Consider the following 108,214-nt stretch of genomic DNA (forward strand, 5'->3'; position numbering starts at 1 on the left):
CCTGCTGTCCTGTGAGAACACCTGTTACAGGTAAGCAACATTTGCTTTCTCACAGGACAAGCAGGATGGTAGTCCTCACATATGGGTGAGTACCGAGCTGAGGATGTCCGAACATGCACCAAATGTACCCAACGGCGTGCAACAGGCACAACAACTGGGGTGGAATTTGGTAGAGGGCATCCTGAACCCCACCGGGCAGGCGGAAGGGTGTTGGTACGTCATGTTGGAAAAAGGTTACGCAGGACAGACTGGCCGAAGATGGAATCTTGTCTTCCGGCTTGTCCAAGCAATAGTGGGCTGCGAAGGTATGGAGAGAACTCCAGGTGGCAGCCCTGCAAATGTCAGGAAGTGGCACCGATTGTAGGTGTGCTATTGAAGTCGCCATGGCCCTCACAGAGTGTGCTTTAACACAGACTTGAAAAGGAATGCCTGCTTGCTGATAGCAAAAAGATAGGCAGTCCGCCAACCAGGAGGAGAGAGTCTGCTTACCTACAGGTTGCCCTAATTTGTTGGGGTGGAAAGAGACGAATAACTGAGTGTTCTTCCTGTGGGCAACTGTACGGTCTAGATAAAAATCTAGATCTCGTTTACAGTCAAGGGTATGCAGAACCTGTTCTCCTGGATTGGAATGGGGCCTGGGAAAGAAGGTAGGTAGTATGATGGATTGATTAATGTGAAACTCTGAGACTACCTTAGGTAAAAACTTAGGGTGGGTGCGGAGTACCGCCCGGTCCTGCAGGAGGGTAGTGTAAGGTGGATAGGTAACTAGGGCCTGTAACTCACTAACCCTGTGAGTTGAAGTGATAGCCAAAAGGAAAATCACTTTCCATGTGAGATATTTTAGGTCACAGGAGTGAAGAGGCTCAAATAGTAGTTTCATGAGCCGACCGAGAACCAGTTTAAGGTCCCAAGAAGGGGCCGGAGGATGTAAAGGTGGCTTGATGTGGAGCAAGCCCTTCAAAAAGCGTGTTACGAGGGATTGTACTGATATAGGGACATCCCCGACACCTTTATGGAAGGCGGCTACTGCACTGACATGCATTCTGATGGAAGAGGTCTTGAGACCTGACTCTGACAGATGCCAGAGATAGTCAAAAATTTTGGGATTGGACAGGAAAAGGGATCAAGGGACTGAGAAGCACACCATGATGTGAACCTTTTCCATTTATAGGAGTAAGATTTTCTCGTGGAAGGCTTCCGTGAAGCAATCAAGACACGGGAAACTGGGTCTGAAAGGTTAAGAGGTTGAAGGATTAACCTTTCAACATCCATGTCGTCAGGGATAAGGCCTGAAGATTGGGATGACGTAGGCACCTGTTTTGAGTGATCTGAAACGGGTCCTTTCCCAAGGGAATGTGCCTGCGGATGGAGAGATCCTGCAGTATTGGAAACCACACTTGGCGTGGCCAGTGAGGTGCTATCAGGATCATGGTTCCCTTGTCCTGACGTAGCTTCACGAGAGTCTTCGAGAGAAGAGGAAGTGGAGGGAATGCGTAAAGCAGACTGGTTGCCCAAGAGAGGGAGAATGCATCTCTGGGCTGAGAGTGTTTGCTGCGAATGAGGGAACAGTAATTGTCCACTTTGTGGTTCTGAGGGGACGCAAAGAGCTGCGTCTGAGGATATCCTCATTGTTGAAATATTGAGTTCGCTACCGAGGGGTTGAGAGACTACTCGTGCAGTTGGAAGACGCAACTCAGCTTGTCTGCCAACACATTGTCCACTCCTGGCAAGTAGGTGGTCCTGAGGTACATCGAATGGGAGAGGGCTTCTGCCCATATCTGCGCAGCTTCCTGACATAGAAGGAAAGAGCCTGTGCCTCCCTGTTTGTTGACGTATCACATGGCCACCTGGTTGTCCGTCTGAATCAGGATGACTTGATTTGATAGGCGATCCTTCACAAAATTTATGAATGAGAGGTCCTCTGGAGGAGAACGCTTTCTACTTTCAGTGGGAGAAGGTGGTGAAGGTAAGTCATCGGTGTCTGTTGAAGTATCATCATCCCAAGTGTCATAAGGATCAGCAGACTGTCCTTTAGGAAGTGAAGGGGGTTGGATACCTGAGGTTCCCAGTCTAGGCTCCGAAAACATCGGAGGAATCGCCGGAGGCACCGGTTATGGCATCGAAGGCACCAGTGCAGACATCGAGGGCATCGATGGATGACTCGATGGCGCCGGCAGACGTATCGGCATCAACAGATGAATCGGTGGTGAGGGACGTATCGGCATTGATGGCTGAGGCAAAACTCCCGATGGAGGGATGCGGAACGGTGTTTCTCCTCCTGATGAAGCTGTCATCGGGGAGGGCATCAGAGGCATCGGAGACCTGGGATCCATCGGTGGAAGGACGGCCATCAGCGCCTCCATTCTCCAATCGGTGCCGGAGGAACCTGGAAATGTTGCATCACCTTGTCGATGGCCTCCTGAACCAGTCGGTCCAGTTCTACTCGGAGACCTGGAGCAAGCAGCCCCGGTTCCGGAACAGAAGAGGGAGGCAGAGGCATAGCCGGAGGGACCACCTTTACAGGCGGAATCGCGACTCCCAAACCCCGATCGGGTAAGGGTTGCCTCGATGACCCGGTCACAGGAATGGTCGGTGCCTTTCCTGGATGGGGCTTCTTCGACGGCAGCTCGGACGGTGGCGGGGTCGATGATTTCACTCCTTCGACGGTCCGAGACTTGCGATGTCGATGGCAATGTTTCTCCCTGCGATCCCCTCGATCCTGAGGGGGAGTCGAGGGTGTCGATGGCCATGAAGACGTCGATGGCGATCAGTCACCGGTTGGTGGTCGATGCTGGCGCGAAGTCGATGGTGCTGGTTCCGACGATGTCGATGCGATGGACGGAGTCAGAGTTTGAGCACGGAAGAGGAGTTCCATCTTCTCCATTCTGGCCCTGCGACCTTTTGGTGTCATAAGGGCACATTTGGTGCAAGTCAGGACATCGTGTTCATGGCCTAAACACATTACACAGACTCCATGGGGGTCTGTGATAGACATGGTGCGAGTACAGTCCGGGCACCGACGGAACCCCGACGCCATGGCTATTGAAAATATCGAGCCGCGGTACGGTAGACGGCCAGTAGGCCGCAAGGGCCAAACTCGACGGTAATCGACGGAAAATGGGTAAAAACTTACCGGAGTACCGCGGTCAGAGAAAGGTTAGAGGAGGGACCCCTGTGGGGCAATTTAACTTTAAATAATTCCGTGAGGAAAATTCTTGTCAGGAATCTCTTCAGAGCTTCTTTACCGCGAGGCTACTGCTGCGCGGAAAAAAGAAGACTGAAGGGAGACCCCTGCTGGCTGCAGGGTTAGTGCCATGCTGGGCATGCCCAGTAGGGGCCAGTCAAAGCTCTGGAAACTTTAAAGGAGTTTTCTGTGATTGGGCTCCATCCTGATGATGTCACCCATATGTGAGGACTACCATCCTGCTTGCCCTGTGAGAAAGTTTTATATACACAATCAAAGGTATGAACAACAAAGTTGACAAAGTGAAGATTTTCTGTCACTTGGAGTGATGAAAGGTAAAAGAGGAGTTCATTTGTACAAGGTACTCTCTACTTAGCTTGATGCACTCTCTACCTAACTGCAATCAAGCTAGGTAGAGAGTACATTGTACAAATCAACTCCTTCTGTGCATGTAAAACTGCCCCCCAAAACCTATCCCACCCCCCAAACCTCATCCCAAGGTGTATACCTATTACTGTGGTATAAATAGTAAACTTACGTATTGGTCTCTCTCCCTCTGTTTCTCTCTCTCTCTCCTCGAACCACCATTTACAATAAAAACCTTTTCGGTCAGTAAGGCACAGCTAACGTGGGCACAACACAAAGAAAAAAAGGTGTAGTTATTTCCGGCATAAAAACCCACATTGCTGTGCATTACTCTATCGCATGTGACGTTAGGAACTGCGCATTACAATTAACTCTGACAAACTCCTCCCACTTGCACAGCAAATGTTCATTTGCATACTAATGCACGTTGCACTATTTACTATGGGGCGGATTTTCAGAGCCCTGCTCGCCTGTGAGCCTATTTTACATAGGCCTACCGGCACGCGCAGAGCCCCGGGACTCGCGTAAGTCCCGGGGTTCTCTGAGGGGGGCGTGTCGGGGGGCAGGCCCGGTCATCGCGGCGTTTCGGGGGCGTGTCGGCAGCATTTTGGGGGCGGGTACGGGGGCGTGGCTACGGCCCGGGGCGGTCCGGGGGCATGGCCGCGCCCTCCGTACCCGCCCCCAGGTCGCGGCCCGGCGCGCAGGAGGCCCGCTCACGCGCGGGGATTTACTTCTCCCTCCGGGAGGCGTAAATCCCCGGAGAAAGGTAAGGGGGGGGGTGTAGACAGGGCCGGGCGGGTGGGTTAGGTAGAGGAAGGGAGGGGAAGGTGAGGGGAGGGCGTTAGAGGATTCCCTCCAAGGCCGCTCCGATTTCGGAGCGGCCTTGGAGGGAACGGGGGTAGGCTGCGCGGCTCGGCGCGCGCCGACTATACAAAATCGATAGCCTTGCGCGCGCCGATCCAGGTTTTTAGCAGATACGCGCGGCTCCGCGCGTATCTACTAAAATCCAGCGTACTTTTGTTTGCGCCTGGAGCGCAAACAAAAGTAGGCCTATTCGCGGAGTCTGAAAATCCGCCCCAGTGTGCGTTATGGCATTATCACGTGCATTAGGGCCTTAATGCTAGTGTTATGACTCAGCTGGATAAGTCTAGGATAGCTATTCAGCTGTCCTAAATTTAGCTGGCTAAGCTTATCTGGGTAACTAAGATAGCAGAACTTATTCAGCAGTGTAGATGAATCTCTCACCTGAGTTAGCTGCATAAGTTTATCCAGCTAACTTTGGGAGCCGGACAACAGGTGAATACTGACCTCACAATCAACAGAAAATAAAACTCAACTGATTATGTTTTAAAGTTTAGCATCATTTGCAAAAGTTTCCAGCTGCGTGTCATTCAAAAACCTGGTTTACATTTCTTATGAAACTAAAGTCTGATCGGATTGACGCAGAACAGAGTTTTGAATGTGCCATCTCAAGGTGCTGGTAATAAGCTATCCAATAAGTGTTCATAACGTTTGTATTTTGGCACGCACTTCCACCACCACCACCACATTCCTACAGGGGATCTTCCTGATTCCATATCCATGTTTATGGCTAAATCTTTGAGCTACAGGGTCCCCATGTGTATTCCCCTTTCTACTCTATACACATAAGAACATAAGGCTTCTTGCCATACTGGGTCAAACCAAGATCCATCAAGCCGAGTATTCTGTTTCCAGCAGTGGCCAAGCCAGGTCACAAGTACCTGTTGGGATCCCAAGGGGTAGATGCAGTAGATTCTAAGCTGCTTATCCCAGGGCCAAGCAATGGATTTCTGCAACTCCACCTTATTAATGGTTTATGGACTTTTCCTCCAGAAAATAGTCCAAACCTTTTTTAAACACAGCTGTACATATATATAAATTAATATCCATAAATCCTCCATATACATAATGGTTCTATATGCTGATACAATTCAATTTACAATATATGTATCCCTATTCTTTATTTTAGCATTTACACACTTTACTTTTTAAGAACAAGTAACCTGGACACTTACCTTCTCCCATTGTATGGCAAAGGTATCTTTGCAATGAATTGTATTTTATATTTTTATATATTTGAAATGATGCAAAACATTCCGGAACAAAATTGATAGAATGCACCAAAAGTAAATAATTGAATCGAAGGTCTCGTGCATTGTCCTTTCTCCGGTCAGAAGCGGATTTAACAGGAACTTATTTCTGCTCTAGTACAGAGTGGCCACACCTATTTAACTGTAGCAGTGTTGCTCATGCAGGGCGCTGATTCAATCGAAAAACAGAGACAACAAAGGCTTCAGCAGAGAGCAGGAAACTCCGGCCCAGACAAAGGCTGTTTTTTTAGTCATAAAACATTTGGGGAAGTTATTAATAGGTTAAAACTTTCCTCTGCTCTATGTTCAAAAGTACAGGTAAAAGGGGAAGTGCCCTGTGCAGGGTCACTAACTGGCTCCAGTTCAGCTTGATCCAATCCTGTTTTACTGCATGCAGGGATTTGTAATTCTGATTTCCCTAACAAAAGCAGAATTCTCTACTCAGTTCTCAATTCTAATTTTTTTTTTTTTTTACTATTCCCTTTCATGACTCTTCACCCAGAGAAGTCTTATGACTCCAACTAAGGAAATATATACACACACACACACACATACACACACACACACACACACATAGATAGTCTCTTTGTTTCTCTATATGGAAAGAGAGAAAGCACCCCACAAATTACTGTGTATTATATATAAATATATGTAGAAAAAATAGTTGTGTATGCTACCTGCCATCTTTTTATGGTCTCATGGTGCCTTTCCGTTTTAGGCCTGCTTTGCTAGTGTGAGAGCCAGTTGCCTCAGTGCTTTCTGTCTGTCGGTCTATCCATCCGTTCACGTTGGTATCCAGAAATTACTGATGTTTGGCATGGGGGATCAAGACTAAAAGGTATCTGGGAACTATAATTTTGGTTCTCGTTAGTGTAAAAATTAAAATTGCCTAACAACTTCTATTCTCAGTCCTATATTCTGACTTTAATTAACATGGAGGGAGAGAAATACACCTTTGTGTCATGCTTCTAGCATGCACTTTTTAATTTGTTACCTACTACACTGTCGAAGCACTAACAGGCTGATGCAATATCGGCCCGCGAAAAATGGACGCTCATGATTGAGCGCCTGCTTTCCTAACGCACACCCATCCACCTTTCCCAGGCATGTGATGCAGTAGTAGGCAAATGAGCCGCTACATTAAACAGGAGGCGCGAAGGGAAATTTTGCATCATTAGCGCTTCCTCGGCATTGGATGCCCAGGAAAAATGGCTGTGCATGGGTTAGGAAAACAGACGCTCAATATTACAAGCGTCCATTTTCTTGGCAAGACTTTTTTTTTTTAGGTTTTTTTACATTACTCCTTTTTGCGGTTCCTCCGAATTAATATCGCCATGGTATTAAGTTGGAGTAACTATAGAAAAACAGTATTTTCTGCATTTCTGTTAACTTTAGGGGCTCCTCAAGACTTAACGTCTGCTCGGAGGCAGGCATTCATTTTTGAGAGTAAAAATATGCGCATCAGGCGCACATTTATTTTTTTACATGTGATGAGCGCCATTAGCTAAGTGATGGTTTGGATGCAAGTTCTGGACATTTTAATCCCCTTATTGCATATGGGGTTATGGGCACGTGTTCAAAACACGCGTGCAACCGCAGGTTCACCAGTACGCTAGCTTGAGCACACAGTATTACATTGGCCTGTGTGTTTTCAACCACCAAGAAATTGGTTTGTAACCTAAAAATAACAAAGGTGCTGATTGTTTTTTGTATATTCTTTGTAACAGGGTTTCTATTAATCTCCGATAATATAGTTTCTCATTTTTTTTATAAAAAAGAAAAAAAATATCTAGTGAATTTGTTTTAGGGATCTGGAAAGGTACCAGTTTTCCAGCATGGGAAACTAAAGTCCTCCATTTATCCACAAAACAGGTATAGCATAGGCACTGGCAGTACAAATTGCACACTCACTGCCCCACCAATATGTCTCAACCTTGTTCTGGCAAGTATATATATATATTTCCTCCAGAATAGGGCTATGCTGTTAAACCCACTATTGCCTTCTTAGTAACATTTCTTTCAGTCTTGGCCTACGTAGTCCTCTAGACCAGAACTCTTTAGGAACCACAGGTGAGCTATGATGTGGCCTAGTCCATGATTACAAGTCAAGGTAGAGTTTTTGAAATGAATCATTATTTTTTATCTTATAATTGGGCCAATACAGTATGGAACATAGTTCATACAGCACTTCAGGGAGACTACTAGGTTATGCAAAAAATGTTGCACTTGCCACAGAAGACAGTGGATAAACATATGGGGCACTCCATGAAGTTAGCATGTGGCACATTTAAAACTAATCGGAGAAAGCTCTTCTTCACTCAACGCACAATTAAACTCTGGAATTTGTTGCCAGAGGATGTGGTTAGTGCAGTTAGTATAGCTGTGTTTAAAAAAGGATTGGATAAGTTCTTGGAGGAGAAGTCCATTAGCTGCTATTAATTAAGTTGACTTAGAAAATAGCCACTGCTATTACTAGCAACGGTAACATGAAATAGACTTAGTTTTTGGGTACTTGCCAGGTTCATATGGCCTGGATTGGTCACTGTTGGAAACAGGATGCTGGGCTTGATGGACCCTTGGGCTGACCCAGTATGGCATGTTCATATGTTAACATCAGCAAACCTTGGGGAGCTATTTAGAAAACAGTTTATCTAATTCTGTGTCTATGGCAAGAGCCTTTTGAAAGCAGGGCTCATGGTGTGGGACTTAATAGTGATTTCCATCAATTGATTTGTAAAATGGTGTATATATTCCATATTGAAGAAGTCTCTCATTCACATGTATTTATTTAAAACCATTTCTTATCCACAGTTCTTCCACTGCCCAGCAGTGGAACTGTCAGAGTATAGGTTCCAGCCCCAATTCTCCCACAGCTACACACTGGGCTACTGCTTTGCCTGTTAGTGACTCTGCTGCAGCCTGTATCCCCCATCTGTCCTTCCAAGCTGCACTGGGCAGCTGCCTCACTGCAAATCAAATACCTCCACCAGACTGTCATATATACTGGACCAATAAAACAAATCGGAAGGCGGTCCCACGTAGCCAAGGCAAAAAACAACAAGGGGACAACCTTATCTCGTAGAAGGATTTTATTGTTGAATTTTACTTTCTAGAAAGTAAAATTCAACAATTGATCTTTCTAGAAAGTAAAATTCAACAATAAAATCCTTCCACGAGATAAGGTTGTCCCCATATATACTGGACCATCCTTCCCTAAGAGGATCCTTTTATTTGGATTAGAACAAAAATATTTATAATGGAGGGGGGGGTCACATGATGAACTGCTAACAGGAGGCTGCTTGTGTGGTGAGCTTCTCTGATCAATGCTGATTATCCTGTTTAAAATAGCTTTTCTCCTTGCAATTATGGCTTCAGCATCTAAGGACCAGCCAAAGAAATCTTTGCTGCTTTATTGAGCTGAGAAAACATCTGAACCGCCTAGAAATATTGTACCAAAATTGACAGAACCAGCTAGTCAGGGAGCGGATTCTATCTTGGAGGATGAGTGGCCTGTATCTGCTACCCACATGGATACCACAAAATGACTGCAAGATATGTTCGAACACTTGTTGGATCAGCTCATCTTGGACATAAATTCTAAATTGGCTACACTTGTGGAAAAGGTTAACCCAGCAGGTGTCCACGACGCAAGAGATCTTGAATTATAGAGACTGAGAGGCACATGGAGGAGATTGGAATATTGTTCACTGAAGCATGTAAAAAAGTGGACACCCTGTTGCAGAAACTTCTGGTTAAGGAGGAGAAACTCGACAACATAGAAAATCGCAGTAGGTTCAGAACATCCGAATCATGGCATTGCCCTAAGAAGCGGAAGGCAGAAACTTGGTATCCTTTTTTTCTCATTGGATACCAGAAGTACTAGGCCTGGATGTTAAGAACAAGCACCTGAATATGCATACAGGGCCTTGGATCCTCCTCCTCCACTGGCTGGGAGGCCTAGAGTAGTGATTTCACAATTTCATCACTACATAGACAAGGTAATGGATAAAGCTCAGGCGGCTGATCATGTTATGTTTCAACAGCAGCGCAGCTTTTTCTTTCATGACTTTTCCCAGCTGGTACAAAAAAGGCAACATTTGCTCAGATTAAAAAAACACTGCATCAGTACAGCCTATCATATACTATGCTTTACCCTGCCCAAGTTAATGTGTCTGCACATAATCGGCACTGTATATTTGAATTGGTGGCAGAGGGTCAACTCTTTCTTGCCAGGCTGGACTCCACATGAATTACTCAACTGTGGTTAGGATTGGGATGGTGTGTATGGGCTAATTATGGCAGATGTCACAACTATTGTATAAGCAGAAAGCAATGCTTAGATGTTAACGGTTAGGGAATGTGAACACCATGACCCCAGCTTTTGTTTTCATGTGGAACTTGGTGATTTTAATTTCCCCCCCCCCCCCCCCCATTTTTTTTTTCTTTCAACAGTGATCCTGCCTTTCAAATCTTGGGTTTTGTCTCTGCTTCTTCTCCAGATGACATGTTTTCTATTTATGTATAACTTACCGGGTTATACAGGATGGCAACTGGTGAGAAGTGGTGATATGTGTGCATCTGGGGGTCCCAGTTGCCCTAGCAACTTTAATTGGATTTTGTCATACATCCATATATATATATATATATATATATATAGAATACTGGCAAATTTTTTGGTTTTCTCTTCAGTGTACACAGTGTTCTTTAAGATCATGAGAGGTCTTGAATGAGTAGATGTGACTCGGGTATTTACACTTTCAAATAATAGGACTAGGGGGCATTCCATGAAGTTAGCAAGTAGCACATTTAAGACTAATCAGAGAAAATTATTTTTCACTCAACGCACAATTATTTTATATTTTTTTATTTATTTGGCATATTTTATATACCAATAACTAGACTCCAACCTTGTTTTAGAACCAACGAACACAACAGTAATGATATATAATACGTTAGAATTTGAAATTTTCTAATAGTGATAAATCAGTTCCGATTCATAACTCTATAAACAATTTTTCACAAATTGAACTTTCATATACGTGATCAAGTGACTCTCATACCATCCCGCGAACTCTTTTGGCATCTCTGCTCTCAAGCCGCATTAGGGATCATCTTTAATCATTGGTCAGTTTCACTTATGTACTTTTTAATTTTTAATTTTTTGTTTGTTTAATTTTCTTTTAAGTAAAATATTTAAGGCAGAAATACTTCCCTTTCGGGGATCACAGTCCGTGGAGGGTGCAACCCTTCCAGGAAATTCAGAGTGCAGTTCAGTTTGCACATCGTATCGGTTTACAAAGAACTTAGAACATGGACAGCGTAGCTGTCAGACAGGCATAGCCTTTACAGAGAACAAAAAATTAAACTCTGGAATTTGTTGCCAGATGATGTGGTTAGTGCAGTTAGTGTAGCTGGGTTCAAAAAAGATTTGGATAAGTTCTTGGTGGAGAGGTCCATTGACTGCTGTTAATCGGGTTTACTTGGGGAATAGCCACTGCTATTAATTGCATCAGTAGCAAGGGATCTTCTTAGTGTTTGGGTAATTGCCAAATTCTTGTGGCCTGGATTGGCCACTGATGGAAACAGGATGCTGGGCTTGATGGACCCTTGGTCTGACCCAGCATGGCAATTTCTTATGTTCTTATCTGCATATAATCAGTTTACCAGGTCTTTGAGTGTTTCAATGGGAGAAGCATTGATCTGCTTTGATGGACTTTATTTTCTTTTTGTTTGGTTGTTTTGTAAATAATTTTTCTTATCTATTAAGCTTTTGTTTTCATGTAGTTAACAATTTGGAGTTCTCACCTGGGCCATGAGAAGCCTTGGCGGGATATTCTGCCTTTCTCTGTTTTTGCTAGTACTATTACTAATAGTAGTACCTATTTGGGAAGTCTACTACTTGAGATTATCTACTGTTGTGCACTTCATTTTTATGGGCATGATGGTTGGGTTGACAAAGAACGGGTGGTGGGGGAAGGAAAGGGGATCTCAGGGACCAGGTTAAGGGATTTGTTATATGGGCTGGGGGAAGTACCAGGAGGTGGTTTAGAGGTTTGAATAAGGGTTTGAAAGGGGTTGTAGATGCTCAGTTCAATTGGTTGGGTTATAAAAATTGTAAAATAGGCACATTAAAATTACTATGGTATTTACTGGCCTTGTAAATACTGTAATTATTGTTTTTTTGAAGGTTGTACAGCTTGGATTCAGGGTAAATGCTACTTGATCTACATGTGGTCTCTCTAAATGTCAAAGATATCAGTACATATGGTTAAAACTGGTATCTCATTCATACAATCATATTCCAGCCGTCAAACTTCAGAAGAAAATGTATGCAAATTTTGTAGGACCCTTACTCATAGAGTCAATAGAATGTACCAGACTCTTCTTGTGGTATCGGGTCCCTTTACTTTGTTTATATCATTTTTATCAATTTTCTATTTTTATATATAAAGTCCCAAAACTTGAAAAATGATGGAAACTCCAAAGTTTAAATGAGCTTAACAGTTTTTTTGTCCAACCAAAATGGTAAACGCAGTCACAGTACAAATAATAATGATGTCACACATTCAACTGAAATCACAAGATTATAATGGTGATATTCATCCAAACTCAGTCTCGTCCCGACACGATCGCGTTTTGGACCACCAAAAAAGGGGTCCTGCCTCAGGGGAGTAACTCCTTCACGATTATTCATTAGTGACATCCAGTAAAGAATCCATCGATGTTCAATTCATATTAACAGACAGCTATTCCTTAATCCAAAGTTATTTCCATGGTCCACATTTAGACTCGCACTGCCTAAAGAAACACAGCAACCAACTGGACCCTTTAAACTCCAAAGGCCGGAAGTTACGACAGGAACCTGGGTTTCCAATCTGGTAGTATTAGTTTTCAACCAGGTCGTGCATTAACATCACTTCCTGACCACACTAGTCCTCTATCAGGTTGAGCATCGTTGAAATCCCGGAAATGATGGCGCATCCTTATCATCTCAGGTTTGTAAACAAATCATTCTCATCAGTTTCCAAACGGCGCATCCTTATCATCTCAGGTTTGTAAACAAATCGTTCTCATCAGTTTCCAAACAGGTCGTCTCAAATATCCAAACCAATCGATTCACAGACATTATGTGTGACATCATTATTATTTGTACTGTGACTGCGTTTACCAGTTTGGTTGGACAAAAAAACTGTTAAGCTCATTTAAACTTTGGAGTTTCCATCATTTTTCAAGTTTTGGGACTTTATATATAAAAATAGAAAATTGATAAAAATGATATAAACAAAGTAAAGGGACTCGATACCACAAGAAGAGTCTGGTACATTCTATTGACTCTATGAGTAAGGGTCCTACAAAATTTGCATACATTTTCTTCTGAAGTTTGATGGCTGGAATATGATTGTATGAATGAGATACCAGTTTTAACCATGTATTGTGATTTATTGTTTACAACTTCGGTTACTGGAATACACAGATTGTGTTTGAGGGCTTTTTTGGTGTGAAAGGTATCAGTATGCCAGATAAAAGAATTAGAGTTCTCCAATTATTCAAACAGCAAAATGCTGGGGTAGCATTTTTGTAAGAAACGATGCAGAGAAATTATGCAGAGGTTGAGTAAGTCATGTGTATGCAGCATCCTGTAACTCCAAAAATAGGGGCAGATGCATTCTTATTCATAAAGGCCTCTCCCTCCAGATTCAAAGAACTTTTTGTGACCCAGAGGGCCCATTTGTTATCCTTGAGGGTAGTTTATATGATCAGCCTCTCATTCTAGTTGATGTATATTCCCCTAACTCCAGATACAATGAATTCTACACTGACCTTTTGTGATGTGTTGAGCCAATATGACATCAGAGGGTTGTGTCTGGGTAATAATTGGAATTTGTGTAGGGATAACTGGCTGGATAGGACCGGAGTGGGATCACGCAGGGTAGACTCGCTGTTCGGCTTTAATCACTTGCTGAATACTTGTCCTAAAGGATGTTTGGAGAGAGATACCCAACAAGTCATGACTATACCTTCTACTTGCCCAGACATGGGTCTTACAGTAGAATAGATTGATCACAATGATAGATGACTGTGACATACTACAATGCAGTTAATCTGACCATCATGTTATCTCCTTAACCTTGGAGACAAAATTAGGTCTGTGGTCATCCACTGTTGGGTAGGAGGGAATTCTTGGATTTGGTGACTATAACCTATAATGAATATACAGAAGCAAATCTTCCAGAAGAGTACAATCATACATTGTGGAGGGAAGCTTTGTAAGTGTGTTTTAAGAGGGAAGATCATATCCTATGCAAGTCACCTCAACAGAGCAGAGATGAATTTATAACCCTTCAAATTACTATTATCAAATGATCTTTAAATTTACTAAATAAAAATATTACGAACAAGGTAATAAGGCGGGTTTGCTACTCATTAAAGTGGTAAAAGAGCATATTCAAAGCTCCATAGTGTATGGTATTATGTGGCTCTGACATCATACGGCATTTCCCCTCTGATATAAATACAATATTTGTTCAACATTTGAACTTTATAGTGCCCAACCTGAGCTTGAGGTAGAGAAGGTAGCTGCCTTTGTTTTGCCCTTTCCGTCTTCCAAAGCTCTTGGAGGAGAAAGCTGAAATATTGGCAGATCCTATTACAAAGGAAGAGGTGGAATGGACTATTAAATGATTGGCCAATGGTAAAACTCTGGGCCTCATTGGGTTTCCTATAGATTTCTACAAATCCTTCATGGAATTAGGGGCCCCAACATTAAGAGAACTATTTAATTATCTTCTGGAGCCTAACATCTGAATTGACCATTTAACAGAGGCTCTATTAGTTCTGAAAAAGAAAAAATATTTAAAGACCCACTCAACTGCACTTCTATAGACCTATATCACTGATTAACACAGATTAAGATTTTAGTGTGAAGATCCAATACTGACATTAATAGATCAAAATCAAACTGGGTTTATGAAAGGTAGATCTTCTACTAACAATACTAGGCAATTGAACTATTATTTCCATTTGACCACCTGTCCTAGCAATTCATTTGTTAATGCTTATAAAATGGTGCTTTCCAGAATCCTTCATTGGTTGGGTCAAGGCCTTGTACTCTGATCCAATAGAGAGGGTACTGTTGAATGGGGTGTTGTTGGCTTCCTTCTTGATCTGTAAAGGTACCCAACAGGAGTATCCACTCTCACCCATCTTATTGCCCTGGCTATAGAAGCCAATGGTTCAAGCTATTCAGTGTTCTACTGCAGTGGAGGGGTTTGTTTTAAGATATTATTGTGTGTTTGACACATTTATTTCTTACCAGCCTTTCAAAATCAGTCCAGCCTTAATTGATATTCTGCAGCAATGTAACTGAATTTCTGGTTATCTGATAAGTTATTCAAAATCGGAGGTGGCACTGCTTGGTTCCCCCACATCTCTACCACCAGATATAAACCAGTTTAAACTAGCTGAAGAGGGGTTTAAAAATCTGGGTATATGGATCCCTAAGGATCTTTCAAGATTATTTTTGCTAACTATGCTCCCATATTAGATAGGATAAAACGTGGCATGGAAAAATGAACCCCTTTTAATATCTCCTGGTTGGGCAGCGTATATACTATTAAAATGGCTATCCTACCCAGGCTGCTCTATCCTTTTTTACATATATCTTGTCACATTTCCAATTTTGTGCTCTCTGCTCTTAAGAATAATTTTTTCACATTTCTGTGTGTTGGGGAGGGGGGGCACCCTAGATTGAAATATGATGCATTGTTGAAATCAAAGAGTTATGGGGGAGTGATTTTTCCTGGACTTCCAAATGTACTACTGGGCTGCTTGATTGACATGCCTCAGAGTATGGATAAGCATAGATGCTCTACGACATTCATTGGACCTCGAGGAGGGATGTGGGAAGTAGTCTGGTCTCCTTGTTACACATATCTGGGGCTTCTGCTCTGTGCAGAAAGATGTGCAGAACTAATTCTATTCTCTCTCATACCATTAAGGTGTGACAAGTTGTCAACAATAAAAAAGGGGTTCCATATACCACCCCTTCCTATATGACTCCCTTGCTGAAAACTCCTCAGCTATCACCAGTCACTTTTCCACCTGATACGACAAATGGAGTTAAAGAGGCTTCAAATTCCTTAGACGGCTTTTAATGGACCGGCACATTATGGACTATGGGCTCCCCAGACACACTAATTATATCTTCAGTTAAGGAGGGATATTCATAATTTAGTGGGCATCGATGATAATACGGAAGAAAGTGATGGACTGGAAAAATTGTTTTGCTGCAAAGAAGGGGCTCCTTGTTTGATAAGTAAATTATATATACTGTATGCATACAGAAGCAGATAGATCAAGAAGAGACCTTGCTGAATCTGATCACCTCCTGGAACTGAGATCTATAAATTGATCTTGATTGGAAAGATTTGCAGCAGATTTGGGATGTATCTATGACAAGATCTTTCTGTGTGAAAAGCCATAAACTGATTTTTAAATTACTACAATGTTTATACCACACCCCCTCATTTTCCGCCAAATTTAGTACCAGTAGCAATCGATTAGATATGCATTTTATTAGATATTTTTTTAGATATACATGCTGACACAATTACCAGTTTCCCCAGTTTGCTCCCAGTTCACACAGGTAAAGGATATAACTTCCTAACGCCTTCTAGTTAATATGCCTCCCTTTTACTCTTTTAGCCCCAACACTTAAAACCTCGCTAACTAGCCTTTTTTTTGTTTCAATACTTACATGCCCTCCATAGCAGAAGAAGAGATACGTGGTAGAGGACCCCGGCGCACACGTGTGCTTATAAATACTTACATGCACAATTCAAATGACCTTCCCGGAATGTACATGTCCTGCCTATTTGCCGCCCAGACCAAGCCCACACCCCGTCCCTTTTTTAATGTTTTGATTTGTGCGTGTACCAGGAGATACATGTGTACTCGCGCAATTTTTAAAATCCCCATGGTGCACGTCAGCCCGAGAAACACGCGTATCTCCAGGTTTTGGTGCACACCGAGCTTTTAAAATTCATCTTTATGGTTTTCATTAAGCACAGAGCCACCTTAGAGTTTACTATCAGGGTTTTGATTAAATTAATAAAATTCACTTATGCATGACTGAATTTACTGTTAATTTTCCTTTACATACACTTTTTTTTTCTTTTAGAAAATTGCTAGATAAGCTGACTTTAACACCACAGATCAGCAGATTTAATTTTATCTTCAACTACTCTTAATTTTACCTTTTCAGAAAAATATACTCTAATCACACTTACTCATCACACATGTTCACACTAATGTGTTTTACAGGACTTAACCAAAGTGGGGTTGTTTTTTTTTGCTTTTTTTTTTTAACTTTAAATGTTCTCTGAGGGAGCACAGAAGCAGCACTTCTGTTCTTCAAGTTTAAGACACCGCTTCTCAATGTTCAAACAGGGTAATTTACAAAATGCATTGGTCGTTATTGTGCAAATTGCAAAATGCATATGCAAATTTTATATTGGCAGCCTCCCAAAAACTGTTCCCTTACAAATTTTCTTTGGCCCACTTTTGAAATGAATGCATTAAGGGGTAAATTTTCAAAACCTTACGTGCTTAAATCCCAGGCATTTTCAAAGGCCTGGCCACGCTCGTAAATCTCCAGGAAGCTTGTAAGTCCTGGGACCTCGGGAAAGGGGCAGGGCGGTCCAGGTGGCAGGGCAGGATGTGGCTAGAGGCACCCAGCACAGCGGCCATTTGCTGCTGTGCCAGGGGTTTGCGTGCCAGCAGGACTTGGGGGGGAGATTAGGATAGCGCACCCCCTTGCACATGCCAACCCTCGATTTTATAACATGGATGCACTGGTGCCCACATGTTATAAAATCGCATGTCCATGTGTGCGTGCCGGGTTGTGAGCGCGCATGGACGCTCGCACGCACGTGTTTTTTAAATCTACTACTAAGTAAATATTTCCAAGGTCATTTTAATATTAGCATTTTATGTTAGTAAGTGAACAAATTAATTAACCCAACAGTTGAACTTAAAATTTTTTTAAATGGCAATTATTTTTTACCACGAGTAAAGTGCTGAGATAATGACTGAAAGCCTCTATTTATTCCTTCTTCTTCACTTCAATGTTTTACCAAGGCTCCAAGGATATCAATTGAATACCACTTAAAATTGGTCTCTGTGGTTCTTTTACCATCTTTATTTATTTACAATTTTTTTATATTCCACTTATAAACAGAAAATCTCTGTTAAGCAGATTACAAAAAAAAAAAAAATCATCCACAATACATCTTGCAGTAAGTGTTGCCTCTTACTTGTGTCAAGAGTAACTATGAAATTAGTTTATTTTTATAATGATCAAATAATAGCAGCATTTTAATTCATACACACTGCTGGCCTTGGGTTTAATGTCAGTTGTCTAATGTCTTCCACCTTTCCTTCAACAGTTAAAGCAAAGAAATTATCACCCAGATTTCAATCAACTTTCTTTCTCCAATATTCAATGATCTAGAGGCCTGGCTCTTTTATCAACAGGTAGTGCAATTTAATTTATCATTATAAAATGAGCAGTAAATGAGCAGTAACTTGCAAGAAATATTATATCCTGTTCAGTGCTGCATGTTATTATTTAGCCTTCAGATATTGGATAATGATTGACAGCCAGATTTCCTGTGGCAAGCACTCAAAAAGGATCATAGCCTTGGAGTATTTTCTGGTTACTGAGTTATGTAACATTTTCTCTGTTGCGTGTTAAAATACTAAGCTTACTCATTCTGTGTGGCCAAGTCTTGAAAGAGTGCAAAAACACAGAAAAGGCAGGGGAGAACTAGACACACTCTTTAAATAGTTTATTGTATACCATATGATTTTCTGTTGCCATGGCATTTTTCAGGCAGTGCCAGAAATAAGGTTGAGATTTAGGATTATTGGGCCAATCCAGAACAGATCTACTGCACAGTCTCTTTCTTAGTCTGAGGTACTTGGACTTTAGTAGAATTTTTTCAAGATATACCAAAATAATCACATCTAGCTTTTCATCCAGAAGGCGCTGATGTGCCAGGTAGAAGGCTGTCTTGCACTGTCCACTCATTATGTACCTTCTTGTTAGTATAAATACAGTTTTTTTGCTTAGTTGTATGCTTTCTGACAGGTTGTCCAAAATTGGTTGACCTGGTACCCAGTCCCTTTCTTCTAGACACAAGTTAAATTTTTTATCTCCTTCATTTTCCAGTTCTGCAACCAGTTCATTCAAAACCCATTCGCTTGTAGCCAGATCTTTAGAGTCATAAGCAATAAAAGCATCATAACAAGTTTCCATGGAAGGCAAGCGTCGATATCCTTTGAATCTAGCAGCGCAGAAATGGTATATGTACCATACATCCCAGAAAAAGAGATGGCTTGTAACTGTGATTACCATCAGGCAAATGATAATTGATGCTGACACAGAGTACAGAACTAAATGCAAGGAGTCTAGCTCACAAGTATACATATCTAAGAGGACCATGCTTTGACCTCTGTGTACTCCTGGACCTGCACAGGTTACATCAGTGGCCAACTTAGGAATAGTTACTGTTGTATGGTTGATCCACCAGACAAACCACACAGCATCACAATTACATAAAAATGGGTTATTCTGTAGAAACAATACTCTTAGATTGTTCAACACATTCTCAGGGAAGCTGGATTTCTTAATTATTTTAATTCTGTTTGCACGAAGATCCAAGTATCTTAGCTGGAAAGCATTCCTGAGAAAATGCTTTGTTAAATGATGGATCTTGTTGTTTTGCAAAATTAGATTGCGCAAGGTTATAGTGCAATTGGACAGTTCACGGGGGACAGTATGCAGAATGTTATTACTAAGATCCAGAATTTTTAGTTTTCTTAGAAATTGAAGATGTCCCCAGTTAAATGTCTTTAACTTATTATTAGTCAAGTAAAGTTCCTCCAAATTGGGAGGCATACCTTCAAAAACACCTGGAGGCAAAAAGTTCAAGGAATTGTCAGAAATATCTAGTATTTGTAGGTTACTAAGCTTCTTGAAGAACTCTAAAAATCTTATATCACCATCTCTCCATAAAATATCTAAGCGATTCCCCTTGAATTCTAATGTATGAAGTGATTGACTTTCCATTATTGTGTTGGTAGAGGTAGAAATTTCATTTGAGTTCATCATTAGTTTCTTCAAAGTTCTTAAGTTCCTGGTGAAATTGAGCATGTGAGTAACACCTTCAGCTAAAAAATAGTACTTGTTGTTACTGAGGTCCAGTACTTCCAGATGCTTCAGTTCTTGGAAAGCAGTTGAATATAACAAATCAATTCGATTGTTGGAAAAATCCAAGTATTTCAAATTGGATAGGGGCTGAAATTCACTGCCATTTAAAGATTGGCTAATAGCATTTCCTGATAAGTTGAGACATTTCAGAAAAGTAAGATGCTGGAAGTCCTTAGAATTAACAAAAAATATGTTATTTCTGCTCAAGTCCAATGTTTCACCATAATTAAGGCAATCCCTATTGATTAATGGTTGGAAGATAGAATCTTTTCTGTCTTTAGACTTACAACTACGGCCATTCTCATCATATCTGAAATAATGCATCTCGTGAAGTATTCTGCTGTTGTATTTGTCTGTTGAAGCTCTGGTTAGAGAACAGGATCCATAGTAGGTAGATTCACTGGAAGAGGGTGATATTTTGTTAACTGAAAGATCTATTAGCTTCAGAGCTGGGAATTCCTTGAATACACTGAGGTCAGCAATCTTGATAAAGTTGGTACCGAGATCTAAAATTTTAAGCTTCTTGAGACTTAGCAATGGCCTAAGGGAATCTTTTTTTAGTTCTTTGAAGACATACCCCCTGATCCTAAAGATTTCCAAGGAAGACAAACTGGAAAATGTTTTAGCAAGTTTCAAGGATGTAGGATATCTCTGCAGCTCATAATTAAATGACAAATCCAGCTCTACTAGATTGGGAACATACTTCAAAAAATGGGCCTCCCCAATTACTTCAGCCAGAAAATTTTGGGACAGGTCCAATGTTTGCAGGTTTTTTATATTTTTGAACCAGGCATCCTGTACACTTTGTAGTGAGTTGCTGTGTAATCGTAGAATTTTTAATTTTGTTAAAGAATCAAAGGCTTTGGAATCAATTTGAATCTGTGCATTGCCCGCACATGGGATACAAGGATAAGGGGCATTGTAACAACGGGGACAGTTTCCACTTAGGTCAAGAATTTCTAGATTGTTAAGGCTGTGAAAATCATTATCCTTAATTTTTTGAATTGCATTATTGTATAAGTACAGCTCCTTTATACTGGATGATAAACCAATAGGAACATCAGTCAAATTATTAGATTTCAGCGACAAAACTGTTAAATTTTTCAGATCTTGGAAAGCTTCTGGATGAATATTAAATGAAGTATTGCATGGGTTGCGGTAGTAGCAGTTTTGCCCAAGATACAGAAATTCTATGTTTACAAGCTCTGACAGATTTTGCTTGGTAATGGAATAGATGCTGTTTGCTTCGAGGCTGAGTAGAAGTAAGTTAGGGGGAAGACCCCGTGGTATTTCTAAAAGCTGGTTTCCATCTAAATACAGTGACTTTAAATTTGTAAGTGAAGCAAAACTGTTGTCCTGGATGACTGGTCTACTGGTGCACACATGGTCTTTTGGTCCCACTCTGACAGGCAAGCAATTGCATCTAAAATCAATCTCCAGTAGGTTCTCAAGCTGCCCAAAAGAGATAGAAGAAATGGTTGGTATATGGTTAATGGTTAGAGTCAGGTTGGTAGCATTGAGTGGAATGCCCCATGGGATTTCCAATAGGTGCCGATCGCTGCAATCCACTATTACAGCAGCCTTTTCTGCATTTACTGTCACATCACAAGGGAGACTTTTAGGATACCAGTTTGCTGGGAGAGTCCTTGAAAACAGGAAGTGCAGCAAGAGGAAAAGAAACAGTTGTTTTGCTGACAATGCCTAAAAGCCAGAAAGAAAGAGAGGAAAAATGATTTACCAATTACATCACATCCAGATTAAAAAAAAAATATATATATATACATGCTGAGGTAGATCTTCAAACGATACGCGAGCGCGAACAACAGTGGCGTAGCTAGACAATTTGGCACCCGGGGCAAGAGACTTCTTCGGCGCCCCCTCCCTCCATCAAGATTCCAGTCTTAGTCATTTAAAAATATACATTTTCTAAAGGCTTAAAAAAAATAGCAAAACCATTTCAGATTGGAACTATTCTAGTCTTCATGCTTAAATTATGCTAAAAAAAAAAAAACAAAACCTGGCATCAGTATCTTAAATTTGTGATTTTGCTGAGATGAACATTTTAAATAGTTTAATTTTTTTTGCTTTAGTATTTGTCTCTACCCACTTTGCTAAATTTTATTTTCTAGAAGAGGGATGCTTAACATTCAGTAATTTAATCTTTCATCCAACTTTTCAAAAGTTGCACTACCAGCACAAATTTTTTTTTTTAAACTGGCAGATTCCTCTCTTACATATATACCGTATATACACATAGGGGGTCCTTTTCAAAGGAGTTACGCATGTAAATGTGACATACTATCGTAGCAATTTTCAAAAGCTATTTACTCGAGTAAAGTGCACTTACTTGAGTAAATCCTATGGACAATTCAATGGCATATATTGTAGCAATTTTGAAAAGCCCACTTACTTGAGTAAAGTGTATTTACTCGAGCAAAAACCAGTTTTGCTCGAGTAAATGCTTTTTATTTATTTTATTTATTTATTTAAAGTCTTTTTTATACCGAAGTATAGCAAAACATGCCTTCACTCCGGTTTACAGAATAACAACTTGATACATACAACGATTTTGATACATATAACTAACAATATGAAAGAGAATCCAATTAAAACAAACAATGAACAATATAAATGGGTAGCATGTAAACAAGATTTTTAAAATCTACCCCATACAGAAGCACCATTCCTTTCTCATACACACACACTGCTCCTTTCTCACATACACACAGAAGCACCCTTCCGATCCAAGGTTGAACAGCTGGTCTCCGGCGGCGGTTAGCAGACCGGTGTTCACTTCTTTGGCCCCCGCTGGCCTCGATTTTAATGTCTTCGGCCCTCTTGGTCTCCGGCGGGGGCCGAAGACATTAAAATCGAGGCCAGCGGGGGCCGAAGAAAAGAAGATGGGCACCGCCCAGTCGGCCCCCGCTTGAGGCTGGCTGGGAGGCGCCCATCTTCTTTGCTTCGGCCTCCGCCGCCGCCGGCCTCGATTTTAATTTATTCGGCCCCCGCCGGCCTTCGGGGGCCGGCTGTCTCCGGCAGAGGCCGAAGAAATTAAAATCAAAGCCGGCGGCGGCCGAAGCAAAGAAGATGGGCGCCTCCCAGCCAGCCCCCACTTGAGGCTGGCTGGGAGGCGCCCATCTTCTTTTCTTCGGCCGCCGCCGGCCTCAATTTTAATTTCTCCAGTGGGGGCTGGCTGGGAGGTTCCCATCTTCATTTCTTCGGCCCGCGCGCCGCTGGCTCACCTGGCTTGACTTCTTTTCTTCGGCCCCCGCCGGCCTCGATTTGTATTTCTTCGGCCCCTGCCGGCTTGGCGAAGGCGTTGAGGCTGGGATGAAGAAGAGCCACGCGGTCGAGACCACGTGACCAGGTAGACCGGCCCATCAGGGGATGCCCGATCCCTCGATAGGTCAATCCGCCCCTGACCATTACTATAAATCTCTCATAACAAAACAAAAAAAACAAACAAATAAAAAAAGACGATCTGCCAGTATTCAACAACACTTGCATCTGGGCTTAAAATACTAATTTCTTTTTTTTATTTAAATAGCTTTTGGCGCCCCCTTAGACCTGGCGCCCGGGGCGGCCGCCCACCCCGCCCACCCCTCGCTACGCCACTGGCGAACAAAAGTACGCTGGATTTTATAAGATACACACGTAGCTGCGCGTATCTTATAAAATCCGGGGTCGGCGCGTGCAAGGCTGCGCAAAATCGGCAGCCTGCGCACGCCGAGCTGTGCAGCCTGCGCACGCCGAGCTGCGCAGCCTGCCTCCGTTCCCTCCGAGGCCACTCCGATTTCGGAGCGGCCTCGGAGGGAACTTTCCTTCGCCCTCCCCCCACCTTCCCCTACCTAACCCACCCCCCCGGCCCTATCTAACCCCCCCCTTAATTTTGCGCGCGCCAGCCCCGCTCCGTCCTCCGGTCCCGGGGGCTGGTCCGGAGGCCTCGACCACGCCCCCGGGCCGGTGCCACGCCCCCGGGCCCACTCCCGAAACGCCGCGGCACGCCCCCGAAACGCCCCCTCCCGCCCCTTTTCGAAAGCCCCGGGACTTACGCGCGTAGGCCTTTTAAAATCCGCCCCATAATGCGATAAGTTTTTAAATACTATTGATACGACGGTAGAACAGGGGAAGATGTTTTCCAAATGAAGGGTGAGGAATCTTTTTTATGTAAAACAAATGTACAGATTTATTAAAAAAAAGAAAAGAAACCAGAGATGAGTTTGAGTTATAATGCACTTCTACATTTATTAGCTGCTGTTTTGCAGAGTTGGTCAATTCTTTGAAATAGGGAGTAACAAATAGTACTGATCAAATAAGCCAAGAGAGAAAAGCTAAAACAAAAAAAAAAAGAATTAAAACAAAATATAGAATGCACTTTGTGCATTATAATATAGTTGAGAGAGGTGGAGGAGAGAGGAAACGCCTGCTTAAACAACCATTACCTGCTTGTGGAGAGGAAGGGGTGAGTCGTGCCTTCTCGGCCCCCAACTAACCCGCAGCATAATTTTTGCCTCCCACTGATGTCATCAAGGGGTGACTGGCTATCTCTTTAAAAGCCAGCCCCCTGCGGCAATTACCAGAGGTGGAGGAGAGAGGAAATGCCTGCTTAAACAACCATTACCTGCTTGTGGAGAGGAAGGGGTTAGACGTGCCTTCTCGGCCCCCAACTAACCCGCAGCATAATTTTTGCCTCCCACTGATGTCATCAAGGGGTGACTGGCTATCTCTTTAAAAGCCAGCCCCCTGCGGCAATTACCAGAGGTGGAGGAGAAAGGAAATGCCTGCTTAAACAACCATTACCTGCTTGTGGAGAAGAAGGGGTGAGACATGCCTTCTCGGCCCCCAATGAACCCGCAGCATAATTTTTGTCTCCTGCTGACATCATCAAGGGGCGACTGGCTATCTCTTTAAAAGCCAGCCCCCTGCGGCAATTACCAGAGGTGGAGGAGAGAGGAAACGCCTGCTTAAACAACCAAACCTGCTTGTGGAGAGGAAGGGGTGAGATGTGCTTTCTCGGCCCCCAATGAACCCGCAGCATAATTTTTGCCTCCTGCTGACGTCATCAAGGGGTGACTGGCTATCTCTTTAAAAGCCAGCCCTCTGTGGCGCTTGCCGATGCCGGCACGTTGCTGAAGCCGCGTGAGCCAAAGGGGCGAGCGGCTTTTTGGATATTTCGGGACTGTTTAAAAATTTCCAATTTGAATTTCAATGACTGGCACGCATCAGCAAAATTGTGAGTATACGATTTATTAATTACACTTCCTCAGACCCTCAGCCTCCACCTAGGAAAGAATAATTGATTTGGAGTGTGTTTTGAAGAGAGCTGTGGACTGTTTTTTTTCTCATAGAAACCAGAATGCCTCACACAAAAAGGAAGGCTAAAATAAGGGAGATAGTCACTTCATCTCCCTTGATAGAGCCTTGCCTTCCCAATTACAGATACCCGCTTTCTTCACTCCAGCACATGATACAGTACCTGGAGCAAGGGCTATTGAGGAGTCAGGCATAGAGCGGATGCCTGCTCTTCCAGCCGAAACATCTTTGAGCCCAGGGGCCCCAAGCACCCCTCCTCCACCTCAGTCAATTTCATCGGACTTTTTAAAGTTGCAAAATGAGCAACGAGATGGGAGAGGAGGAGACTTAGCCAAGGAGGGAACAAGTGAAACAAGGGAAGGAAGTGCTAATTTCTTACAATTGGATAGTCCTGCACAAATAACGATGGAATCCCTTTGGTCTGCCATTAAATCCTTAGAGACAGCTATTATCAACCTAACAAAAATAACAATGGATTCCAAACAGCGTTTTTCTGAAATTGAAACTTACATTTCAAATTCGGATAAGGAGAAAGAACAGGTAGAAGTAAAAATGATTAATTTGGAAACTTGCCACCAGAGATTTACTAAAGCTGAGATCCTCCATGATAAGAGACTGGAATCCATTGAAAATTCATTGAAATATTTAAATCTCAGAGTATTAAATTTTCCTAGACATACATTAATAGCACCACAAGATATGTTTAAAGAATACCTGAGTCAAATATTAAAAATGCCACAAGCAGGCTCTCCCTGCTTTTTCTAAAATATATATTGCAGCTAAGGAAGTTACATCTGATAGTAAACTAGGAGATACCTCATTAAATCTAACAGTTATAATTGAAGCTACTCCTGAAACTAATATATCTACTAGAGCTACGTTGCATGTGTCCTTTGTTTTCGCTTTAGATAGGGATGCAGTCTTTCGCCTCTACATGCGAAATAGAACGGAACTTTTTCATAGAGAAAAAGTTTGGATATACCCAGACTTCTCCAGAGCTACACAACTAAGGAGGAAGAAATTTTTGGCGGTTAAACAAGAAGTGGAAAGTAAAGGGGGTAAAATGACTATAAGATTTCCATGTAGATGTGCAATATTGCATAAAAACCAGAAATATGTTTTCTTCAAAATATCTCAGCTACGATCTTTTCTTGATTCCCAAATCCAAATGTCCTTGGCTATAGGATCAGAGCCAAACTAGAATTTAAATCATGTGCTCTCCTAATTTTCAATTGTTGATAGGGTTTTCCCAAAATTGCCTTAAAAACATTTATAGTGGTTAATCTTTCCTGGAGTTTTCCTCTAACTATACAGATTTAATTTTGTTTCTTTTAAGTCTAAGTTACTGAAGGTATACAATTACATTACATCTGTATTTCAAATAATATTTCTGTATGTATATATTTCAAAATGGCATAAATAAAAAATAATATAGTTGAGTTTAAAATAATTTACTATTTATTGATTTCATAAAACATTCACAAAATAAGAATTTAAGAAAATAAAATAGGAAAAAAAAGGAACACATGATATCTCAATAATAATATAAATCATCCAGTCCACATTATATGGGGAGAGTCTCAAGGGAATAACAAAGAAACATAATACTTATGGAGAGGAATACAGATGAACAGGATTAGTAAATATAAATATCCCTAATAAAAATGAATAGGATCAGTAAATATAAATTTCATTCCTTGAAAGGTAATCAAACAATTACATGGGTATCTTACAAAAATGTAGCTCCCAAGTCAATAATTCTATTTTTTACCTGTAGACACTGACATTGCCTTCAACGAGTGTTGCACGCCCCGTCCGCGCTCAGCCCGAGCATGGGCCTGCTCACCTTTCCAACTCCACTGCAGGTCCCGGGTCAGCCTCCCCAGCAGCTGTGGCAAGCTCCTCCAGGCCTCAGCGTCCCATGGCGGCAGTTGCCGGGCCTTCCTCAGCGCATCAGGCCTCACAGCGGGGCTCGGCATCCTCCATGGCATCGGCCCTGCCCCTAGGCACGTGCGGACTGCCCGGTCCTTTAAAGAGCCAGGGGCGGGTCCAAGCTCTGCGGCATGCCCTGATCAAACATACTACTAAAGGAAGTGCCTGCCTGCACTTCCTTGCCTTGGCAGTCGGGTCAACACCGTGTGTGTACTGAGTTTGCCTCTGTGTCTCATAGCCTGTTCCAGCATTCTCGAGTTCCAGCATCCTTGTGTGCCAGCGTCCTCATGTTCCAGCATCTCTTCGACTGACTCTCTGGTACTGACCTTTGCCTGTCTCCTTGACTACGCTGATCGCTGCCCGGATTCAGACCTTTGCCTGTCTCCTTGACCACATCTGACCTCTGGAACCTGACCTCTGCTTTGGCTGACTACTCTCGGAGTGATCCATGGAACTTGACCCTTGTTTTGGCTGACCTCTCTCGGACTGATCCTTGGAACTCGACCTCGGCTATCCTTGACCTCGCCTCCTTGATTTTGGCCCTGCTCCTAGTCTTGTCATCGCAGACACTTTTCTGGCCTTCCTTGATTTCTCAGGCCTTCAGTCAAGAAATCGACCATGCACCCTTGATCCTGGTGGGCACTCCTTTATACCTCCTATCAGGGAGACACCTGCGAGTCCATGTGGCCCGGGTCCCCAAGGGCTCCACCCGGGGGTACCGCGAGGTTCCGGTGGTGAAGCTCCAGCTAGCCTCTGTCTCCTCCTGTGCTCCGCCACCTGGTGGCAGGTGCTTCCTGGGTCCGACCAGGGAGCCGTTCTCCACTGCTCCAGGACAAGGGTCCCCTCAAAGTGCAACAACGAGCTTGTTTATAGGGGTGTGCATTCATTTTCAACATAGTGGCAATCCGCAACGTATAGGGCCATATTCATTGTATTCGTGGGGAAGCGAAACGTATCGCGATTACCACGAATACAACGAATCTTCACCGAATTATTCGGCCGTCTAAAGGAGCGAATTTAAACAAAACCCCCACCCTCCTGACCCCCCCAAGACTTGCCAAAACTCCCTGGTGGTCCAGCAGGGGTCCGGGAGCCATCTACTGCACTCACGCCATCGGCTGCCAGTTTTGAAAATGGCGCCGATAGCCCCTGTGACATGGTAAGGGAAAAGGCTATCAGCACCATTTTGATTACCAGAAGCCAACGGCTCGAGTGCAGGAGATCGCTCACGGACCCCCGCTGGACCACCAGGGACTTTTGGCAAGTCTTGTGGGGATCAGTAGGGTAGGGGGTTGTAGTTAATTAAATTTTAGCCGGGAAATGAATAAAAATGGAATGCATGAATGGATCGGGGCCCCCCTTGCCGAATGCAATGTATCTGCCCCCCCCCCCCCACAAATACGAATATTGAATGTAACGTATGCGGTCCCTCTGCATATCCCTACTTGTTTACTTTAGAAACATCTTGGAAAACATCGTCCACAAAGCAACCTAAGGAGAAGATAATGGACCAGATTTTCGGAGGATTTACGCATGTAACCGGTCATACGCACACTGGGCCTATTTTCAAAAGGCCTGGCGACATGCATAAAGCCCCAGGATGCGGCTTGCAAAAAGGGCAGTCCAGGGCGGGGGTATGGCCAGAGGCCTCTGCACAGTCGTTGTGCTGGGGATTACACGCCAGCAGTCGGCCAGCATGCGCAACTTACTTCAGCCCCAGGGCTGAAGTAAGTTTTGTAACAAAAAAAAGATGATGAAAAAGGTAGGGAGGAAAGGGCGAGGAGGTAGGGGAAAGGAAGGGAAGGTGGGGTGGTAAGGTAGGAAACGGGGTAAGGCAGCGTGGCTCAGAGCGGGCTGGGCGCGCGCAAGGTGCACAATTGTACACCCCCTTGTGCGCACCGACCTTCGATTTTATAACGTGTGCGCCTGCGCATGTTATAAAAACAGGCGTACATGTTATAAAAACAGGCGTACATGTGTGTGCGCCTGTTATATATATATATATATACCCTAATATATATTAGAAATAGAAGGGCATTTGCTTTCACGTATCCCTAAAATTTCTTCAAAATACTTTTTTCAATAATTCAAACACTAAAAGTAGCCTTGTCTGTGGAAAATTCAAAAATCTCAAATTTTTACCCCTAAGCTAATTTTTCAGATTTTCTATTTGGGAATGAAGTATTACACTATCCTTAATATAAGCAATGTTAGAAGCCTGTAACACACATTGTTGAGATTTCACATTAGCAATAGACTCATCAAGGGCTTTCAAATCATGCTGATTTAGTTTAATGTCTTCAGTTATTTTACGCAGCCGAGACACAGATTTCATTAAAGATTTATCAACATGAGTTACCACCTGCCAAATATCCACAAGAGTGATATCTTTGGTATTAGAAGTCAGGAAACTCCTCAGGATTGGACAAAACTGCAGGCAAAGGAACACTCCCAAGGAGGGTGCAACACTCTCAGAAGAGGGCAATAATAAAGGAATCTGTAAATTAACAATATCAGAGATTTATTTGTTTTTAATTTTTATATACTGGTGTTCCTGTATGACATACAAATCACATCGGTTTACATTGAAACAGAGAAAAAGAGTTCGCCCGGAGGCGGTACATGGAACAAGGAGTACAAGGAACTGGGATAGGGGGAATTATTCTAGCCAAGTTATGGAATGGTCCAGAAAGGACCAATAAAACAAATAAACAGTTAACTATATAAAGTAGTCTGTACAATGATAATGGGTGACAATTACAGCTTGTGAGAGTAACCATCAGTAACCTACAGCAGAGAATACTAGTAGGGTACATCGTGCCCATAACACCCTTAATTAGTTCAGACATTAAGAATAAACGGAGGAACAGGCAAGCAGGATGTGAATAAGGGGCTTATGTTCCTGAAAACACTTGGCAGAAAAGCCAAGTTTTGAGTTTCTTTCTGAAAGTCAAGTGGCAAGGTTCTTGTCGGATGTCTGGAGGGAGCGCTTTCCACTGTGTAGGGCCTGCTGTAGATAAGGCGTGTTTCTTTAGGGAAGATTTTGCGGGGGGGGGGGGGGGGGGGGGCATAGAGTGTGCCTTTGTATGCTCCTCTGATAGGTCTGGATGATGTATGTGGACCCAGTTGGGAGCTTAGGTAGAGAGGGGAGATGTTGTGCGTGGTTTCGTGGATAGTTGTGAGAACTTTAAAGAGGATCCTGTATTTAAGGGGCAGCCAGTGGAGGTTCTTAAGGATGGGGGTGATGTGTTCTTTTTTGTTGGCGTTGATAAGAATTCTGGTTGCGGAGCTCTGAACCATCTGGAGAGGTTTGATGGTGTTGGCCGGGAGCCCAAGCAGAAGGGAGTTGCAATAGTCTATTTTGGATAGTATGATGGATTGTAGTGCTGTACAGAAATTGTTGAAGTGAAGTAGTGGTTTTAGCTTTCTAAGGACTTGCAGTTTGTAAAAACAATCCAGATACTACCTTCAGACTGGGCATCTGGCCCCCTTGTAGACCCAGTGGAAACTTACCAGCCAGCGAACTGTTGGAAATAGGGATGGTGGTAGCTAGTCCTGGTTGAAGAGGTGGTACGTTCGTGCCAGGATTTAGGGAGGTCCCTGATATTGAGGACGTCTCCCTTGCACAGTTCTCTATGGTTTCCTCTACTTGCTGCTCAAGTTGACGATTCATCGTGCCTTGAATGGTGGGGGATGACATAAAAATCTTGGCCTTCCGTTTTCTTTCCATAGAAACCAAAGGGGCGGGACTTTGGCTGCGTGTTGCTCTTGCCCGGAAGAAATAGACCTTCGGGCCAAACCTCCCTCTGGCGTCGGCGTTGAGGTAACACCGTGGGAGAGGAACTCTCCAATGGCTCCCAAGAAACAGCTCCCGGCTCTCCTCTCGCTCCCCAGTTTTGCTTTGTTTTATAAATATGTTGATATTTGTTTTGAAATCTGTCATAGGAAGCTTTGTATATATAAAACTATATTATAGAGAAGTGCTGTCAGTAGAAAATGATATGAAAAAACATTGACACTATTTGTTTTTTTATTTCTTGGCATTTCCAATTTGAAAAAACCAAAAACCTAATGAAATGTAGTTTGTGACATTCATATAATTTTGTTTCCCTTTAAAACCAATAGAGAAAGCATTTTCTTTTTTTTTTTTTTTCATTAAGCCAGCCAGTGGGAAAGAAGAAAGGAGACAGAACAAATCACCAGCAAGCATTTTTCAATCTGCTTATCTTGGCTTGCCTTTTTTGTAACCTTAGACACGGGCATTATGTATAGATGCTGTGCATCCATCAGTGGGATTCTAAGGCGTGAACTTCTTCACAAAAGTGACATTGTCAGCTGCAGGAGCTTCTTCTCAGTGGTGCTTTTGTCAGAAGCATGAGCTTCCTCTTAGCAGTTCCATCAGTGGAACTCCAGAAGCATGAATTTCTTCATAGTAGCCCCCCTGTCAGCAATGTGAGCTTTCTCTCAACAGTGTGCACATTAATGGGACTCAAGAGGTTGATGCTATCTTGCCTGTCTCTCAGTGCCTTGGGGTGTTAATGCCACTGCTGATGCTACCCTTCCTCTTTCTCAGTACTTTTAGGTATTGTCTCTGCTCATACTGCCTTGCCCCTCTCTTGATGCCTTTGGGTGTTCATGCCGCTGCTCCTGCTTCCCTGCCTCTCTCTTGGTTCCTTGGGTCTTGAGCAGAAGGTGTCTAACCCATGGGTTCAGGGACAGACGTCCTCTGGCCTGGGAGTCTCAGGACAGGGGGTTTCTAACAGGGGAGTTGTTAGCTTTGAGCACCTGGACTCCAGGCCCTGAGCCCCAGCTCTCCCCTCCCCAAACTCTAAGTGCACTGCTGCTCCTAACCTAAAGCCTGCCTTTCACTCTGCTCAGCCCTCTCTCTGTGTTCATACCCAATGCATGTAAAACCTGCTTTATTCCTGTGGTACATCAACTCCTCACCACTTTCTATTTTGGCCCATGATGTTAATACAGCAATGGTATGAACTATGCTGGCCACAAGAGGAAGTGATGAGTAGCATGCTACAGAAAGAAGGCAGGTTTTACAAATGCCAGACCTAGACAAAGAGAGGGCGATGAGGGGGAAAAAGGTGGTGGCAGAAAACGTGATCCACAGGATCTAGGGAAAGAGTTCTGAGGTCCATGGGGCTGGCAGAGAGAAAATGCCCTGAAATCCACAGGGTGAAGGAGCTGTGAGACCCATGGAAAAAGAGCCATGAGGCCCATCAGGGGTAGAGGAGGGTGGGGACAGGGAGCCACATTTTTGACTACGGTATTATTAATTCTAGTCTGTCTCAGGGAAAGTACCCCAGAACTGAAATATGCCAGAATTCATCCATCTCTGAAGAATAACTCCCTCAGTCCATTAGATATTAATAATTATAGACCAATTTCTAATCTTCCATTTATTTCTAAAGTTATTGAAAAAGTCATTGCCACCTGAATTTCCAAATTCCTTGAGAATACTAAGACAAATCAGGTTTTACAGCTGGTTTTAGCACTGAAACCTTTTAAAATTGCATTTTTAAATAAGATCTAGGTTAAATTAAAGTTGTATCAATTGACATGAGTGCAGCATTTGATACTATTAATTACCAGCTTCTTCTCAAAAGGCTGAAGGAAATAGGTGTGATGTGGTTGATCTTGAAATGATTTGAATCCTACCTGGATATGGCTAATTGTATCTTTCAAATAATATGGAACCCTGAAATATCTGATTACTTTCAAATTAAATGTTCCTCAGGGCTCTGTTCTGATACCTATTCTCTTTAACAGTTTTTGGCACCTTTAGCAACTTCTTTCCATGGCTTGGGATTCAGTTGTTTATTTGTGCAGATGATATCCAGCTGTTTGCATATTTGAATTCTAGGTCAAGTGATGATCTAATGATGTTTAGATCAGGATGCGGAGTGGCTGTCAGATTGTGAACTCAGGAAAAGCAATGCCCTTAGGCTCTACCTTGAATGGCAGGTTGTGAAATTCCAGTTAAGAATGTGATAACATTTTTAGGGGTCAAGTTTGACAGCAGATTAACTATGACAGGCCAGATCACATCTTTGGTCAGTTCCTCATTTTATGGTATGTCAGGTGACTTTATTTCTAAAGACACATAATCTACAAACTATTACTCATGTACTTATATTCAATCGATTAGTCTATAGTAATGGATTATTGGTGGGACTGCCTGGAAATTTTGTGTAGATTGCAAATTATCTGAGAACAATAACATAAGAAATTGCCATGCTGGGTCAGACCAAGGGTCCATCAAGCCCAGCATCCTGTTTCCAATAGAGGCCAAACCAGGCCACAAGAACCTGGCAATTACCCAAACACTAAGAAGATCCCATGCTACTGCAATTAATAGCAGTGGCTATTCCCTTAGTAAACTTGATTAATAGCAGTTAATGGAATTCTCCTCCAAGAACTTATCCAAACCTTCTTTGAACCCAGCTACATTAACTGGACTAACCACATCCTCTGGCAACAAATTCCAGAGCTTTATTGTGCGTTGAGTGAAAAATAATTTTCTCACAGGACAAGCAGGATGGTAGTCCTCACATATGGGTGACATCATCAGGATGGAGCCCAATCACGGAAAACTTCTGTCAAAGTTTCCAGAACTTTGACTGGCCCCTACTGGGCATGCCCAGCATGGCACTAACCCTGCAGCCAACAGGGGTCAACCTTCAGTCTTCTTTTTTCCGCGCAACAGTAGCCTCGCGGTTTAGGAGCTCTGAACTGATTCCTGACAGGAATTTTCCTAACGGAATTAATTAAAAATACTTCGCCCCACAGGGGTCCCCCCTCTAGCTTTCTTTGACCGTGGTACTCCGGTAAGTTTTTTCACCGTTTTTCGTCGGTTACCGTCGAGTTTGGCCCTCGCGGCCTACTGGCCGTCGACCTTACCGCGGCTTGATTTTTCCATGGCCATGGCGTCGAGGTTTCGTCAGTGCCCGGACTGTACTCGCACCATGTCTATCACAGACCCCCATGGAGTCTGTGTTTTGTGTCTAGGCCGTGAGCATGATGTCCTAACTTGCACCAAGTGTGCCCTCATGACACCTAAGGGTCGCAAAGCCAGAATGGAGAAGATGGGACTCCTCTTCCATGCTCACATCCCGACGCCGTCCATCGCATCGACGTCCTCGGAATTGGCACCGTCAAAGTTGGTCCATTGACAACCGTCCGGTGACCGCCCACCATAGATGTCTTCATGGCCATCGACTCCCGTACCTCCCCCTCAAGATCAAGGAGATCGTAGGGAGAAGCATCGCCATCGGCATCATAGGTCTCAGACCGTCGAGGGAGCGAAATCATCGACCTCGCCACCGTCCGAGCCACCGTTGAAGAAGCCCCGTCCAGGAGCGGCACAGACCACTCCTGCGACCGGGTCATCGAGGCCACCCTCACCCAATCGGGGTTTGGGAGTCGTGATTCCGCCTTTAAAGGTGGTCCCTCCGACTGTGCCTCAGCCTCCCTCTTCCGTCACGGAGCCGGAGCTGATTGCCCCAGGTCTCCGGGAAGAACTGGACCGGCTGGTCCAGGAGGCCATCGACAAAGCGATGCAACGACTCCAGGTCCCTCCGGCACCGACACCGGCACCGAGAGTGGAACCGGTTACGACCCGATTCTAGCAGCGCTGGCACCGCTGCTTTCCCGGATAGAGGTGCTCATGACTGCCCTTCCACCGGTGCTTCCTGGGTCTCCGATGGCTCCGGTGACCTCCCCGATGACTGTTTCATCGGGAGGAGAAACACCATTCCGCATTCCTCCTTCCAGGGTAGTGCCTCAGCCATTGATGCCATGCTGTCCCTCGCCACCGATTCACTCATCGGCGGCAATACGCACATCGGCGCCATCGATGCCGGCACCGATGCCCCCCAAGGTGTCCACGGTGCCGTTGGCGATTCCTTTGATTTTCTCGGAGCCTCAGCTGTGCCCTTCGGGTATCCAACCACCCCCTCGTCCTACAGGTCAGCCTGTTGATCCTTATGACTCTTGTGGTGATGATACCTCCACAGACACCGATGATTTACCTTCACCTCCTTCTCCTACTGAAAGTAGAAAGCGTTCTCCTCCAGAGGACCTCTCTTTCATTAATTTTGTGAAGGAAATGTCTGAGATGGTCCCTTTTCAACTTCAGACGGAACAAGATGATAGGCACCAGATGATGGAGCTTCTCCAATTCCTGGATGCCCCTAAAGTGATCACCTCTTTTCCCATTCATCAAGTTCTTCTTGATCTCCTTAAAAAGAATTGGGAAAATCTTGGATCCATAGCCCCAGTACACAGGAAGGCTGACACTACTTATCTAGTACAGTCAGCCCCGGGCTGACTGTACTAGATAAGTAGTCAGCTTGACCACCACTCAGTTGTGGTAGAGTCAGCTCAGAAGAAGGCAAAAGGAACGACGCCACACTCCTCTATCCCTCCTGTCAAGGAACACAAATTCCTAGACAATATTGGTCGATGAGTGTTCCAAGGGGCCATGCTCATCTCTAGAATTGCTGCTTACCAGCTGTATATGACCCAATACAACAGGGTCATTTTCAAACAGATACAGGATTTCTCTGAAACCCTGCCTGACCAATTCCAAGAACATCTTCAAACCCTTGTCAACAAGGGTTTTGAAGCAGGGAAACACGAAATAAGAACAGCTTACGATATCTTCAACACCTCCACTAGAGTGTCTGCGACTGCCATTTTGGCACGGCGTTGGGCCTGGCTCAAGTCTTCAGACCTTCGCCCAGAAGTACAAGACAGGCTCTCCGACTTGCCTTGTACTGGTGACAATCTATTCGGTGAACAGATTCAGCAAATAGTGGCTGAGTTAAAGGATCATCATGAGACCCTCAAACAGCTCTCAACGATACCTTCTGACTTCCTGTCTAGACAGCCCTCCAAGAAGGATCCTAAGAACTTTCTTCCGGCCAAGGAAGTACTATCCTCCACCGACAAGGACCCGAGTGACGAGGACCTATCATAAATCCCAGCCTCGCCAGCCTCGCAAGCAAAAGTCACAAGCAGCTCCCCAACCGGGGCCTGCTTCAGGCTTTTGACTTTCACCTTGAGAGCAGCAGCCTGATCCCTCTGCCAGCCATACCAGTGGGAGGTCGACTATGCCACTTTCATGGAATGTGGCAAACCATCACAACCGACCAATGGGTGCTGGCAATCATTACTCAGGGTTACCATCTGAATTTTCTTGCTGTCCCATCGGACTCCCCACCGCTACAAGTGTGGGGAGTATCCAACCACTCTGTCCTTCTGGAGCAGGAGGTCTCCCTTCTTCTCCAGTTAAGAGCAATAGAACCCGTTCCTCTTTCGCAGCAAGGCCTAGGGTTCTATTCCTGGTACTTTTTGATCCCCAAAAAATCCGGGGGCCTTCGTCCAATTCTGGACCTACGTGCCCTCAACAAGTACCTCCAGCGGGAAAAGTTCAAAATGGTAACCTTGGGCTCACTTCTACCTCTTCTACAAAGAGGAGATTGGCTCTGCTCTCTAGACCTCCAGGACGCATACACCCACATTGCGATAGCTCCAGCTCATCGCAAGTACCTCCGGTTTTTAGTAGGCCTAAAGCACTACCAATACCGGGTGCTTCCATTCGGCCTAGCGTCAGCTCCACGAGTCTTTACCAAATGTCTCGTAGTTGTCGCAGCCTTCCTCCGGAAAGAAGGTGTTCACATCTACCCCTATTTAGACGACTGGTTAATCAGGGCCCCAACCCAGCAAGCAGCTCGATTGTCCCTGAATTTGACCCTACACACTCTAATTTCTCTAGGATTTCTCGTCAATTATGAGAAATCCTGTTTAGTCCCATCTCAAATCTTGTCTTTCATTGGGGCAGACTTGGACACTTTACAAGCAAAAGCCTTCCTACCTCAACAATGAGTTCAAACCCTCATATCTCTCGCTCACCAGTTGCAGTCTCAATACACAGCGACTGCTCGGCAATTCCTTGTCCTTCTCAGACACATGGCGTCCTCAGTCCATCTCACTCCAATGGCCCGTCTGGCCATGAGAGTCATGCATTGGACTTTACGGTCACAATGGACTCAAGCGACTCAGTCTCTCTCAACCATTGTCCACATCACCGATGCACTCCTTCTGTCTCTCGCCTGGTGGAAAGATCAGAAAAATCTCCTCCAGGGACTACCTTTTCATCTACCAGATCCTCAACTCATTCTCACCACCGACGCTTCCAACCTCTGCTGGGGAGCTCATGTAAACGATCTACAGACACAAGGATCTTGGTCTCAAGAGGAATCCAAACACCAGATAAATTTCCTGGAGCTTCGAGCAATGCGATATGCTCTCAGAGCTTTTCAGGATTACCTATCGAATCACGTCATCCTGATTCAGACGGACAACCAGGTGGCCATGTAGTACATCAACAAACAGGGAGGCACAGGCTCCTTCCTGCTGTTTCAGGAGGCCGCTCAGATTTGGGTGGAAGCGCTCTCCCACTCGATGTCCCTCAGGGCAACCTACTTGCCGGGAGTGGACAATGTTTTGGCGGACAAACTGAGTCGTGTCTTCCAACTGCACGAGTGGTCGCTCAATCCCTCGGTAGCGACCTCTCTCTTCCAACACTGGGGTTATCCCCAAATAGACCTCTTTGCGTCCCCTCAGAACCACAAAGTAGACAATTACTGCTCCCTCATTCGGAATGAGCGCTCGCATCCCAGAGATGCATTCTCCCTCTCGTGGGCAGCCGGGCTGCTTTATGCATTCCCTCCGCTTCCTCTTCTCTCAAACTCTCGTGAAGCTCCGTCAGGACAAAGGAACCATGATCTTGATAGCACCTCACTGGCCACGCCAAGTGTGGTTTCCAATACTCCAGGATCTCTCCATCCGCAAGCACATTCCCTTGGGAAAGGACCCGCTTCTGATCACTCAGAACGACGGATGGCTACGCCATCCCAATCTTCAGGCCTTGTCCCTGACAGCATGGATGTTGAAAGGTTGATCCTTCAACCACTTAACCTTTCAGATTCGGTTTCTCGTGTCCTCATTGCTTCACGGAAGCCTTCCACAAGAAAGTCTTATTCCTATAAATGGAAAAGGTATACATCATGGTGTTCTTCATAGTCCCTTGATCCCTTTTCCTGTCCAATCCCGAGATTTTTGGACTATCTCTGGCATTTATCGGAATCCGGTCTAAAGACTTCCTTAATCAGAATGCATGTCAGTGTGGTAGCCGCTTTCCATAAAGGTGTCGGGGATGCCCCTATATCGGTGCAACCCCTCATAACACGTTTTCTTAAAGGCTTGCTCCATATCAAGCCACCCTTACGTCCTCCGGCCCCTTCTTGGGACCTTAATTTGGTTCTTGGTCGGCTCATGAAACCTCCATTTGAGCCTCTTCACTCCTGTGACCTAAAATATCTCACATGGAAGGTGATTTTCCTTTTGGATATCACTTCAGCTTGCAGGGTTAGTGAGTTACAGGCCCTAGTTACCTATCCACCTTACACTAAACTCCTGCAGGAGCGGGCGGTACTCCGCACTCACCCTAAGTTCTTGCCTAAGGTAGTTTCGGAGTTTCACATTAATCAATCCATCATACTACCTATTTTCTTTCCCAGGCCCCACTCCAATCCAGGGGAACAGGCTCTGCATACCCTCGACTGTAAACGGGCTTAGCGTTCTATCTAGACCGTACAGTTGCCCACAGAAAGAGCACTCAGTTATTCATCTCTTTCCATCCCAACAAATTAGGGCAGCCTGTGGGTAAACAGACTCTTTCCTTCTAGTTGGCGGACTGCATATTTTTTTGGTATCAGCAAGCAGGCATTCCTTTCCAAGACCGTGTTAAAGCACACTCGGTGAGGGCCATGGTGACTTCAGTAGCACACCTACGATCGGTGTCACTTCCTGACATTTGCAGGGCTGCCACCTGGAGCTCACTCCACACTTTTGCAGCCCACTATTGCTTGGACAAAGCTGGAAGACAAGATTCCATCTTCGGCCAATCTGTCCTACGTAACCTGTTTCCAACATGACGTACCAACACCCTTCTGCCTGCCCGGTGGGGTGCGGATGACCTCTACCAAATTCCACCCCAGTTGTTGTGCCTGTTGCACGCCGTTGGGTACATTTGGTGCATGTTCGGACATCCTCAGCTCGATACTCACCCATATGTGAGGACTACCATCCTGCTTGTCCTGTGAGAAAACAAGTGTTGCTTACCTGTAACAGGTGTTCTCACAGGACAGCAGGATGTTAGTCCTCACAAAACCCGCCCGCCACCCTGCGGTGTTGGGTTCGTAATGCTTTATTGTTTAATTTTTTCGGCACTACCTGTAGCTATAAAATAAGACTGAAGGGAGACCCCTGCTGGCTGCAGGGTTAGTGCCATCCTGGGCATGCCCAGTAGGGGGCCAGTCAAAGTTCTGGAAACTTTGACAGAAGTTTTCCGTGATTGGGCTCCATCCTGATGATGTCACCCATATGTGAGGACTAACATCCTGCTGTCTTGTGAGAACACCTGTTACAGGTAAGCAAAACTTGCTTTCTCCGATTAGTCTTAAATGTGCTACTTGCTAACTTCATGGAATGCCCCCTGGTCCTTCTATTATTCGAAAGTGTAAATAACCGATTCACATCTACTCGTTCAAGACCTCTCATGATCTTAAAGACCTCTATCATATCCCACCTCAGCTGTCTCTTCTCCAAGCTGAACAGCCCTAACCTCTTCAGCCTTTCCTCATAGGGGAGCTGTTCCATCCCCTTTATCATTTTGGTTGCCCTTCTCTGTACCTTCTCCATCGCAACTATATCTTTTTTGAGATGCGGCGACCAGAATTGTACACAGTATTCAAGGTGCGGTCTCACCATTGAGCAATATAGAGGCATTATGACATTTTCCATTTTATTAATCATTCCCTTCCTAATAATTCCTAACATTCTGTTTGCTTTTTTGACTGCTGCAGCACACTGAGCCGACGATTTTAAAGTATTATCCACTATGATGCCTAGATCTTTTTCCTGGGTGGTAGCTCCTAATATGGAACCTAACATCGTGTAACTACAGCAAGGGTTATTTTTCCCTACATGCAACACCTTGCACTTGTCCACATTAAATTTCATCTGCCATTTGGATGCCCAATCTTCCAGTTATGCTCTTTATTGCAAATCTACAGACCATCTCGACAACTCCGTTCTATTGATAAATGTATACTTGAAGTACCTTCTATAAAATCTGTCAGTTTGGCACTCACCCGTAAACGAGCTTTTTCTGTTGCCGGTCCAGTACTTTGGAACTCACTGCCTGAACATATTCGTCTAACTGCTAGTCGTACAGAATTCAAGAAACTACTAAAAACCCATCTTTTTACTCAGGCTTACAATATATATTAAGTTTACCATAACATATATTCCTTTGTATTTTACGTTTATTTTATGATTTTAATATGATTGCATATGTTTATGATCTATTTGTCAATGTATTGTTAGTATAATATTATTTGTGTATGTATTAATATGTAAACCGCCTAGACGGATAGTTCCCTACCCATTGTGCGGTATATAAGAACTGTAAATAAATAAATAAATAAATACAGTCTTGCAAGGTCCTCCTGTAATGTATCACAATCTGCTTGTGATTTAACTACTCTGAATAATTTTGTATCATCCACAAATTTGATAACCTCACTCATCATATTCCTTTCCAGATCATTATATATATATATATATATATATATATATATATTGAAAGCACCGGTCCAAGTACAGATCCCTGAGGCACTCCACTATTTACCCTTTTCCACTGAGAAAATTGACCACTTAATCCTACTCTCTGTTTCCTGTCTTTTAACCAGTTTGTATTCCATGAAAGGACATCGCCTCCTATCCCATGACTTTTTAGATTTCTTAGAAGCCTCTCATGAGGGACTTTGTCAAACACCTTCTGAAAATCCAAATACACTACATCTACCGGTTTACCTTTAACCACCTTTATTAACCTCTTCAAAAAAATGAAGCAGATTTGTTAGGCAAGACTTCCCTTGGGTAAATCCATGTTGACTGGGTTCCATTAAACCATGTCTTTCTATATGCTCTACGATTTTGATCTTGAGAATAGTTTCCACTATTTTTCTCGGCACTAAAGTCAGGCTCACTGGTCTATATTACCCGAATCGCCCTTGGAGCCTTTTTTAAATATTGGGGTTACATTAGCCACCTCAGGTACAATGGATGATTTTAATGATAGGTTAAAAAGTTTAACTAATAGATCAGAAATTTCATTTTTGAGTTCCTTCAGTACCCTAGGATGCATACCATCCGGGCCAGGTGATTTGCTACTCTTTAGTTTGTAAATCTGGCCTACTACATCTTCCAGGTTCACAGTGATTTCATTCAGTTCGTCTGACTCATCACCCCTGAAAACCATCTCCGGAACTGGTATCTCCCCAACATCCTCATTAGTAAACACAAAAGCAAAGAATTAATTTAGTCTTTCTGCAATGGCCTTAACTTCCCTAAGAGTCCATTTAACCCCTCGGTCATCAAATGGTCCAACCGACTCCCTAACAGGTTTCTTTCTTTGGATATATTTTAAAAAGTTTTTATTATGTTTTTGCCTCTGTGGCCAACTTCATTTCAAATTCTCTCTTCGCCTGTCTTATCAATGTTTTACGCTTAAGACAATGTTTATGCTTTTTCCTATTTTCTTCCAATAGATCCTCCTTCCAATTTTTGAAGGATTTTTTTTTTTGGCTAAAATAGCCTCTTTCACCTCACCTTTTAACCATGCCGGTAATCATTTTGCCTTCCTTCCACCTTTCTTAATGTGTGGAATACATATGGACTGCGCCTCTAGGATTGTATTTTTAAACAATGTCCATGCTTGTTGAACACTTTTAACCTTTGCAGTTGTACCTTTCAGTTTTTTTCTATTTTCCTCATTTTATCGTTTCCCTTTTGAAAGTTTAGTGTTAGAGCTGCAGATTTACTTATTGTCCCCCTTCCAGTTATTAGTTTAAATTTGATCATGTTATGTTCACCGTTGCCAAGTGGCCCCACCACCATTAACTCTCTCACCAAATCCTGTGTTTCGATACAGAAAACATGTCAAAGTTTCTAGAACTTTGACTCGTCACACAGGGCATGCCCAGGATGCCCTATACCACGCATCCACACGGAGTCCCTCTTCAGTTTTTTTCCATGGAGCTGTTTGTAGCTCACTTTGGCTTTTTAGCCTCTTTTGGAAAATTTTCCTTTTCAATTTTCTCGCAATTTTCTTTGCTGCATTCGATGCTCCCTGTAGTATCCCTAGTAAGGGTTTTCGATGATTTTTGGTAAGTTTCCTTTCATTGTTGATTTCCCACGGTGGCAGTGCTTGCCAGACATAGACACCCATCACCATCTATTTTGATCTTGCTTCCTGTTTGTTTTGGCCCATCATGGCCGCATCTGATTTTAAGTGATCTCCTTGGTTCCCGAGGACTATGTCCAACATGGACCCTCATGGTGAATGTGTCCTGTGCCTGGAGGCATCACATGACATCCGGGGTTGCTGCAAATGTGCTCAGATGACTTTGAAAGATCGTTGTCTTCGTCTTGATAAGATGGAGCGCCTCTCCAGGCCGGAGAACACCAAGCCATCGGCATTGGCATCATCAGCATCAAAGGACCATGGAGTTGCACCTATGGACACCGAGCCATCGACATTGGCATGCAGTCAGTTCCATCTGCTGATAGGGGTGCCAGAGACCAGCCATCGTTGGGTTCCTTCAAGTTGAGGATGCCTGGTTCCTCGTCATCATCCTAGGCACCGGAGAAAACCATGCCGAGCATTGACAGAAGCCAAAGAAGCACTGGGATCAGTCTCTTGACAATGCACCAGCTCATGCTGTGATGCCCCCAAAACTACTATGCGATGAGGAGTGCCAGTCTGGTGCTGAAGGTTTGCAACCTTTCCACCAGTCCTAATGCCAGTTACCAATCCTCTTCTCATTTCCAAAGAGGATCTGGCCACCCTTCCTTCCAGTCTGTGTTGGCATCAGCAATGTTTGAGGAGGAGGAACTCAAGTGGTGAGTACAGATGGCAGTCGGGGGGCAATGCAAGACATTGATCCTGTGGCACAGACACCACCGGAGCCAGCACTGTCCATCTTGGAGCCACTATTGGAGAAGGGCCATCCCTTTTCAGTTGCTTACTGAGGAAGATGTCAGGCACAAAAAGCTTGAAATCTGACAGGGCCTTCTAAGGGCCTTCTAAGGAGATCATGATGGCCCTGATGCATGATATCCTTAAGGAGTTACTGAGGATGTGGGAACACCCCCTCACAGTGCCTGCTGTGAATAAGAAGGCTAATGGGGTTTACCTCATCAGGAAGGCGCCTGGGTTCAATAAGTGACAGCTTCCTCACCAGTGGTAGTCGAATCTGCTCTCAAGAGAGCCAAGTGGTCTCGGACCCATTCCTCGGCACCCCCGAGAAAGGATCACAGAGCGATGGACACTCTTGGGAGAAAGGTTTTTCAGGGAGCCATGCTCATTGAATGTATAGCTTCCTACCAGCTCTAAATGAGGCAGTACTCACAGGACATTGGAAGCAGGTGCAGGAGATGGCCAAGCAATCGAATCAGCAGCAGCAGCAGGATACCCTTATGTCACTGGTGCACAAGAGCTTGGAGTGTGGAAAACACAAGGGCTGTGCAACCTATGATGTTTTCAAAATGGCATCGTGGGTTTCTGCAGTGGGTATCGGCACCTGCAGAATTGCATGGCTGTGGGCCTTGGATCTCTGACCAGATATATAGGAAAGACTTGCTGATGTGCCGTATACTGGGGAAAATCTCTTCGAAGATAGGGTTAGGGATGCGGTGGCCCAGCTCTGGGACTACCAAGAAACCCTCCAACAACTCTCTGCCAGCACTCCAGACCCGTCCTTCCTTTGCTAGGAGATTGGCAAGATCAGGGCAGAAGAAGTCTTTCTTTCACCAGAGGAAGTAATATCCTCTGCCCCCTCACTCCTGTTAGCAGCATCAGGGCTCCGCAGCCATCCCAGGCAGCAGAGAGCTCCCAAGGCCCAGCCAGCCCCTCGGTCAACTCCATAGATGGGGTTTTGACTGGGTCGTAGTGAGTGTAGTCCAGTTTCTCATACTCGGGGAAATGGATTCTCCGGTCGGGGGCAAGCTGCGGTTCTTTGCAAACCAGTAGCCCAAAATAACCTCAGACCAGTGGGTTCTTTCCATCATCCATAAAGGATACCAATTGAATCTATTGGGTACCCCGCCAAATTGCCCTCCAAGCCTGTTTTGGGGACTGGTGGCACATCAGTAAGTACTACTAATGGAGCTCTCCTCCCTCTTAAGGGCCAGAGCAGTCAAGCCTGTCCCACAAGGGCAAAGAGGGCAGAGATTTTACTCCAGGTACTTCCTAATTCCAAAGAAAACAGTACGACTCTATCCCATCCTAGACCTAAGGGCCTTGAACAGATTTATTAAAAAGGAAAAGTTCAATATGGCCTTTTATTATTGAGGTAGATGCCTCTACTTTAGGGGTCGTAACTATCCTTTTGCAACAATTGGAGGACAGGAATCTTGCCACCTGTGCATATTTTTCAAAAACGTTTTCTCCAGCAGAAAATAATTATGCCATTGGTGATGAGAACTTTTGCCCATTAAGTTAGCATTTGAGGAGTGGTGACATCTATTGGAGGGGGCAAAATATACCATCACTATCTATACAGACCATAAAAATTTAGCATACCTCTCGTATGCACAACACCTGAACCCTTGACAAGCTCGATGGGGCCTATTCTTTAGCCATTTTAATTTTAAATTGCTCTTTTGTCCAGCTGAGGGGAACCAACGAGCTGATGCATTATCAAGAAGTTTCCTATCCGATGACACTCCAGACCCACCTTGCCATATTATCAAGCCTGCCCGGTGTTGTAAGGATGGAAGAGAGTGTGGACCCCTTGCCCGAAGGGGAGTTGGCGCTACCTGAAGGGGCAAACCCCAACAGGTCCCCACCGTTGAGAGGCGAGGCTTGAACTGAAGCAAGGGCCGGCTGGAGCTTCACCAATACCAACCCCGTTCCCCGCAGGTTAAGCCCTTGGGTGTGTGGGGCCAGCTAGACTTAGGTAGGCCCTTGAGGAGATGAGGGAATTGTCAATATTCAGTCCGAGGTCAGAAGCCAAAGGATCGCCAATTGTCAGTCCGAGGTAAGAAGCCAAAGGATTGCCAATCGCCAGTCCGAGGTCAGTAGCCAAGCGAATCACCAATCGCCAGTCCAAGGTCAGGAGCCAAGCGAATCACCAATCGCCAGTCCAAGGTCAGGAGCCAAGTGAATCACCAATCACCAGTCTGAGGTCAGGAGCCAAGAGTCGTCGGGAGACAATCCAAGGTCAGAAGCCAGGAGATCCATCCAAGGAGCTGGAGAAGGGGAACAGGAGCAGGACTCGGAAGGCAGGGAAAGACATGGAAGGCAGGAACAAGGAAGCAATACCACACAAGTGCCAAAGACCTCACAGGAAGTGAAGCAGACTCGTTGCCAAGTCGAGGAATGCAAAGAGGAGGCTCCCTTATGTAGTCCCAGGATCCTGATGTCATCATAAGGGGATGTCCATTCCAATTGGTGCTGGCCCCTTTAAATCTTCATAGGAGGCACGGCTGTGCACCTAGGGAGGGCCTGGCCCAACCAGGGCAGTCAGGAGCATCGGTCTGTGGCCTTGAGCCATGAAGGGAAGGAAGGGAAACGTTCCTCCTGCCGCAGAGCACGGCACAAAGTCAGTGGGCAGCATGAAGGAGAGGGCCAGCGGCCTGTGCCGGGAATGCCTCTCTGCTGGTGTGCCAATGCCAACGGCGGTCCAGGAGCCAGGAACAGAGGTAGGAGGGACCAGCTGCGGGGGGGCGATTCTAACACCCAGATTATGATTTCCGTTACATTTACTGTTCCAGTTGGTAAGACGGTTGTTCCCAAGCGTTTGAGGGAGAGAGAGCTCTGCGTTGGTCTCATGATTCCCATGTGGCAGATAATCCGGGACTTCGACATACTAGAGAACTCCTTAATCGTCATTACTGGTGGCCGCAATGGAAGGAGGATATCAAGAAATTCGTAGAGTCCCTACGTGCGCTATGCACAAAAGTCTCCATGCACAACCCTGGGGGTTGTTTCAACCTTTGCCTATACCTGACAAACTATGGACTCATAACATGACTGATTTTATTACAGACTTACCCCTATCTGATGGAAACAATACCACCTGGGTCGTGGTTCATTGATTTTTGAAAATGGCCCACTTTATTCCTCTTCCTGGGTTACCCACAGCACCCGAATTAGCTTGGCTATTTCTTCAACATGTTTTCCGAATTCACAGACTCCCCCCAACATATCATTTTGGATAGAGGGGTTCAATTCACTGCATGTTATTGGAAGGATCTTTGCAAGAAATTTGGAATACAACTTGATTTTTCTTCTGCTTACCACCCAAAGACAAATGGATTGGCAGAATGGACTAATTATTCGTTTAAGACTTTTCTGTGCTGTTATGTGAACCAACAACAGGACGACTGGTCCTCACTGTTTCCTTGGGCAGAGATGTGTCACAACAACCATATCACTCAGGCTACTGGGACATCCTCCTTCTTCTTGGCCTTTGGGTATCATCCTCGAATACTGCTGCCCCTCGCTACATCTTCATCTTTCCCTGCGGTAGATCTGGCCACCCAAAACTTGAAGAAATTATGGGAAAACACTTGGGCCCTCTTGCAGCAGGCGGCAACCAAGGCAAAGAAACAGGCAGATGAAAAATGAAGACCAGCTCCTCAGCTTCACCCAGGAGAGCTGGTTTGGTTAAGCACTTGCAATCTCAGACAACTTCTGCTTCCTTGAAGTTTGCCCCTCGCTTCCTGGGACCATTCCCAGTTGAGAAGCAGATTGGGGAAGTTACTTATAAGCTGCGGTTACCTCCAACTCTTCACATTCATGATGTGTTTCATATATCCCTCCTCAAACCAATAGTCTTGTCTTGGTCTTCTAGAAAACCTAAACAACTATCACCCACGATAGTGAAGGAGGACACACAATATGAAGTAGATGGAATTTTGTATGCTAGACAAAGGGGATGGGCACTTCAATATTTAATTTTTTGGAAGAATTATGGTCTGGAGGACAATTTGTGGGAACCAACCCGTAACATCCAAGCCCCCCAATTAATCTGCGAGTTTCATTTACGTTTCCCTCTTAAACCTGGACCTAAGAAGCAGAGGAGAGGGCCTTGCGGGGGAGGTACTGTCACTGCCATGACCTGGACCTACCTTCCCTGGATGGCCCCCAACGTGGCATGAATCATCAGCAGCATTAGGCCATGCGATGCTGCACGACCCATGCGGCAGCCTGGCTCCTCCCTTCCGTACATCGATGTGCCTCCCGACGGCCCCCATGTTAGCCCGGGAAAATCAGTTTATATTAACCCGGCAATCCAGCACAAGCCTTGCCTCGGCTACAGGCTTTCTTGCACTGGTGCTGCTCTTCTGCTGATCCTGTTCTTGCTGTGACCTGGACTGCTTTTGGATTCCTCTTGTCTGCTGCCTGCCTTTGACCCAGACTGGATTTGGATTCTTGCCTGCTACCTGCCTCTGACCCGGACTGGATTTGGATTCTTCTTGTCTGCTGCCTGCCTCTGACTAGATTAGGTTCTGCTTGCCTTCCGCCGGCCTCCGACTCAGACTGGGATTCTGTTGAGACTGTCATCTCTGATTTGGGCTGTTTGGATCTGGATCCTGCTGCCCTCCACTGGCTTCTGACCTTGGTTTGGGCTCAGGTAAGGCTGTTTTCACTATCATTGGGTCCACGAAACGTAACAGGGAGGTAACACCTAAGATTAGAGATGTGAATCGTGTCCTCGATCGTCTTAACGATCAATTTCGGCTGGGAGGGGGAGGGAATCGTATTGTTGCCGTTTGGGTGTTTAAAGTATCGTGAAAATCGTGAAAATCGTGAGCCGGCGGTCCAGAACCCCCGCTGAACGACCTCCTGCAGTCGATCTCCTGCCGGCGCCATTTTCCGTACGGAAAACGATTCGCGGCAGGAGATTGTTTTCCGGACCCCCGCTGGACCCCCAGGGACTTTTGGCCAGCTTAGGGGGGCCTCCTGACCCCCACAAGACTTGCCAAAAGTCCAGCGGGGGTCCGGAACGACCTCCTGCAGTCGAATCGTGTTGGTCTATGGCCGCTGCCATTTTGCGCCGCCATTTTGAAAAATGGCGCCGGCTGAAGACAACACGATTCAGTTGCAGGAGGCCGTTCCGGACCACTGCCGTTCCGGACCGCTGCTGGACCCCCAGGTAATTTAAGGCATTTGGGGGGGGAGGGGGTTCGGGAGGGTGGGGGATTTAATTTAAAGGGTCGGGGGTGGGTTTTAGGGGGTTTTAGTGTGCCGGTTTTCCTGCCCTCCCCCTTCCCCCGATTTACGATTTTTTGACGATAAATCGGGGGAATTGGTATTGTATCGTGGCCCTAACGATTTTTGACGATTTAAAATATATCGGACGATATTTTAAATCGTCAAAAAACGATTCACATCCCTACCTAAGATGGACAAATTGATAATCATCATTGCTATTACATTTCTGATGCTATTCTTGATTTTTGGCATTGTGACCTGGATTATCCTTTTTAAGTTACAATAAAGATTATTTTAGTTGAACACCATTCTTGGAATTCAGAGAGTATGTTCCCTGATTTCTCTATTCTTTTTGATGGTTGAACAGTATGGCTGGATATTTGTGTAAATCCATCTTTATATCCTTGTTGCTGTTATTTCCTTCATTGTTCCTTCTATGGACTGTTTGGTCCTGTTGGAGGTCCTCTACCTTCAATGTGAGTATTGAGAGTGAAGAGTGGATAGATACTCCAGGGACCCCAGGGATTATTCCTCTTCCCTGTCTGGACTGAACCCGGACCTGTACCACGCCTTAGTGATGGATAAAGCAGCAAACGGGGGACTGTTACATTTTCATCAAGGTACCCCTCTGTATCTGGTTGATGTTTTACCTCCTTATCATTCAACTCAATTATTGCTCTCATTATAAGAAAATCTAGGTCCTACCAAAATCAGATTGGAAAGTGCAAGATAGATTGCTTTCATCTATCAAGGCCCTTGGTCATGGAACTGACTTTGGAAATTCAAAAAGAAGCTAACTATGATTAAAAAGCCAAGATTTAACTGCTTTATGAAATTTACCAAACGTTTTCATAGATGGTCTAAAGTTCATTTGGATTCTTGCGGTTTTTGACAAGAATTTTGTTCTTGCTGTTGTATTGTTTTATATTGATTTATGTGTAGTTTTATTATATTTTATCTTATATGTTTTATATTTATGAAGTGTTGATGTTTAAAGTTCATGCCTGTCATTGATTTTATGTTGATTTTGCTAGATAGTTTGATATGATTTTATTGCATTTTATGTTTTAGTTTTTGTAAACTGCCTTGAGCTTCATGCGAGAGGGGATGAGGTCCAGAGAGGGATTGGGTAGGCAGAAGGTCTCTTGAGATCCATGGCGGTGATTGTGTTGGGATAGAGAGTCATGAGATCCCACAGGAGGGTGGGTGAGTGGGGAGAGAGCTATGAGTTTCACAGGAAAACTGGATTGTGGAGGGAATCAAAGCCCACTCTTTTCCTGCTGACTTCAGGGTAGGGAAGGAGGGGGGAAGGAAAGAGAACAAGGAGTGAGAATTGGGTTTGGGATTGGGGGAGGAGAATATGAATTGAACTGGGTGAATCAGAACCATGGACTTAATTGTGGGGAAGGGGCGAGAAAGGACCAAGGATTAAACAATAGAATGGGAAGAATGAAAACACAAGTGGGTGAGGGGGGAGGAAGGAAAGAGGAGAGCTAACCCGCAGAAGAAATATGGTTGGGGGTAAGAAAAGAAGAGAGTATCTGCATAATGAATGATGATAAGGGAGAGACAATGATGCAGGAAAGATGGTTTCAGTTTTGTTAAGAAATGGGAAACATTTTATGGAAGGGGGGGGGGGTCTTTTCTGAAAAGAATGAATATGCATGAGAGAACATTTGCACGTTATTGAGGCAGTGCATAAGGCATATTCATTGTGGATATCCTGAAAACCCGACTGGCTGGTGGGCCCCCAGGACAGGGTTGGGGACCACTGATTCAGAGGAACTGAAACAAATCTCAGTGAACCCAGATGATGTGTAGGGACCTTCATTTTCACGTTTTATTTTATTTTTCCTAGGAATTTCAATTTTATAATAAAAAATAATCAGTGGAAACATTTTTTCCACTGATTTTTCTCCTGTGTGTTATAACAAGGTCATTTTCCACTGATATTTTTTGTTATAACATTGAAATTTCCGGGAAAAATAAAATAAAAACTGAAAGCAAAGGTCTCTAAAGATGTAATAGGGCAAAATGATGGAATGTACACCATCTGGACGAGATGGTGTACATTCCAAAGTGCTGAAAAATGAAATTGCAGACATATGATTAATAATTTGTAAACTATCATTAAAATCAGCTATGGTACCTGAAGATTAGAGAGTGGCTAATGTAATGTCAGTTTTTATAAAGGGTTCCAGGGGTAATCCAGGAAATACAGACTAAGATTTAAGTACCTATACAGATTTATTTACTGTATTCCTTCTATCATCCAGGATTCTCAGAATATAGAGCACAGTATCAGGTAAGTATCATCCACAGAACCTTTTTACAACTTGTCAGAATTTACTGTCCATAAGCTCAGATTATTTTCCTTATACTTGTCTTTTTTTTTGTTTTTCAGATAAATGAACACAAGATTTCCCCCCTAGGTAAGTGTATGCTAATTTTTTAAATATTCCTAATGTATACCAGACCTCTGGATTTGAATTTGCATAGTTGAGTACTCAAATGTATAATGCAGTGCATTGATTTGTGAGCTCATGGTTTTCTAGGTAATCTCTTGCAAGTGGACATAGCCCTCTCAGATGCTTTGGACTGATCCTGGCTAAGTTGAGTCGCATCCTTGTGGTAGACATTCTCTAGCTGCTTGGCTCTCGCAACTGAAGATCCATGGAATGACCCATCTCCCTATTTGTAAACAAAATCAATAAAAGTAAATTGTCTATACTCTCACATTCATCTTCTGAAACCTAAAGAAAGACTGTGACCACAGTATGGACCGGATACCATTGTGGAAACTGAATTCTAGTTAAGAAAAGAAAAATAATTGAAGTGTTTTTCACTATGTCTAGAATGTTCCCAGTAAATGTAGATTACCCTCAAGAGGCACATTTTCCTGTATTCAGTTTAGCATCCTAATTTGCACACCCACTGTACAAAATATAGAATTGTGTTTTGATCTTTAGCTCAACTTTGCAGCAACATCTTCTTACAGATGGCATCAGAACAACAAGCTTCTCTGTCAGACTCTCACTCACATAAGGAAGTACAGTCTATGTTCAGATTCACAGTTCAGTGCTCAGAACAATGTCTTATTATTCAAAGCTGCACAAATTTCCTCATACTTCTGCTTCCACTTAAAGAGTGCATTATGAATACAATCTCACTATGATTACTATCACACACAGAGAACTGACTTTAGTGAGAGACAGCTTTCTCTCTGTAAAAAAAAGTCAGTGTAGTAGTGTACTAAATGTGTGTGCACTCTATGCCTTGGGGGGTTAATGCCATTGTGCTTGCTGCCCTACCTCTCTCTCTTCACCTTGGGGTATTTTGATGCCACTGTTGGTGTCCTTTGCACTTCATTTGGCATTGAGGTGTTGATTGCACTGTTTATTAGGGATGTGTATTCATTTGCAACGAAATAGGAAATAAAGATGATATTTCCTATTTTGTTGCGTTTTGGGGGGCCGACGAAATGATAGGAAAACCCATGAAATTTTGTGTGGTTTTATCGGTTTTTTTGGGGGGGGGGGGGGAAGAAAGGGCACAAAACAAACCCACCCAACCTTTCAAATTTAATTAATTGTAACCCCCCAAGACTTGCCAGAAGTCCCTGGTGGTCCAGTGGAGTCCTGGGAGTGATCTCTCCCTCTTAGGCTATCGGCTGCCACTAATCAAAATGGGGCCAGTGGCTCTTTACCCTTACCATGTGACAGGGGCTACCAGTGCCATTGGTTGACCTCTGTCACATGGTATGAGCAATGGATGGCCCGCACCATTTTTTAAGATGGCGCTGGCCATCCATTGCTCTTACCATGTGACAGAGGCCGGCCAATGGCACCGATAGCCCCTGTCACATGGTAAAGGCAAAGGGTCATCGGTGCCATTTTGATTATTGGTAGCCAATGGCCCGAGAGCAGGAGATCGCTCCCGGGACACCCGCTGGACCACCAGGGACTTTCGGCAAGTTTTGGGAGGTTCGGAAGGGTGTGGGGGGTTGTAATTAATTAAATTTGAAGGGTTGGGGTGGGGCAGCCAAAAAAAAATCAGCCTGAACCGCAGGAAAACAAAATTTCCTGCGGCGGGCTGATAATGAAGGCCAAACCAAAAGGTTCGGCCGAATCACATCTCTACTGTTTATACGTTTTTGCCCCTCTTTTGATGCTGTGGGATATTCATGCCACTCTTGGTGTCTTAGGGGTTGCTGTTGCCTCTGCTTCTGATACCTGCCAACATGCTTGATAAGACTTGGATGAAAAATCCCAAGGTTAGAGTCAGAAATAAGATGCATTGCTTTCCCCATTAATTTTAGTGGAAAGGAATGACCCAAAGGAAACACATGGTCTTCTGATCTGAACTGAATGACTCAGGAACTGAAGTAAATATGTGAACCATATACATAATTTACAAAGATTTCTGACCAAAACTCTCAAACCTTGTAAATTTCTCCTTTAATGATATTAGACGTTTCTCTCTTATCAGCTGTTATTAAATTAGCCTTTTAGAGCAGAAATTCTCAACTTAGTCCTTGGGTCACACCTAGCCAGTCAGGTTTTCAGGATATCCACAATGAATATTAGGGATGTGAATCGTTTTTTGACGATTTAAAAAAATCGTCAGATATTTTTTAAATCGTCAAAAATAGTTAGAGTCGCGATACAATAGAAATTCCCCCGATTTATCATGAAAAATCGTAAATCGGGGGAGGGGGAAGGCGGGAAAACCAGCACACCAAAACAGCCCCTAAACCCACTCTGACCCTTTAAAACAAATCCCCCACCCTCCCGAAGCCCCCCAAAATGTTTTAAATTACCTGGTGGTCCAGTGGGGGGGGGGGGGGGGGCCCGGCGCGATCTCCCGCTCTCAGGCCATCGGCGCCATTTTGGCTGCCACTAATATAAATGGCACCGATGGCCTGATAAAAAAAAACCACCTGACCCTTTAAAATGACCCCCTTAACCTCCCCCACCCCCCAAAACCTTTTAAAATTACCTGGTGGTCCAGCGGGGGCAAGGGGAGCGATCTCCCGCTCTCGGGCCATTGGCTGCCACTAATAAAAATGGCGCCGATGGCGCTTTGCCCTTACCATGTGACAGGGTATCCGTGCCATTGGCCAGCCCCTGTCACATGGTAGGAGAACTGGATGGCCGGCGCTGGACCCCCAGGGATTTTTGGCCAGCTTGGGGGGCCTCCTGACCCCCACAAGACTTGCCAAAAGTCCAGCGGGGGTCTGGGAGTGACCTCCTGCACTCGGGCCGTATTCAAAATGGCGCCCATGCTACCTTTGCCCTCACTGTGTCACAGGGGCCGACGGCCGGCTCCTGTGACATAGTGAGGGCAAATGCTAGCAGCTGCCAGTACTGAAAATGGCACCGGCACTAGCCTTTTCCCTCACTATGTCACAGGGGCCGACCGTCGGCCCCTATGACATAGTGAGGGCAAAGGTAGCGCCAGCGCCATTTTGAATATTGGCAATACGGCCCGAGTGCAGGAGGTCGCTCCCAGACCCCCGCTGGACTTTTGGCAAGTCTTGTGGGGGTCAGGAGGCCCCCCCTAGCTGGCCAAAAGTCCCTGAGGGTCCAGCGGGGGTTCGGGAGCGATCTCCTGCACTCGGGCCGTATTGCCAGTATTCTAAATGGCGCCGGCACTACCGTTGCCCTGTCACATGGTAAGGGCATAGGGCCATCGGCGCCATTTTTATTAACGCAGCCTATGGCCTGAGAGCAGGAGATCGCTCCCCACGCTCCTGCTGGACCACCAGGTAATTTTAAAACCTTTTTTGGGAGTTCGGGAGGGTGGGGGAGGGTTTTTTGATTATCGGATCAGGCGCTGCCGATAATCAAAACTCAAATAGGGCTGGGCAATAAAACTTTTAAGATTTGGATCGCAACCGGAACCGACCAGATTCCGGTTCCAATTCACATCTCTAATGAATATGAATATCCCTCTTGCATATGCATTACGAATAACCTGAAAACCTGACTGGTTAAGTGTGTCCCAAGGAATGGGTTGAGAACTACTCTTTTGGAGAGTAGAGACCATTGTTCAGTTCAAATGGCTGCTGTCCTCATGTCTGTAAAAATTCATGAGGTATTGGATCGTCTTGTCAGCAACATTTTTCTGTTTATTTCCTAGGAATTCTCTGTGCTTCCTCTTCCTTATGGTACATAGCATAGGTCTGACGTCTTAACTATTGAAGTGAACAACTATAAAACAGGCTGGAACTCAATCTCTGAATAAAACTTCTTGCTCACTAAGAATTCAAGTGGGGCTAGCTCAGAAGTTAAAAAAAACATTATCTGCTTTCTGAGTGCTGCTTTAACATTACCTCTAAAGTCCTGTTTAAAATTGATTTATATGTAGTTTATTGAAATTTGCAGTGTACTTGAAACTGGATTTGAAGAACAGCATTTGGCTTATTTCCTATCCTCACTACCCCACACTTACCCATTCCAGATTCTGTTTCATTGACAGAAGGACAGAGACCTGATTTTTTGCATCTTTATGCTACTACTACTTAACACTTCTATTGCAGTACTCAACATGTGCAGCACGATGCAAAAAAAAAAAAAAAGTCCATGCTTAATAGTTCTTACATTCTTATCAAGACAAACATGCAGAGCAAGAGACTTTGGGGTTTTCATTTATTAAGACAATGGTTACAAATTAAATGAAGTGGTAAGTAGGACATTCAGGAGTTAAGATTTAAAAGCAACCTCAAAAAGGTGGGTTTTTAGACATGAGAGGAAGCATGACACACCTTCTCAGGAAGTCTATTCCAAGCATATGGTGCAGCCATGTAGAAAACGAAGTTAGGAATTGGCAGTAGAGGAGAAGGGCACAGATAAGAATGACTTACCTGATAAGCAGAGTGCACAAGGAGGGGTGGGAAGAGAGAGAAAAGAGGTAGTGAGGAGCTGCAGAGTGAAGGCTCTTGTATGTAAGAGGAGCTTGAACTGTAAGCAGGAACAGATAGGGAGCCAATGTAGTGACTTGAGAAAAGGGGCTTTATAAATTGGTTCTATTTTTTTTCCCTAATCATGATCTTGCTCATTTTAACTCAAACTCTCTTTCTTGTCCTGGTAGTGTATTTTGACTAGATTGTAAGCTCTACAAAGCACAAACTCTCTCTTATGTATTCTCTACAGTGCTGCATCTGGTGCCACTTTATAAATGTTTAATAGTAATAACTGTTGTAAATTTGCTATTTATTAAGGGCCTGATTTTTGAAAGCATTAAAAATATGGTTATATATGCTAATGTTTCCCAAACCTTTCCTGAAGGCATAATTAACCAGTTGGGTTTTCAGGATAATGAATATGCATGAGATAGATTTGTATACATTGGAGATTCAGGGTATACAAATCTATATCATGCATATTTATTGTGGAAATCCTGAAAACCCGACTAGCTGGAGTGCCCCCACCAGGAGAGGGCTGGGTAACACTGATATATGCACAATTGCCTGGTTCAAATCATATCTAAGCAATACATTCTTCCAGATTCAGATTAAAAACACAATGTCAGAAAAAATCAGGTTATTAACAGGAGTACCTCAATGATTAGCATTATCTGCAACACTTTTCAATATTTACCTATTACCATTATGCCATCTACTTGCAGGCCTCAGAATCATACATTACATTTACGCCGATGACATACAACTAATTTTACCAATTATTGACACAATCGAAAAAACACTAAACCTAGCTCACATCTACCTGGACATTATCAAGCAGCTACTAAATCAAATGGAACTAGTCCTAAATATTAAAAAAAACTGAATTCCTACATCTAGAATGAAAAAATTTGGAACTAATACTAACACCAATAATGCTCAAAAACAATTTAAAAATATGTATTTATTTATTTAAGGTTTCGCCATCAAAATGGTTTACATAAACATGCAACAAAAATTGTAACATTATCATCAACATTTCATAACTTGTATTGTAGGTTAGTTGTATCTGCTAGATACTTGTACATCATATTGTTACACACTGCACATTGCTCTATACTGAAAGTGTTATATACTGTAAGTTATATCCTAGTGCAAATAAATTCCTACATGCTGTTACCTACTGCAAGTTACTACTTGCTGTGAAGATATTTCCTACATGCTGTTACATATGCAAGTTATTTCGTTATTATTTCCTGCATCCTTGTTACATACTGCAAGTTACTTCCTTCATTCTGATATGTACTCCTTATTTCCTATTTTTCCTACCTAGTGTTATATACAGCATGATACATACTGTTCCATAGTGCTAGTTGAAAAGTGATACATACTGTTACATACTGCTAGCTACATACTGTTAGATACTGCAAGTTAGTTGCCTACATATTGTTACAGATTGCTGTTTTTTTTTTTTACACACTATTATTGATTGCAGGTTCTTTCCATTTGTAAGGATATTTCCTTTACAGTATTGCTACTTGGTTGGGTATGTTATTTCTAACACACTTGAATCTTGGATTCTCCTACTGCTAGAATAAGTCCTGTACATTATTATTACTTAGCTGGGGATGTGACCTTTCTGTGTTGTTGGATGCATGTCTGATATGTGTATTGGTTGATTGAGGGAGTCTGAGTAGGCTCTCGTGAATAGCCAGGTTTTTAAATCTTTTTTGAACATTTTTATACATGGTTGAGTTCTTATTCCAATTGGTAAAGCATTCCATATTTTAGGGCAGGCGATGGATATGGCTTTCTCATGTGTTGTGTTTAGTCTTGTGCTTCTTGCTTGAGGGAGTTTGAATAGTCCTTTATTCCTTGATCATAGATTCAGTCTTGGATTGTATGTTACTATGTGTTTGCTTAGCCAGTTGTTTTGTTGGCCTGTAATTATTTTATGCATGGTTGTAAGAACTTTGTATTCTATTCGGTATTTTATTGGGAGCCAGTGTAACGAGATTAGAATTGGTGTGATGTGATCATGTTTTTTTTGATCCAGTTAGAATTCTGGCGGCAGTGTTTTGTAGGATTTGGAGAGGACGTATGGTAGTGAGAGGTAGTCCAGGGAGTAGTGCATTGCAGTAATCTAGGTTAGAGAAGATGAGTAGTTGGAGCACTGTTCTGAAATCATCCTGTGTGAAGAATGGTTTAAGATGTCTGAGTGTCAGTAGTTTGTGGTATCCTTCTTTAATCTTGTTAGTTATGTGGGGTTTGAATGAAAGCTCCTTGTCAATGGTGATTCCTAGAATACGTGTATGGGTGACAGGTGAGATTAACATTTTTGGATTATCTGTAATGAGAGGCTACGTGAGGGCATTGTTATTATTTTTGTCTAGTATGATTAATTCAGTTTTATCAATGTTTATTATTAGTTTCAGGTCATTTAATTGTTTGTTTTTTTATTTCTGCAAGGTAGATGGCTGTTCTATCATATAATTCTTCCAGGGTATTCTGTATAGGGATCAGAATTTGTATATCATCAGTGCAAAGGAAATGGGTCAGTCCAAGGCATTCTAGAGTATGGCAGACTGGTAGAAGGTATATGTTGAATAGTGTGGCTGAAAGGGTGGATCCTTGCGGTACTCCTGTGCTGAGGTTTACTTTCTTCAAGAGGTTGTTGTTGTACATTACTTCAAAACTTCTATGTGCTAGGTAGGAAGAGAACCATTTTAATGTGTTCCCCATGATTCCTATTTCAGATAATCTGTCAATTAGTATGAAATGGTTGACTGTGTCGAATGCAGCTGATAGATCCAGGAGGATTAATAGGTAATTTTGTCCTTTGTCAAATCCCCTGAGGACTGTGTCATTTAGTGAGAGCAGGAGAGATTCCGTACTTAAGTTTTTCCTGAATCCGAATTGAGAGGGGTGAAGAATGTTGTTTGTGTCCAGGTAATCGGAGAGTTGTGTTTGGACAAGGATTTTTGCAATGAAAGGTAGGTTTGATATGGGTCGGTAGTTTTGAATGTTCTCTGGGTCTAGGTTAATCTTTTTTATTAATGGTTTAATGATTGCTGATTTTAAGCATTCTGGGTATTTTCCTTCTGTGAGGGAAAGATTGATTATGTCTGTTATTGTTTTGTTTATTGAGTCAACAATCAATTTAATTGTCTGAATGGGGATACTGTCGATTGGATGGTTTGCTGGATTCATTTTTTATTTATTTATTATATTTTGGATTTCCAGAGAGAATGCAGAATCAAAGCTAGTCCATGTTGATGCAGTTTTGTGTTGCGCTTTTGGTGTTTGGGTGAGTGTGTTGTTGTTGGTTAAGGAACTGTTTATTAGATTTTTTATTTTGTTGGTGAAGTAATCCGCAAAGTCATTGCTGTTGATAGTGTTGGAGAGTGTTCTTAGTTCGTTTGGAGGTTTGGTGAGTGTTTGTACGATGTTGAATAGCATTCTTGGGTTATGGTGATATTTGTTTATTTTGTTGAGTAAAAGTCTTTTTTTGCATTATGAATCAGTTTTTTATAGTTTGCTAGGTAGGTTCGGTAGGCATTAGGTAGTGTGTCAGTTTTGCTCTTGCGCCAGGATCTCTCTTTTTTCCTGAGTTCACGTTTGGCTGATCTTATAGTGTTGTACCATCGATTTTGGTGTTTTGGGTTTTTTCTTGATTTTATGATAGTAGGATTTATTCTATCTGCTATGTCTTTGGTGATGTTGATCCATGAGTTTGTGGCTGTATCTGCATTTGTGAAGTCAATGTTGTTGAGTTCATTTTGTAGATATGTAATTTGCTATGTTGTTGTTTTGGCTTTTGGTGATTTTTTTGTGGTAAGTGAGGGAGGCTTGGATTAGGGAGTGATCTGACCAAGGTATTTTAGTTGTTTTGAAATGGTGTGTCTCCCAGGTTTCATTGTTGATAAAAATTAGGTCTAGGGTGTGTCCTGCTTTGTGAGTTGGTACTTTGATGATTTGTTCTAGACTTATTGTTGCTAGTGCATCCATAATTGTTTTGCATGTGGCTGTGAGTGGTTGAGAGTCCATATGCAAGTTGAAATCACCAATGATGATGATTGGCTTATTGAGCATTAGGTTGGCTATGAAGAATTCTATTACTGGAGAGCAGTTTCATTCCAGAGAGCTAGGAGGACAGTATACCAAACAGATTTGTAAATTAGGTGTGTCAAAAAGTGCAATTTCAAAAGGTGTAGAAATCTTGGAGGTGATTAGTTTTAGTTGCAGATTTTTTTTGCTGATTAACATGAGACCTCCCCTTTTTTTTGGTCTGGGAATTGAGATGGTTTTGTAGTTTGGGTCTTCTATTTGATTAATTAGGATGTTGTCTGAGTTTTTTATCCAGGTTTCTGTGATTGCTATAAAGTCTGGTTTGTTGTCAGTGAGTAGATCTGTTATAATGGGCATTTTTTTCACTATGGATTGAGCATTTACTAGAATAAAAGATAGGATCATACATTTGTTGTAGTTTATTAAATTTCTGTATGGGATGTTTGATCTGTAGTACTCACGTTTATTGTTGAGACTTCTGTGATCTTTATGAGGCTTAGTTTCTGTGTGATGAGTAGTTGTATTCATCTTGTTTCGTCCGTTGATTGGGTATTTGGTACTGGTCTGGGTGAAATTTCTTGTGTGCCTTGATTTTCAGGACTTATGGGGTGGCTGGTTTCTAAGGATCTGGATGCACTATGTGGATGCACGAAGGGGCACACAAAGGGGTGGGCCCCTTTGTTCGCGCTCCTTTGTGCGCATGACACTCGGCGCGCATCACCTTTCAGGTGAGCCCAGATTAAAAGGGCTTTTCCCCTGTTGTTGCGCTGCTCCGTCAGCGCAGCTCGCACCTTTGATTGGTTGTTGGGGTGAGCTCCTGCTCAAGCCCGGGTGCTGCTGGTGGCAGTTTGTCTGCTTCGGGCGAGCTCCGGCTCAAGCCCTGAAGAGGAAGGCATTTTGGCGTGAAAAGGGTGCCTTTCAGGTGAGCCCAGATTTAAAGGGCTTTTCCTCTGTCATTGCGCTGCTCCATCAGCACAGCTAACACCTTTGATTGGTTGTTGGTCAAGCTCCTGCCCAAGCCTGGGTGCTGCTGGCGGCGGTCTGTCTGCTTCAGGCGAGCTCCGGCTCAAGCCCTGATGTTGCTGGGTGAGCTTTGGCTCAAGCCCTGAAGAGGAAGGCATTTCGGCGCTGACATACAACTAATTTTACCAATTGATGACACAATCGAAAATACACTAAACCTAGCTAACATCTACCTGGACATTATCAAGCAGCTACTAAATCAAATGGAACTAGTCATAAATATAAAAAAAACTGAATTCCTCCATCTAGAACGAAAAAATCTGGAACTAATACAAACACCAATAATGCTCAAAAACAATCAAAAAATAGAATTAGCAGAGAAGGTACGGAACCTTGGCATAATAATAGACCCAGAACTCAGCCTTAAACAACACGTATCTCTAAAAGTAAAAGAAGGATACGCAAAGCTAATGGTTTTAAGGAAGTTAAAACCTTTACTAACACTAGATAATTTTCGAACAGTACTTCAAGCACCGACTACTGCAATGCCCTGTTTTTGGGACTACCATATACAACCTTAAGACCACTCCAAATACTACAAAACTCGGCCACAAGAATACTCACTGGTAAGAAAAAAAGGGATCACATTACGGAAAAACTTGCTGAATTACACTGGCTACCCATAGAACAAAGAATACAATATAAAGCTCTATGCACAATACACAAATTAATCCATGATGATAAAGCAGAGTGGCTTAACACAGCTCTGCGTGTACATGTGCCACATAGAAACTTAAGATCGGCTAACATAGCACTTCTTTTTTCTTCAATTCTTTATTTTCAGTTTTGAAATTTTTTCCAAGATTTAAACTCTTTACAGAAAAATTGATGTCTAATACATAGAAATCTAAAATATAAATAACGAAAAACTTCTAAAGTTCAAATAACGTCTTAGTGCATTTTAGACATCATGATTATAGGATAATAAGGAGATATCAACTAAAGCATTTTACAAGAACTTAATACAACAATTATTCCTATTTGTGACTAATTAACTGAGCAATTCAGGACCCCTTCTCATTCTACTCCAAAACTGCTGCTGATACCTGTGGGGCTAACATAGCACTTCTAACCGTCCCCTCTGTTAAAACAGCAAGGCTTACCCAGGTCAGAGAGCGAGCACTATCACTGGCAGGTCCCAAAATGTGGAACACAATGTCGCTTGAGATAAGATTGCAGAGAGACTTCAAACTATTTAAAGGCAGTTTAAAAACCTGGCTATTCAAACAGGTGTTTTACAAAGAAAACGGAGAGATGAAGAGTAAGTAAAACAAGCGACAGAACATCAGCGCTCTGCACCAAAAATCCTATATGATTTTCATTTTTTGTTTTATTTTGAGATACACTTTTAACAATAAATAAAGAACAAGAATGACCAACATGTAAATTAACTAGGATACATGTATTAAATGGACAAGACAAGAGCTCATTCATCAGTCTTTTGATTGAAATTCTCTGTAACTGGAATCATAATGGCACTTTTTATAATTTTTTTTTACGGACTAATCACTATTGAAAAGATTTTAAATAAATAAATAAGCTTTGGAAAAATTGCCCTGGAATGCACATGTAAAAGTATCCCAAAAAAAGCAATTTTGTGCATATCTTTTATGCATAATATAAAGGGGCATTACTGGGGGCAAAGTTTGGGCAGGAAACAGTTTACACGCGTACATTTTCAAAAGAATGTGTATCAATGTATACCTACACATTTACACCTGGCTCCTAAGTAGGCATAAATGTGTATGCGCATGTCATGCTGGGTTCCATGTATACCCACTAATTTTCAAAGCAAACTTATGTGCAGTCCACGTTTACATTTTGGAATGAAGTCTGTGTGTTATAAAATAACTCTCTAAAAGAAAATCAACATATCAGATAAAGATAATATCTTTATTGAATATTGGTTAACCTATCCAAATAGGTTGTTGTTTTTCGATGAACTACACTTTAATTGTGCATTAAATTTTAGTTGCAAAATTAATACGCTCTCCTTACTTCTCTTCAATCTAAAGTATCCACTCCATTATCTCACTGGCATAAAACTAACATTTCTTCAATAAAAAAAATACCTTCTGCCATATCCCTTATAAAGATATTGACCAGAATGAGACTCGAGTGTGAGATACTTCATGAATAACCACCTTTTCTTGAAGCAAATTCCATCTACTACTACCCTGTTGAGTGTCATTACTTAGTTTATGATTTTACCATCTTTTGACCCACCCTGTGTCGAACAGTGTCAAAAGCCTTACTGAAATCTGTATATACTGGGGTAGATTTTCAAAGGGTTACGTGCATAACCCCTGAAACCTACCACAAACCCCCCCTGTGCGCGCCGAGCCTATCTTGCATAGGCTCGGTGTGCTCGGCAGTCTGTCCCGGGGCAGCACGCACAAGCCCCGGGACGCGCGTAAGTCCAGGGGCTTTCCTGGGGAGGGCGTGTCGGGGGCATGTCGGGGGGGGGGGGCGTGTCATGGCCGGCGCGTCATCGGGGGCATTCTGGGGGCGTGGCCATGGCCTCCAGACCAGCCCCCAGACTGGACCATGGCGCGCCGGCAGCCGGCCCGGCATGCGCAAGTTACGCCGGGCAGGTGTAACTTTCGCGATAAAGGTAGGGGGGAATTAGGGCCGGAGGTCGGGTTAGTTAGGGGAAGGGAGGGGAAGGTGCGGGGGGTGGAGGGAACGGAGGCACGTGCCGACCCCGAATTTTAAAAGATACACGCGGCTACACACGTATCTATTAAAATCTGGCGTACTTTTGTTTGCGCCTGATGCGCGGGCGTACTTTTATAAAATCTACCCCACTATGTCCAGTCCTTGCCATCAATTAGACTGAACTCAGTAGTGGGTACATTGACCTGTAATTACCAACCTTCGACATATATCTTCTTCTATGAAGAGGAATGTGTACTGCCTAATTCCATTCCTCTGGCATTACACCTGTCTCCAAAGAATTATTGAATACGTCTGTCAATAGATCAGCCAGAACCTCTCTAAACCCCTTTAATAATCCTAGGATCGCCTTTGACCTAATTGCTTGTCCACTTTGAGGTCTACATTCAGAGGCATTTAGCCATAAAGCTCATAAGTTATCAGTTAAATACAGACTTCATTATTTCTTCCACTTAACTGGCTAAATTTTAGATGGATACAGCAAGTTAGTTTACCGTAAGTGGTATTTTCTGTAGACAGCATGATGAATTAGCTATGACACATGGGTGACATCATTCTATAACACTAAATAGACCCTTCTCTCTCAGCTCATAGAGCTTTTGCTCTACTGAGCAGGTGTGGGAGTGCCCACATGAGCATTGTCTCATGAGTCCCTCAATTGACTTTACAGCTAAGTCTAGCTAAGTTGTCGACTCTCCAAGGAAGCAGGTGTATATTTAGCATGGCTATTTTATCTTGCTGTTAATGGAGAATACCATCTATGATAAGCAAATTTGCTTTCATTATTGACAAACAGGTTTCAATTAGAGGAGTCCCAAACCGAGTTGCAGCAATCCAGATCCTACAATGGAGAGCAGACTTGAGAGAACAGGCTACGCAAAACTGCTTGCCCAAATTTGTCATTTCAAGATAGATTGTCTAGACCAGAGCTTTCCAAACTTTTCATTCTCACACACACAGGCTCTCACTCACATGCAATCTCACACATCCACAGCTCTCACTCTCACATGCCTCTCTCTCATACATACATACATACTGTCTCTCTCGTGCACATGCTGTCTCACTCTCACACACACAGGCTCTCTCACTCCTACATGCTCTCTTGCTCAAGCACAGGCTCTCACTGGCACATGCTGTCCCTCTGCACGGGTTGCCGAAGGATGGGCTCTTCAGAGGCCCTGATCTTCCCTGGCCGTGACATGGGATCTGCAGCGGCCCTGCTATCGGGTTTCCTCCTCTTCTCGGGCTGCTGCGACGTGGGATCCACAGCGGCCCTGCTATCGGGTTTCCTCCTCTTCTCGGGCCGTCGCGACGTGGGATCCGCAACAGCCCATTAATGCTGCTCTTCTTCTGTATGCAGCAGATGCTCCTCCTCCTTCCTGCCCACGCGGCTCCGGCAACGTTTTTCTTCCAGGGCTGCACAGGCAGGAAGGAGGAGGAGTGAACGTGACCCTTTTCTTCGGGCCGTGGTGATGTAAGCTCCACCACTGCCCGCCGATCTTCCTGCTATAGTTCCCTGCTTCCGCCGGCCCTGTGGACCGGGCGACACACCTCCACACTACAGGCGACACACTAATGTGTCCCGACACACACTTTGGAAAGCTCTGGTCTAGACAATAATGGGATGTGAAAGTGTGCACTGATGATTAATTGTAGCTTTGCAGATATCTATGATACGCACAGCTCACGGATGAGCCACTGATGCAGCCATGGCTCTCACTTGATGAGCTTTAACAGTCTATAATCTGGAGGCCATGAGTGCATAACAATGTGTGATATAATCTGCTAGCCAATTGGACAATATACATATGACAACTGCTGTGCCCAGTTAATTAGAATGGTAAGAGATACAGTAAATAGTAGCGAGGCCCAATTATGTGGCTGAATTCTCTTTTGAAAGTAAGCCAAGGCTCTTTTATAATCCAATGTATGAAGGGCTTTTTCATCTTCATGTGCATGGGGCCACTGGAAAGAATGTGGGTAATATGATGGCTTGATTTATATAATTTATTTATTAAAATATTTATATGCCCCTGTCTCTAATGTTCATAGCAGCATTCTATAAAAGCATTCACAATGTAATAGGAACAATAACATGATAAAACAGACACAATCAGATCATTAAATAAAATACAACAACAGAGTAAGACAAACACACAAAAACAGAATCAAAGATGAAAACATTAACACATGAAAGCCACTGTTAAAAATAACAGATAAACAATAGAGATGTGCATTCGTTTTTGCCGAACTGGAAAATTGCAACGAAATTGTCCAATTCGGCATGTTTCAGGGAGCCCGAAAAAAATCAGGATTTTCCTGTTTTTTCGCAAAAATTCGTTTTTCCGATTAGTGCGCGCTAACTCCCCGTTAGCGCGCACTAACAAAAAGTAACAAAAAGTAACAAAAAGTAACAAAAAGTAACAAATCTAATGGTTTTTGTTAGCACGCACTAACTATAAATCGATTTTTCGCGAAAAAAAAGACCCGAACCGAAAAAAAATGACATTTTCCATGGTGGCCGAAAAACGAAGAACGACACGAACACAAAAAACGATGCACATCTCTAATAAACAAAAGAGAAATTCTGGATTAGCCAAACACCTAATTAAAAAATGAGTCTTCAATTTATTTCTAAAATATTTCAAGGAGACTTCCTTCCTCAGGCAGATTGTTGCAAGCCACTGGATTAGCAGCAGCAAAACTCCTCTATTCTACAAGATGAAAACTATGTGGCGAAGATACCTCAAGGAGACATCGCCCAGCTGAATGCAAGTTTCTCTTGGGCCTACAGATTTTTAATTGTACAGCGATGTAACCCAGAGCATCATCATTTAAAGCCTTATGAATCAGGACTATTATCTTATAAAGGATTCTCCATTTTATCAATAACCAATGTAAGTTAGTTAAAACAGGTGTAATATGTAAAAAACATGGAGTTCCAGTTAAAATTTGAGTTGCTGAATTTTGAATCACCTGAATCCCCCTCAGTGAAGAAGCTGGTAGATCCAGATAAATTGGATTACAATAATCAAGACCAGTTAAAACCAAAGGGGTACATTGTAAAAAACAGTGTGAGCGCGAACAAAAATATGCTGGATTTTAAAAGATATGCGCGGCGCACGCAAGGCTGCGCAAAATCAGCAGTCTGCACGTGCCAAGCCGCGCAGCCTGCCTCTGTTCCCTCCGAGGCCGCTCCGAAATCGGAGCGGCCTCGGAGGGAACTTTTTTTTTGTCCCCCCCACCTTTCCCTCCCTTCTCCTATCTAACCCACCCCCCAGCCCTACCTAAATCCCCCCCCTACCTTGTTCGATGGAGTTATGCGTGCCGGCTGGCCAGGCCCCAACACAGGCCGCTGTGTCGAGGCACTCAGCCACACCCCCAGACCGCCCTGGACCGCAGACATGCCCCCGGACCACAGACATGCCCCCACGGACTGCCCATTTTAGCAAGCCCCGGGACTTACGTGCATCCCGGGGCTTTGTGCGCGCCAGCGGCCTATGCAAAATAGGCGTGCCGGTGCGCAAGCGCCCTGCGCGCGTAAATCCGGCTTTTAAAATCTACCCCAAAGTTTGTAATATGGAGCTGGAATGAATTAGGCCCTTGAGGAGCGAGTGCCTGGTTCCAGGGAAAGCTCTGAGAGTGCGATGGTAACTCACAGATGTAGTAGGCAATGATGACTTCCAGGCAGAAGTGAATTCCGAAGAAGTCTAGGAACGAGGGCCCTCGCAGGAGCGCAGGGGCTCAAACAGAGGCCGCATGAGCTATTTCAACACAATATTGAGGTCCCATGCCACAACAGGAGGGCATAGTGGAGGCTTTAGTTGTAGTAAGCCTCTCACGAAGCGCTTCACTAGGTGTTGCACAGAGATTGGGGTCTCACCCACCCCTTGTTAATATGCGCTAATGACATTCAGATGTACCCGAATTGAGCTGGACTGGTAGTCCAAAAGGGTCATCGTGGAGCAAGAGATGGGGTCAAGGCCTTTTTGCGTGCACCACGAGGAGAACCTTTTCCACTTCGACCGATATGACTGTCACGTGGAAGGCTTTCGCGAAGCTACTAGGACCTGCAAGATATTGGCTGAAAGGTTGAGAGGCTGGAGTATCAGGCTTTCAACATCCAGGCTGTCAGGGACAGGGACAGGGACTGGAGGTTTGGGTGGCATGATGAGGTTGGGCAAAGTGCCCAGGTGAATGGGCTCCTGGACAGAGAGGTCATGGAGGATGGGGAACTAGATCTGACGTGGCCAATGCGGGGCTATGCGGATCATGGAGCCTCAGTCCTGCTGTAGCTTCACGAGAGACTTGGTTATTAGTGGAATTGGAGGGTACGCATATAACAGACCCGTGCTCCAGGAGTGGGCGAAGGCATCCACGGGTGGTGTCCTTCGATCCCCCTGTAGGGAGCAGAATCAGTCTACCTTGTGATTCTGTGAGGATGTAAAGAGATCGACATCCAGCTGACCCAACCTGCAGAAGATCCTGGTCACCACACAGGGATTCAGACACCACTCATGGGGCTGGAATGTCCAGCTAAGGTGGTCCCACCACTACATTCTGTGTGCCTGCCAGATAGGTGGCTCGCAGGAGCATGGAACGCGACAGGGCCCAGGTCCAAATCTTTGTCGTTTCTTGGCAGAGCAGGTAAGAGCCTATGCCACCCTGTTTGTTGAGGTACCACATGGCTACCTGGTTGTCCGTCTGGATCAGGATGACATTGTTGGACAGGTAGTCCTGGAACACATAGAGGGCATAACGCATCACCTGGAGTTCCAGGGAGTTGATCTGGCAGGCCGCCTCGACTCTCACCCACATCCCTTGTGTATGGAGGCCGTTGACATAGGCGCCCTAGCCCAGGTTGGAGGCATCGGTGGTCAAAGGCAGCCCTTTGATCAAGTTGGATTTCTGCATCCAACTTGATCAAAGGGAGAGCCGGAATGGAGTGGTTATGTGGACCCGTGCCGACCGTTTTTGAGAGGCTAGCCTCCACTGAGATCGCAGGGTCCACACTGAGTGACTCTCATGGCTAGGCGGGCCATTGGGGTGATATGGACAGATAATGCCATGTGCCCCAACAACCTGAGGAGCAGGTGGGCAGAGGTCGTCCGCTGGCGTCAGATGGAGGCCGCCAGGTTGGCCAGGGTGGCTACGCGTTCGTTGGAAAGGAACACCTTGGCCAAAGTCGTGTCCAGGTCTGCCCCAATGAATGAAGGTTTTTGAGACGGAGTCAAGTGGGATTTCGGGTAGTTGACCAGGAAACCTGGTGGCTGTAGGAGTTGTAAGGTTAAGTAGAGGGAGTGAAAGGCTCCCTCCTTGGACAAGCTTTTGATGAGCCAATTGTCCAGATATGGGAATACATGTATGCCGTTCTGGCGCAACTGTGCTCCGACAACTGCCAGGCACTTTGTGAATACCCGGGGCGCGGAGGCAAGCCTGAAGGGGAGAACCCTGTACTGGAAGTGACAGCGACCCACGACGAACCTCAGATATTTGCGATAAGGTGGGAAAATCACAATATATGCGTAAGAGTCCTGTAGATCCAGAGAGCAGAGCCATTCCCTCTGCTGCAGTAGCAGGAGTAGGGTGCCCAAGGACACCATTCTGAACCGCTCTCTGTGCAGAAACCTGTTTAAGGCTCGAAGGTCGAGGATGGGATGGATGCCGCCTGTCTTTTTTGGGATGAGAAAATAGCGGTAGAACCCTTGGCCTTCCTGAGCCCAGGGAACCTGTTCCACAGCTCTGGACTGTAGCAGGGCCAAGAGTTCTAACTCGAGGGCCGCTGTGTGATTGACCAGACTCCATGACGGAAAAGGAGGGGATAACATGGGGTGTTCCTGGGAGGAGCTAAGCTATTCGGCCAATGTAGCTGATTTTTAATTATAACCAGCCAAGTTATCAGGCCTTGTGTAGCTAGATAACCTGCTACTTAACTGGATATCTTCAAAAGATACCTGGCTAAGTGGCATGCCTATGGAAAAAAAAATAACCATGGGTCTCCAGGCCCAGTTCCCACTCCCAACCACAAATGAATGAAACATCTGCCGGCCAAGGCCCCCCCTAAAACGCCTTCTTAAGAAACTAGAAAATAATCTATGCTGGCCCTCCTCCTCCTTCCCCAGTAAATATTTAAAATAATTACCTTCTCGCTACGTGCCCCTCCAAACCTTCTAACCTGCCCAGCACCTGAATCGCTCCCCCTTTTTTTGAGGCCCAGGATCGCAGTACACTATGATCCTGAGAGCTCCTAGTGTTGCTCTGGACAATAGCGCTGGTAGCGTAAGCTGCCAGCATAGCTATTCAGTGGCTGGGCTGGGCAGTTACGCTGACAGCTTACACTTCCAGTGCTGCTGCCTAGAACAATGTTAGAAGCACTTGGCATTGTGGTGTACTGTGTTCCTGTGCCTCGAAAAAGGAAGGGGGGTAGGAGCAATTCAAGTACTGGGTGGGCTTAGGAGTAGTGGGCTAGCAAGGAGGTAATATTTGTTTTTATTATTTACCAAGAGGGACAGGGGGAGGGCTGGCACTGATATTTTCTTTTCTGGTTTCCTTAGAAGAGGTTGGGGGGGGGTTCTCGACGGTGGTGGGGAGGAATCAGGCCACAGGTCCCAGATGTATTTTTTTTTCTATAGCAGTGCCACTTAACCGGATATCTTCAGAAGATATCCGGTTAAGTGGCTGTTTACCTGACCACATAAGGCCAGATAACTTTAAACCTAAGCAGTCTACTTTTGAATATGGCCTGTTAGGTCTAAAGTTATCTGGTTAAAGGTAATCAGATAACTTTAGTCGAGTGTATTCTATGGGATGTTCATCCCGCTGAGTATCCAGGATAACTTGTTCACTCGCCAGCTTATCGAATATGAACCTATCTTCCTAGCTTCAGGTAAACCCTCATAAGAACATAAGAAATTGCCATGCTGGGTCAGACCAACAAATTCCAGAGCTTTATTGTGCGTTGAGTGAAAAAGAATTTTCTCCGATTAGTCTTAAATGTGCTACTTGCTAACTTCATGTAATGCCCCCTAGTCCTTCTATTATTCGAAAGTGAAAATATCCGAGTCACATCTACTCGTTCAAGAACTCTCATGATCTTAAAGACCTCTATCATATCCCCCCCCTCAGCCATCTCTTCTCCAAGCTGAACAGCCCTAACCTCTTCAGCCTTTCCTCATAGGGAAGCTGTTCCACCCCTTTTAGGGAGGTGAATCGTTTTTTGACGATTTAAAATATCGTCCGATATATTTTAAATCGTCAAAAATCGTTAGGGCCACGATACAATACCAATTCCCCCGATTTATCGTTAAAAAATCGTAAATCGGGGAAGGGGGGGGGGCAGGAACTTACTTACTTGCCCTAAACCAATGGCAGGAAAACCGGCACACTAAAACCCCCTAAAACCCACCCCCGACCCTTTAAATTAAATCCCCCACCCTCCCGAACCCCCCCCAAATGCCTTAAATTACCTGGGGGTCCAGCGGCGGTCCGGAACGGGCTCCTGCAATTGAATTGTGTTGTCTTCAGCCGGCGCCATTTTGCAAAATGGCGGCCGCAAAATGGCGGCAGCCATAGACCAACACGATTCGACTGCAGGAGGTCGTTCCGGACCCCCGCTGGACTTTTGGCAAGTCTTGTGGGGGTCAGGAGGCCCCCCCAAGCTGGCCAAAAGTCCCTGGGGGTCCAGCGGGGGTCCGGGAGCAATCTCCTGCCGCGAATCGTTTTCTGTACGGAAAATAGCACCGGCAGGAGATCGACTGCAGGAGGTCGTTCAGCGGCGGTCCGGATCCCCCGCTGAACGACCTCCTGCAGTCGATCTCCTGCCGGCGCCATTTTCCATACGGAAAACGATTCGCGGCAGGAGTTCGCTCCCGGACCCCTGCTGGACCCCCAGGGACTTTTGGCCAGCTTGGGGGGGCCTCCTGACCCCCACAAGACTTGCCAAAAGTCCAGCGGGGGTCCAGAACGACCTCCTGCAGTCGAATCGTGTTGGTCTATGGCCGCCGCCATTTTGCAGCCGCCATTTTGCAAAATGGCGCCGGCTGAAGACAACACAATTCAATTGCAGGAGCCCGTTCCAGACCGCCGCTGGACCCCCAGGTAATTTAAGGCATTTGGGGGGGGGGGTTCGGGAGGGTGGGGGATTTAATTTAAAGGGTCGGGGGTGGGTTTTAGGGGGTTTTAGTGTGCCGGTTTTCCTGCCATTGGTTTAGGGCAAGTAAGTACTTCCCTCCCAAAGTTGATGAAGTATTAAGGCATTTGGGGTGGGGGATTTAATTTAAAGGGTCGGGGGTGGGTTTTAGGGGGTTTTAGTGTGCCGGCTCACGATTTTAATGATTTTCACGATGTTTTAAACACCCAAACGGCAACAATACGATTCCCTCCCCCTCCCAGCCAAAATCGATCGTTAAGACGATCGAGGACACGATTCACATCTCTATCCCCTTTATCATTTTGGTTGCCCTTCTCTGTACCTTCTCCATCACAACTATATCTTTTTTGAGATGTGGCGACCAGAATTGTACACAGTATTCAAGGTGTGGTCTCACCATGGAGCGATATAGAGGCATTATGACATTTTCCGTTCTATTAACCATTCCCTTCTTAATAATTCCTAACATTGTATTTGCTTTTTTGACTGCTGCAGCACACTGAGCCGACGATTTTAAAGTATTATCCACTATGATGCCTAGATCTTTTCCTGGGTGGTAGCTCCTAATATGGAACCTAACATCATGTAACTACAGCAATGGTTATTTTTCCCTATATGCAACACCATCTGCCATTTGGATGCCCAATCTTCAAGTCTTGCAAGGTCCTCCTGTAATGTATCACAGTCTGCTTGTGATTTAACTACTCTGAATAATTTTGTATCATCCACAAATTTGATAACCTCACTCGTCGTATTCTTTTCCAGATCATTTATATATATATATTGAAAAGCACCGGTCCAAGTACAGATCCCTGAGGCACTCCACTGTTTACCCTTTTCCACTGAGAAAATTGACCATTTAATCCTACTCTCTGTTTCCAGTCTTTTAACCAGCTTGTAATCCACGAAAGGACATCGCCTCCTATTCCATGACTTTTTAGTTTTCGTAGAAGCCTCTCATGAGGGACTTTGTCAAACGCCTTCTGAAAATCCAAATACACTAGATCTACCGCTTCACCTTTATCCACATGTTTATTAACCCCTTCAAAAAAATGAAGCAGATTTGTTAGGCAAGACTTCCCTTGGGTAAATCCATGTTGACTATGTTCCATTAAATCATGTCTTTCTATATGGTCTACGATTAGTTTCTACTATTTTTCCCGGCACTGAAGTCAGGCTCACTGGTCTATAATTGGTTGACAGCGTTCGACACTGTCAACCACGCCATCCTCCTAAACCAGTTGTCATCCATAGGAATCTGCGGCACCGTCCTTTCCTGGTTTAAAACCTTTCTCAACAATAGAGGTTACAAAGTCAAACTCCAAAACAAGGAATCCTCAAGATTTGACTCTGCCATAGGAGTCCCTCAAGGCTCCTCATTATCTCCGACTCTATTCAATATTTACCTTCTCCCTCTATGCCAACTTCTCACCGACCTCAATCTAAAGTTTTTCCTATACGCAGATGATATTCAAATCATCATCCCTATCAAAGACACATACTCTAATACTCTTGTCTTCTGGGAATCATGCCACCAAAAAATCAAACAACTACTCAACAGTCTACACCTCATCTTAAATTCCTCCAAGACTGAGATCCTGCTCATCTCGCCTGAAAACAACACCAACAACAGTATACTTCCTACCAATCTTCCTACCACACAAACCAGAGACCTAGGAGTGATAATAGATAACCGGCTAAACTTCAAGGCCCACATCAACAAAACAACCAAAGACTGCTTCTATAAACTCCAGGTCCTGAAAAGGATAAGACCTCTTTTCCACGCTCAAGATTTCAGAACGATCATCCAAGCAGTCATATTTTCGAAACTGGACTACTGCAATTCCCTATTGCTAGGTCTACCTTCATCCTACTCCAAACCACTACAGATGGTTCAAAATTTAGCTGCCCGTATCCTGACAGGCGCAAGGAAAAGAGACCACATTTCACCAGTCCTGAAAGAGCTTCATTGGTTACCCGTATACTTCCGCATCATGTATAAAGCCATAACTATCACCTATAAAACTATTCATCAACTCACCACTCTCGATCTCCAATTCCCGCTCCAAGTACATAACTCTACTAGACCTACCAGAGATGCTTACAGAGGTTCCCTCCTGGTTCCCCCAGTGAAAACGACCAAACACATTACCCTAAGAGATCGTGCCACCTCCACAGCTGGCCCTCTACTGTGGAATTCCATTCCTACAGACCTCAGACAGGAGCCCTGCCTCCCAACTTTTAGGAAAAAACTTAAGACTTGGTTATTCAAGCAAGCTTTTCCGGACACAACCTAATGACTCCCAAAACACCTTACCATTTGTATATAACATTTATTTTGTATACTACATTTAAATTGTACATTGTTTAACCATTTCTATCCTCTCTTCTCTTTTTCCTTCTCCAAGTTTGGCCTCCATTGTTAAATGTAACTGTACCTTCTCTCACCTCAGTTCTGGTTCTTTGTTTTTAAGTTCTATGTATTTATTGCACCCCCGTTCTATGTAAACCAGCAAGATATGTTTTCATGATTGCCGGTATATAAAAACTCTAAATAAATAAATAAATAAATAAATAATTACCCGGATTGCCCCTGGAGCCGTTTTTATTTTAAATGTCTTTATTCAAGGATGTACCAATACAAAAAGACATTATATGAACATCAAAACACATAAAGTACCATCCTTCATTTTTGGTCACTTTACTACCCCAAACCAAACCCTCCCCATCCCGTACATACAGCAATCTCCAAGAAAAAGCAAGCAAGAATGACAAATAGAACTCAATAGTATGATGATACAGCATCCATCAGCTAGAAGCAATAATGTCATGACTTTCTGGGCAGCGCAGTAGACCCCTGGAGAGGAGCAAGGCGAAAGCACAGCGTGCTGAAATCACATCTAGAAAATAGCTCAGAGGCGATTTGACTATTTTAAGAGATAGTGTAAACCCTCTGTTATACTGCTGCAATCTCTAATGGAGCCAGCATTTGAGTGTGGGGAGGTAAGGAAGAATAATACGTACCCCAAATCTCCCAAAAAAAACATTTTTTCTTATAGGAAAACCGCTTATATTTAGATCCATATTCCAGTTGGTAAAGCTCTGTCATTTGGCTAGACCACAACGTGTCAGTAGGCGGCTCAGGATCCAGCCAGCGCAGCAAAATACATTTTTTAGCAATAAGACATGCTTTGAATACAAATAGAACATTATCAACATTCGTACTACAGTCACCACTATCATTGTTCAGGAGGCAAAGGGAACAAGACCAAGTAACATCCATATTAAAAAGTTGTGAAAGGTAAAGTCTTATTTTCTCCCAGAAGACTTGTATTTGGGGACAGTCCCATATACAGTGAATGAATGAAGCTGGAGATTGAAAACATTTAGGACAGGCCGGTGAAAGAGCGACTCCCATCTTGTAGGCTCTGGCTGGCGAATAAACTATCCTGTGGAAAACTCTTTGTTGCAGTTCCCGTAGCGTGACATTTCCAGACACTTGGCAAATGGAGGCATATGAGTTTTTAAGCATGGAGGCAGTCAGCACTTCTCCACAGTCTGCAGACCATTTCAATAATAAGGCATCATAGATTCCATAGGATCGGTTTGCACAGTAAAAAGCATACAAACAGGATAGACTACCTTTTTTATCCTGAAAACAAGTTAATAAGTCAGTGTAGCAGGAATTGTCAATAACACCCCCGGTATTTTGTAATAAGACCCTTACCTTGGCCCGTAGCTGGGCATACAATAAGAAGTGAACATCTCGGAAGCCCAGCCTCTCCTTACATTGAGCAAAAGTATATATGGTACCAGTAGACTGATCTAAAAGGTCCTTAAGAGGCCAGTTCGAGGCGGTGTTAAAGGAGTGTATCGATGGTAATTGGCATTGGAGTGATGACTCTGAGATACGCAGGGGATATTGTAAAGATAAACTAACCGACAAATGCAACAGTTTACGTGTTATACCCCAAATCTTTCGAACAGTGCGTGCCAATTGGTGTTTCACTGAAAGGGTCTGAAAAGCACTAGGGGTAGTGTGTAAAACATAAGTAGGGTCCCACGGAGCACAGATGGCATGAATCAACTGGGGATCAGTATACTCGGCAGATCCAAAGATCCAGTCTCCCAAAAACCTCAAATTTGCCGCCCAGGAATAAGCCATAAAGTCTGGTACTCCATACCCCCCCTGGCATTTCGGGGCCGTCAAGGTTTGAAATGGGAGACGTGGTTTCTTCCCTTGCCACAGAAAGTGCCTCATCGCCTTCTGCAGGCAACTCAGATCTCTCGAGAGAAGCACCATCGGTAACATCAATAGCTTATATAGGATTTGGGGCGCTATGACCATTTTTATTAACGCTATCCGCCCCTGCATTGAGAGCGGGAGAGAATGCCAACCCTCCATTTTTGCCATGACCTTATTAATTGTAGGTTTAATATTTAAGGCATACCACCTTTTTGGATGGGAATGTATGATAATACCTAAGTATTTAATGGTACTGTCAGCCCATTTCACCGGAAAGTCGGGCCATGCATTCCTTAAAGAGCCCCTGATATCCAGCGCTTCAGTCTTGTCTAAATTCAATTTAAATCCAGACAACGCCTGATACCTAGTGAATATCTGCAACGCCCTGGGGAGGGAAGTTCGTGCGTGAGACAAAAGCAGTAAGATGTCATCAGCAAATAAGAGGGTGAGATACTTCCTAGATCCCACAGCTATACCCAAGATTTCCTTAGTGTTATTTAACTTGCACACCAGAGGCTCTACAGTCAGTATAAACAAAAGCGGCGAGAGGGGACAGCCCTGTCTAGTGCCCCGAGCCAGATAAAATTCCTCAGACAAGGCACCGTTCACTAAAATTCTGGCCGTAGGGTTAGAATATAGCACAGTGATATAATCCAGAATCCTGCCAAAAAAACCCAACTTGGTCAGAACCTTCCGTAAGAAGGGCCAGGCCACTCTATCAAAAGCCTTTTCGGCATCACAGGTGACTATTAAAGGGTCTGTTAATTGGGACAAGTGGCATGTCTCTATCGCTGATAAAACCTTATGGATATTAACCGTGGACCTACGTCCGGCCACAAATCCCACTTGATCAGTAGACACCAACAAGGGTATGACAGGTTTTAATCTGTTCGCCAAGATTTTAGCATACAATTTAATATCCAAATTTAACAATGAGATTGGGCGGTATGAGGAAGGCATCGTGGGGTCTCTGCCAGCTTTGGGAAGAACTACAATAGTAGCCACCCGCATGCTAGTGGGCATTTCCTGATCCTCAACCAGCTTTTCGAATACTTTCTGAAGTACCGGGGCCAGATCCGCAGATAGGGACTTATAAAAGAGAGCAGTAAGACCATCCGGCCCTGGAGCTTTCTGATCCGGTAGAGTTTTTATAGCATCTATCACTTCCCCGGGATCAATGGGCTTTTGGAGGGAGACCAACTGCTCCTCTGTTAAGTGGGGGAGGGGCAAAGACTGAAGAAATTTATCTATGTCGAATTCCTCCACCCGTTCTGCAGAATAGAGTGCATGGTAATAATGAGAGAAAACCTTTGCAATTTCCGGAGTGGTAGTCTCCATTTTCCCCTGAGGGGTTCTCATATTGGTTACTAGCTTCGAAGTTGCCTGGGCCTTGAGTAAGCGGGCCAACAAACGACCTGCTTTATTACCATGATGGAAAAATTGAAATTGGTGAAATCGGAGGGTGTTGGCTGCCCTAGTGTGTAGTAACACATTAAGTGCTACTTGAAGTGACTTAAGTTGAGGAAGGAGCGTATCATTCCCAGAAGCAATCACTCGTCGCTTCAGGATACGCAGCCTTGTTTCCAAATCTAATATTTCTTTGTTAAGCTGCTTCTTTTTAAAACTGGAGTAGCTAATTATCTCTCCACGAATAACTGTCTTAGCAGTCTCCCAGAAGAGAGTCGGATTAGCAAGATGGGGACTATTAAATTCCAGAAAGTCAGCCCATTTCTGCTGTAAGTATTTGGGAAAATCTGGGTCATTTGTCAAATGGGAGGGCAGTCTCCACTGACTGGGAGGCGGACCACCCTGTTGCCCCAAGATGCCCACCACTGGACTATGATCTGATATGGCAAGAGTCTCAATAGACGCCGCTGAGAACCTATGAAACAGGGTTTCCGAAATTAAAAGATAGTCAAGTCTGGAACATACTGGGTGCGCCCGAGCAACATGAGTAAATTCCCTTTCCTGAGGGTGCAGTGCTCTCCAGAGATCCACCAAATGTAAATTCTTACATAAAAGGTTAGGTCCCTTATTTTCACTAATTTGGTGGCCCTTCCTCGGTGGGTGTCTATCTAAGGAATAATCAATAACAAAATTAAAATCACCCCCCACAATTAGCGGATAATCCCCCATAGATGTAAGAGAGGTGAGTAGGCGTAAGAAAAAACCATGATCATACGTATTGGGGGCATAGACCGATGCCAATATTGTAGGGGAGCCCATAAGAAGGCCCCTGGCGATAATAAACCGACCATCTGGGTCTGCCACCTGGTCCTGGCATATAAAGGATATGTTTTTATGTAAAAGGATCGCCACACCCCTACTCTTAGAGGACCCTGAAGCATAATAAAGCTGACCTACCCACTTTTTCTTCAATTTTGCAGCCTCTGCCGGGAGCAGGTGTGTCTCCTGGAGAAAAGCTATATTAGTATGCAATCTCTGAAGCCTGGTGAGGATTTTTTCTCTTTTGACCGGCGTGCCCAAACCGGCCACATTCCAAGTAACAATCTGTTGCGCCATTTTAAGAAAAACTAGTGGTTAGTGTTAACACCACTCCGAGGCGTTCTGTAAAAACTCCACCTTCCAGAGCGCTGTGACAGAACTTATCAATACCCATGCGCAAAGTTACCTGCGCTACCCAGTAGTCTGTCACACTGATCAACAAAAAGAAATAGGCTTGCGCAAACATAATAATAGCAAAATGTGCTGTACATAACCCATTTCCCCCCCCCACCTCCTCCCCATCCCCATAACAGACTCCGTCACCCATGTAAATACCCTCTATTTCTAGAGAGCAAAAGAAATCCCCCGAAGGGAACGAGAGCACGAGGTGTTACAATGTGCTCAGCCATCAACCCAACCAATTGTAAAAAGGGAGCTGACATGTTAATTAACAGTAAGAAAAAAGAGAATAAAAAAAAAATAAAAAAAAGAACTGCCCAACTCACAACTTGTATAGCTGAGGTCAATCCTGCTAACTAGAACACAAAAAACAGATTCCCAACTAAAAAGCAGTTTAAGAACAAACGTCGGGGCAGCCCTGTGAAGTATAATACAACCCAGGAGGATCCTGTTGGCGTATTGAGCCCTTCAAAGGTACAAGCACATACGAGGAGAGCTTGAATTAATACACAAACAGCAAAGCAGAAAATCATTACTCAGCAACAAAAGCAGGGTTTCAAGATACCGGCACTGCTTCCATAGGCGGCAGAGTGCTAACATAATTTTGGGCCTCACTCGCCGTTGTGAAAAGTTTAATAGCGCCTTGATAGGAAATTCGCAGGCGAGCTGGAAACAGCAATGCAAAACGAATGTTTTTCTTGTAAAGTTCCGTACAAACTCCTGCAAATTCTTTCCGACGAAGAGTCACCCGGGGAGAAAAATCCTGGAAAATTAGGATCTTGTGGGTTTCATAGAACAGTTCTTGTGCTTTCCTGAAGTGCTGTAATACCAGGGATTTGTGGGCAAAGTGTAGAAATCGGGCTATGATCACACGTGGGCGGCCACTCGGAGATCCCTCCATCCTGCGGCCTATTCTGTGCGCTCTTTCCAACAAGCCCCCCGAGGGAGAGGCTAGGGAGGGAACCACGCTGAGCAGCCACACTTCAAGCAATCGCGGGATATCCGCATCTACTAGTGCCTCAGGGAAGCCCACAAATCGAAGATTATTCCGGCGCGATCGATTTTCAAGGTCGTCGATTTTTTCATCTCTAACCTTGGCAGCCTTCTCCAACTCGTCCACGCGACGTTCCAGTGCGCCGAGGTCATCCTCCGCGAGTGAGACCCGTCCCTCAACCTTCTCCACGCGGCCGTCAATTTCAGCAAAGGAGGCACGGACCTCTGCGATTTGTTCCGATAGCTGGTGTAATCTACCATCCAATGCTGAGACAACCGCGTTCGAGATTTTTTCTTCCAAGGATTCCTCGCCTGAGTCATCCCCGGAGTTAGTAACGGTTGCCATTTTAGATTCCAGGGCCCGCGACTTCTCCTTGTCTTTTTTCACCGCTCTGGTTGCCATAAGTCACCCGAACTCTGGTGCTGAGTAGCAGTGAAGTTTAGGTAATATTTGTAGGTAAAATGAGAGATTGTGGTCAGCTGTAAATAGTTATTAAAAGCTGTGCGGCTGGGTCAATGGCTGGAGCTCAGCTAGCGTGCTGCTAACGAGCCCACCACATCACGTGATCCTGGAGCCGTTTTTAAATATTGGGGTTACCTTGGCCACCCTCCAATCTTCAGGTACAATGGATGATTTTAATGATAGGTTACAAATTTTAACCTATCATTAAAATGCAGGGCTGCATTTTTTAGTTCCTTCAGAACACTAGGATGCATACCATCTGGTTCAGGTGATTTGCTACTCTTTTATTTGTCAATCTGGCCTACTCCATCTTCCAGGTTCACAGTGATTTCGTTCAGTTCGTCTGACTCATCACCCCTGAAAATCATCTCCGGAACTGGTATCTCCCCAACATCCTTATTAGTAAACACGGAGGCAAAGAATTCATTTAGTCTTTCTGCAATGGTCTTATCTTTCCTAAGAGCCCCTTTAACCGCTCTATCATCTAATGGTCCAACCGACTCCCTCACAGGTTTCTTGCTTTGGATATATTTATAGATGTGTTCATGCCATCTATCTCTGGTCTTTCTCCAACTACTTCTTTGGTAAACATTGAAACTAATTGTCATTTTTTGGGGAGGAGGGGTTCCCCTCATCATCTTTCCCCCAGTCATCCTTTTCAGCTCTGTCTTGTCCTCCCTCTGCACTCTCTCCTTTCACTAACAGACTTAAAAATAAAAAATGAATCTCTCTGCTTTAATACCTTAGCTATTGTTTTCTCCATTTCCTTGCTGCTCTGAGCCTTTCAAGTTATTTTCCCAGTCCTCCACTTTCTGACATCCCATGTGTCTTTAGGGATTATACAATGAGGTGCCAAACTTGAAGATTATACAGAGTCAAAACAAAGCTAGTAGCAACAAAAGAATCTCATAAAACTGAGTGAGTAGAAAATAGTGACTGAGATTCAGTCTAGATAGTTGCAAAGAAATGCACCTGGAAAAATATTTGAAATTTCTTATTCAAAAATGTGGCCATTGTTGCACAGGAATGACATCTTAGACTCACTGAATCAGGTTCTACTGAGTCCATCAGGGGTCTTCTTCCCAGGTTTATACAAGAATTCATCCCTTCCAGGAAACTTAGGCTTGACACTGCCAAGAAAATGGGTTCCAATTGTTAGCCTTATTAAAAGCACAGAAAGAGTTTATTTGTCTCTTGATTGGTTCCAATTAAAATCTGGATCAAAGACAAGTTTTTTGGTTCAAACATCAGATCTCTCCAGAGAATAAGAACATAAGAAATTGCCATGCTGGGTCAGACCAAGGGTCCATCAAGCCCGGCATCCTGTTTCCAACAGAGGCCAAACCAGGCCACAAGAACCTAGCAATTATCCAAACACTAAGAAGATCCCATGCTACTGATGAAATTAATAGCAGTGGTTATTCCCCTAAGTAAACTTGATTAATAGCCGTTAATGGACTTCTCCTCCAAGAACTTATCCAAACCTTTTTTGAACCCAGCTACACTAACTGCACTAACCACATCCTCTGGCAACAAATTCCGGAGCTTTATTGTGCGTTGAGTGAAAAAGAACTTTCTCTGATTAGTCTTAAATGTGCTACTTGCTAACTTCATGGAATGCCCCCTAGTCCTTCTATTATTCGAAAGTGTAAATAACTGAGTCATATCTACTCATTCAAGACCTCTCATGATCTTAAAGACCTCTATCATATCCCCCCTCAGCCGTCTCTTCTCCAAGCTGAACAGCCCTAACCTCTTCAGCCTTTCCTCATAGGGAAGCTGTTCCATCCCCTTTATCATTTTGGTTGCCCTTCTCTGTACCTTCTCCATCACAACTATATCTTTTTTGAGATGTGGCGACCAGAATTGTACACAGTATTCAAGGTGTGGTCTCACCATGGAGCGATATAGAGGCATTATGACATTTTCCGTTCTATTAACCATTCCCTTCTTAATAATTCCTAACATTGTATTTGCTTTTTTGACTGCTGCAGCACACTGAGCCGACAATTTTAAAGTATTATTCACTATGATGCCTAGATCTTTTTCCTGGGTGGTAGCCCCTAATATAGAACCTAACATTGTGTAACTATAGCAAGGGTTATTTTTCCCTATATGCCTTCTCATTCACCTTCAAACCATGCTAATAAAAAATTCCCTCCAAAACTTCATGGACCGCCACCCGTGATACATATCAACCTGGGTGTAAGTGTTTAAGGTTAATCTATTTTTCCAGCTTTTGAAGAAATAAGGCAAAACAGGGAATACCCTATGTGCTCCATCATATCTGCACACAGTATTTCTTTTTTTAGCTAAATGAAGAACACAATTGTAGAATTTTGAGAAAGTTGCCCCAGCTGTAACAGAATACTAGAACTAGTTGATGGACTAAAGCTCTATAGTGACATATATTCAGTGATATAGGGGCCAGATGTAGCAATCATATGGATATAAATGTAAAGGGAGGTACCAATGCTATATTTGAAATTTGGTGCTGTTTCATCTCCTTACATCTGAACTGAACCTGAATCTGTTTTACCTTTATTACTACATTGAATTTGCAAGGGAAAACTGTTCTATTGAACCACAAAGATGCAGAAATTGTTTTGTTTACCTGTTTGTACACTACCTCAAAATAAAGTACGCACCTTGAGAAATAGTCAACCCATGGAGGTTCTATTCATTATAGTCTCTGGGAAGAGCAAAATATTTGCAAGTATGTTGGGCCTTGAAACAGCTTGGGAAAAACATGGCTACAGGTACATAAAATGAGAGGAGTTGTTTACATAATTTAGTTTTTTTAAATTAAATTTGTTACTCACTACTTACATGTACAGACCAAAGCGAATTACAATTAAAACATATATAAAATAAAACCACAGTTACACCAAAAAAATATAAATGAGTAATGAGCTCCCTGGTAACAGGAGGGTTTCATTCAGACTGGTGTAACACAGTTATTTAAAACCAGCTACCAGCATGAGGATAAGACGACTCAATCCTTCAGACAAGATGCTTCAAGGAACAAATGAGGGTTTTAACTTTCTTTTTTTTTTTTTAATTTTAACTGATTTTGTCAGATAGCAACCATAAAAGTTCAGAAAGAGCATTCCATGCTATAGAACCATCTATGGAGAAGGCGAAATCTCAACTTTCCACCAAATGGGCAGGCGCAGGTGATGGAACTAATAATCCTAATAATCTAAAAGACACTTATCTGCATGTAAGGTCCGTTGAAAAGATATATATTTCAAAGATGCCAAGGTAAATATCTTTTTAACGGACCATACATACAGATAAGTGTCACCCATTTAGAAACTCTTATTTATTTTATATGCATAATCAAAAAGCTCAAAAATTTTTGAGAGACCGATGATTAAAGACACTCGAGTGGAATAGCATTTTGGTGGTCAATACAAATATACTTTTAAGTGAGAAATTCCACACTCTGTTTATCTATGACAGTCTTTTATGTTTTTATGTTATGCATATTTTCCTGTGAGCTTTTTTCAAGAATAACTCCTACCAAAGCAGAACAAGTAATGCAATTTGAAAGTTGCAGAGTGTGAAAATGTGTTTGGAGAAGAGGCTGAAAGACAGGAAATGAAGCAATCTGGGGATGATATATGTTAATTCCTACTAAAGTAGCTGCTGCCACAAGTTTTGTTACATAAGATCGCTTCAACACCTGCTTCCTCTTTATAGACCACTTTCAGAATGTCACACGATTCAGACCAGACTATCCTGAAAGGTCTTTTTTTTTTTTTTTTTTCATTTTCTCCAATTTTGCAGCTACATGTCTTAGATAAGACCAGTTTTTAATATTCCCCCCCCCCCCCCCATACCATGTTAAACTGGCCAAGTAACAAACTGAAGGGAAGGAAATAATTGCTGCTTCTTAGGCACAACTCCATAGGTTGCATGACATCGTAACTTGTTAAGCTGGCCATTACTGAGCAACATGGAGTCTATCTGGCAGGTGGTGATTTGAACTGATAAAGATCCCCAAGTATCAAATATTCTGCAACAACTTATGTTATATTCAATTTGGATAAAGTTGTTGGCACATAGTTTGCTCTACGGAAAGGAAGTAATGGGATCAATAAGTACAGTGACTTTAATGAGTATGTAAAATCACTCCTAGAACTTTCTTTTGTTTCCTGGTATATATATATATTTTTTTAATTATAAATCCCAAATGCCCATGAAACAGTAAAGGAAGAAGGCTAACATGAACTGAACTGATTCACCATAGAAGTGCTAAAGTAGAAATATTAATAGTAGTTAGGATCTTCCTTGCTCACTTGATAACCGCTTCCCTTATTTATGAGTACAGTGGAAAATCGGTTTCCATTATATATATATATATATATATATTGGAAATAGTCCACACATATGACTTGCGCATGCCACAGATACTCTCTGGATCTACAAACTCATTTGCATGTGTATAAACTGATTTAAAAGAGATAAAGCAATTACATAAAAACCAATGTTATGAGTACAGGAAATATTCTATAGTAAAATAAAGGGAATGCAGTGGTATTAGGTCGAAAAATTTCAAATTCTGTGGCCACTAGTGTTTTTGAAACTGATTACAATACTGTTTAGTTCTATGACTGACAAAACCTGAGGTAGTTACTTCTACTCCTGAGTATTTTAAATTTTGGGAAAGTAAAAGTTAAACATACCATGAGGCTTGAAGGAAGACTTCTGATTGAAGAAAACGTATGTAGGAAGGTGAAAGAGAGCCTGGAAGAAGTCATTCTCCTTCCAAAAAGCACAACTCGGATATATAGTATGAAAAGACAACCGAAACAGCTCCCACTTCTACCTACTTCCTCATTGACTGTGGTTTTCTTTTTTTTTTTTTTAAATTCGGTCTTGATACCTCAAATTTACTATTCTCAGATAAACAGCAGTCTACTTTTTTGTGCATGTGTCAAAATGGATATGCAACAAACATATTCAGTTTTCATGTTCAGCTTTAGTTCAAAAAAATGACAATTAGTTGAACGATGCATGTGTCAAGAGGAACTGTTCTACATCATCTCTTTTTCCCTGGAAATGCACACATATTGGAGAAATTACTTACCTGATAATTTTGTTTTCCTTAGTGTAGACAGATGGACTCAGGACCAATGGGTATAGTGTACTCCTGATAGCAGATGGGAGATGGAGTCAGATTTCAAAGCTGACATCAGCCTACATATACCCGTGCAGCATGCTCAGCTCTTCAGTATTCTTCTCGAAAAGCAATAGTGGATATATGTGTGCTTTAATAACTTGATTAACTTGGTTAACTTGATTAACTAGGACTGGTTCAACTGATTTCCAAACTGGAGACCGCCAGTGCTCTCAACCGGATAACGCCGACACCCGGCAACTATGGCTGTCTTGAGCTAGGGGTAATACCTGGCTTACCCATGCTTGTCTTGTTCTTGGGGTTTTTTCCACCCGAGGTTTCCGGATTCCGGGGCAGCCGTGGGCGGGATGCTGAGTCCATCTGTCTACACTAAGGAAAACAAAATTATCAGGTAAGTTATTTCTTCATTTCCTAGCGTGTTGCAGATGGACTCAGGACCAATGGGATGTACAAAAGCTACTCCGTACAGGGTGGGAGGCTGCCCTTGGCCCACTTAGCACTGCCCTTGCAAAGGTTGTGTCCTCCCAGGCCTGGACATCCAGGCGGTAGAACCTGGAGGAGGTGTGTATGGAGGACCATGTCGCCACCCGACAGATCTCAGTGGGCGACAGCATCTTGGTTTCTGCCCAGGACACTGCCTGGGCCCTTGACTCGTAGAGGTGGAGGCTTCCCTGCCTCTACGTAGGCTGACTTGATTACTTATTTGATCCAGCGGGCTATAGTTGCCCGCGAGTCCGCTTCCCCCTGTTTCTTCACGCACAGATTCCGATCTTTCCAGGTTTCGGACTTCTGCCGACGTTAAGATGGCGAAGAAGGCGTGAGTCTTCCGAGTCCTTATGTTTGTCTGGAGATGGTAGCGAGATGGTTTGGTTTAGATGAAATTGAGAAACCACTTTCGGTAGGAAGGAGGGGACAGTGCGTAGCTGTATGGATCCTGGTGTGAACCTGAGGAACGGTTCCTGACAGGATAGCGCTTGATGCTCGGAGATGTGACGGGCTGAACATATTGCCACTAGGAATGCAGTCTTCAAGGTCAGGAGCCGTAGTGACAGACCGTGTGCTGGTCTGAAGGAAGTTCCCGCGAGGAGTCTAGTACTAGATTGAGATTCCATAGGGGTAACAGCCACTTTAGGGGTGGTCGGATTTGTTTGACCCCTCTCAGGAAACGGGAAACATCTGGATGGGTTGATAGACTGATGTCATCTACTTTGGCTCTGAAGCAGGCCAGCGCGGCCACCTGAACCTTGAGGGCATTGAGAGACAACCCCTTCTTCAAGCCGTCCTGCAGAAATTCCAGGATCATGGGGATTTTGACTGTCTGAGGAAGGATCTCGCGGTCCTCACACCAGGCTTCGAATACTCTCCATATTTGTATGTAAGCTAGAGATATGGAGAACTTGCGTGCTTGGAGCAAGGTATCAATCACTGCCTTCGAGTATCCGCTCTTCTTCAGGCAAGTCCTCTCAATGGCCAGACCATAAGAGAGAATCGATTTGGATCTTCGTGGAGGATCGGTCCTTGCCGGAGCAGGTCCCTGTGTGGAGGAAGGCACAGAGGGTTCCCCGCAAGACATCTTCGCATGTCTGCATACCATGGGCTTATTGGCCAGTCCGGGGCTACTAGAAGTACTAGTCCCCTGTGGTGTTCTATCTTACGGATGATCCTGTCCAGTAGTGGCCATAAGGGAAAGGTGCACAGCAGGTCTTCCTGTGGCCAGGTCTGGATGAGGGCGTCAATTCCCCGGGATTGGGGTTCTCGTCTGCGGCTGAAGAACTTGGGAACTTGGGCATTGGACCGGATTGCCAGTAGATCCATAGCTGGGGTTCCCCAGCAGTTTACTATCAACTTGAAGGCTGTGGTCAACAGTGTCCAATCCCCTGGATCTAGGCGCTCTCTGCTGAGGTAGTCCGCAGAGACGTTGTCCTTCCTCACGATGTGGGAGGCTGAGATTCCTTGCAGGATTGTTTCCACCCATGCCATGAGGGGGGGGGGGTCTATTTCCGGGGACACCTGTTGGCTCCTGGTTCCTCCCTGGCAGTTGATGTAGGCAACTGTTGTGGTATTGTCCGACATGACTCTGACAGACTCACCCCGGAGTCTGTAGCTGAATCATAGACAAGCTAGACTGACTGCTCGGGCTTTCAGCCAGTTTATGTTCCATCCCGCCTCTTCTTTGTCCCACTGTCCCTGGGCCATCAGTTCCTGACAGTGGGCTCCCCACCCTCGCAGGCTCACATCCGTGGTGAGCAAGATCCAGTTTGGTGGGGACAGTCTTATTTCCTTGCTCAGGTGGTCCTCTTGTAGCCATCATTGGAGCTATGTCCAAAACTCTGCTGGTAGCTGGAGGTGCATGGAGTAGTTCTGGGACATCGGGTCCCATCGTGACAGTAGGGAATGTTGTAGTGCCCATGGAACGACTTCCAGGGTTGATGTCATGAGACCGAGGACTTGGAGGTAGTCCCATACTTTGGGGCGAGCATAGTTCAACAGTTTTCGCAGTTGGCCCATCCGTTTCCTTCTCCTTGCGGGGGGAGGATAACGTCTTGCTTGGTGTTGAATCAGACTTCCAGGTACTCTAGTGACTGGGAGGGTTGTAGGCAGCTTTTGGCTGTATTGACGACCCACCAGAGATTCTGCAGTAGATTCTTGACTGGTGGTCGCCTGGTGGCTTTCCTCTGGAGATTTTGCCCTGATCAGCCAATCGTCCAGGTAAGGATGTATGAGGATTCCTTCTTTCCTCAGTGTTGCCGCCACTACCACCATGATCTTGGTGAAAGTCCGAGGGGTGGTAGCTAGTCCAAAGGGTAGCGCCCGGAACTGGTAATGATGGTCCAGTATCGCAAAGCGTAGAAAGTGCTGATGGTCGTGATGGACTGGGATGTGGAGATAGGCTTCAGATATATCCAGTGAAGTCAGGAATTCTCCCGGCTGTTTTGCCCTTATGACTGAGCGTAGGGTTTCCATGCGGAAGTGTGGTACTCTCAGGTAACGATTGATAGTCTTGAGATCCAGGATGGGCCGGAACATTTCCTCCTTCTTGGGAACGATAAAATAGATGGAATAGTGCCCAGTATTTTGTTGGTGCATGGGCACCTGGGTTATCGCCTTTAGGCTGAGTAGTTTTGTCAGTGTGGTTTCCACTGCCATCCTCTTGGAGAGGGAGTGGCACGGTGATCTCACAAATTTGTCTGGAGGGATGCTGTGGAAGTCCAGATAGTATCCCTCTTGAATGATGGTTAGGACCCACTTGACTGACATTATCTCGATCCATCTTTGGCAGAAGAGGGTAAGTCTGCCCCCTATGACGTCTTCCTGTGGATGGGTCTGCTGATTCACATTGTGAGGTACAGCTGGAGCTGGTACCTGAACCTGCTCCCCTCTTGTTGTTTCTGTTCCGAAAGGACTGGGACCTGCCTGTGGGGCGACGTGCTTGGTAGTATGTGTTCTTGTACGGTCTAAAGTGCTGTGCACCTCTGCCCTTGGTTCTTCAGGGAGAGGAGCGCTGGTTTCTTTTGTTCCTCCGGTAGGCGAGGTACTGGAGATTCATCCCATTTGTTGGCTAGCTTCTCCAATTCGCTTCCGAACAAGAAGGATCCTTTAAAAGGCACTCTCATGAGGTTCGCTTTGGAGGTCACATCGGCCAACCAATTTCGGAGCCATAGTTGTCTTCTGGCTGCAACTATGGAGGAGACTCCCCTGGCTGAGGTGTGCACTAGGTCTGAGGTCGCATCCGTGAGGAAGAATATCGCCGGTTCTAATGTTTCAGCTGACGTGTTTGCGTCTCTGGAGAGAAGCAAGCAGGCATGTGTTATTATAGCGTAGCAGGACGCGATTTGCAGGGTCATTGCTGCCACATCAAAGGACTGTTTGAGAATGGCTTCCTGACATCTGTCCTGGGCATCCTTGAGTGCCGCTCCTCCTTCGACCGGGATGGTTGTGCACTTAGAGATGGCACAGACCATGGCATCCACTTTTGGGAACCATAGGAATTCCTTGGCCGTGGGTTCCAGGGGGTATAGGGCTTCTAAGGCCCGTCCTCCTTTGAAGCTGGCCTCCAGGGCATTCCATTCCAGGTCAATCAGTTGTTGTACGGCCTGCAACATTGGAAAATAGCATGAGGCCTGATGGAGGGACACCAGGACGGGGTTCATCTTCAGCACCGCTGTGGTACCCGTGCCTGGAATGGCCAGCGTCTTCAGGGTCAGAGACACAAGAGCTAGTAACTCGTCTTTGGAGAAGAATCACAGCATGGTTCGGTATGGTTCCATCCCTGGGGGGATTTCCCCTTCCTCCAGGGAGTCTGTCTCGTCCCCCGAGGTGTCTGTATCACCTGTAGGGAGGCTCTTGCCTAGGTAGAGCACATCTTGAGTGGTCCGAGAGGTGCTTGGATGATCTTGTGCTTCTGGTGAGGACTTGGGACTGTGTCACCGGTGGTACAGATTGCGCCTGGACGAAGGTTTGTAGTCCTTTGAAGAATTCCACCCAGGAGAAGGTGCCTGGGTCCATGTTGAATCCCAGCGGGTTTATGGTGGAAGCCCCTGAGGTGCCTTCCTGTGTAGGCACAGAGTCTGAGATACAGAGGTCCGGGATACTATCGTTAGTGGATCCAGAACCCTCTACTGGCTGTGGGGGGCCTTGCTTAGGTTCCCCCTGAGCCTCTTCGCACTGCTGGCGTAATGCGGAGGCCACTTCAGGTTGCGCAGCACTCAGGTGGCAGGCTGGGCAGAGGGCTTGTCCCTTGATCTTCTTGGCCGGCGGTGCCATGACTTGTGTGCGTGGAGTGATTCAAAACTCATTCGTGTGCATTGGTATGTGCGCCAGGAGGCTTAGTAGTGCACTCCGGGTGAGCCGAAGATGTGTGTGCGGGATGCATGCGCAGGCTACCACTTTGTGCACACAGGCCTATTTGTGTGCCGCTATGCACCCGGCACCGTAGTGTGCATTGCTGTGCGCACGGCACAGATGTGTGCACAGCTGTGGGCACGTCAGTTGTGCACCCGGCTTGCCGCTGTGCGCATGGCTCAGTTGTGCAGACAATATGGCAGTCAAGGAGAGGAAATGGCGCCGATAACCATGCAGGCAAGATGGCGACCCCCCTGGAGGGTATCCACGTGTGTGGACCCTCGCACTGGATAGGGGTCTAGCTCGGACAGAGCTGCTCAACCGAATTTAACAGACGCCGGAAGGGACGATCTGTGCAGGAAATCGAGCCTCGGAGACCGGAGACTTAAAAGAAGGTTTCCACCTTACCTGGTCTTAGCGTTTCCTGGTCTCGTGCTGGGCAGTCTCCGGCTGCGGGGGGAGAGGGAAATACCTTCATCGCCATGCTCGATTCAACACCCGCTGCCTCTGAGCCACCCTGGGGGCTAAGTCCATGCCGGGGAGCCAGCTACCGGACCGAGGCGTACTTCTGAGGGATCTCGGAAATCACCTCAGGAATTCTAGACTGGGGGAGAGTCTCTTAGGTATCACCGCAGGAGAGCAGAGCTCGTCTTCTTGAGGTAAATTTTCTTTTCTTCTTTGTTTTGGAATTGCTATCACAATTCTAGTGTGTGGATGTGTCCCTATCTGCTTTAGGAGATAGAGAAATACTGAAGAGTTGAGCATGCTGCATGGGTATATGTAAGCTGATGTCAGCTTTGAAATCTGACTGTCTCCCATCTGCTTATCAGGAGTACACTATACCCATTAGGGATGTGAATCGGGCTTCGGACGATTGAAAATTTCGGACAATATTTTCAAAATCGTCAGAAATCGGGGGCTCCCCCAAAACGATAGGAAAACCCCACGATATTGATCGTGGGGGTTCTCATCGTTTTGGGGGAGGGTGGGAAAAAACGGCACACAAAAATAACCCCTAAACCCACCCTGACCCTTTAAAACGAATCCCTTAGCTTCCCCCACCCTCCTGACCCCCCAAAAAAACTTTTTACAGGTACCTGGTGGTCCAGTGGGGGTCCCTGGAGCTATCTCCCGCTCCCGGGCCGTCGGCTGCCACTAATCAAAATGGCGCCGATGGCCTTTTGCCCTTACCATGTGACAGGGTATCCGTGCCATTGGCCGGACCCTGTCACATGGTAGGAGCACTGGATGGGTGGCACCATCTTGTGGCCCTGTGCGCACGGCTGGAGCCATCTTGTGGCCTGTGCGCACGGCAAGGGTGGCCTCTGTTGTCGTCCAAATACAATCTGAAAAGGTGAGGCCCCAGTTGAGGTACAGGCATGCGAGTTGTGGGAGAACTCAGCCCAAGAGAGAAGTATCGCCCAGTTGTCTTGACGGAAGTTGACATACATCCGTAGAAATTGTTTTAATGTATGATTCGTACGTTCTGCCTGATCGTTGGCTTGCGGGTGAAACATGGTGGTAAAGTCCAAAGAAATGCGAAACTTCTTACAGAGACTGAGCCAGTAACGGGCAGTGAACTGAGGACCGCGATCAGATGAGATGTGCTGCGGTAGGTCGTGGAGACGGAAGATATGTAGCATGAACATTGGGCCAAACGAGGAGCTGATGGGAGGGAGGGTAGCGGGATGAAGTGGGCCATTTTTGAAAACTGATCCACTACTACCCATATTACTGTGTTGCCTTCCAATGGCGGAAGATCCACAATGAAGTCTGTGGAGATATGTGTCCAAGGCTTCGTGGGAGTAGGTAGCGGTTGTAAGAGTCCCCAAGTTTTTCCAGTAGGAATCTTATGTTGAGCACAGGTTGGGCAAGAATCAACATATGCTCGAATATCCTTACGCATCTCAGGCCACCAATAATATTCTTGGAGGAGTGTTTGAGTCCGGGCTTGTCCAAGATGCCCGGCTAACTGGGAATTGTGCCCCCAGGCCAGTACTTTGTTACGCAATCTCTTAGGCACTACCATTTTACCAGGTGGGACAGTGAATCTCGCAGAGAGGGTGATGCAAGCTGGGTCTATAATATGTTGAATAGGCTCCTCTATGTCTTCAGCGGAGAAGGATCGGGATAGGGCATCTGCCTTAATGTTAGTTGGTTGATATCAAAGTTCAAAGTTGAAACATGTGAAAAAGAGCGCCCATCGAGCTTGACGTGGGTTCAGATGTTGGGCTTGTTGGAGGTACACCAGGTTCTTATGGTCAGTGATGACTGTTATACGATGTTGAGCTCCCTCCAGCCACTGCCACCACGCCTCAAATGCAAGTTTAATGGCAAGAAGCTCTTTGTTGCCAATGGAGTAATTACGTTCAGCCGACAAACATTTCTTAGAAAAGTAGGAGCAAGGATGAGAAGTTCCTGCAGTGTCATTCTGGCTCAAGACAGCTCCTACTCCTTCAGCTGAGGCATCCACCTCTACCATAAATGGACATCTGGGATCAGGATGCCGAAGGCAAGGTTGTTGGAGGAAGGAGTTCTTGAGCGCCTGGAACGCTTCTTCAGCCTCTAAAGGCCAGGCCTTGATGTTTGCCCCTTTACGAGTAAGGGCAGTGAGAGGTGCAGCCAATTTAGAAAAATTCTGAATAAAACTATGATAGTAGTTAGCAAATCCAAGGAAGTGCTGGAACGCACGTAATCCGTTAGATTGAGGCCATTCTTGGATACATTTCAATTTGGAGGGGTCCACCTGGAAACTTTGTTTGGAGATAATGTACCCCAGAAATGGTAGTGACTCCTGTTCAAAGCTGCATTTTTCAATCTTTGCATAGAGACGAACCTGAATAACGTTTTGTCGATATGTCTGTAAATCGGAAGAAAAAATTAAAAATGTTGTCTAGATCAGGGGTCCCTAACCACCGGTCCGCGGACCGGGACCGGGCCGTTGGGGATTTTTGCTGGTCCGCGGCGCCGCCAAGCACTGGCAGGTGTGTCGCGTGCTCCCGGTCTCTCCTGCTGCTCTTCCTTCCCTGCTGCCGTTGCCGCTGGGTTATCAGCACGTTCAAACCCAGTGGGAATGGCAGCAGTGTTAGAGGAAGCTGTGGCGCCCGTGGCTGGCCTTTTCTTCTTCCCGTGCCCCCCCCCCGTGATTCGGAACAGGAAGTGATACGCGGTGCGCGGGAAGGAGAAAGCCGTGCCGCGTGATAAAGTAGCAGCGGCGGCTGCAGCATCGGCCCCCAAGCAATTGAAGCAGCCGGTAATCGAGAAAGGAGTCAGCAGCATGAGCCTCCCGCGGCCGATGGGATTCTTCTTTCTTGGCCTGCGGGGGCTGCTGCAGCTCCCATTTGTGCTCCGGGGGGGGGGGGGGGGGGGCAAGAGAGGAAGTGAGTGAGAGAAAGAGAGAAAGAGAGAGAAGCAGCCAGCCAGCCAGTGTGTGATTGACTGGTCAGAGAGCTGATGTGTGTGTATGTGAGAGACAATGAAAGTGATTGCTCAGGGATATGACTGATGTGTATGTGAAAGACATTAATCAGGGAGGTGACTGATGTGTGTGTGTGAGAGAGAGAGAAAAAGCATGGAAGTGAGAAGTCTGGGTATGTGGGAAAGCATGGGCGTAAGAAGCCTGGTGTTGGAGGCGGGGGGGGGGGGGGGGGCGAAAGAAAGCATGGGAGTGAGAAACTTGGGTGAGTGTGCATACATGAGAGAGAGAGACTGGTTGGTAAGGTGACGGTGTGTGTGAGAGAAAAAGACTGGTGTGTGTGAATGTGAGAGAATGTGATTCAGGGAATGAGAAGCCTGTGCACGTGGAGAGTGAGCATGGAAATGAGAAAGACTGGTGTGTGTGTAACAGAGAGAAAGTGATTATAGGAATGAGAAGCCTGTGCATGTGAAGAGAGTGAGCATGGGAGTGAGAAACCTGGGTGTGTGTGTAAGACACAGCATGGGAGTGAGAAGCCTGTATATCTGAAAGAGAACATGGGAGTGAGAGACTGGTTGGTGAGTGTGTGTGTGTGTGTGTGTGTGTGAGTGAGAGAGAGACAGAGAAAGTGATTATGAGAGTGAGAAGCCCATATATGTAAGTAGAACACGGGAGTGGGAAGCCTGTGTGTGTGTGTAAGGCATGAGAGAAACTGTTCAGAAAGGTGACTGGTGTGCGTGTGCCAAAGACTGGGAGATGATTGGTGTGTGAGAGACAGAAACTGGTCATGGGGGCATGACTGGTATGGTGTGTGTGTGAGAGACATGGGCACTAAGGAAGAGGACCATAAGTATAGAGCTTAGCTTCTACTGCTGCTTCTGGTGTGTGCCACGGCCTGCAGGGAAGGGGAGTAGGAGAGCTGCTGGAGGAGGTAAGTAAAGGTGTCTTTTTAAGTTTATTTTTCTTGACTGCCATTTTAATTGTGTGATGTCTGCTTTTTTGAAATATTTTATTGGTGTTTGGAGAATGTTTAATAGTTTTTATGAGTTTTTAATTGTTGGATGTTATTCTGTTCATAGCTGTTTGGAAACATTTATTCTGCTTATTAGTATAGTTTTACAATTATTTCTGAGTGGGGATCTATAGCTGCTTGCTAGTTCTGTTTTCCTAATAAGAGGTGTATTGGTTTTTAGAACCTGATTTAATATTTGTAGTGTTGCCTTTTCATAGATAGGGTTGCTCCTTTTTGAGTGTATTCCATAATACAGGTGTAACTGTGTGCGGATTAGTTTATGTGCATTACTACAGATCCTGGGAGTATGTTAGGTCGGTTCTGTGTTACCGAGATGAGATATTTTACTAGCATGTAAGCGTTTGTATCGGTCTTATTTGTTGTGTTTTCTCAAGAGGACATGCATTGGTGGTAAACTGCTGTCTTTTCATAAGTAGGGCTATTGAGCCTGGAAGTAGAAGGAGTTTGAGTTGCTGTTTCTGAGATGACACCAGAACATCTTTTTTTTTGTAGGGTGAGTTGTATGGGGAATGTCATAATTCTGCTTTACATCCATTATTGTGGGTCAGGGGGGTTCCCGTGGATGCAAACTGTACTTTTACATCTAGCCCCGTGACTATCATGGGTCAGTGTGTCATGCATGTGAGAACCTATGGTGAGTTGAGTCACATTCACATTATAAATGTCATAATTAAATGATAAGTGTGCACTAAAATCTAACCCCCTCCATAACCCCGCCCCCATATGACCAAAGCCCCGCCCCCGCCCCTCCCCCACCCCGCCCTGCCGGGCCATGGAAAAATGGTCTTGCTTGAAGCTGGTCCCTGGTGCAAAAAAGGTTGAGGACCTCTGGTCTAGATAGACTACTAAGCAGACATAAAGCAGGTCTCAAAATATCTCATTGATGAGGTACTGAAATACTGCCGGAGTGTTAGTCAATCCGAATGGCATGACAAGATATTCATAATGTCCATCTCTGGTGTTGAAAGCAGTCTTCCACTCATCACCCTCCCGAATCCTGATAGCAAATGTTGCTTACCTGGTGTAACAGGTGTTCTCACAGGACAGCAGGATGTTAGTCCTCACAAATGGGTGACATCATCAGGATGGAGCCCTGTACGGAAAACTTTTCTGTCAAAGTTTCAACAAGCTTTGACTGACACTGGCACACTGGGTGCACTGAGCATGCCCAGCCTGCAATTATCCCTGTGAGCAACAGGTGTCTCCCTCAGTCTCGTCTTATAGCTAAAAAGCGCAAGCGAAACTAAAATAAAAGTATACAGACCCAACTCCGCGGGGTGGCAGGCGGGTTTCGTGAGGACTAACATCCTGCTGTCCTGTGAGAACACCTGTTACACCAGGTAAGCAACATTTGCTTTCTCACAGGACAAGCAGGATGGTAGTCCTCACAAATGGGTGAGTACCGAGCTGAGGATGCCCGAGAATGCACCAGATACACCGCAGACACGCGAAAGCGTAATGACTGAGGTGGAAATGGGAACGGAGGGCATCCGCAACACCATAATGGGTTCGTGGAAGGATGTTGGGTAGTGAATTGAAAAAGGTAAGAGTAGTCGGACTGGCCAAACATGGAGCATGCCGGCTAGTCAATGTAAGCAATAATAGGCTGCAAAGGTATGGAGAGGACTCCAGGATGCAGCCTGATAAAAAAGTACAAGCAGCAGTAACCAAAGGGAAGCTGTTAAGGCTAGGACGGAAACAACAGTATGTGGATACCCACAGTGTTGTAGTGAAGTGTCTGCTTGTTGGTAGCAAAGGAAATACAGACCACTTAGTCAGAAGGATTAGATCTGAGTGGCCAATGGAAGTCGCAGCTTGACTCTTGCATGGAGGAAAGAGTCAAGTGGAATTCACATGGAATGCAGTGCAATGTAGATAGAATGTAAGCGCAGCATTACTGTCCAGGAATGTGGAAAACCCACTCTCTCCCTAGGGCGAGAGAGAGAGGCTAGGAAAAATTGGCAGAGTATTTCCTGAGTAAAGAGAGATGCAACATCTACCTGAAAAGGATAGAAAGATGAATGCATAGAACCACTCAGTGACGGAGGAACGAGTCAGGTGAGTATGGAAAGAGTGCATAACTCACGGACCCTGCTGGCAGGAATGACATTAAGAGGGAAAGAAGTTCCCTTGCCAAACTGTGGAAGAGAGGAATAGAAAGGCTCAAACGTAGAATGTATGAGACTTAGAAGGAAAATATATATGTTCATTCCGTGATTAGATAAATAGAGGCGGCTTGATCAGTGGATAATCCATGGTAAGCCGACTCAGAGAGGTTTACCGTAAACGGGAACCCAACTCCCAAAACGATACACCTACTGAGAGAAAGGTGTAACTATGTGGAGGATGTCTGGAGAACAGAATCCGAGGGAGTAAGAAAAAATGGTGGAAAAGTAAAAGGAGTAATACCTCTCTTTTTTTTTTTTTTTTTAAGCGTCAGGATTTATGTTTAGAAGGTTTTGTGACGCTACCAGAACCTAAGAACATCAGTAAGTCTATGATTTGGGACTGACTGGTGAGAGAAGAAAAGGTTACTGATATGATGGATTGAGAAGTATGGGAAGCATACTGATCTCAGTCAGGGAGTGGGGAAAAGAATACTGAACCCCATCCCAGTTCAACATTAGAAAAAATGCTGGCTACGAGAGGCAGCAGAAGAGATATATTGAAGAGGCCTTTGAGGGAAGAAAAGGCATCTAAGGGAACGCATAGGAAACATGTGTAGGGAGCAGAACCTGTGCATCGTATGGAATGATGCAGACGCAGAGGAAAGTTTAATTAACTCAGCGTGAAAAGATTTTCCCTGTACACATGTAATTGAGACCATTCGAGAGGATAGAACCTACGTGGAGAAGGTCTGATAGAGCGTTCATTAAATCTCTTAGATATGTGGCCCAAGGAGGCATGAAGTGAACAAGGGCCAAGGTAGAGCTGCGCAGCTGTCTAGCAGAGCAGCTAAGAGGTAATGCGTGCTTATGAGTTGGAAAGCACATTGTTCCTATGCTGTCTGTCTGTATGCACAAATAATTGTTGCAAAAGCAGTATTGGAAGGCATAAGGGCATAACTCATGGGTGCAACGTCCAGGACGTTTATGAGAAACTATGCTGGAGTGCAATAGACGCATAATGGGTTGAAAGCTTTCAGGAGAAACTTTATAACCCTAAGGAATTGCGAGCATGAGTCGAAGGAGACTAGGTCCTAGTTCGAACTGGGATAAGAATCAGGGACGAAAGCAATGAAACCACTTAGGTCCATTGAGTATAGAATGTCACTGAATATAACCCATAGCAGTTTTGAATTATGAGAAAAATGCATAGTGGGAAGAAACCCCATAGCCCAACCATGAAAAGTTGAAGGGCTGAGGTTATGGAAAATATGCACAGGGACATATACGAATGTATCAGAATGTCTGTGCGCATGCTGGACAAGAGGGTCTTAAGACTGTGGTGTCCAGAAGTGTTACAGAAGGGATTTATGGCAGTGACAGTAATCCCAGTTAGTAAATGTATAGTGAGTCATGAAAAAAGTGAGAGCTCATTGCATGTACTGAAAGTGGTTAGCAGTAGTCTATGCAAGGAAAGTGAATGATGTTACACTCCGCAGAGAAAACAGCATTCACCATGATGCAAGAGACAGTTCACTTACCGAAGATGGTGCCAACGGCAGAGCCTTGGGTTGTAATGTTGACTCATCATAAAGCACATAGAAACATTAAAATAATGTACTTACTGCAATATGGAGTGATGGTAACCAAAGATACCATTGTACCTGTGACTTCTAAAGAAAGTTGGAGTTTCTTAGGTCCAGGATGTGCGGAGAGTAACTATTTTCTGTTAAAAGAAAAAATAGTGCAATTAAAACTCCCCAACCCCCCTCCCTTCTCCCCTCTGCACTTCGTAGCGCCTGGGGGAGTGTACCGGGACTTTGGTACAAGGTGGGGTGGCCGCTCTGATATCTGACCAGATGGGAGACCAGGAGGTGTCCCAATGGAGGATATCATGTAGGCTCCCGCAGGAGTGTGAGCGGTAAGTGGTACCCGCATTTCTGTATGCTGTACAAGGAGACACTGAGACCTGTGGCCAGGCTTCAAGGTGGACTTGTACATGGGGCAATGGTTGCTGAATCTCATGTTTAGCAGATCAGCCAATGCAGCTGGAACTTTGGTTGGGAGGGAACCAAGAGTCAGAGCATTGGTCGGCACAGGGACTTGTTACGGACAAGAAAAGAAGCCCTGCTGCAATCCCAAGAAGATAGAGGGGTTCTCCTGGTATTGTGGCTAACATAGCTAACATAGCGATGTGACACTAATACAGCTCCTAAGGCACATGACCCAGAACTTTTCGAACCACGGTCCGAATGGGAGAACACAACTCTATGGGAATGCCGCCGAAGCGGGTACTTACCATCCGACGTGGATCGCCACAAGACGAGCCGGTGAAGACTGTTGACTCCGTCGGTCTCTGGAGTCCTCGAGGGGAAGGCCAGGGACGTAAACGTCCATCTCACACTGAAACCCGGTATGGTGGCACAGGTACAGAGGAGACAGGCCAGGCGTGATTGGCGCTTAGACTGCTAAGTGTAACAGATGGCCATAGTCCCACACCACTTGACGGTGGGGCACGCCAGGAACAGGGGAGCCCTAACGGAACTCATGTTCCCTTCCCTCGTCGCAGCGGCTCGATGTGTCGTGACGCCAATGCAGAAGCCGTCGGACCTGGATCCGGAAGTTCTGGATCACCAAGGACTGCCAACTGTAGGAACAGTGCTGATGGCAGTGGGGATGTTGCTCTGCCCGAGCGTTGTCCAGCCTGGAGAAGGATGGCACCGACGTGCTGGATGGCGTCAGCGGCGGACGATCACGATGTCGGCGATGATGGGTGCCACGGTGCTCGGCCCGGTGTTTCCCCAGCGCCGAGATGGAAGCCCTCGTCGTCTTGGAAGGCGATCGATGACGAACTGTCAGCACGCCTGCTCTGCTCCTGACACAATGGAGTGTCTTAAGCTAATACGGGGCTTAAAAAAGAACCCAAAGCGTGGAGCAATGTGAGGAGGCGAGGGTATTATGTGGCGGTGCTATGTCGGTATTGACGATATTGAAGGCAACCTAAGGGGCTTCGAGGATATCATCAAAATGGGTATGAAAAATCGTCGATGACTGGCCAGGAGAATGATGACAGTGACGGGCACTGACAGCACTGGCATAGGTATCTTTGAAACGATGTGGAATCGAATAATCGAAAAACATTGCCATTATTGAAAAAGATACCGGCATCGACTGAGTCGAAGTCGAATCGATAGGGCGTCAAGGACACCGAAGGAAAACATAGGTGTCGAGGGCATCGATGCATGGAGGCGGGCATTTATGCCTTTTGTGGCATGGCCACGGGCATCAACTATAGGGCCACAGACGTTGACGGTATCGATTTGGACAGACTCAGATTTCCAAGTGTACATGGTATCGGTGCCCCAGACATGTGTGTCGGTGGCATCGATATGGACACGTATGGAATCGATGGCATGGATCTCCTAGTCGATGAATTCCATCCCGGCATCAACGCCAGTCCTGGAATCGGCATGGGCATCGATGCCAGCCATAAGGCTGGCATTGGCATCGACGCCCATCCACGGAATCGAGCCGGCATGGATACCCACCGATGGGACCCACCTGGGCATCGAATTTCACCGATGGGAGCAGCCTGGCATCGACTGCCCTCGATGGATGCATTGTAACATAGATGCCCATGGATGAAACACCTGGGCATCGGTGTCCATCGATGCAAAAGGACCTGGCACCGATGCCATCGACGGACAAGCCATCCGGCACCGATGCCATCGATGGACAAGCCATCCGGCACCGATGTCCATCGATGGGGACCATCCGGCACTGATGTCCACCGATGGGGACCATCCGGCACCGATGCCCACCGACGAAATCGATGTGGCACCGATGCCCACCGATGGAAAAGGGCTGGACATCGGTGGGGAGGATGGGGCATCGATGGCATCCCCAAAAAGGGGGGTGGCATCGATGAAGTGACCCTGGGATCGTTAAAAAGTGTCTCGGGCAACGGTGGCGGCGACCCGAGTATGCATGGCAGTGACTAACAGCGTGTGCGTCAATGGCATGCATCCGGGTAGGGACGGCACCGAGGAAGCCCAAGGAAAAAAAACAGTGCATAGGAGGAAAAAGGCCTGGTAGCACTGAAAAGCAAAAAACATGGATAAAGGCATCAGGGCACCGTGGGGGGAGGGGCGCTGATGACATATAAAAGCCCAGGGCGGTTTAGGAGGGTACCGGTGTAGCGACAGGGTATCGACTGCGTGAGGGTACCAGGGAACGAAGGACTTGAAGCTACAGAGGTCCTAAAGTTAAGGAAAAAATCCCTACCCCACTAGCATAAGCAAGCAGAGTGTCACAGAGATACTCGCAAGCTGTTTAAAGCTAACTGAAAAATGGGGGAAGGGAAGGCTTCAGTCAGTTAACAGCCTTAAGATATTGACAGGAACCGACCGAAAAAATAAGAATTAGTACTCACCGAGCGTCGTAAAAACGTACGCGGAGGGAGACCTGTGCAGGGAAAAGTGTTTTTTGAAGTGAAAAGTTAAGTGTTTCCATGAGGTAATTAGTTAAAAAATCCTCACAGAGCTCCAACCGCTATGCTGACTGCAGAGCGGAAAAAAGAAGACTGAGGGAGACACCTGTGGCTCACAGGGATAATTGCAGGCTGGGCATGCTCAGTGCACCCAGTGTGCCAGTGTCAGTCAAAGCTTGTTGAAACTTTGACAGAAAAGTTTTCCGTACAGGGCTCCATCCTGATGATGTCACCCATTTGTGAGGACTACCATCCTGCTTGTCCTGTGAGAATAGATTATAGGGATGTGAATCGTTTTAGGACGATTAAAATTATCGTCCGATAATTTTAATATCCTCTTAAACCGTTATGGAACACAATACAATAGAGATTCTAACGATTTATCGTTATAAATCGTTAGAATCGTGAGCCGGCACACTAAAACCCCCTAAAACCCACCCCCGACCCTTTAAATTAAATCCCCCACCCTCCCGAACCCCCCCCCCAAATGAGTTAAATAACCTGCGGGTCCAGCGGCGGTCCGGAACGGCAGCGGTCCGGAACGGGCTCCTGCTCCTGAATCTTGTTGTCTTCAGCCGGCGCCATTTTCCAAAATGGCGCCGAAAAATGGCGGCGGCCATAGACGAACACGATTGGACGGCAGGAGGTCCTTCCGGACCCCCGCTGGACTTTTGGCAAGTCTCGTGGGGGTCAGGAGGCCCCCCACAAGCTGGCCAAAAGTTCCTGGAGGTCCAGCGGGGGTCAGGGAGCGATTTCCCGCCGCGAATCGTTTTCGTACGGAAAATGGCGCCGGCAGGAGATCGACTGCAGGAGGTCGTTCAGCGAGGCGCCGGAACCCTCGCTGAACGACCTCCTGCAGTCGATCTCCTGCCGGCGCCATTTTCCGTACGAAAACGATTCGCGGCGGGAAATCGCTCCCTGACCCCCGCTGGACCTCCAGGAACTTTTGGCCAGCTAGTGGGGGGCCTCCTGACCCCCACGAGACTTGCCAAAAGTCCAGCGGGGGTCCGGAAGGACCTCCTGCCGTCCAATCGTGTTCGTCTATGGCCGCCGCCATTTTTCGGCGCCATTTTGGAAAATGGCGCCGGCTGAAGACAACAAGATTCAGGAGCAGGAGCCCGTTCCGGACCGCTGCCGTTCCGGACCGCCGCTGGACCCGCAGGTTATTTAACTCATTTGGGGGGGGTTCGGGAGGGTGGGGGATTTAATTTAAAGGGTCGGGGGTGGGTTTTAGGGGGTTTTAATGTGCCGGTTTTGCGATTTTTAGATTTTTAGATTTTTCACGATTTTTCACGATATTTTACCCCCCCAAACGGCAACAATACGATTCCCTCCCCCTCCCAGCCGAAATCGATCGTTAAGACGATCGAGGACACGATTCACATCCCTAATAGATTATACGCTCCTCGAAGATCCAATTTTGAGAACTCCCTGGCTCCCTGTAGGCAGTCAAAGAGTTCAGCTATTAGCGGTAATGGGTATCGGTCCTTGATGGTGATAGCATTCAGCCCATGGAAATCAATACACGGACGCAACGTCCCATCTTTTTTCCCAACAAAGAAGAAGCCAGCCCCAGCTGGAGATTTGGATCGCCGAATAAATCCCTTCTGCAGATTGTCTTGGATATATTTGGTCATAGCACAGGTCTCCAAGGTGGTGTTATTAATCTGTTGCAAGGAGTTAGTAATTTGTTATTATTTAGGAGAGTTGTGGGTGGATCCTTGGACCGGTGGCAGATGACCACACCCCCAGGGAATGATCCCGAGAAGGACCACCGGTCAGGCTCAGAGTTAGGAGACAGACACACATTAGTTCTTTTATTAGACAGTATATTGAACCACCAGAGATGGCAGTAGTGAGCTGGAATGCTCGGCTGGGCTGTAGTCCCTCAGATACTGGAATAGCGATCCCTGGAGGCTGAGCTGTAGAGAAACTGAAATATAGTGAGTAGGCAGGGTATGCAGAGTTCTTGGACAGAACCTGATGGTAACACTCACACAATGTCTCATAGAAGCCCAGGAGCTGGAATTAAGTAGACCCTCGAGGAGCGAGTACCTGGTTCCAGGAAAAGCTCTGAGAGTGCAATGGTAACTCACAGATATAGTAGGCAGCGATGACTGCCAGGCAGAAGTGAATTCCCGAAGAAGTCCGGGAATGAGGGCCCTCGAGGAGCAAGAACCAGTTCCAGACTTCAACCTACAAAGAAGAGAGAACGAGGCCCCCGAGGAGCGGGTACCCCGGTTAGTCCGAGGAGGCAGAGTACCGTAGATAGAACAAATCCTTATCAGTATCCTTATCCTTGCTAATTCGGGTTGTTAGCAATTCAGAGACCTTTAAAATCTGAAGCGGGTGACGTCATCTAAGGGGGATGCCCCTGAGGGTCGCACCTTTTCTGGTACTTGAGGCAGGGCCGCGCCGCGCACGTGCCCCTAGCCATCAGGTCAACATGGCGGTTTGCAGCGTCGGGCCGGTCCGGGGACGCCGGACGAGGACGGCCGAAGAATGCCGTGGCAGCCAGCTTTCCATCAACCCTAGAGGGAGTCGCCAATGTGGTAAGGTGGGCGGAGTGCAGACGTCGGGCGGCGATGATCGCAACAGGCAGATAATGGATAGACACTACCGTGAGGCGGGGTAGCTCCAGGAACCAGATTAATTGTGCAATCAAATTCTCGGTGCAGGGGCAGGTTATCCGCAGCCTTTTAGGAGAAGACATCAGCAAACTGACTATACTGGGAAGGCAAACCCTCAGGACGGGAGGTACAGATGAAACTACAGGAGGGATTTGATCCTTTAATGCAGGTCTCATGGTGTGCTGGACCCCAGTTGATAAGTTTTAAAGATGTCCAGTCGAACTGTGGATTGTGACGTTGCAACCAAGGAATACCAAGAATGATTGGATGAATGGCTTTCTGGATGACATTGAGGGTGATACGTTCAGTGAGGTTCGGTGTAATGTGGCAATCCAATGGAACCGTGTGATGAGTTATTCTCCCTGGCAGGGGATCTCCATGGATGGAAGACAGAATCAACGACCTTGGACACGGATGAGTAGGAATGCGCAGTTGTTCCACCACATCTTGCAGGATGACACTTCCTCCGGCCCCAGAATCTACTAGAGCCAGTGTGGAGAACTTGTGGTCTCTGAGAAGCAGGGTGACATGCAGAGTAAGTGGGGGAGCCGGTGAAGCGATGCCTAAGGTTACTCCCCCAGTGGAGCCTAGGCTTGGGAGTTTCCTGGACGCATTGGACAATGAGCAATGAGATGACCCGATCCTCCACAATATAGACAGAGACCTGCCTTACGGCGTCTTTGCCATGCCACAGGAGAGAGAGGGCCATGTCCTAACTGCATTGGTTCTCCGACAATCCCGTCTGTGGTGGATGCGAGAAAAGGGATGAGAAGTACTACCCGCCATGCGCCTTCTTGTGCTCAGTCCCTCACGAGCCCTTTCCTGTAGACGGCGATCAACCCTGGTTACTAATTCAATAAGAGAGTCGAAAGAGCGAGGTAGCTCGCAAGCTGCCATTTCGTCCTTAATTCTGGATGACAAACCCTCCAAAAATACGGTCCGGAGATGGCTCCCTCCCAATGGAGTTCTGATGCTAGTGTTCTGAATTCAATAGTGTAATCTGCCAGTGGGCGACTTCCTTGTCGAGGTTGCAGAAGATTGGACCCAGCGACTACTTGTTTTCTTGGATCGTCAAATACTGTTTGGAACAGTTCCAAGAATTTAGGAAGATTTTGCAGGACTGGGTCTACAGTCGCCAGAAGGGATAAGCCCAGGCCAGGGCCTTACCCTCTAACAGAGACAAGATATATGTAGTTTTTGTAAGATTATCCGGAAAGAGGGAAGCTTGAAGACGGAAGTGCATGCTACAATGATCGAGGAATCCCTGGCACAAGCGGGGTTCGCCAGAATAGCGTGGATGAATTGGTAATGGGATAGTTGTATGGGTATTTCCCTGCATCACAGATGTTAGTGGTACTGGTGGGGGAGCTGCCTGAGCCACAGCTACCGAATCAAGATGGGCGTTGAGTCGCTCCAAGGAAGATGCCATGGATTCTAATACCCGTTGTTGCTCCATAATCTTCTGGGCCAGTCCAGGAATGGCCTGCAGAGCTGAAGCCTCTGCTGGGTCCATGGCCTTGGAATTCTTACGGACCTGGAGGTGGACCCTTAGTCTGAGGTAGGGTTAGTGCTACCTAGGAGAGAATCAACCCTCTTAGGTCCCTACTGTCGGAAGGCAAGGCCGGGTATATCAGCAATTGAACGGGTACTTTGCCACTGGGAGCCCGCGGTCCCCCCAGGAGGAGCCTGTAGGGACCCGGGCCGCTTGGACTTAGGTGAGTCGCTGAAGACTGAAGATAGGTCTGGATGCAGGTGCCTCCTGCAGGTCATGGAATCCAGACAGCTGGCTCCTCCAACAGGTCGTTAGTCAGTTCAGGAGTTGAGGCTGAAGAATAGTTGGAAGCCAGTCCAATGGTCAAAGCCAGGAGAATGGTCGGAAGCCGATCCAAGAGTCAAGCCAAGAGAATCTGTCCAACAAGAAAGGAGAAGCAGAAGCAGGAATCAGAAGTACCCGAACAGGACCGAAGCAGGCCAACAATGGGAACCAGGATCAAGACAGGAACTCGGAGCTCAGGAACCAACTGGACAAGAAGTCACAATACCAAGGCAAGGTCTGAGGAGCAGACCTTACCTTATATACCTGAACTAAAGGAGTCATCCCAGGGAGGAGCCACAACAACTTCCTGTGATGGCCCCTTTAAATTTAGTCTTCAGCCGTGCACACGCGGCTCTATACAGACCTGGAAGGAGGAGGAGGAGTCAGCCCGGCAGGGAAGGAGCTATGCTGCTGGGCCTCAGCAGCGGCAACAGCTGTGAAGAGAGCATCTGAGGTGGCTGCCTTCTCCTGCAGGAGCCTCGGAGGTGGAACTGAAAATTCCACTCAACCTTCACACATCTACTAGACCAATAAGAACGGCATTATAAAGAGTAAGGCATATAGGGCTGGGTCAAGATTTTGGATTACGCATGGGATCTAAATGCTCATCTACCCAGGATCACAGAGAAACAAAGAAGAAAAGAGAAACCTACTTGGGAAATAACCTTGCACTGTAGTACAGACTGGATGGGACAATTGGTCTTTTTCTGCCATCATCTACTAGATCACTATACCACCAAAGACCGCCCCCAAAGGACAGAGAGAAATTACTGAAGTTTAGGGCATACAGGGAAAAAAGCAGCAACATATTGATGGCTGCATATAAAATGTGTTGAATGCCTACCAAAGAGACCACTGCAAAACTGGCCATGGACTTAGGCAAAAATATTAATTTTTCCGTATCACCTTTAAAGCAGCATTCCTTTTAAGGCATTCAGAAATATTCTGGTGTAAAAAAAATCAAACCAAAACAAACCATAATCATAAATTTAACCAATGTGCATGGCTGCCAGATGTGTACATTAATGCACTTGGGCAACAACACCAGATAGCCTCCATTCTGCACCAGTTTATTTTTTTCTGGTGAAATAAAATTGACCCTCACACAATGACTTCAACAATCATCATGATCTTGCTGCCAACATTCATTGAACATCATGCTGCCAATTTTGTGAAATTGCCATCCATGACACTGAAGTTTTTATAACACCCCCCCCCCCCCCAATAAGAATGATACTTGATTGAAAATATATAACGAATTGTATATTGTTAAAACTTTTTTCTTTTGCACAGAAACAGGCTTCTTTCTAAACTGGAAACATCATCTGTGTCTCAACATTGTAATAAAAGTAGATGTGGGGCTGGCCCAGTGGCTTGCAATGAGGGGAGACCGGGATTTGATTCCCAGAGCAGGTCCTTCTGCTCCCCCGGTTTACTGGGGTTCTGGAAGGTAAGTGTTCACAGCACTGGGGAAAAGGAGATCAGTCACTGCATAATGGCAATACCAGTTGCCAAATGTATTTTGCTTTATGTATGTATTTACCCTGCTTGACAAATGAGATTTTATATATTAAACAACCTAAAACCTAAAGCCAGAAGAATGCAGGGCTGCATAGAGAGAGGAATATCTAGTAAAAGAAAGGAAGTGATGATCCCCTTGTACAGGGCCTTGGTGAGGCCTCACCTGGAGTAGTGTTCAGTTCTGGAGACCGTATCTCTAAAGGGACAGAGACAGGATGGAGGTGGTCCAGAGAAGGACAACCAAAAAGGTGGATGGTCTTCACAAAATTACTTATGAGGAGAGACTGAAGAACCTAAATATGTATACCCTCGAAGAGAGGAGGAGCAGGAGTGATATGATACAGACTTTCAGATATTTAAAAAGTTTTAATGATCCATAGTCAACAACAAACCTTTTCTGTTGGAAAAAAATAAGTAGAACTAGGGGTCACGATTTGAAACTCCAGGGAGGAAGACTGAGAACCAATGTCAGGAAGTATTTCTTCATGGAGAGGGTGGTGGATGCCTGGAATGCCCTTCTGGAGGAAGTGGTGAAGACCAAAACTGTGAAGGATTTCAAAAGGGCATGGGATAAACACTGGATCCATAAAGGCTAGAGGATGGGAATGAAGAGAAGAGTCATGGAGGTGGCTTGCTAGAATGGTGGCTACCTGGTGATTACTACATTTATTCAATAAGCCTTCACACGATTAATACAACTCCAACATTGCTCTCTGCTTCAACGGCAAGGGGAAATGTGGAAAAGAGGATTTGCATTCAGACAACAACCAACAAGCACTGAACTGCACAGTCTGGGTAAACAAATAAGCATGGGGGTAACTTGCTAGTTGCGGCGGTTACTACCCTAAATCAATTAAGCCTGATACCTCCTCAGTCCGCTTTGAAATTGAAGGAGAAAGCCAGAAATCCAACTTCTTGGGGAAAGCTAAGGAATAACTTTAATTTATCCTTATTATAGAGGGCTTGTTATATTTTTCTGTTTTGTGTAGTGCTAGCCTTATCTGTCTATTCTAGATATTGATATTGCTACATTAAATTGCTGTGTGGTTAAGCAAAAAAAACAAACCAAAAACATATATATATATATATATACACACACACACACATATATAAATATATATACACACAAAAAAAAAAAAAGATTGGCTAAACCAGCTTTTGGCAGCTGACTCAGTGCATTGCAGGGGGGTAATCAAGTCCTCAGTCTGCTTTGAAATTGAAGGAGACAGCCAGAAGTCCAACTTCTTGGGGAAAGCTAAGGAATAGCTTTAATTTATCCTTATTATAGAAGGCTTGTTATATTTTTCTGTTTTGTGTAGTGCTAGCCTTATCTGTATATTCTTCTAGATATTGATATTGCTACATTAAATTGCTGTGTTTAAGCAAAAAAAAAGCAACACAAAAAAACATACATTATTCTTATTCAATCCCTACACAAAGACACCTTAAAAAAAGGAATTTAAATAATTAAGATACATTACATGGACCAAAGAAAAGAAATTGAAAACATCTAAATATCTAGAAA

The 108,214-nt window shown here is 44.9% G+C and overlaps 1 protein-coding gene across 1 annotated transcript; it reads right to left on the reverse strand.

Annotated features, from left to right (window-relative positions):
- Window positions 1-17,873: 17,873 nt before the first annotated feature.
- On the reverse strand, window positions 17,874-84,470 carry TLR7 (toll like receptor 7). Its single transcript, XM_029604339.1, has 2 exons — window positions 84,384-84,470; window positions 17,874-21,634 (listed from the first exon to the last, which is right to left on the reverse strand). The coding sequence occupies exons 1-2, from the start codon at window positions 84,456-84,458 to the stop codon at window positions 18,488-18,490; spliced, it is 3,222 nt and encodes a 1,073-aa protein (XP_029460199.1). The 5' UTR covers window positions 84,459-84,470; the 3' UTR covers window positions 17,874-18,487.
- Between the last annotated feature and the right edge of the window lie 23,744 nt (window positions 84,471-108,214).

The sequence above is a fragment of the Rhinatrema bivittatum genome, chromosome 5 (genome assembly GCF_901001135.1).
Source record: "Rhinatrema bivittatum chromosome 5, aRhiBiv1.1, whole genome shotgun sequence".
NCBI classification, from domain to species: Eukaryota; Metazoa; Chordata; class Amphibia; order Gymnophiona; family Rhinatrematidae; genus Rhinatrema; species Rhinatrema bivittatum.

What these genes read in the sequence shown, in the direction of transcription:
- TLR7 (XM_029604339.1), bottom strand. Translation starts at nt 84,458, where the DNA reads ATGACTTCTTCCAGGCTCTCTTTCACCTTCCTACATACGTTTTCTTCA. An exon ending in GTCTTCCTTCAAGCCTCATG is followed by an intron (nt 21,635 to 84,383) that starts GTATGTTTAACT and finishes TCTGGCTTTTAG; the next exon opens with GCATTGTCAGCAAAACAACT.